The 144,179-nt window shown below is 45.2% G+C and overlaps 3 protein-coding genes across 3 annotated transcripts in view; 2 read left to right on the top strand and 1 right to left on the bottom strand.

Annotated features, from left to right (window-relative positions):
* LOC309558528 (uncharacterized protein) overlaps positions 1-29,108 on the bottom strand; it is a 99,195-nt gene extending 70,087 nt beyond the window's left edge. Inside the window, exons 1-8 of the mRNA XM_082261608.1 lie at positions 28,928-29,108; positions 23,165-23,352; positions 17,220-17,345; positions 10,168-10,265; positions 7,964-8,090; positions 5,892-5,986; positions 5,632-5,812; positions 2,589-2,692 (exon numbers count right to left, since the gene is read on the bottom strand). Coding sequence (XP_082117734.1) covers positions 2,589-2,692; positions 5,632-5,812; positions 5,892-5,986; positions 7,964-8,090; positions 10,168-10,265; positions 17,220-17,345; positions 23,165-23,336 — 903 coding nt within the window. The 5' untranslated portion in view covers positions 23,337-23,352; positions 28,928-29,108. The remainder of the gene's footprint in view (positions 1-2,588; positions 2,693-5,631; positions 5,813-5,891; positions 5,987-7,963; positions 8,091-10,167; positions 10,266-17,219; positions 17,346-23,164; positions 23,353-28,927) is intronic.
* A 25,877-nt stretch (positions 29,109-54,985) lies between these two features.
* LOC309558527 (uncharacterized protein) lies at positions 54,986-113,337 on the top strand. Its single transcript, XM_082261607.1, has 16 exons — positions 54,986-55,205; positions 62,956-63,136; positions 65,897-66,025; positions 66,105-66,202; positions 70,402-70,528; positions 75,398-75,492; positions 82,189-82,369; positions 82,776-82,874; positions 83,866-83,942; positions 92,376-92,556; positions 94,981-95,109; positions 95,189-95,286; positions 96,842-96,968; positions 100,795-100,889; positions 103,421-103,601; positions 113,199-113,337. The coding sequence occupies exons 1-16, from the start codon at positions 55,191-55,193 to the stop codon at positions 113,309-113,311; spliced, it is 1,926 nt and encodes a 641-aa protein (XP_082117733.1). The 5' UTR covers positions 54,986-55,190; the 3' UTR covers positions 113,312-113,337.
* Positions 113,338-128,704: 15,367 nt separating this feature from the next.
* LOC309558526 (uncharacterized protein) overlaps positions 128,705-144,179 on the top strand; it is a 71,979-nt gene continuing 56,504 nt past the window's right edge. The window contains exons 1-2 of the mRNA XM_082261606.1: positions 128,705-128,776; positions 142,294-142,474. Of these exons, the coding sequence (XP_082117732.1) occupies positions 128,711-128,776; positions 142,294-142,474 (247 nt within the window). The 5' untranslated portion in view covers positions 128,705-128,710. The remainder of the gene's footprint in view (positions 128,777-142,293; positions 142,475-144,179) is intronic.

The following is a 144,179-nucleotide window of genomic DNA, read 5'->3' as shown; positions in this document are numbered from 1 at the left end:
ATTAAAACTGAAAAGTCTGTTGGACTTTAAAGCAAACCTATGCTTATCAAGGTAGCCAGAAGAGAACATGCGCTAATGGAGGAAGTGCCAGACCAAAAGGATAAAAGAGCAGAAATTCATTTATTAGATTGTAATTTAAAACTTCCAGTGTATTTTGGGGTTCAGAGAAAACTTCCCTTTCATCAGGGCTACAAAAAAAAAAAAAACACAATATAATGTAAACGTATATGTGACCAGTCTAACAATCATAGAAAATAATGGATAACATGTAGGCAGGTGCAGTCTGCTTTCTCCACTGCAGGTGGAGCTGAAACACAGAAGCAGCGCACAGGGGGGAGAAATCAAGAGTAATATGGTTCCTTTTTGGTTTCCTGGGTCACGGAGGCAGTGATCCAGTTGGATGCTGGCATTCCCATGTAACTCTTGGGGCCATCTAGAGTCAGGCAGAGTCTTTTTAATACCCTGGCTCCTGGGTTTGACACAATTTTAGCAAGTGTATAAGGTAAGGTTAGGTCACCCGTCTGTAAGGGAGAGTATTAGCAGTAGGGAATGGTTCCAGATGAGGTAGGAAAGCGTAGGGATCGGCTTCTTTATCTGAGAAACCTCCCCGCTTGGGCTTGGAACGGTCAGTCTGCATTCCCTTCCTCCAGACAGATGCTGACCTACTCCGATTTGCACTGCTGTCTACTATAAGGGTTCCCAACTGGGCTTTCTTCTGCTGGGCTCGTTGTGAACGGTTTTGCCTCTACTTCAATACAAGTTCTCTCAATTGCACCTAGGCTGAGTGTGTGTTATTGCCGCTGCACCACACTTGCTTTGTCAAGGTTGGGCAAAGCAACAAGTTCACTTTAATGCCCCCCTTCACCTTCCCAGCAGAACATTCAGATTTTCCCATTGCTCTTCTACTTCTCTGTTCCTGGGAAGGTAGAAAGGTTGTCACTGCTTGCAAAGGACCAACCACTTTTTCTGTACCCAAAGTGCTGGGCCAATCACTAAGCACCACTGCTGTCACATGCAAAGAAGGTTACATGCAGGGCTTTTTTTCAGCAGGAACGCGGGGGAACGCAGCTCCGGCACCTTCAGCACTGAATGTATGTAATGTTATGTTACGGTATCAGCCAAATGATCAGACCAGTGGTGATGTGCAATTTCTACTTTACTTAACAATGTGGAATGTAGATTACACAGGAGATCATGTGAACAGGGGTTTGCAGTACAAAACAGCAATATGAGGAAGGGAGAAACATTCATAAAACATGTGAAAACAATTCTATTGCAGTTCTAGTAATGGCCACCAGATGGCAGCAGAGTGTTCTGAGTTCAGTTTACTGATAGGATAAAGAACTGAAGATTCTCACGTGTTCCAAGAGATTGATCGTTCATTCAGCAGACTGTGAGCTGAGGGGATTTCCTGCTGGCACAGACTTCACACAGGCGCTGCTGATGCTGACATTGGTCAGGAGGCTCTGGGGGCCGTAGATAGGACCAACCCACTACTTGGACAGCTTCTCCACATGGACTGTAACAGAGTCCTCTCCAGTGACTGGGGCTTGGATAGATGCTGCGTGCTCTTGTGCTCACTGCTGGTGGCCCGCACACCAGACTTGGCAGATATCGACCCAGCACCTGGGGACAGCTCACTTGCCCAGTCACTGCTGTCCCATCAGGCAGGATCTCTCTGAGCACAGGAAGCTGGGCGGAGCTGGCATTTATACTCCCTGGGCATGTCCTGGAACTCAGGGGATGCTGGGAGCCCAGAGGATTGTGGGGAATCGAGTTAAAGGGACTTGCACCTGCATCTGGATAAAGGGGCACACCACTACAGTAATAGTAAGGGGTGTGGGGTGTGTTTGTAGGGTCTCTTGATGCTGGCTGCTTGCGGATCTATTGTCACTGGTAGGGATCTGTTATTGTGTGCGGGTCTGTTGTTGCTGCTGGGGGATCAATTGTTGCTGGGGGGTCTTATGTTGTTGGTAGGGATCTCCTGTTGAGGTAGAGGTCTATTGTTGGCTGATCTATTGATACTGGTTGCTGGGAGAGCTGTTTTTGCTACTGGAGGGGGTCTAATGTTGCTGGGTGGATTTTTTGTTGCTGGGTGAGGTATTTTGCTGTGCGTGGGAGTTTGGTAGGGGTTGGAACCAAGGGACATTGCTCAGAGGTGGGTAGTGGGTGGAGACAAGGGGTCACTCAGAAGGTGGGGGGGGGGGGGGAGTTCCTGCTCCTATTCTCCAAGAAAAAAAGCCCTGGTTACATGCACCTGTATACCTGGACGTACTGGGTATTCCCTGGTTTTGGATAGCTAAATAGAGCAGAGAGGATGTAAAAGGTGTGTGTTGAGCAGATTCACAACTAATTAGTGTATACAGTAATTACATAAAGCCAAAGTTTCGAGTTCAGAATTTGCAGAGGACATCTGGATTAAAGACAGCACACTCAGTATAGGATATCATAAGGAACTGATGGCAGAACACATCCCTGGTTAAAAGGATCTTCAACTGTTTTTGCCATGTAGATGGAATCCAAATGGGATAACATATTTCTTTCAATGTTGGCCAACCATGTGTCAGCTTTGGTCTATCTCATAGTACTTCTCGAAAGGTCAGTCCACTCCCTTCCATCTTCTTCTTGTATTCTTCATCAAACAAGATGTTCTGAGACACTGAAAGGTGATTCTTCCAATCTCCGACTTTGCCTAAAACATGGACATCATTATCAGAACAGAGCTCTGACACGTAAACAAGGAACATGGAGCTCCATTCACAGAACCAGATTGCATGCGGTATGTAGGTGCCCACAGAGGCAGCTCTAGCCTTTGTGAGGCCTTAGGCAGAATTTAGACATGAGGCCCCACTCAACCCCTTTGTAGAGGTTAAGGAAGAACCCCGAGGCCGAGTATCTGATTACTGCTGCTTGTGTGGGTGGGATGTGTACCGTGGAAATCCAATGGGATGAATAGGAGAGGGATGGGACTGGGAACCATGGGATAGGGGAGAAGGAGGAGGGTAAAAAGGGGGGAGTGGGTAGATGATGAGAACTGGAATGAAACTGGGGAGAAAGAGAGAAAGAGAGAAAGAGAGAAAGAGAGAAAGAGAGAAAGAGAGAAAGAGAGAAAGAGAGAAAGAGAGAAAGAGAGAAAGAGAGAAAGAGAGAAAGAAAGAAAGAAAGAAAGAAAGAAAGAAAGAAAGAAAGAAAGAAAGAAAGAAAGAAAGAAAGAAAGAAAGAAAGAAAGAAAGAAAGAAAGAAAGAAAGAAAGAAAGAAAGAGGGGAGGGAGAAAGAAAGAAAGAAAGAAAGAAAGAAAGGAATGGAGAGCGAAATAAATAAAGGAATGGAGAGAGAAAGAAAGAAAGGAATGGAGAGAGAGAGAGAAAGGAATGGAGAGAGAAAGAAAGAGGGGAGGGAGAAAGAAAGAAAGAGGGGAGGGAGAAAGAAAGAAAAAAGAAAGAAAGAAAGAAAGAAAGAAAGAAAGAAAGAAAGAAAGAAAGAAAGAAAGAAAGAAAGAAAGAAAGAAAGAAAGAAAGAAAGAAAGAAAGAAAGAGGGGAGGGAGAAAGAAAGAAAGAAAGAAAGAGGGGAGGGAGAAAGAAAGAAAAAAAGAAAGAAAGAAAGAAAGAAAGAAAGAGGGGAGGGCGAAAGAAAGAAAGAAAGAAAGAAAGAAAGGAATGGAGAGCGAAATAAATAAAGGAATGGCGAGAGAAAGAAAGGATTGGAGAGAGAAAGAGAAAGCGAGAAAGGAATGGAGAGAGAAAGAAAGAGGGGAGGGAGAAAGAAAGAAAGAGGGGAGGGAGAAAGAAAGAAGGGGAGGGAAACAGAAAGAAATAAAGGAGGGGTGGGAGAAAGGAAGAAAGATAGAAAGAAAGAAGGGGGGGGGGGAAAGAAAGAAAGAAAGAAAGAAAGACAGAAAGAAAGTCGTGAGGCCCCTGTGAGCGTAAGGCCTTAGGCGGTTGCCTAATTTTCCTAATTAGAGAGCCGCCTCTGGGTGCCCAGACACATTTTCCCTGAACACCACATATGAGCCTGAAACTGTCAATTCACTATACAGTTCTGTGGTATTTACTGCAAAACGATGGAAACGCTCAGTAAATACCCAAAGAACAGGTATTAAACTCAATTCACAGAAGGAAAAAATAATAAAATACATGCAGTAATTAAAGTGGAGTTCCACCCTCAAAACGATCTTTGCATGATCCACCTAATTTTTGGTACCTGAAAAAAAATTGGATAATTTAAATTTGTTTTTATTTACTTACCTTGTTTTTAAAGAAAATATACTTACCTTACTTCCTCTTCCTCCCTCTGCGGACATGTCCGGCGCCGTCACTTCCTGCTTGCGTTGACTCCTGGGAGCTGAAAGTCATCGCTCCCAGGAATCAATGCGCCTGCACCAGCCCCACTCGTCAGTTCCAGTGCAGGTGCCTCATTCCCTGCTAAACAGGTTCTGGGCATGCCCAGAAGCTGTGCAGGGATGACGCGTCTGCACCGGAACTGACGTCGGGGCCGGTGCAGGGCATTCTGGGACCGAAGAGGACACGGAAGAGGACGCGCTGGCTTCAGCTGCCCACACCTGAGATGGCAGCGCTAGACAAGAAATTTTCAAGGTAAGTATTTCTTCTAAAAGGTAAGTGCAACCTGGGACAGTACAGAGGCTATCCATTGTGAAATAGCCCTGACTGTCCCGGGGGTATTTTTATCTAAATTTTTTTTTTCAGGCAGGAACTCCGCTTTAAGTAGTGGTCGAGGCATGTGGTATTTAAGGAATGTGTGCTGGTCATTGGGGAGCGGGCTGCTGCTGGCATCCTCAACAACTGGTTACTATCATGGTTGTTAAGGAGCGGGTGGGCAGTGCGCCCCTTAACAACCGATGAGTCACCAGCTGTCAGCGGGTTCAGCTAAATGTAATGAAAAGAATTACCAGCATTAAAAAATCAGGAAAAAAACGGCGTCCCCCCCCCAATCTATACCAGGCCCTTGTGCGGCCAGAGTTGTGGGTAAAGGCCCTGGGCATGGCAGAGACCCCCATGTTCAGGACATGTAGTAGTCCCCCCTTTTTCTGAACTGCAGGGCTGCATGGTCGGATAAGGGTCTGGTATAGATTTTGGGGGGACCCCACGCCATTTAAGAAAACAAAATTGGCGTGGGGGTTTCCCTCAAAATCCATCAAGGGCCTGGTATGGATTGGGGGGGGCATGCTGTTTTTTCTTAGATTTTTTTAATGCCAGTAATTCTTTTTGTTACATTCAGCTATTAGCGGGGGAACCCAGCTGACAGCTGATGACTCATCTGTTCTTAAGGATGCAGTGGCCGCCTGTTTCTTAACAACCATGACAGTCTCTGGTTGCACCACAAAGAGGAAGCCGGTGGCTACCCGCTCCTTAACAACGTGGTTTTTACTACTGTTATTAAATAAGCCGTCTCCAGGCATTAGATTGCCGCATGTTTTCCCTACTAAAATACTGCATGACTTCATAAAGTAACTCATGCGGTATTTTAGTAAAGTTTTTTAGTGAATGCCAAAAAACATTTTGAGAAACGCTATTGGGTATATTGCAGATAATTTTAAAGAAGAAATAACCGCTTTTTCAATGGAGCCCATGATTTATGTCCATAATGAGTCTACTATCTAGTCATATCATACCTTTCCTCATGAATTTGGAGACAGACTGATCCATCACCTGAGATGGTAGGACGCTATAGTTGGTCATTGGATTATCTTTCATGACTTCAAATGACGTGTGATGAACGATTTTCTCGAGGACCTCCTCGGACACATCTTTCTCCAGGAACTCGATGACCTTCTTTATCTCTCGTTTTGGGTCCTAGAAACAACCAAACAAAAAAATGTAAATACCAACACATAGATTTCCTATGCAGCGGGATTAAATAGGAGCCCCTCACCTCAACCATGTCTTCATAGAAGATGTAGAGTATTCGGTGTTTGTCTTTTGCTTCCCACCAGCCGATGACATGGTCAAACCAGCTTCCCCAAGCCACTGAAAGTACAAAAATTCATATTTCTGAAATGTCCCTCTTCTGGACCTCATAAATGTGACCTCTACATATGTGTAGCCATGAGAACCATTTTTGGAGACACTATGCTCCTTCCATGTTGTTTTATTGCAATACTGCCATTCACATGAAGCGCCCTCCTAGGTAAGTGCTTAGTGAGAGTATAGTTTCCAGCTCTGTCTGCTTACCAGAGGGATTACAGGTAAATCTATATTGTTCTCTGCCTACCAGAGAGCAGGATCTGTTAGTGAGGTCTGCTCTTTGTGCTCAGAGTGCAACTCATTCTGTCTGGAGAGTGTTTCACACTGGTCCAATAGGGAGGTATGTTGGACAGTGGTAGAAAACCTGACAAATGGGTGCTTAGGCTTTTGCTACAGTCCTGATGATTGACAAAGGCAAAGTGCCTTGATGCATGTTGGGATACTGTATAAAAGCCAGGAGCACATGTGCTTGAGGTCTTTTGTCTGGATAGTGGAGTCCCGGAGGGAGGGGGGCGGCTGCCTCCTCCTCTGTAGAGGTGCCATGCGGCCTCAGGGGGTTGTCCTGAGGGCCTGAAGAGTAGCAGTGAGGAACTGAACTTGGAGGTCCGGAGGAGCTGACTGAGAGGGGGGACATTGGAGGATCTGTCTATGCAGTACAGTTTCTCGTGTCAAGGGGCCTGACCCTAGGGGGGCCAACCCTGCTCCTAGGATGGTCAATGGACGGGTGTCGGTTGAAATGGGATGCTAGTGATAGTTTCCTGAAGGTAAGGTATCATCCACTAAGTCGTTTTGCTAGAAAGTGAAGAGCAAGAGACTTAACCCTTTCTACACTTGTGGCAGTGTGGAATAAACAGCCTAGTTGCTTCCAATCAACCTATGAGGTCTAGAGATAGATGTCCTCAGCTGATGTATAAAGTTCAAACTGGAGTATCCCACTAATATACTGTGGCTCCTAATGCGCTAACAGTCAAAAACATAAAAAGCTGCCAGCACAACAACTGACATAAAGTTGTCACAAAGATAATATAACACAAAGTGCAGGGCTAAATTATAATAGATACAATAACAACAATGTATCTAAAGGTGAAAAATTGGTAAAAATATTAAAAGTGCAATAAAGTCTTTAAATAGAAAATTATTTAATAGAGTGAAACACTCTATAGACAGTCCCAAATAGTGGAAAATGAAACATCCAAAATTATGCAGATGATGAGAGTCAAGTGAAGATCCCACACCAAAGAGAAGGGGGATATAGATCTATGCCCACCAGAAGATGTGGACCCAGGTGCCCTTATAGCATGTGGGTCTAAAACGCTTAATATTGATCCATGGCTCTCACAATGTATGATAGTCCTGGGCAGATTCAATCACAGGATAGCGGTCGATCTCTGGGAATACATGACCAAAACTTCCAGGGAGTACTCCATTATCCATATATGAAAGATGATGACACGGACATAGTGTAATACCGCTTAACAAATTGCTTTATTAAAAGGATTAAAACTACTTCCAGACGTCCATATAAAATAGCATGATCAGCAGACACCATAAGGAATTATGGCAGATGACAGACTGTGTGGGTCTGACGCGTTTCGTCTAATAAGAGTATCCCACTATTCCCTTCTCCTATCCAATTTCCAAATAAACATTAAAAAAAAAAACACCCCTAGACTGTTTATTTGTGTGATGAGCCATCAGGAGCAAGGAGGGATCAGCGAACTATATCTCAAGATAACTGTGTGCTGGTAATCAGGGGAGCCCGGCAAGTCATTATTCAGCAGGCCCTGCGGGGACAGTGCTACACACATGAAAGTGTATTATTTAATCGTGAACGTTTACTGAATGCTGATAAAAAAAGATATGGAATAATTGTTTTCTTTTGCCGTATTCTTCATACTGATTGACAGGATTAAGGGTTTTACTTAAAGGGTGCTCAATGGCAATATTTTGTTATATTGGACAGCCTCACTCTTCACTTACCGTCTCCAGCCAGAAAATTAGAGAAGTACTCATTCCAGGTCCCGGGGTCTGGTAGACCCTTGTTCATTAGATGGAAGTAGTAGTATGACACCATGCAGTCCTTGGCATTCCTGGCCACATATATGACCTGCATGGAAGAGGTAAGCGGCACTTAGAAGATGTCCATACACAATTTTTAAAGCTACAGACAGGCAATGCAAAACAGCTTCCAAAGACATACTGGGAGGTTAATGGGCTTCTCAGCATACTGGCTTATGCATATGTGACCTTAACCACTTGCTTACTGGGCACTTATACCCCCTCCCTGCCCAGGCCAATTTTCAGATTTCAGCGCTGTCACAATTTGAATGACAATTGCGCGTCATACAACACTGTACCCATATGACATTTTCACAGGGCCAGATTAATGTAGGGGCTATTGGAGCTGCAGCTCCAGGCCCCCACCTTAATATAGGCCCAGTAGGGGCAGACTGACTATTCAGCTCTTGGCCAGTAGGGGGCCACATGAGAGGCTCCCGCCACCTCCTGCAGCAGGGGAAATATGACAGTTGGGGGTTTATCAGTGCGGTGGTGGGGGTAATTACAAGCACCAATCTCCCTCTTTGACTCTCCATGAAGGAGCTGCTTCTCCTCCTCTCCCTCCCGGGGCTTTCAGCTGCTTTCTTTGTGAGCCATAGAGGGAGATCAGTGCTTATAATTGCTCCCCCCCCCACCCCGGCACCATTCACTCCAGACTGTCCACCAGATTCCCCCTGCTCTCTGGGTACTGATCCTTAATGATCACTGACTGTGTCCATTCATACCTGAACCGCCAAAATCCTCAGCACCAGGCCCATGATGTTCTTAATCCAGCCCTGCATTTTTTCATAATTCTTTTCACACAAATAGAGCTTTCTTTTGGTGGTATTTAATCACCACTGGGCTTTTTATTTTTTGCTACACAAACCAAAAAAAAACTGAAAATGTTGAAAAACAAAACATTTTTCTAGTTTGTTATTAAATTTTGCAAACAGGTCATTTTTCTCCTTCATTGATAGGGGCTGATGAGGCTGCACTGATGGGCACTGATAGGCTGCACTGATGGATACTGATGAGGTGGCACTGATAGATGGCACTTGATGGGCACTGATAGGTGGCACTGATAAGCTGCATTGATGGGCACTGAAGATATGGCACTGATGGGCACTGATAGATGGCACTAATGGGCACTTATATGTGGCACTGATGAGGCAGCACTGGTGGGAAATGATCAGGAGGCACTGATGAGGCTGCACTGATAGGTGGCACTGATGCGCACTGATAGGCAGCACTGATAGGCAGCATTGGTTAGTGACACTGAAGATGAGAGACTGATGGGCACTGACTGGCAGCACTGATGAGCATTGATAGGAGGGCACTGGTGGGGACTGATTAGCCATACTGATGGGCACTAATATATGGCACTGGTGAACACTGATTAGCAGCTTTCTTCTTTTTGCCTCACGCTGACAGCCGATAACCTGCTTCTGTTTACTTCTGTGATCAGCTGTCATTGATTGACAGCTGATCACGTGGTAAAGGGCTGCTGTGATTGGCCCTTTACCCCCACCTGTGATCAGCGGAGTCCCAAGGACTCGGCGATCACAGAGCGCACTGCCCACATGCCGCACGGGGGTGTGGGCAGTGCAAGATTGGGAGGATGTCCATGAATGCCCTCCCGGCATTTTAAGCCAGCGCTGTAGCCGTCTTTCAGCTATAGCTAAGCGCCGATTTGTTAATGAAGAAGTTAGAGAGTAAGCCTCCAGTGTAGAGAGTGATGTAACAAGTTCAGTGTTCTCTGTACAGCACTGCAGAATACAGGTTAAAAATGGATAATAATAATAGTGTGTGACTGTTAGGGGGCATTAAAGTGTAAGCTCCTCTGCTTCAGAGACTGGCTCAGTGTTTTTGTATAGCACTCCGAAATATGTCAGAGCAATATAAATGTAAATTATTATTAGTGTATGACTGGGGGGGAGGGGAGTATTAGAGTGTAAGCTCCTCTGGCACAAATACTGATGTGACTGGCTCAGTTTTCTCTGTACAGCACTGTTGTATATGTCAGAGCTAAATGTATAATACCAATAATGTCTGAATGCGGTGGGACATTCAGCTCAGTGCAGGTTTCCTTTAACATATTTTGTTATCCTAGCTTCATTCTATTTGTTTTATTTCCCCCGACTCACCTTGACGTTCTTCTCCAAAAAAGATGGTGGCAGCAGCTTTATTGGCATATGCGTTTTTAGCAGACGAGGGGATTGCATGTCAGCAGCGATTTCCAACCCTGAAACATATGACACATCGTTACCTAGTTAATTAGGCTGATTAGTCCATTTAACTCAGCCTTTGCGTCTAAATTTCCACAGCTTAAGGTGTATCTGAAACCAAGAAGAAAAAACAAAATATTGAAGCTTACTAGATGGATGTAGGGGTTGCATTAGTCCCCTGCAGTATCTCTTTTTGCCACAAGATGTCCTCAGTCTTTCAGGTTGAATGACGCCCACTGCCATCCAACCTGGAAGAATGTAAATGTAGGGGCATGACACCCCTGAGAATGACACCCTGCACTCACTGGGGGGTGATTTACTACAACTGGAGAGTGCAAAGTCTGGTGCAGCTCTGCATAGAAACCAATCAGCTTCCAGGTTTTATTGCCAAATGTATTTTACCACATTTCTTTGGTAAAAAATAGAGAGAAAACAGTGTATATTATATAGTCTGAGTGAAAGTTATAGAGTCTACAAGCTAAGGTATATATTTTTAAAAATTATGGTATAAAGACTTGAAAATTATGAAATATATATTTGAAAATGTATCAGTCCTGATGTAGTGACAAACGTCCCCCCCCCCCCCCCCCCCAAATAACCATTTTTGTAAAGTAGACAGTCCAAGGTATTTAATAAGAGGTATGGCAAATTTTTTGAAGCTGTAATTTTTTTGCCACAATCTTTTGTAAAATGAAAAAAAAATTAAATACATTTTTTTCCCCCAATTTTTATTTTTACATACTGTCACCGGTGCAGTACAGCGTCGTCATGTGGTGATCAGGGATACTGATTGGTGATAGTATGTAAAATAAACAAATAAATCATTTTTTATTACATTTTTCATTTTTCTTTCTTTTTTTTTTTTACATTTTTCTCTTTTTTTTTTTTTTTTTTTACATACTTTCATCATAGTAGTAAAATGTCCCCATAGTGATCTTTTTTATTTTTTTTTTTTTTACACTGTTATTGCTTATAACAGTGATGTTCACTGTTATTAGCATTAATTGGCTGTCATGAATGGCTTTCCATAGATGACAGGTTGCTTTCTGTTGACATGCTGTGATTGGCTACAGCTAATCACATAGTACAGGGTGTCGGGTACCTTGTGATAGTTGTGGGACAATCGCAGCTTCACAACACTAAGCAAGCAGTCATGAATGGAAACCGTTCATGACTGTTTTGTTTACATTGTAATCATGTGACTGCTTTGACCAATCATAGCAATCACATGATACCCCCCAGCAGCAGCTCACAGCAGCCTGGTACTGAGCGCCGTGATCGGCTGTGTCCACTGGGCACAGAGGTCATTGGAGTGTGCCGCTGCGTGCCCCAGGGGGTGTGCATGTGATGGGCAATGTACCAGTATGTTGCCCAGCCTGGCTGTACTGCCCAGTAGCAGCATATGTACTTTTAGCAGGCAGCAAGTGAATAATGTCTTTGTGTTCTGATTCAAATGCCAATTTATGCATTTGACATACCTCCCTATTCCCAGTCTGTTTGGATAATATGGTCACCTGCTGACTTGGCTCCATCCACAGACAGCTTAACTCTTCAATAAGAATCCAAGGCAATTTTACTTGAGATAATTGTAGTATGGAGGATGTTTTTTTCCAGTCTTTTGAACTATAAGAAGACTATGGGGGTTGATTTACTAAAGGCAAATAGACTGTGCACTTTGCAAATACAGTTGCACTCCTTTTCCCCAGAGCTAAGTGAAGGTGGTGAAGCCTCTTTTAAAAAATATCCGGGGCCAAGGAAAAAAAAAAACAGCATTTTTTTCTTGCACATAATTGGATGAAGGAAATCAGCAGAGCTTTACCACCTTCACTAAGCTCTGGGGAAATTAGTGTAACTGCACTTGAAAAGTGCACAGTCTATTCACCTTTAGTAAATCAACCCCAATGACTTCCCTGAGATTTGTCTCTGCAAAGTAATAACTAACTGACTGACTGACTGACTGAGGGAACATGGAAGAAAAGGAGAGGGTCAAGCAAGGACTAAACCATGGGTGCTCAGCCTGTGGCCCTCCAGATGTTGCGGAACTACAAATCCCATCATGTCTCTGCCCTTGAGATTCATGCTTGTAACTGTCTGCTTTGCAATGCTTCATGGGACTTGTAGTTTTGCAACAACTAGAGGACCACAGGTTGGGTGCCGATGAACTAAACCAGTGATGGCAAACCTTGGCACCCCAAATGTTTTGGAACTACATTTCCCATGATGCTCAACTACACTGGAGAGTGCATGAGCATCATGGGAAATGTAGTTCCAAAACATCTGGGGTGCCAAGGGTCGCCATCACTGGACTAAACTAACTAGTACTAAAACAGAAGGGGAGGACAGAGGAAGAAACCAAATCACAAAAGGAAACAAGTTGTAGTGACCCAAAACCTCCACTAGATGTCAGAACTATATTAAGTTGACGCAGTTCAATAAAAGCCAGAAAAAGCCAGCAAGGCTGAGCAATCCCAGCACTAGGAGAAGACTGAAGATTAAATGGACTCTGCGTTATATGACCAGCAAGAAAACATCTGACAAGGGTCAGTTTAAAAAAAAAAAAAAAAATTAAATATTTGGGACCTCAATGAAAGGGAGGCGGGGGAGAATGGGGGTTTTGGAGTTTTTATCGTGGTTTTCCTGCTGGAGGTATTTCCACTGTTTGTACCCATGACATACCATATGGGCCCCCATGTTTGCCAAATATAGGCTGGTCCTAACTCTGGTAACCATCCGCTGTGTTCATGTGAAGAAATTCAATATGCCAATTTATTAATGTGGATAACGGACATCTGTTTGGAATTACAGTATGATCTTAGTTACATAGTTACATAGTAGCTGCGTAAATTGACAGCCCTATATAAGTACCTGAAATAATAATAATAATAATAATAATAATAATAATAATAGTAGGTGAGGTTGAATAAAGACAATAGTCCATCCAGTTCAACCTGTGTAGATATGTGTGGCTGTAATCATCTCTCATACCCCTGAATGTTCTGATCCTTGAGATGTAAGTCTAAGAGTCTTTTGAAAGCCACCATACTTCCCGCAGAAACCACCTCTTGTGGTAGAGAATTCCACAATCTTGTAGCCCTAACAGTAAAGAACCCCCTACGTTGCCTGAGGTCAAAACGCTTCTCCTCTAATCGCATTGTATGCCCTCGAGTCCTCATGCAATCCTTCCGACTGAACAGCTTTTTTTCTATGCTGAGATCACCATTGAGATGTTTATAAATTGCTATCATGTCCCCCCTCAGACGTCTCTTCTCCAGGGAGAATAAATCAAGGGATTGCAGCCGCTCTTCATAGTTAAGGTCCTCCAATCCCCTAATCAGTTTAGTTGCCCTTCTCTGGACTCTCTCCAGCTCCAACACATCCCTCCTGAGGACTGGCGACCAGAATGACACACAGAATCTTGTTGTCTGTGTTCTTTTTATACAATTGTATTGTTATCATCTGTATCCCAATTAATACTGTGATTTTGTTTTATAGAGCAATGAATTTAAAACTCCAGATGAAGCAATTTTGCGAAACATGTTGAGTGCTCTAGCTCAAGAGATTTTTCTAACTACATGTACCTGTGGTGACCACATCGTCAGATCCCGTCGTAGGACAGCAATACCTACCGCTCTTCCTTGATGGTTTTCTCTCCTTATGTGGACTTCATCACAGATAACTATGCAATCATTTTCTATCTATTCCATATGCGTGCGCAGGGGGTGTGCCAGGTGTGCCTGGACACACCCTAATCACTACGTGCAGTGCTGATTCCCCCTACTGCCTGGGCTTCTCCCCTTGTTGTGCCTCCCCCCCAACCTTTAGTGCTTCTGGCTTCCCTCCTCTCCTCTCCTCTCCCCCCGGCTGCTGTGGGGGATGTTTCAGGATGGAAAGCAGGGGAAGGGGGTAGTTCATGTGTCATTGACCAGCCCCTTCCTTTTCTAAATGAACACAGTGAACACACTTACTCACTGTGTTTATTCACAACTGAAGCATAGTAAAAATGTGTTTACTATGCTTCAATTTCTGAATGAACAGGAAGCCGCTCAGCACAGAGCACTTCCCATTCATTCACTGTTCTGTGCAGCTGAGGCTGCAGAGAAAGGCGTGTGTGTTTGAGTTTTGGGGTGCACACCCTAATACAATAGGCTACGCACACCTATGATCTATTCTCTCTATGCGTCTAACTGTACTGTATTGGTATTACATTGATTGTCAATCACTGAACTGTTGGCATATTGCTGCTTTACAGGCGTTGTTCCTGTTCTTTTTAACCGCTTGCCGACCGCCAACAGTAATATTACTGCGGCAGGTCGGCTCCCTTGGGTCCAGCGACGTAGACCTACATCACTGGAATGCTAGTGCGCGCACCGCCGGAGTCAGGCCGTGGGAGGAGCGGCTCCGATTGCCGCCGCCCTACCCCAGGGAAACGGTGAGAAGCCCCGCCTGCTTTGGTTACATCTTCTCAGTGACAGACAGGAAGAGATCAGCAGATTCAGCATAGCTGAAACTGCAATCTCTGAGTCTGTCACAGAACCCCCCCGCCCGCCATCCCCCCCCCCACACGTCAGTAAGCATGAGGCATACATTCAGAGATGTATAGTAACTAAGTAGAACTACTTCACTATTGTACTTAAGTACCGAAAGGCGGTATCTGTACTTTCCTAGAGTAGAATTTTTTTCTCCTACTTCCACTTTTACTTCACTACATTTTTTCGATGATTTCAATACTTCTACTCCGATATTTTTTTTTTTTGTGCTGCATAGTTACTCGTTACTATTATAAAAATTACCACTGCCAGAACAGTAGATGGCAGGTTTCATGAAGTTCAAAACATGTGTATTATCAGCGCATACCAAAATAAAAGCTACTGTATGTATAAATAAAAGCTGCATTTGAAATAATAAAAAACAATATGATGTTCAAACTTTTGACTTCTTTCTTTAATAGCTACATAACGCAGTACTGGTACTTTTACTTTCAGTACTTGAGTAGAAATTTTTTTTTCAAAACTACTTGCAATACTAAAGTACAAAAAATGTTGAATACTTTAGTACTTCTACTCAAGTCACTTTTTGATCGAGCACTTCCACTTCTACTCAAGTATGGGTTTCGAGTACTTTATACAACTCTGCATACATTTAACCCTTTGATCACCCACAGTATTAACCCCTTCCCTGCCAGTGTCATTTATACAGTAACAGTGCATATTGTTAGCACTGATTACTGTAGTGATGTCACTGGTACCCCCAAAAGTGTCAAAATGTCAGTTAGGGGTCCAATCTGTCCACCGCAATGCCTCAGACCCGCTAAAAATCGCAGATCACCGCCATTACTAGTAAAATAAAAAAAACAATAAAAATGACATACGTAAATCGTTCCCGTAGTTAGTAAACGCGATGACTTTTGCGCAAACCAATCAAAATACGCTAATTGCGATTTTTTTTTTTACCAAAAATATGTAGCAGAAAACGAATTGGCCTAAAATGTTAAAAAGTTTTGATTTTTTGGATTTTTTTGGGGGGAATGTTATATAGCAGAATGTGAAAAGTATTTTTTTTTTTCTTAAAATTGTCGCTCTTTTTTTGTTTATAGCACAAAAATTAAACATCGCACAGGTGATCAAATACCACTAAAAGAAAGCTCTGTTTGTGGGGAAAAAAGGACGTAAATTTCATTTGGGTACAGTGTCGCAAAACCGCGCAATTGTCCATTAAATTAACACAGTGCCGAATTGCAAAATAGGGCCTGGTCAGAAAGGGGGCAAATCCTTCCGGTCTTAACCACTTAAGCCCCGGAAGATTTTACCCCCTTCCTGACCAGGGTTTTTTTTGCGATTTTTTACTGCGTGACTTTAACGGACAATTGCGCGGTTGTGCGACGCTGTACCTAAACGAATTTGACGTTCTTTTTTCCCCCACAAACAGAGCTTTCTTTTGGTGGTATTTGATCACCTGTGCGATTTTTTGATCATGCGCTATAAACAAAAAAAGAGCGTCAACTTTGCAAAAATAACAATATTTTTCACATTTTTTTATATGAAATTCCCCCTAAAAAATGTAAAAATCAAAATTTTTTAACATTTTCGGCCAATTTGTTTTATGCTACATATGTTTGGTAAAAAAAAAATCGCAAAAAGCGTATTTTGATTGGTTTGCGCAAAAGTTATCGTGTTTACTAACAAAGGGAAAGATTTTTGTCATTTTTGGTGTTTTTTTTTTTAACGAGTAATGGCGGCGATCTGCGATTTTTTTGCGGTACTGCGACATTGCGGCGGACAGATCGGACCCTTGACTGACATTTTTGACACTTTTGGGGTTACCAGTGACATTACTGCAGTAATCAGTGCTGTACATATGCACTGTTACTGTAAAAATGACACTGGCAGGGAAGGGGTTAACTGTATTGGAGAGGGAGGGGTTAAGTGTGTCCTAGGGGCGTGCTTCTAACTGTGATTGGACATGGCTACTATTGTAAAAACAAAGATCAACGGTTCTACATAGTAGAACCGTCTGATCTCCATTTTTACACAGGGGAGAATGACAGGCGGCTTGTTTACATTAGCCGCCTGCCTTTCTTCCTTCCCGCCGAATGATCGCGAGTGACCGGCGGACATCGGGTCCGCCGGTCACACGCACTGACTTGTCTGGGAACGAGCCGGGGCGGGCGCGTGCCTCAACGGGCACGCTCGCCCGCTATTGGCTCACAAGCCAGTGACAGGCTAGTGACGTACCGGTACGTCACTTTGCCTGGCCGGGGCTGACCGCCGCAGTATATGTACTTGCGGCGGTCGGCAACCGGTTAATGCACCCAGAAAACCGCATCTGGTAGTGCAACTTTTTAAACCAAAAATTTACCCATGACACAACAGTGAGAGAGGTGAACTTTTTAAAATGGGGACACCAAATTCGACATTGGATTCCACTTATGTGAACGCCCCGAATGACCATAGTTGTGTTGTACATCACATTACCTGATGGCAATGGTTTGAAGTTCAGGTCTAGGAAAGGAACTTTCATAAAGCAGGGGGCCCGCATGCTCTTCTCCACGTCGCCCTGTAGCAGGATCAGGTCTGCGATCTCCTGCGTCCACGTTGTACCTTGGGGAAAAAAATTGGTTACGCTATGTCAGCCGGCCAATAGACTTACAGGTATCTCTATAGCAGTGGTTCTCAACCAGGGTTCCATGGAACCCTAGGGTTCTTCCTGAGGTTGCTGGGGGTTCCTTGAGCAACGAGCAATTTCTGCCTCTCAGATTAGTTCCCAATGACACCATTGTTCCTTTTAGCTATCTGTAAGAAGATAATTCTTCCCAATGTCCACAAGTGTAAGGAGCATTCATCCCACTGACCATCACACTAATGTATCATGAGTTGTAGATAAAGTCATTTTTAGTAGGGGTTCCCTGAGACCTGAAAATTATTTCAAGGGTTCCTCTGTGTTGCAAAGGTTTAGAAAGGCTGTTCTGTAGGAATGACAATCAGGGAGACACCCAGTGGCGGCTGGTGCTCCATTGGTCAGACGGACCTGGTCATTGACACCCCCCCCCCCGTCACTCTAGAGTCCAGTCCACACCATATCCCCCCCCGGGCGCCAGTTCACTTACCTTGTTCCTCTGGACTAACAGGCGGCGATGGCTTCCCCCTCAGTCTCCTCCATGTCCCCTCTTGGTGGCCATCTCCTCCCTCCTCCTCCACCAATAAGATGCCCTCTTCTTTAGCCAATTGGGAAACAGGTCTCAGGACCCGCTTCCTGATTGGCCGGGAGGAGAATCAGTGCTGCAATAGCAAATATTCATTCGCTATTGTCACACAACTGGGTGGGCTCAGGGCGCGGTGCTCTGCTCCCTGAGCCCACCCTTTTTTTGAAGCCTATTAAAGCCTCTGGCTTTAGTCACGTACTTAAAGGAAAAAAAAAAAAAACCTCATTGGAATCCATGTGTCCGGCCCCCTGCATGTAGATTAGGGGGCCGGACGCATGGATGGGGGGGCGACGCCCCTGCTCCACTGGAGACACCTACCTACCTTCAAGTGTGTATTTGAACCACAAGGACTGAGCTCAATTCAAGACCTGATAATGAGGACAGTACATTATGGCACTTTTCCACTGCAAGTACCGGCTCGGCTCTACTCGGCCCTGCTTGGTTTTCCACTTCATGGTACCGCATGGTACGGTGTTGGAACGGTTCGGTACGGTTTGGTATGGTTTGCTTTTCCACTAAAGTAGTACTAAAGTAAGTGGGTGGGATAACAACGATTCTCTGACCAATCAGTGGCTATTAGTGACTGCATGCAAAGGATTGTGGGATATGGTACCGGTATGGTACCTCTTGGAACCATAATCGAGGTGGTAAGCTGTACCGTTCGGTTCCATGTAGTGGAAAAGTGCCGCCGTACCGTACCGTCCATTCAGAAAAGGAAGGAGCTGGTAAATTACATATTTACTGACCCCTTCCTGGTTCTCTATTGTGACACATCCCCTGCAGCAGCCGGCAGGAGAGTGGGGGGGGGGGGGCGCAGTGAGTGGGGGGGGGGGGGGATGGGGGGAGCACACAGGGGCCCAGAGACAGAAGAACACAAGTGAACTGGATAGGAGGAGTGGCGGGGGCAGCATACAGAGGAACCAATCTCCTCCATTTTCCTCCTGCAGCTACAGGAGGGAAAAGGAGGACAGTGATTTCTCTACATGCTACCCCCACCATCCATCCTATTCAGGTGTACAGGGGAGCCGTACAGGCCCCCTGGAGTATGGGGCCCCGTTGCAATTGCAACCCCTGCAACCCCTGTAGTTACGCCCCTGTTTACAAGGATTAAACAGCTGACATGCTAGTGAACAATAGCACTTTGTAGTCTTTGCTTTTTCATTTTTGCGCTCGTAGTTTTACTGCTAATGTCTATTATATAACAATTAATATGTGTAACTTGCCGTCAGTGGTACAATTATGAGTGCAAAAATTGATAACTGGTGACATTAGATCATCAGACGCAATGCATGCACCTTAGACCTCAGATCAGACCCAATGTATGCACATCAGGATCCAGACCATCAGCCCCAATGCATGCCATTTAGACCTCAAATCATCAGACACAATGCATGTCCTGTAGACCTCATATCAGTGCTAATGTATTCCCTTCAGATCATCGGCCCCAGTCTATGCACTGTAAGCCTTAGATCATCAGCCCCAGTGCATGCCATTCAGAGCTCAGATCAGCCCCAATACATGCCCTATTAGACCTCAGATCATCAGAGCCAATACATTCTTCAGGCCTCAGATCATCAGCCCCAGTGCATGCACTGTAGACCTTGGATGAGCTCCAATGCATGCCCTTCAGACCTCAGATCATTAGATCCAATGCATGCACTTGAGACCTCAGATCATCAGACCCAATGCATGCACTTCAGACCAACATTTGCAGAGCTATTCAACATGCGAATCTGCATGCACATTCATACTGTGCAAATGCCAGCAAAATTGAATGTTATTAGGCCATATTCTCTCAAGGTCGGATGTTTTTCATTGATAAGAATAGCGTGAATCAAGAAAATACTACATTATGGCCACTAGATGGCGATCATAGTAATTTAGTTTTTTCCTTCCTATGATCATCAGTTCCACCTAGTGGCTATAATGTGGTATAGTCCTGATTCGCACTATTCTGTATGAAGAATAGCATTCAATCTGGAGAAAGTAATAGCCTAAAAACCTTTCTTTTAATGGGCATTTGCTTAGAGTGAATGTACATGCAGTTTCACAGGACAAATAGTTTTGCAAATTTGCTATAAATACACCCCATAGGGTGTGATATGCGGTGTGGGATGGCGCCCCCTACAGACCTAATCCAGGACAGAGAACATTACATGACCGCAATTTACAATTGCGAAAAAGCGTAGGAAAATAAAAAGTTTTAAAGAAATGAAGGTCAAACCTATAATACACAACACTGTCAGTTATTTTTGCCTAAAGTAACAATTTTTTTTCCATTATCTCTTATTTTATCTAATTGCACAGCAATGCCCAATGGAAGGTTCCATGCTGAGTCACGGTGGCAGCGAGTGGAGATCGCTGGCAGCTGTGCAGTGATTTCATAATGTGGGTTGTTAGGATTTTATAAGATCATATTGCATCTCTTGTAAACACAATCCTTTTATTACAATCATAATCCTAGCATGGGAACTCAGCTGGGGTCAGCCAGTGATCAGCATTGTGAGGATATTAGTGGTCACTGAATCCCAACCGATTAAATTTCAGGGACAATTTCAAGGGACTTAAAGTTTGCTTTTATTTTGTGGTTTAAGAAGGAGGTATAGTATAAAGGAGCTTACACTCTAATGTCCCCCCACAGTCACACACTATTATTTTTATACAGTGCCTTGAAAAAGTATTCACACCCCTTGAAATTATCCACATTTTTGTCATGCTACAACCAAAAACATATTTTATTGGAATTTTATGTGATAGACCGACACAGTGGCACATAATTGTGAAGTGGAAGGAAAATGATAAATGGGTTTTACATTTTTTTTAAGCAAATAAATATCTGAAAAGTGTGGCGTGCATTTATATTCAGCCCCCTTTACTCTGATACCCCTAACTAAAATCTAGTGGAACCAATTGCCTTCAGAAGTCATCTAATTAGTAAATAGAGTCCACCTGTGTGTAATTTAATCTCAGTATAAATACAGCTGTTCTGTGAAGCCCTCAGAGGTTTGTTAGAGAACATTAGTGAACTAACAGCATCATGAAGGCCAAGGAACACACCAGACAGGTCAGGGATAAAGTTGTGGAGAAGTTTAGAGCAGGGTTAGGTTATAAAAAAATATCCCAAGCTTTGAAATTCTCATGGAGCGCTGTTCAATCCATCATCCAAAAATGGAAAGAGTATGGCACAACTACAAACCTACCCAAGACATGGCCGTCCACCTAAACTGACAGGCCAAGCAAGGAGAGCATTCATCAGAGAAGCAGCCAAGAGGTCCATGGTAACTCTGGAGGAGCTGCAGAGATCCACAGCTCAGGTGGGAGAATCTGTCCACAGGACAACTATAAGTTGTGCGCTCCACAAATCTGCCCTTTATAGAAGAGTAAGTTACTCAGTTACAGAAGCCATTTTAGTTCTGATGCAGGCAAGTGAAGATCTTCAAATTTGCCTCTAGATACACAAATGCCAGCACCGGGCAGGCCCCAGGAGACCGTGGTTCAGGAGTGCTGACCCTACTTCTATCTGGATTTGGTCGACTCTGGGGGAGTGCATTCGATGGAAGGGTTGTGTAGCCTACACATCCCAAAGTTACCAAGTTCTGGATAAGATCATTGCTTTACTAATTAGGGGTTGAGCATTAAAAATGGACTTGAACTGAAAAGCCATCTGAGCTCTCCTTGGTGCATCCATCACGAAGAGAGGACGCTGTCCGTTTGTTTACTGTGTATGGTGCCATTCATCCGGCTTGAGGGAAGGACATTCCAGGGATCATTGCTTCAATAATTAAAAGGTTGAGCATTAAAAATGGACTTGAACTGAAAAGCCATCTGAGCTCTCCTTGGTGCATCCATCATGAAGGGAGGACGCTGTCCATTTGTTTACTGTATATGGTGCCATTCATCTGGCTTGAGGGACGGACAACCAAGGGATCTGGATCTTGGCCCTATCATCTATTGTAAATAAAGTGATTGAGACTGCCCTTATTAGGGGGTCACTTTGTACTTGGTAAGCGCGGTATGAGATCATAGCCTGGTGACACCTCTGCTATATTTTTCTCATCGCTATCCACAGAATTCGGGATTTCTCATCTTTATCTTTTTAAGCACTTTAATGGGACTGTTATAATACGGACATTAATAGGTTCAACGTATCAATTATTAATTAGCGCTGCACTTTTGCTTTTTATTTTGTGTTAATCTGGTGTCAGCTGCTGTTAATTTGTTTGCGTGGATTTTTTTTTTTTTTGTTTACAAACTTTTTATTTGGGATAAATTGGTGGTACAAGAGAAAATTGTATTTTGGCATAGTTTTGTAGATCAGATTTTTTTGTCCCCTCCTCCAGGTGATTTTGTTTGCTAACTGTTTTTGTTTGAGACCCTCCAGATTCACGTAGACCAGGGGTGGGGAACCTATGGTTCGGGGGGCCGTATGCGGCCCGCAAAGTCATTTGGTCTGGCCCCCTGTGCAGCTGAGTCTGTGTCTCTCAGCTGACCTGTTAGAACGGAGCCAATGCTTCCTGTATAGTTCCTGCTCTGTTCTGACAGTCTGAGTGAGTCACAGGCGGAGTGATATTAAATGCACTCCACCTGTGACTAATACAGGAAACATCGCCTCTTCCTCCAGCATGGCGCTGCTACACTTTTCCTAGCCAGCATTTCCCTCCAGCAGCACACACAGCAGTACCAGCCAGAACCAGCAGTACCAGCCAGCAGTGCCCACAGCACAGTACATGCCAGCAGTACCAGCCTGAGCCAGCAGTACCCACCAGCAGTACCAGCCAGCTGTACCCACCAGCAGTACCCACCAGCAGTACCAGCCAGCTGTACCCACCAGCAGTACCAGCCAGCTGTACCCGCCAGCAGTTCTTTTCAAAACTTACCACCACAAAAACTGACCGACGCAAACCTTGAAAACCAGTTGCGAGTAGCAACATCATCAATACCAGCTAACCTCACACACCTCACCAAAGAGAAGCAGTTGCAACCATCACATTAGGGGTGAGTTAATTAAATGTTTGACCAAATATGACAGGCTAATTTTTAAGTTGATAATTTTGTACGGCCCCCAAATTATTTTATAAATACCCAAATGGCCCTTGGCAGAAAAAAGGTTCCCCACCCCTGACGTAGACAAACCCAACTTGATTATTTTTGGTTAAAAAGAAACTCAGATTAGGTAGGATGAATATTTTCTGCCATGCCCTTCCTTCCAGCACTTACCTGCTTTAGGAAATGTAGCAATAAGGATATCATCTTCACGTGCCTGGAAGTTCCAGAACTGGTCCCACATCTCCAACGTGGTGTCTGGGAGGAGAACCCCATCCACAAGCTGCATTTTTATTTGTATGTTCTTCATCTGTTCAGCAATCATGTCAAACATTTTGGGGTCCATCCTGGGATGTCTTGTTCTGGAAATACAAGGAAAAAGTTTATTAACACGATTATGAACCTAAAAAACGTAAACTTCCTGCAATTATAGATAACATAACTAACGGTTACAATGTACAGTTGCACAGTATTCCTTCAATGCTCCGGCAATTCAGCTGCTTTAATTACCTAAGGCTCTGTTCACATATAAGAGTTTTGGATCACGGGCAGAATCGCGGCAATTCTGAACCATTGCAAGTCGCGGGACGCCTGAGCGATTGCAATGACACCCTAAATGCGGCACGATATTGCCACGATTGTCGCCTGACGAATGGTGGCAAAATCACGCAGAATCGCAGAATGCCTGATGCCCAAAAAGAAGTTCATGTACTTCTTTTGGCATCAGGCGTCCCGCGATTCTGTATGCGCGATTTTACCGCGCTTCGTCGGGCGGCAAAATCGCGCAGCCTTTGGGGGGGCCATTGCAAGTCAAGGGAATCGCCTGGGCGTTCCACGACTTGCAATGGTTCGGAATCGCGGCAATTCTGCCCACGATCCAAAACGCCTATATGTGTATATGTGTAGATTACGCCTTAATCTATACTCCGCTAGCAGAAAGCTGAAATGAGGATTTATGTAGGATTGCTTACTCTATATAGTGATGGGCGAATTAATATGATTTGCAGTACTTCATAAACTTGAAGAAATATCTCTAAAGGTAAGAAGAACTCAGATAAAAATACATCTGTTCTTGCATAAAAATAAAAACACAAAATGTAAAATAATAATGTAAACTAAATAAAAAGTATAGTTACAGCTCATGTTTGTGGTACATTGTCATGATAAAATGTAACTTTAAGCTGGTGCATTCTTATATCTATCATTTTAATCAACTAATATTGCATATATACTAATATAGGTAAAAATGATGTAATGTTCTTTCTTATTTGAATGCCTTTTGGGGAAATATTATAGTAGAAAGAAAGCACCCATACTTAGTGATGCGCCGAACACCCCCCGTTTGGTTTGCACCAGAACATCTCGAACAGGAAAAAAGTTCTAGCGAACATGTGAACTCCATTGAAGTCTATAGGACACGAACATGAAAAATCAAAAGTCCTCATTTTAAAGGCTTATATATGCAAGTTAGTGCCATAAAAAAATGTATGGGGACCCGGGTACTGCCCTGGGGGACATGTACCAATGCAAAAAAAGAAGTTTTAAAACAATAGTTTTTACAGGAGCAGTGATTTTAATAATGTTTAAAGTGAAACAATAAAAATAAAAAATTCCTTGAAATATCGTGCCTGGGGGGTCCCCTTAACCACTTAAGCCCCGGAGGATTTGGCTGCTCAAAGACCAGAGCCTATTTTGCAATTCGGCACTGCGTGACTTTAACGGACAATTGCACGGTCGTGCGATGCTGTAACCAAATGAAATATACGTAGTTTTTTCCCCACAAACAGAGCTTTCTTTTGGTGGTATTTGATCACCTGGGCAATTTTTACTTTTTGCGATATAAACAAAAAAAAAGCGACAATTTTGAAAAAATAACAATATTTTTCAAATTTTTTTATATGAAATTCCAAAAAGCAAGAATCAAATTTTTTTTAACATTTTAGGCCAATTTGTTTTCTGCTACATACGTTTGGTAAAAGAAATCACAATAAGCGTATTTCGATTGGTTTGCGCAAAAGTTATTTTGTCTACTAACTACGGGAAATATTTATGTAATTTTTATTGTTTTTTTTTTTACTAGTAATGGCAGCGATCTGCGATTTTTTTTTTTTTTGCGGGACTGCGACATTGCGGTGGACAGATTGGACCCTTGACTGACATTTTTGACACTTTTGGGGGTACCAGTGACATTACTACAGTAATCAGTGCTATAAATATGCACTGTTACTGCAAAAATGACACTGGCAGGGAAGGGGTTAACTTTATTGGTGATCAGTGGGTTAAATGTATCCCTAGGGGCATGATTCTAACTGTGGGGGGGCGTGGCTTGTGATGTAACCACAGAGACATACGATCCTACATAGCAGGATCGTATGATCTCTGCAGTTACACCAGGGAGAATGACAGGCGGCTTTTTTTACATCAGCCGTCTGCCTTTCTCCCTCTCCACCGGGAGATCGCGAGTGACCGGCTGACATCGGAGCGTGGGAATGTTAGTGAACGAGCGGGGGCGGAAGCGCGCCTCCAGCGGTGCGCGCTCGCCCCCTAGAGGCTCGTAGGTGAGCGACGTAGCCCTACGTCGGTTTGCCTGTAGGGAGCTGACTGCCGCAGTAAATAGTCGTGCGGCGGTCTGCAAGCGGTTAATGTGCCTGTAAAGTGGCGTATCTGTACGATGTATGGAGCCTGCTGCAGCAATACTGTCATTTGTCAGAAAAAAAGTCAGTTAAACTTGTTCGCGGATGTAATGTATTGTCAGCTCCTGGCAATACAGATTAAAAAAAACATGAAAAAAACAGCGTGGGGTCCCCCCTCCAGTCCATACAAGGCCCTTTGGGTCTGGTACGGATTTTAGGGGAACTCCACGCCAAAAATCCCAAAAAAAAAAGGCATAGGGTCCCCCCCCAAAATCCATACCAGACCCTTATCCAAGAAAACAGCCTGGCAGGCAAGGATGGGGGGGGGAGACGAGTGAGCAGCCCCCACCTCCTGAACCATACCGGGCCGCTTGCCCTCAACATGGGGATGGTGCTTTGGGGTGTCCCCAAAGCACCTTATCCCCATGTTGATGGGGACAAGGGCCTCTACCCGACAACCCTGGGCTATGATTGTGGGGGTCTGCAGGGGGGGGGCTTATCGGAATCTGCACGCCCCCTTTAATAACTGCTGTTTTATAGACAAGGGGCAGGGCCAACCAGTTACATCACCCAGGGGCACCGCCCCTTCTGACGTCACATGATGTCAGAAGGCGGCGGTGCCACCGTGTGACGTAATCGGGTTGCCCCGCCCCTTCCTATAAAAGAGCTGTCAAAGCTCAAGGGTGTAATTCAGCCTCTGAAGATTAGTGTCTTTGAATTTTTCGGGTGTGGCGGGTGTCGTGATTGACGATGGATTTACTTCGAGGGACACTATGTGTTTATTTTTATTTTTGAATTAAAAACTTGTCAAAAACTGTCTAATGTGTTTATTTTTTTTTGTACACTTTTGTGGTGAATGGGTAGGGGTACGATCTACCCGATTCACTTAGGGGGGAGCTCATGGTTGTCGGGAAGAGGACCTTGTCCCCATCAACATGGGGACAAGATGCTTTGGGGGGGGGGGGGCAGAAAACACCCTCCCCATGTTGAGGGCAAAAGGCCTGGTATGGCTCAGGAGGGGGGGGGGACCCCACGCCGTTTTTATCTTTTGAAATTTTGGCCCGAAGGGCCTGATATGGACTGGGGGGGCCCTACGCCATTTTTTTCATCTGTATTGCCAGTACTGCTGCAGCAGGCTCCATACATCACACAAATGCGCCACTTTACAGGCACATTAGGGGGCCCCCCAGGCACGATCTTTAAAGGAATTTTTAATTTTTATTGTTTCACTATAAGCATTATTAAAATCACTGCTCCTGTAAAAACGATTGTTTTAAAAAATGTTTTGCATTGGTACATGTCCCCCAAGGCAGTACCCGGGCCCCCATACACTTTTTTTATTGCAATAACTTGCACATAAGCCTTTAAAATGAGGACTTTTGATTTTTCATGTTTGTGTCCCATAGACTTTAACCACTTCAGCCCCGGAAGGATTTTCCCCCTTTCTGACCAGGCCCTATTTTGCGATTCGGCACTGTGTTGATTTAACAGACAATTGTGCGGTCGTGTGACGCTGTACCCAAACAAAATTTACGTCCTTTTTTTCCCCCAAAAATAGAACTTTCTTTTGGTGGTATTTGATCACCTGTTGCGATTTTTAATTTTTGCGCTATAAACAAAAAAAGAGCGACAATTCTGAAAAAAAAAACAATATTTTTCACGTTCTGCTATATGACATTCCCCAAAAAAATTTAAAATCAAAATTTTTTTACATTTTAGGCCAATTTGTTTTCTGCTACATATTTTTGGTAAAAAAAAATTAGCAAAAATCATATTTCGTTTGGTTTGCGCAAAAGTTATCACGTTTACTAACTACGGGAAAGATTTATGCCATTTTGATTGTGTTTTTTTTTTTACTAGTAATGGCGGCGATCTGCGATTTTTTGTTTGCGGGTCTGCGACATTGCGGTGGACAGATCGGACCCCTAACTGACATTTTTGACACTTTTGGGGGTACCAGTGACATTACTACAGTAATTAGTGCTATAAATATGCACTGTTACTGTAAAAATGACACTGGCAGGGAAGGGGTTAACACTGTTGGTGATCAAGGGGTTAAATGTATGCCTCATGCTTACCGATGTATGGGGGGGGGGGGGGAGTCCTGTGACAGAGATAGAGATCACAGGTTCAGCTTTGCTTAGTCTGCAGATGCCTTCCTGTCTGTCACTGGGAAGACCCGCCTGCTTTGTTTACATAAGCAGGTGGGTCTTCTCACAGTTTCCCTGATGATCGGGGGGAGAAAGGCAATTGCCGCCTCTCCTTCCCCGGCCCAACTCCCGCTGTGTCTAAACACAGCGGGAGCGTGCCTCCGGCACCGCGCGTGCGGCGCCGGGATCACTAGGATTCCAGGGGAGCCGACCTGCCACAGTAATATTACTGCGGGCAGTCGGCCAGTGGTTAATAGAGTTTGCGTGTTCACTAGAACTTTTTGCCCGTTCAGCGAACACATGAACACCCGATCTTCGTGTCGAACATCCAGCCCATCCCTGCAGACTAACCGTGTTCCAATTTCACCCCTTATTAACCTTTAGTTAACCCTAATCAGCCCTAATTAACTCCTTCCTCCCCTTCTCCTTTTAGCTATTATTTTGCTTTTGATTTTTTTTTTTTTAACTTAATTTTTTTTTCTACCTTTAGAGTCGGTTCACACTGGGGCGACACAACTCCTTACTACTTCGGGGGCGACTTGCGCATTACTATGCACCACGACTTCGGAGTGACTTGCAGGGACTTCACATAATGGAAATCTAGGCAAGTCGCTCCGGGTCGCCCCGAAGTACTACAGGACCCTTTTTCTAAGTCGGAGCAACTTGTGTCGCTCCTATTAGAACGGGTCCTGTAGCGGTCAATGGACCGCGAGGGAGCGCGACTTGTCAGGCTAAAAAGTCGCGGCAATGTGAACCGGCTCTTAATATTTTATTATTCATTCTTATTAAGTTTGTTTATTTTATTTTTTTTTCAGTGTTACATAAAAACAAAATGTGCAAAACGCAAATAAAACAATTTTTTTTTTCATTTGCAAATAACTTTACCATACCATGTACCACAAAGGTAATTTTACTGTCATTTTAATGTGATACTACACAATACCTTTATTCTCCAAAAATAATCCATGCACATCCACTACTTATTCATGGAATTATTTCTTACTGTGTTTTTCTGCCTCCTGGTAATGTCCTCAGTGAGCTCCTGAACCTCTCCTCTCCTCCCTTCCAATTCCCTTTAAATGGCACGGTTGTTGCATGTTAGTTGCAGTCCCGTGCAGTGCTCTACGCACCATAGGGTGGAATGTTTGCTTTACCTGGATCTTGGTGTTCTTTTATCTGCTTTTTTCTGCCGGTGTTCCAACTTTCTGTCCTCTCTGGTAAATCCTCTTCTCCTTTCTTTATTCTCCTTCCTTTATACGGTTTAATCCTTGGCTTCAGTTTCCGAGTTTTCCTGCCCTCTGCCATAATCCCTCCTATTACCAGTAACCTCACCTTTCCCCGAGACCGGCCTCCCTCTCTTTTCCCATGACCGGCTCCCCCCATCCCATTCAATGAACTGGCAGACAGGTTAAAAGAGGACAGAGGTGGCTCAGCGGATTTGAGTAACCTGCAGAAGAACTACAAGTCCCAGCATGCTTGATGTTCCCTTTATAGAGGCTGACTGTAGACATGAGAATGAGATATTTTTTATTTAACCTCTTAACCAGGGCCGGAATAAGAGCATCATGGGCTTGGTGCTGAGGATTTTAAAGGGCCTTAAGGGCCGTGCCTTGGCATGCACCCAGAGGAGGAAGGGTGCAGCCATGCATGCCTAATTCAACATGGGATGCTGTCTCTGAAGCCCATAAACACATCCATGCATCGGCAACTGTCCCTCCTTGTCCGGCCTTCGCGCTGTGTGGGGAGGTTCTGAGGGTGCTGCCTGGGGAAGCGAGCATAGAAGCCAGACTTCTGTGTTTACAAGTGACAGAAGAGCGGTAACAGTGAATATGGCCAACCCAGGGCCTATATAAAGGTAGGGGCCTGGAGCTGCAGCTCCAATAGCCCCTACGTTAATCTGGCCCTGCTCTTAACGACTGGGCGAATGGACGTAGCTATACGTCGGTCGCTCACAGGTAGCTAGGGGGCGAGTGCGCGCTCCCGTCCCCGCTGAAGCTGATGCAGCGGGCAGACGGCTCCGATTGCCGCCTGACACCCGCGATCGCTCCCCGCTGAGAGAGAAGAACTGTCAGCTGTTGTAAACACAACTGACCGTTCTTCTCCCTGGAATGATCACAGAGTGCCTGTGATCCTTCTATGTAGGATCACAGGTCTCTATATGCATTTCACAACATACAGTTAGAATCACTCCCCTAGGCTCACATTTAATCCCTTGATCACCCACAGTGTTAACCCCTTCCCTGCCAGTGTCATTATTACAGTAACAGTGTATATTTTTAGCACTGATTACTGTAGTAATGTCACTGGTCCCCCCAAAAGTGTCAAAAATGTCAGTTAGGGGTCCGATCTGTCCACCGCAATGTCGCAGTCCGTTAAACATCGCAGATTGCCGCCATTACTAGTGAAAAAAAAGCAATAAAAATGACATAAATCTTTCCCGTAGTTTGTAGACGCGATAAATTTTGCGCAAACCAATCAAAATACTCTTATTGCGATTTTTTTTTTTTTTACGAAAAATATGTAGCAGAAAACAAATTGGCCTAAAATGTCTCTATTTGGGGGGGAAAAAAAGGACATCAATTTCCTTTGGGTACAGCGTCGCATGCCGCGCAATTGTCCGTTAAAGTAACGCAGTGCCGAATCGCAAAATATGGCCTGGTCAGGAAGGGGGTTAATTCTTCCGGTCTTAAAGTGGTTAAAGTGGTTGTAAACCCTCTATATACCCGGTGAAGGGACTGGCCTCAGGTGATACGCAGAGATGAAACAAATCCTCCTACATAAGTTGTACCTGTTTATCTACGGTTTTCTTTTCTCTACATGTGTGCAAAGTGCAGTCATTATAAAGTTTGTCTGAGCAGTCAGAAAAAAGGGGGTGGAGAGCTGAAGTTACACTTTGCTAGACATGTGCAGAATGAAAAACATTTGTTTTGGTTAGTTTTGAATCATTATTTACATTCGTTTAGTTAAATTCATTTAATTTCGTTTTTGGAATTTACTTTGTTTATTCGAATTCAAATCGATTTGCATTTTCTATAATCGTCCGAATGCAGAAAATTTGAATCAAATCGAATTGCATTTGAATTTGAATCACATTTCATTCGAATTGCATTCGAATTTAATTCCATTCGAAATCTAATTTATTCTATTCAAATTTCAAATTTTGGAAGATGGTTAAAAGTCTTTCTTTTCCATTATATTCTATTGTTTTTTTCTATTCTATTTTTTTCTATTCTATTCTATTATTTTATTTTCTGTTCTATTTGTAGCGGACTACCACAATATATATATATATATATATATATATATATATATATATATATATATATATATATATATATACTGTATATATGCATGTTTATCGTTATTGTTGAAACTGCTAGTGTGCCCCTTTAAGGCCGCTTTCAGAAGGGGATCGGCCTCTCACAGGAAGTGGAAGAACTGGATTGTGGGAGATATAGTTCTGTACTGGAAGGCAGACTGTTATGTGGATGGCAGGAGGGACTCCCAGGGAGCCACGGGGAGAGAGAGGATCATGGGAAAGCTGATATACCTCTCTGCGGGCCAAGCAAGTGCTCTCTTGGTTCCCGGGACTCGTGGAGGACAGATCGGTCAGGGGTGTGGGAGGACACTGTTGGTGATGGAGGCCAAAGCGTGCGGCCTAATGTATTCCTTTGTTTTCTACTCTATTGTATTCTATTCAGAATTAATCAAAACTATTCAAACTCGATTCAAAGACTATTCAAATTTGATTTGAAAATGATTTGAATTTCATCTGATATTTTGGATTAGTTTAAATTCATTACTATTGTAATTCTAAAGTTCGGATACATCTGAATTTCTGAATAATGAAAAATGTGTCCGAATTTAAATTCAGAACGAAACATAGTGCCCATGTCTACACTCTGCAGAGCTCAGTAAGGAGAGCCCTGAGAGCTGATTGGAGGGAAGGGACAACCCCCCCCCCCCCTCCACACAGCACACAGGGACAGGCCTGAGGCTGTCAACCATAGTGTGCTGGAGGCCCCTCCCCCTGTCACCTTTTTTCTCTTGGTGTCAGGAAAACTTTTCAGAAGTGACTCATGCTGATAGGAGAGGAAGGAGGCAGCAGACAGAAATTACAATCGGCCGTTCACGTGTTGGCCAACAAACATTTTAATGCCTGTTTGGCCGAAAATGCGCTGTCGCTTGTCGGAAGCTTTAAGCCTCGTACACACGTACCGATTGTCGGCCGTAAATATTCGGGCGCCGAACGATCGGCCGATTGTCGGCTTGTTAGTATGATGCTTCCGACAACCGACAGCGCATTTTCGGCCGAACAGAATCGGATGTGCAGGCATTAAAATTTTTGTTGGCCAACACCAGAACGGCTGATTGTTCGCCAGTCAGTACAGAATTCGGCTGACAGACAGCAGATTTGCAAGACTGGGCATGCTCAGAAAAGAAAAAAGACACGGAAAGTTAACCATCACATGGCATCACTTCTGCAGTCGGCTGTTGTTGGCCGACAAAATTTGTGTGCAGTCTTTTGCAGTTTTCAACAGACATGACAGCCCTGGACAAAAGACGGCCGATCGTTCGGCCGACGATCGGTACGTGTGTACGGGGCTTTAGTGCTCTGGATTGAGACGAGTGCACACTATAGAGGGATATGATTTGTTCATATTTCATGTCTTAGGTTTAATATACCAGGACTAAAGGTGACCCCTAGGGCTACCAATAACTATGCAGTACAAAGACCTTCCTGATTGATGCAAATTGAATTAATGGTTTAGGATTGTCTTCATATTACACAGTTTTGGTAAAGCTAAAAGAAATTGTTTGGGGATTTTACATTCAGATTGTATAGTGTATGGCCAGCTTTAGTGGTGTGATTATAGACAGCAACAGAACTTGAGACAAAGAAGCATGCTGATAGGAGAGGAGAGCAGAGAGACAGGGAGATGAGCTCATCAGTTTGCTGCTTCTCGGTCCAGTGATCAATCACAGATCGGAGGAGGGACAAGACCTGTACATGTTACTGAACTGCAGCAGAGAAAAATCAGGTCTCCTGCCATACTGGGATCTGCTGCGTGTTAGAGCTGTGTAAATCTGAGAGCTGGACGGACAAAAATACAAATCCTTCGACAGGCAGAACAGCTCCCATATACAGCATTTATCTCTTCTGTCTATTCAGCTGTATGTCCAGAGCTCAGCAAAGCCAACTGTTTCAAAGTCCTTTGGGAGAAAACAAAGATGGTGCAATGGTTAAGAAGGTTAAATGGTCATAAAAACCTGGAGATAATCTCAAAGTTCACAAACATGTGCAATCTCTTGTATAACATTGTTACAATATTTGCTGCACTGAGACAGCAACAGAGAGGGATAACTTCCAATAAATAACATTATCCAACCAGATATCTAGAACCAATATTTCAGGGTTTGGTGAAGGCTGGAGAGTTCAACCCCCGGACAGTCTCTTCTATCTCTCATAAACTCTACTGGTGGCATGTCTATGCTGACTTCCCAAGCCTGTACACCTTCTGTGACCATTATGAGGGGTTCCCACCATTCCTGTGCTGAGTTCCTGGGTCTGTATATCTGCTGTGCCCATTATGAGGGGTTCCCACCCTCCCTGTACTGGGTTCCTGGGTCTGTACACCTGATGTATCCATTATGAGGGGTTCCCTCCATCCCCTGTGCTGAGTTCTTGGGTCTGTATATCTGTTTTGCACATTATGAGGGGTTCCCACCATTCCTGTGCTGAGTTCCTGGGTCTGTATATCTGCTGTGCCCATTATGAGGGGTTCCCACCCTCCCTGTACTGGGTTCCTGGGTCTGTACACCTGATGTATCCATTATGAGGGGTTCCCTCCATCCCCTGTGCTGAGTTCTTGGGTCTGTATATCTGTTTTGCACATTATGAGGGGTCCCCACCATCCCTGTGCTGAGTTCCTGGCTCTGTACACCTGCTGTGCCCATTATGAGGTGTTGGACATTTTTTGTCGGCTGCAGCCGCTGATCGGTGCATTCTGAGTGTGGAAAGTCTCCGCTCTTAGAATACAATGTCCCAGCATGGGGGGAAATCAGGGGAGGACTGGGTCAGGGGGCAGGGGGGCAATTGCCCCCTGGGCTGCTCTGATGTCCTGTAAAAAGGCTGCACCGCTTCTGCCATAGACATGCCTAAAGGTTTCCTGGTGAAGAGAAGTAAAAAGTCCCCACTGCTGACCTACTGAGTGCGGGATAAAGACAAGGACAGAGCGCAGCTCCCCCCCAACCCCCAGCACGGATGGTGTAAACTGTGTCTGAGCAGAGGCCATTTCCATGCCTCACTGGAGACTCTTCTCCCCCGGCCACCCCAACCGTGCTGTCCCAGCTCCCCCCAACCGCCCCCTGCTGGCCAGGTTGGGAACCCGGATTCAGCCAGTGAGTAGAGAGTACCTGGTGCAGGGCTTCAGTTTGGAATGGGGGTCAGGAGGGGGACAGGAAGAGGGAGAACGGAAGGGGGGCCAAGTCACTGCACCATGGGCCTATGGTTTGTACTTGCCCCCTGGGCTGAAAGTTGCCAGTCTGACCCTGGGGGAAATCTTCCAACCACCACGCTTGTGCAGACTAGGTCTCAGCCAGCTTAAGTCTCAGAAGGCACAGGGGCTCAGTTTCAGGCATAGAAATGCATTGGTCCAACACCGAGCAAGGCGTCTCCGCACCTTCTAAGATAGCGTCTGTTTGCTGATTGGATATGATGTTGCTGGATCGTGAAAGGTGTGAGTGCGACATATTTTACTAACACACCACTAAAAGGAGACTTATTATCAAAAAAAGTTCAACCTATAAGACCGAGATCAAAGATACTTATTCTTTTGTTTGTAGCACCCTCCTAGGTAGGTGCTAGGTAAAAGCATCTATTGCTCTTTCTGCTTATCAGGGGAGCTGATCTATTAGGTTGCCTATTACATGTCTCCGGGTGTGATTCACTGGGTCTGAGGGAGTGTCCCCACTGTATCCAATGAGGGAGCTTGTTGGACAGTGGAGGAAACCCAGCCAGTGACACATTGGCTTTTTGTGGGAGGGCACCCTTGCAGTGCATCCTGGGATTGCCCATAAAAGCTGAAGGGACATGTGACAGGGAGTCTTTGGCAGTAAGCAGAGTCCCAGGAGGAGGTGGACGGCTATCTCTTCTCCTGCTGTATGAGGAAAGCGGTCACCGGCAGTTGGCCTAGTACACCAGGTGTGGAGCTGAGCTGCAGAGGATCTAGTAGAGCTGGCATTGTAGCTGCTGGCAGAGTCTTCTGGGAAAAACAGAGTCCGCGAGTACCAGGGGACTTGCCAAAGGGTCTGCCCAGAAAGGGGGACCACTCCAGTGAAGTCAGAGGATAAAGGTCAGCTCACATGGAGTGTTACAGTAAAGGGGGTGCCGTATAGAACCCCGAAGAATAGGGACAAAGGGGGTGCCAGGTAGGACCGTGAAGAGCGATTCACAGTTCATACAATTCTAATTCACCATCATCCAGTGTTATTCAGAAGTCCCAGCAATTGTGCATAGTTACTTAGTTGGAGTACCCCCAGAGATGTATAGTAACTAAGTAGAACTACTTCACTACTGTACTTAAGTACTGAAAGGCGGTATCTGTACTTTCCTAGAGTAGAATTTTTTTCTCCTACTTCCACTTTTACTTCACTACATTTTTTCGATGATTTCAATACTTCTACTCCAATATATTTTTTTTTGTGCTGCATAGTTACTCGTTACTATTATAAAAATTACCACTGCCAGAACAGTAGATGGCAGGTTTCATGAAGCTCAAAACATGTGTATTATCAGCGCATACGAAAATAAATGCTACTGTATGCATAAATAAAAGCTGCATTTTAAATAATAAAAAGCAATATGATGTTCAAACCTTTGACTTCTTTCTTTAATAACTACATAACACAGTACTTGTACTTTTACTTTCAGTACTTGAGTAGCAAAATTTTTTAAAAAAACTACTTGCAATACTTAAGTACAAAAAATGTTGAATACTTTAGTACTTCTACTCAAGTCACTTTTTGATCGAGCACTTGTACTTTTACTCAAGTATGGGTTTTGAGTACTTTATACAACTCTGAGTACCCCACTCATCCCTTCTCCTATCCCAGTTCTCAAATAAATCAACAAAAAACCAAAACCCCTGGACGGTTTTCTGACTGAGCCAAGCACTTAGAAGATGCTATATTGTCAAGTTGTTGCTATGGGTAACCCAGGGGAATCCGTAACCAGTAGCTCCCATGGGAGTAGTGCTACATGTTATTGCTCTGTGAATGTCCATTTCTGTATTTCACGTTCAGGATTTCTGTGCTCTGGGTTATTGTGGCTCCAATGGTTAGGCTGCCAGCTGGCACTGAGCAAGGTACAAGAGATAAGGACTGTGCCAGATCATAGTAGGGGGGAGGGGAACTTGGTCTGCAGGTTTATTTTACAATCTTTTGTGTTCTTTACAGCTCTGAGATGTTAGGTTTGCACATAGGTTCCAATTGTCCTCAATTTCCAGGGACATTCTCAGCTGATTTCCAGCTTTGATCAACAAAGGAGCAAGTGCAGTCCACATATGTAACATGAAGATAAGGCTTTCTCAGGTATAGGTGACACAATATGGCAGACCCAACTAGCTGGTTGCCCCCCTTCCGTCACTGACAGACCAGAGCTCTCCGTCTTCACTTTCTTTATCACCTTCTTCTCATGCCCAATAAAAACTAGAAAAAAGGAATTGGACTCAGATCTTTCCCCATCAAGCAAGATGTGGGGGGTGTGACTTAATAGAATGACCTCAGTCGATCTACAACAGGGTGGGGTGTCCCCCACAAAGTAGGTGCCACCAGAATTGTACCTTGTGAAATCAGAAACCAGATCGCCAAATGTTCATCCTAAGAGTCCATTATTCTGTTTTTTTTAGATAAACAGTACCAACAGGTTTTGGGGGTCAAACCTCCTTTATCAGGGCTTGATTAAAGTGGCGGAACTTTCTGTTGGACTCTTTAACACCTCCTATTGATAGTATCTGTCAGAAGAAACATGACCTGTGACATGACCTGTGACCTGACCTGTGACATGACCTGTGACCTGACCTGTGACATGACTGTAACATGACCTGTGACCTGACCTGTGACATGACTGTAACATGACCTGTGACATGACCTGTGACATGACCTGTGACCTGACCTGTGACATGACCTGTGACCTGACCTGTGACCTGACCTGTGACATGACTGTAACATGACCTGTGACCTAACCTGTGACCTTACCTGTGACGTGACCCGTGACATGACTGTAACATGACCTGTGACATGACTGTGACATGACCTGTGACCTGACCTGTGACATGACCTGTGACCTGACCTGTGACATGACTGTAACATGACCTGTGACATGACTGTAACATGACCTGTGACCTGACCTGTGACATGACCTGTGACATGACTGTGACATGACCTGTGACCTGACCTGTGACATGACCTGTGACATGCCTGTGACATGATCTGTGACATGACCTGTGACATGCCTGTGACATGACCTGTGACATGACTGTGACATGACCTGTGACCTGACCTGTGACATGACCTGTGACATGCCTGTGACCTGATCTGTGACATGACCTGTGACATGCCTGTGACATGACTGTGACCTGACCTATGACATGACCTGTGACATGACCTGTGGCATGACCTGTGCATTAATGGGCACATAGTCATTACTCCCCTTCCATCATTTACAGCCACTCATGATGTATTCAGGGGCCAAATCCTCCTTCATCAGAGTTTGAGCAAAGTAGCGAAGCTCTCCATTGGGCTCTACTTTACTCCTAAGGGATAGTATCTGTCAGGAGAAAAGAACGAGCTATCTCAAAGGATGTGTTTTGAACATACCCCCCACCTCCTCTTCCTCTTCTTTACACATGCTCATCACTCCATTTGCATCATTCAACAGCTGCACAAAATATATTCAACACATTTCAGGGGGCCAAAACCCCCTTCATCAGGGCTTGAGCAAAGTCGCATAGCTTTTTGTGAGTGAACGATCCCTATGATTATTATGCAATATTGCCCCAATCTGTATTGGACCCGAGGGACCACTGCTATCACTGTAGTAGCGGCAACCTCTACTTGCAACTTCCACAGGAAAACCTCAGGTATGAGACATGCACATATACAGTGCCTTGAAAAAGGATTCATTCACCTTGAAATTTTTCACATTTTGTCATGTTACAACCAAAAACATAAATGAGAAAAATGTAGAAAAAATGATAAATGGTTTTCAAAATTTTTTTTTACAAATAAATATGTAAAAAGTGTGGTGTGTATTTGTATTCAGCCCTTTACTCTGATACCCCTAACTAAAATCTAGTAAAACCAATTGCCTTCAGAAGTCACCTAATTCGTATACCTGTGTATAATTTAATCTCAGTATAAATAAAGCTGTTCTGTGAAGCCCTCATAGGTTAGAAAACCTTAGTAAAAAAAGACAGCATCATGAAGGCCAAAGAACACACCAGACAGGTCAGGGATAAACAGGGGCGTACCAAGGGGTTGGCCAAATTGGCGCCTGCCAAAGGGTGCAGGCAGAGGGGGGGTGCAAAAAAATTGGAAGTGTTAGCAGTGATTGTTGCGCCCTCCACACAGCCTGCGCCCCCAGGCAGCATGCGGCTCCAATCCCAGAGCCATGTGTCCACTCCAGGCGGCGTCAGTGCGGGCTCTCCGGAGCTCTGTCTCCGCCCACATATGAGGCTGGTCAGCGGTCACATGACCGCAACATCATCAATCGGCTCCAGCGGCGGCAGGCTGAGGATGGGGATTACACTGAGGCTGTCAGAGGAGCCCATACTGCCGACCAGCACTTGCAACCTCCTTTCCACTCCCAGGACAAGCTGACCAGGGGACACCTCTCTCTCTGTCACCCCCTCTCTCTCTCCCTGTCACCCCCCACTCTCATTCTCTCCCTGTCACCCCCCACTCTCATTCTTTCCCTGTCACCCCCCCCACTCTCACTCTCTCCCTGTCACCCCCCACTCTCCTCTCCCTGTCACCCCCCCACTCTAATTCTCTCCTTGTCACCCCCACTCTCTCTCTGTCACCCCCACTCTCTCCCTGTCATCCCCACTCTCTCTCCCTGTCACCCCCACTCTCACTCCCTGTCACCCCCACTCTCTCTCCCTGTCACCCCCCTCTCTCTCCCTGTCACCCCCTCTCTCTCCCTGTCACCCCCTCTCTCTCCCCCCCTCTTTCCCTGTCACCATCTCTTTCTCTCTCTCTCCCTGTCACCCCCCTCTCTCTTTCTCTCTCCCTGTCACCCCTCTCCTCTCTCTCTCCCTGTCACCCCCTCTCTCTCTCTCCCCCTGTCACCCCCCTTCTCTCTCTCTCTTATTTTTTTAAAGAAAGCCATAAGAAATCCCATTTGCAGTTTGGGAGAAGCCATGTGGGGGACACAGCAAACGTGGAAGAAGGTGCTCTGGTCAGATGAGACCAATATGTAACTTTTTGGCCTAAAAGCAAAACGCTATGTGTGGCGGAAAACTAACACTGCACATCACTCTGAACACACCGTCCCTACTGTGAAACATGGTGGTGGCAGAATCATGTTGTGGGGATGCTTTTCTTCAGCAGGGACAGGGAAGCTGGTCAGAGTTGATGGGAAGATGGATGGAGCCAAATACAGGGCAATCTTAGAAGAAAACCTGTTAGAGTCTGCAAAAGACTTGAGACTGGGGCGTAGGTTCACCTTCCAGCAGGACAGTGACCCGAAACATACAGCCAGAGATACAGCCAGAGCTACATTGGAATGGTTTACATCAAAGCATATTCATGTGTTAGAATGGCCCAGTCACAGTCCAGACCTAAATCCAAATGAGAATCTGTGGCAAGATTTGAAAGTTGCGGTTCACGGATGTTCTCCATCCAATCTGACAGAGCTTGAGATATTTGGCAAAGAAGAATGGGCAAAAATATCCCTCTCTAGATAGGCAAAGCTGGTAGAGACATCCTCAAAAAGACTTGCAGCTGTAATTGCAGTGAAAGGCGGTTCTACAAAGTATTGACTCAGGGGGGTGAATACAAATGCACACCGCACTTTTCACAGATTTATTTGTAAAAGATTTTGAAAACCATTTATCATTTTCCTTCCACTTCACAATTATGTGCCACTCTGTGTCGGTATATCACATAAAATTCCAATAAAATACATTTATGTTTTTGGTTGTAACATGACAAAATGTGGAAAATTTCAGAGGGTGTGAATACTTTTTCAAGGCACTGTATATTGGTCCATGCTGGAGCAATGGAACTATGCAAAAAAATCATACCTAAATTCCAACTTATTGTAAAGCTTTCTTTTAATTAAAATTAAAACCATGTTATACTTACAGTACATGCTCTTGGCAATGGTCTTGCAAAGAGCAGCCTGGATCCTCCCATTCTGTGGTCCCCTGCGGGCACTCCTGGCTCCTCCTGTTGGATAAGTGCTCACCACAGAAAGCCACTTTGTATGGGGGCACTCGTGTAGGCTCAATCCCAAGCCACCCTGTCTGTATCTACTGACACAAATGGGTTAGCTCAGCCCCTCCCCCCCTGCTCCTTTTTCACAGAATTTGATTGACAGCAGCAGGAGCCAATAGATCCCAATGGTATCAATCTGCCCAGTGAGGAGATAGAGAGTGGAGAGAGCTCCTAATTGTGTACAGCTCTGGATTGAGATTGTGCTCAAGTAAGTACAATTGGGGCTGAGGGGATCCTCTCACGCAGAAGGTTTTTACCTAAATGCATAGAATGCATTACGGTAAAAAAAACCTTTGGGCTTTAGAACCACTTTCAGCTTGAAAGTGAAATTAGGCTGGTGCTATGGTCACTGCCCCAGGTTTCTGTTTCAGGGTGGCTCCTTTCTTTTGCAGCATCCTATGGAATCACCCTTGCATGCGGAGACTAGAGTTGTACCTTCTCACACTGGCATCCGAGCTGAGTGAGCGCCCTCCTTGGCTGCATGGTTACTATGCAGAATTGCAGCCACTCAGCACTGAATCCAGAAAACTGCTGCTATCACTATAGTAGCTGCAACTACTACAGTGATTTTCAGCATCCACAGGGATCTGTCAGGTATAAGATATACATACTTACAGTATCTCACAAAAGTGAGTACACCCCTCACATTTTTGTAAATATTTTATTCTATCTTTTCATGTGACAACACTGAAGAAATTACACTTTGCTACAATGTAAAGTAGTGAGTGTACAGCTTGTATAACAGTGTAAATTTGCTGTCCCCTCAAAATAACTCAACACACAGCCATTAATGTCTAAGCCGCTGGCAACAAAAGTGAGTACACCCCTAAAAGAACATGTCCAAACTGGGCCCCATTAGCCATTTTCCGTCCCCGGTGTCATGTGACTGGTTAGTGTTACAAGGTCTCAGGTGTGAATGGGGAGCAGGTGTGTTAAATTTGGTGTTATCGCTCTCACTCTCTCATACTGGTCACTGGAAGTTCAACATGGCACCTCATGGCAAAGAACTCTCAGAGGATCTGAAAAAAGAATTGTTGCTCTACATAAAGATGGCCTAGACCAGTGATGGCGAACCTTGGCACTCCAGATGTTTTGGAACTACATTTCCCATGATGCTCAACAACACTGCAGAGTGCATGGGCATCATGGGAAATGTAGTTTCAAAACATCTGGGGTGCCAAGGTTCGCCATCACTGTCCTAGACTATAATAGGATTGCCAAGACCCTGAAACTGAGCTGCAGCACGGTGGCCAAGACCATGCAGCGGTTTAACAGGACAGGTTTCACTCAGAACAGGCCTCGCCATGGTCGACCAAAGGAGTTGAGGGCACGTGCTTAGCGTCATATCCAGAGGTTGTCTTCGGGAAATAGAGGTATGAGTGCTGCCAGCATTGCTGCAGAGGTTGAAGGGGTGGGGGGTCAGCCTGTCAGTGCTCAGACCATACACCGCACACTGTATCAAATTGGTCTGCATGGCTGTCATCCCAGAAGGAAGTCTCTTCTAAAGATGATGCACAAGAAAGCCCGCAAACAGTTTGCTAAAGACAAGCAGACGAAAGACATGGATTACTGAAACCATGTATTGTGGTCTGATGATACCAAGATAAATGTATTTGGTTCAGATGGTGTCAAGCCTGTGTGGCAGCAACTAGGTGAGGAGTACAAAGACAAGTGTTTCTTGCCTAGAGTCAAGCATGGTGGTAGGAGCATCATGGTCAGGGACTGCATGAGTGCTGCCGGCACCGGGGAGCTACAGTTCATTGAGGGAACCATGAATGCCAACATGTACTGTGACATACTGAAGCAGAGCATGATCCCCTCCCTTCAGAGACTGGGCCACAGGGCAGTATTCCAACATAACGACCCCAAACACATCTCCAAGATGACCACTGCCTTGCTAAAGAAGCTGAGGGTAAAGGTGATGGACTGGCCAAGCATGTCTCCAGACCTAAACCTTATTGAGCATCTGTGGGACATCCTCAAATGAAAGGTGGAGGAGCTCAAGGTCTCTAACATCCACCAGCTCTGTGATGTCATCATGGAGGAGTGGAAGAGGATTCCAGTGGCAACCTGTGAAGCTCTGGTGAACTCCATGCCCAAGAGGGTTAAGGCAGTGCTGGGAAATAATGGTGGCCACACAAAATATTGACACTTTGGGCCCAATTTGGACATTTTCACTTAGGGGTGTACTCACTTTTGTTAGATACTGTAGACTGGTCTAAGGTGGACCAATGTAGCTATGCAAAGAAATGCATACCTAAACAGTAGCTTTATGAAGAATTGGGAATTGTATTCTGTGTTAAAGGTAAATGGTTATCAGTTAATGATGTTTGCAGTAGCCATATAAAGGAAGAATTTGCACTTTCACCTCCTGTAAGGAATTCCCACCTCTTGACTTTTTCTATTACAATAAACACGGGAATAATCAGAATGACAAGACATTGAGATCTTCACATTCGCAGCGCCTGATCTAAAACTCACTTCTAATGCCTCGTACACAGGCATCGATAGTTGGCCGTGAATTTTCGGCCAACGTCCGTTCGGCCGATTTTTGGCTTGTTAGTATGATGCTTTCGACAACCGACTGCGACTTTTCGGCCGAATAAAATCTGGTGTGCAGGCTATAAAATTTTTGTTGGCCGTTAACTCAATGGCCGATTTTCCATCAGTCAGTACAGATTTCGGCAGACAAAAATCTGATGAGCAAGACTGGGCATGCTCAGAGATGAAAAAACACACGGAAAGTAAACCAGAACATGACATCACTTCACAAGTTGGTTTTTGTTGGCCGAGAAAATTCGTGTGCAGTTTAGAGCACATTTCAACCAACACAACAACACTGGACAAAAGTCGACCGATCGGTCGACCGATAATCATTGCGTGTGTACGAGGCATAAGGCTCCATTCACACCTGAGCGTATCGTTTTCAGGCATTTCTTTGGGCGTTTTTCAGCCGTTTCTTTGGGCTGTTTTTAGGCGTTTTTTTGGGGCTTTTTTCAGGCGTTTCTTTGGGCTTTTTTCAGGCGTTTTTTGCAGGTTTTTGGAGGCACGCATTGACATATAACAAAAACGCTTGTAATCTGCCAAAAAAGAAGCTCATGTACTTTTTTGAGCTTCAGGCCTTTTGCCTCGGGGGACAAAATGCTCAGATGTGAAATGAATGGAATTTTGCTTGTTGGGCGTTTTGAGACTTCAGAGATGAGCATTTTACGAGCAGAAAAACGCTCAGGTGTGAACAGGGGCCTAATAGTCAGACCATGTATACTTCCCAAGGGGGTGATAATGAGAATATCACAAATATTCCTCATAAATCAAATGGTATGCTGTACTATATATAGTCTATTAAAGCAACCCCAAGCAAAAAGTGAGGCTGCTGGATATAGAATTAATATTATAAATTATTATATAAAAAGAAAAACTTGTCAAAAGTCTAAAAACCAAAGAACAGAGTAGGGAATGGTTAAGACCGTTGCCAAGTTTTTCATGATTTGAACATATATGACTGAGATGCTGGATTCAATGCATCAACATGTTCAAGGATGAAGAAAATCAATCAAATCCATACGGGGTGCAATGGTTTCAGTGAGGACACTCTCATCACAAACAGAGAACCCTTTAGAGAGGACCCACAATTTGGAACCTTTGGGGCCTTACTATAAAATAATTATGTGGACAAATATGACAAGCAAAATCTGACTACAGTTTGCCTAATATGTTGATTTCCTATCATCATCGGCTCCATCTAGTGGCCATAATGTGTTTTTTTTTTTCCTGATTGAGGTATTTCAGGAAAAAAAACACGTTATGGACACTAGATGGAGCTGATGATTGTAGGAAATCAACATAAAAAGTAAAATATGGTCAAAATTTGTGTTGGCTGGGTGAATGCTTGTGACATTCATCTAACATTTTTTTATGTAGCACTACTCCCAAGGGAGCTGCTGAATACCGGTTCCAATGGGTTACCACTAGCAACAGTAGAACAATCTGGCATGTTTTCAAGGGTTTTACCTCAGACAAGGATCAGTCCAGGTTCTTTGGTTTTTATGTTTTATTAGGAACTTGGATAGGAGAAGGGATGAGTGGGATACTCCAACTGAATTGAACTATGCACATGGATGGAAAAATGCTGATTAACGCTGGTGAACGCTGGTTAATGATATGTTGAGCTAGTCATGGCTAGGCCGTTAATTCACTTTGCCCATGGCTGTGAAAGAGTCCTTAAAGCTTCCTGAGGTATTACTTTCCTGAGGCAGCTAATCTTTAAGGTAGACCGTATTGCTGAGACTTCAAGGACCTTCCTGGAGCCCCCTTTTACCCTCTAATCTTCAGGGCTTGACAACTTGGCACCCCCTTTACTGTAACACTGGGGGTTAGCTGGCTCCTTGATCCCCTTCACCTCTCTGGAGTGGTGGTCCCTCCTCTTAGGCAGACCCCTGGGCAGATCTTTAAGTACTCACAATACTGTTTTTCCTGAAGTCTTCTGCCCAGCAGCTTCACTAGTCCACCACTAGTCCACCACTAGTACACCACTAGTCCACCACTAGTCCACCACTAGTACACCTCTTGTCCACCACTAGTCCACCACTAGTACACCACTAGTCCACCACTAGTACACCACTAGTCCACCACTAGTACACCACTAGTCCACCACTAGTCCACCACTAGTACACCACTAGTCCACCACTAGTACACCTCTAGTCCACCACTAGTCCACCACTAGTACACCTCTTGTCCACCACTAGTCCACCACTAGTACACCACTAGTACACCACTAGTACACCACTAGTCCACCTCTTGTCCACCACTAGTCCACCACTAGTACACCACTAGTCCACCACTAGTCCACCACTAGTCCACCACTAGTACACCACTAGTCCACCACTAGTACACCACTAGTCCACCACTAGTCCACCACTAGTACACCACTAGTCCACCACTAGTCCACCACTAGTACACCACTAGTCCACCACTAGTCCACCACTAGTCCACCACTAGTACACCACTAGTCCACCACTAGTCCACCACTAGTCCACCACTAGTACACCACTAGTACACCACTAGTCCACCAGCACACTGGATCCTCTGCAGCACAGCTCAACCCCTGGTCCCTAGGCCGACTGCCAAGACCACCTTCTTCACTTCAACAGGAGGAGAGACCGCCGTCCACCTCCTCCTGGGACTTTGCTCCCACCAAAAGACACCCTGTCACATGCCCCCTCAGGATATATTTTTGGATTATTTTTCGTTTTATTTTTATTAGTAATGGTCACCTGTGCGATTTGTTTTTTTTTTTTTTTTTTTTTTTTTGCACTATAAACAAAAAAACAGCAACAATTCTGAAAAAAAAAAAAAAAAAACTATATTTTTTCACATTCTGATATATAACATTCCCAAACAAAATATTTAAAAATCAAAATGTTATCAACATCTTAGGCCAATTTGTTTTCTGTTACATATTTTTGGTAAAAAAAAAAAAAAAACGGAATAAGCGTATTTTGATTGGTTTGCGCAAAAGTTATTGCGTCTACTAACTACGTGAAAGATTTATGTCATTTTTATTGTTTTTGTTTTTTTTTTACTAGTAATGGTGGCGATCAGTGATTTTTAGCGGGACTGTGACATTGCGGCGGACAGATCGGACCCCTAACTGACCTTTTTGACATTTTTTGGGGACCAGTGACATTAATGGGGGTGATCAAATGGGTTAATGAATGCTTAATAGTGCTTACTGACTGTGTGGGGGGAAGGGCTCTGTTACAAGCACAGAGGGATCGGGGTTGTAGCTTAGCTGAAACTCCTGATCTCTCTCTGTCTGTGTGACAGAAGACTCGCCTGCTTTGTTTACATAAGCAGGCGGGTCTTCTGTTAGTTTCTCTGACGATCACGGGAGGGCAGTGGCAATCGCCGCCGCTCCTCCCGCGGCCCGCCTCCTGCTGTGTCTAAACACAGTGGGAGCGAGGCTTCGGTGGCACGCGCACGCCGCCCAGACCCCATGCACAAAATCATGTAGATCTTTGTGATTTTGCGCAGCCGTGCCGCCCTGCCGCGGTATATCTGCGTGGGGCAGTCGGGAAGCGGTTAAAATTGGTGTTTGTTTACAACAAGGCAATATATAACATGTAACACATTTCTGGGACTCAAACATCCCCCCCCTTCTTCGGGGCCCAAATATTGTATATATAGTAATCAGTGCTATATATATGCACTGTTACTGTAAAAATACACTGGTAGTGAAGGGGTTAACTTTATTTGGAAGGGAGGGGCTGTGTGTGTCCCTAGGGGCGTGGTTTCTACTGTGATTGGCTGTGGCTCTAGCTGTAAGGACACTGATCAACGGATCTACATACCAGATCCGTTTTATCAGTGTCTTTGCAGCGAGGAGAATGACAGGCAGTTTGTTTACACAAGCTGCCTGACATTCTCCCTCTCCCCCGCCGATCGCCGAGTGGCCGGCGGACATCGGGTCCGCTGGTCACACGCGCGGGGGGGTCCGTGACCACGCGGGAGCGGGAGCGCGCCTCCGGGGGCGCGCGCTCGCTCCCTAGACCCTCACAAGCAAGCAACGTAGCCCTACGTTAGTTTGCCTGTGAGGGGCTGACCGCCGACGTAGATAGTCGTGCGGCGGTCGGCAAGTGGTTAAAAGACTTTGGAATCTCAGTTCTTTTGACATTGGACTTCTGGCACCTACATTTCAATCTTTGGGTCCACTAGATATGGGGTGCCCTATTTGGGCTGAGTGCAGCTTCACAGGAGCCATTGCATCCCGTATGGCTTGACTGACCTTCTTCAACCATAAACAATTGATGAACCTAATCTGGGTTCTCAGCAACAACAACCAACATGTTTCGGGAAATTAAAGTTCTCCCCCTTCCTTCCGAAGTCTTCCAACATCGGTGTTTGTTCACAGCAAGGAAATATACAACTATACAACAACCAACATGTTTTGAGGACTTAAAGATCTCCCCCTTCCTCAGGGCTCAAATACAGGCATCCCAACCTGCAAAAACTCATTCAGGGAAGTGACACTCCATGCCGCCAATGCCTCCCGCGTGCTCTGCCGTGCCCTTCCCGCGCTGCTGCGCCCCCCCCCCTACACTAATTTAACACAACTAGAGGATGATCAAATGAAATGGAATCAGTATGCAGAGGTTTACTTCTTCTGAGAGATATTAAAGGAACACTCTAACCACCATGACCACTTCAGTGATTTAAAGTGGTCATGGTGGTTGGAATCAGAAACACTGCACATGCTGGGATACTTACAGTTATGTGCGGGGGGATAGTTGCACCCCTAGCACATATGACTTAGACAGCCAAAAAATGTCATGTCCTTATTCATACATGTATGAACAAGGACATGACATATTATGACAAAACACAACTAGTTATTAAAACACATTGCAACAATTTGCACACGCTAATGCACAATCCTTTTCTACCAATTTTGCAGACTGCTGGCGGGTACTGCTGGCGGGTACTGCTTGTAGGTAATGCTGGTGGTTACTGCTGGCGGGTAATACTGGTGGTTACTGCTGGCGGGTACTGCTGGCGGGTACTGCTGGCGGGTACTGATTGTAGGTAATGCTGGTGGTTACTGCTGGCGGTTAATACTGGTGGTTACTGCTGGTGGGTAATGCTGGCAGTTACTGCTGGCGGGTACTACTGGCAGTTACTGCTGGTGGGTAATGCTGATGGTTACTGCTGATGGTTACTGCTGGCGGTTACTGCTGGTGGGTAATTCTGACGGTTACTGCTGGCGGGTACTGCTGGCGGTTACTGCTGGTGGTTACTGCTGGTGGGTAGTGCTGGCGGGTACTGCTGGCGGTTACTGCTGGTGGTTACTGCTGGTGGGTAATGCTGGTGGTTACTGCTGGTGGGTAATGCTGACGGTTACTGCTGCCTATTACTGCTGGCGGGTAATACTGGTGGTTACTGCTGGTGGGTAATGCTGGCAGTTACTGCTGGCGGGTACTGCTGGCGAGTAATGCTGGCGGTTACTGCTGGCGGGTACTGCTGGCGGTTACTGCTGGTGGTTACTGCTGGTGGGTAGTGCTGGCGGGTACTGCTGGCGGTTACTGCTGGTGGTTACTGCTGGTGGGTAATGCTGGTGGTTACTGCTGGTGGGTAATGCTGACGGTTACTGCTGCCTATTACTGCTGGCGGGTAATACTGGTGGTTACTGCTGGTGGGTAATGCTGGCAGTTACTGCTGGCGGGTACTGCTGGCGAGTAATGCTGGCGGTTACTGCTGGCGGTTACTGCTGGTGGGTAATGCTGGTGGGTAATGCTGACGGTTACTGCTGATGGTTACTGCTTGCGGTTACTGCTGGTGGTTACTGCTGGTGGGTAATTCTGACGGTTACTGCTGGCGGTTACTGCTGGTGGTTACTGCTGGTGGGTAGTGCTGGCGGTTACTGCTGGCGGTTACTGCTGGTGGGTAATGCTGATGGTTAGTTCAGTGGTTCAGTGATTTAAAGTGGTCATGGTGGTTGGAATCAGAAACACTGCACATGCTGGGATACTTACAGTTATGTGCGGGGGGATAGTTGCACCCCTAGCACATATGACTTAGACAGCCAAAAAATGTCATGTCCTTATTCATACATGTATGAACAAGGACATGACATATTATGACAAAACACAACTAGTTATTAAAACACATTGCAACAATTTGCACACGCTAATGCACAATCCTTTTCTACCAATTTTGCAGACTGCTGGCGGGTACTGCTGGCGGGTACTGCTTGTAGGTAATGCTGGTGGTTACTGCTGGCGGGTAATACTGGTGGTTACTGCTGGCGGGTACTGCTGGCGGGTACTGCTGGCGGGTACTGATTGTAGGTAATGCTGGTGGTTACTGCTGGCGGTTAATACTGGTGGTTACTGCTGGTGGGTAATGCTGGCAGTTACTGCTGGCGGGTACTACTGGCAGTTACTGCTGGTGGGTAATGCTGATGGTTACTGCTGATGGTTACTGCTGGCGGTTACTGCTGGTGGGTAATTCTGACGGTTACTGCTGGCGGGTACTGCTGGCGGTTACTGCTGGTGGTTACTGCTGGTGGGTAGTGCTGGCGGGTACTGCTGGCGGTTACTGCTGGTGGTTACTGCTGGTGGGTAATGCTGGTGGTTACTGCTGGTGGGTAATGCTGACGGTTACTGCTGCCTATTACTGCTGGCGGGTAATACTGGTGGTTACTGCTGGTGGGTAATGCTGGCAGTTACTGCTGGCGGGTACTGCTGGCGAGTAATGCTGGCGGTTACTGCTGGCGGGTACTGCTGGCGGTTACTGCTGGTGGTTACTGCTGGTGGGTAGTGCTGGCGGGTACTGCTGGCGGTTACTGCTGGTGGTTACTGCTGGTGGGTAATGCTGGTGGTTACTGCTGGTGGGTAATGCTGACGGTTACTGCTGCCTATTACTGCTGGCGGGTAATACTGGTGGTTACTGCTGGTGGGTAATGCTGGCAGTTACTGCTGGCGGGTACTGCTGGCGAGTAATGCTGGCGGTTACTGCTGGCGGTTACTGCTGGTGGGTAATGCTGGTGGGTAATGCTGACGGTTACTGCTGATGGTTACTGCTTGCGGTTACTGCTGGTGGTTACTGCTGGTGGGTAATTCTGACGGTTACTGCTGGCGGTTACTGCTGGTGGTTACTGCTGGTGGGTAGTGCTGGCGGTTACTGCTGGCGGTTACTGCTGGTGGGTAATGCTGATGGTTACTGCTGATGGTTACTGCTGGTGGGTAATGCTGGTGGTTACTGCTGGTGGGTAATGCTGACGGTTACTGCTGGCTATTACTGCTGACGGGTAATGCTGGTGGGTAATGCTGGTGGGTACTGCTGGCGGGTAGGACCTTCACCTATTGCTTATGCTAAGAGGTACTTGTCAGGGGACATTGCACCATATCCTAGCCAATCCCCTAAAGTGCACTCTAGACTTGTTTTAGTATTATTATTCACATTGCAGTGAATGCTTATATGCACTGTTTATTGCTGATCTTGCTGATTCATGAGTTAATCCCTGTTCTAGTGGTATATAACTCTATTATAAATTACTTTGGAATAGTGATTACACTGTCTAGTGGGCTGTGTCTGATCCTACCTTCAGTTACATTGAGGTTAAATAAAGACAACAGTCCATCCAGTTCAACCTGTGCAGATGTGTGTGTGTGTGTGTCAGTGGCGTGATCATTTCCCATAACCCTGAATGTTGTGATCTGTGAAATGCACGTCCAAAAGTCTTTTAAAATTAGCCATACTCCCCGCAGCTACCACCCATTGTGGAAGAGAGTTCCACATCCTCACTGTCTTACAGTGAAGAACCTCTTACTCAGCTTAAGGTTAAACCGCCTCTCCTCTAATCTCATTGTGTGGCCATGTGTCCTCTTGCACTCCTTGAGAGTTAGCCTCGGTTTCCACTAGTGCGGCTACGAAGTCGTGCTACTTGGTAGCAAAAGTAAACCGTGGCTTCAGTTAGACTTGTCCCTCATATATAGAGGGAAGTCGCGCTCAAAAGTAGTACACGATTTACTTTTGAGGTCGCGGCAACTGAAGCCGCGGCAGTGGAAACGTGCCCCATTGAAAACAATGGGTTTTGACTTGCTGTGCGACTTGACATGTGTCAAGTCGCACTGCAAGTCGCACTAGTGGAAACCGAGCCTAAATCGTTTTTTTCCTATGCTGGGATCACCATTGAGGTATTTGTAAATCACTATCATGTCCCCTCTCAGGCGTCTCCTCTACAAGTAGAATAAATCAAGTGCTTGTAATCGCTCCTCGTAATTAAGGTATTCCAATCCCCTAATTCAGGGCTTTCCAAACTTTTTTGGGCCGAGACCCACTTCTGAATACAGTTATTTTTCGGGACCCACTGTAATTGAATATTGCAAAGCGCTACAGAATTTGCTATATAAATGCAAATATTATTAATAATAATGCAAATTTTAAAGAGAGGGGGATGTTAAATTAAAAATATCAATCAATTTATTTTTAAATACACTTAATATTTAAATAAATATAAGGCTATATGGCACTCACCCTCCTTCCTCTACCAGCGGTCCACAGTGAAGGTGAAGCCGGTTTGCCCTCTCCAGGGCCCAGCACACCTCACCCAGAGTCTCCATGATGAGGAGCTCTATGCTGGTCTTGGTGTCCTGGCTCTTCTCCTTCAGATCCTCTACTGGGGTCACAGAAGCTGCCATGAACTCCTGACACCGCCGGGCCACCTGGTCCTCCTATGGCACCAAGGCTGCTGTCTCTGTCCGCTATAGCTGAGAGAATCCCGCTGCCAGTCTAGCCACCACCGCTGCTGCCAGCAGGACTGAGGAGCTGGCTCTACACCCCATGAACATATCCTACATAACAGACCACATACAAACTCACTGATGCAAGTATCCTCTTCATGGGAAATGCAGACCAGCCTCCATAAACTGCATGGGCGGGGTCCTGAATCCATCGCGATTTAACTGCTCTGGCTCTCTGTAATTTGCGCAGGCTCACACAGCTCAATTTAAGCAGGCCCGCTCTGAGTGAATTCCAGGCTCATCCCGACCCACAGTTTGGGAACTCCTGCCCTAATTAGTTTAGTTGCCCTTCTTTGGACTCTCTCCAGCTCCAACACATCCCTTCTGAGGATTGGCGACCATTCTGTGTGTTCATTTATGCTCAAACCACCATTTACTTCAACCCGTACATACAATACAATGCAATACATTGAGTTAATTTACCACTAAACGATCTTGTGTCTATTTCTTGGTGCTAATTCATATCCAAGTTAAAGGTTTCTATACTCATATTCCTATAAGTGCTTGCAGTATCTTTCACTCAACCAGAGAGGCTGAGGTTGTCCTTGGAGTCGAGGCGCAAACAGAGAACCAAATTTACCAAGCGGCTCCTTAGGGGGTGGCGCGCTACAACTTTTTATCTTATAATTTCCTGGTCTATCCAAAATGAAGAAAAATTATTTTTTCTATAGATATGCTTTTAATGCTGAAGCCTGTACCTAGCAAACCAACAGGAAAGGAAGACACCTTTCTCAGCTCCTGAGTGCACATAACTGTATCAAAGATCAGAGCAGCTTATTCAGGAGCCTCTCTGTGCAGACATACAGTGCGTGCGACTGGACAGTTATAATAATGATGTAGCACCCTCCTAGGTAGGTGCTAGGAAAACGCATTTGGTGGCTCTTTTCTGCTTCCCAGGAGTGCCTGATCTGTTAGTTTGGCCTGTCACATGTTTCCAGGCAGGGCTTCTGTTAGAAATCACGGGGCCCCGTACAGACTACCTGGCAGGGCCCCCTCAAGAAAATATTAAAGATATATTTAGCTAAAATTACAACAAAATCACTATTATCAGACACAAATATAACATAACTCGAATAATTCCTGCTAAATCTACAAAAAAAAAAAAACGATGTTAAATAAAAAAGAAGATGAGATGAGAAAAATATACAGGCTGGGCAGTTGGAGCTCAGTGATCAGAGAGAAACAAAGTTACAATTTACAAAAACTCCTGAGCAGAGATACAGTGCCTTGCGAAAGTATTCGGCCCCCTTGAACTTTGCAACCTTTTGCCACATTTCAGGCTTCAAACATAAAGATATAAAACTGTAATTTTTTGTGAAGAATCAACAACAAGTGGGACACAATCATGAAGTGGAACGAAATTTATTGGATATTTCAAACTTTGTTAACAAATAAAAAACTGAAAAATTGGGCGTGCAAAATTATTCAGCCCCTTTACTTTCAGTGCAGCAAACTCTCTCCAGAAGTTCAGTTTCAGTTTTTTATTTGTTAAAAAAGTTTGAAATATCCAATAAATTTCGTTCCACTTCATGATTATGTCCCACTTGTTGATTCTTCCCAAAAAATTACAGTTTTATATCTTTTTTTTTTTTTCCAAAAAGCTTTATTGAACAAAGTGTACATTAGAGAAGAGATATCTTTATGTTTGAAGCCTGAAATGTGGCAAAAGGTCGCAAAGTTCAAGGGAGCCGAAATTTCGCAAGGCACTGTAAGTGCTGGGAGGGGGCCCACACAGGGGAGGGGGGTTAGTGAGGGACAACTGTCTCTTTCTCAATAGATAAAAGCTGATAGCAGGGAGAGGGACAGATCAGATTCAGGTGCTGGAGGAAGATTTCTGTATTTGTTGTCCATCACTAATCCCCCTCTCTGTGTGGGCCCCCCCTGTGTGCTCGGGCCCCCTACAAGAGGGCTGGTGGTCCCCCCCCCCCTATCAGCGGCCCTGTTTCCAGGTGTGATTTATTGGGTCTAAGGGAGTCTCCCCATTGTATCCAATAAGGGAGCTTGTTGGACAGTGGAGGAAACCTGACCAGTAGCACACCAGGGTTTATGGCTGTCCCAGTGGGCGGGCATTGCCGTAATGCATCCTGGGATGAGCAATAAATCTGGAGGGGAGCATGTGACAGGGTGTCTTTTGGTGGAAGCAAAGTTCAAGAAGGACGGCTGTCTCTCCTCCTGTAGGTGTGTGAAAGGTGGTTCAGGCGGCTGGCCTAGGAACCAGATGTGTGGAGCTGAGCTGCAGAGGATCCAGAGCGCTGACCAGAGACTGTTGGGAAAAAGAGTATCGTGAGTACCAGGTGATCTGCCTAAGGCAGTGCCATCTTAAGAGCATTAAAGGGACCCGGGCAATGCAGTGCCCCGCCTACACAATCACCCACGAGAAAAAAAATGCAAATTATGGATAAGGCGATATTTATTGGTACAGCAGTGCCAGGCTAATGACAGCTTCCAAGTTCAGCGGCTGGGTCCGGTAAACACACACACGGACGGGAGTCAGACTCGACTGTCCTGTGTATGCCTGTTCCCAAGTGGCCTGACAGCAGCGAAGGGCCGACAGGCGCTTGCAACCTGCTAAGTTCGGTGGTGGGATGCACACAGGAATTGGGACTAATGCTTGGCTGGGGCTGGTTTGCTGGGCAGATGGGGCCCCCAGGGCAAGTGGGGCCCCCGGGCAACTGCCCATTCGGTAAGATGGCCCTGGCCTAAGGGTCTGCCTAGCAGAGAGGGGACCACTCCAGAGAAGTCAGGGGATCAAGGAGCCAGCTCACACAAGGAGTGTATCAGTAAAGGGGGTGCCATGTAGTTGACCCTGAAGATTAGGAACAAAGGGGGTGCCAGGAAGGGCCCTGAAGTTATTCTGCAGCACAGTACAGATTACCTCAGGATACAGTTTACCTCAAAAAGCTCATTCAAATATACTTCACAGCTAAGGGCAAAGTGATACAGCGGCCTAGCCGTGACTAGCATTACTCAGCGTCACCCAGCATTACTCAGCACTTTCAAGTCATCCGAGCCTATTGTGCATAGTGTATAAAGTTGGAGTATCTCACTCATTCCCTTCTCCTATACAAGTTCCTAATAAAAACACAAAAACCAAAGCTACCGGACTGTTTCCTGACTAAAACACTTGGGAAATGTCAAACTGTCATGTCGTTGCTAATGGTAACCCAGGGGAACCCATAACCAGCAGCTCCCAAGGGAGTAGTGCTACAATTATAAGACTGAATGCTCAATATTCCTGCAGAAGTCCAACCATGAGCAGTCCTATGTAAGCGGATGTGCGTCTAAGATTTAGGATCCTGTCCAGCAGTTAACGCACATGTTGGTTTTTTTTTTTTTTTTTTTTTTCGTGTTGGCTGCTATGTGATAGGCAGATATGGGGAAGCGGAAAGGTTTATTATTTTTACTGCGTTCATTTCCCCCGGCAGTGGACTGTTTATTATTAATAAGAACGCGGGCACATGATTACGCTGTGTGCTCTCTGCTGAGCTCTGCCCTCTGCTTCACTCTCCCGGGGGAACCCACCCTCTGTGACGTCATACACCCTATTTATATTTTATTTGGATGCTTCTACAGTCAGCAGAGCCGGAGCTGAGGCTGGAGAGAGGAAGCACACACAATGCAGAAACCTGATGTGAGTAATACAAGAGATCAACTGGGGACTTGTGGAGGTGAGGGTGCAGGGTGAGATAAGGACGGGCAGTGCAAAGTTTCACCCAACTGCAGGCACAGTAAAGGCGTTGTTCTTAAGCAGTGTTGAGGCACGGTCCTTCAGCACCCAAGGCAATAGGATCAAAGTCCACCTCCCTCATATTGATCTGTGAACTACCCGAGCAGAATAAGTTGCAGGTCCTGCCATTATGGTGCCCCCCTTTCTGCTAAAGTGCCCAAGGCAACTGCCTCTTCTGCCTACCCCACGGCCCGACCCTGGCTGGGCATACATTCAAGAGATGCATTGTGACAGTGCTGGGAAAGCAGTTATGAGGTGCAGTGTGACAGTGCTGGGAGAGCAGTTATGAGGTGCAGTGTGACAGTGCTGGGGGTGCAGTTATGAGGTGCAGTGCGACAGTGCTGGAGGTGCAGTTGAGAGGTGCAGTGTGACAGTGCTGGGAAAGCAGTTATCAGGGGTAGTGTGACAGTGCTGGGAGTGCAGTTATGAGGTGCAGTATGACAGTGCTGGGGGTGCAGTTATGAGGTGCAGTATGACAGTGCTGGGAAAGCAGTTATCAGGGGCAGTGTGACAGTGCTGGGGTGCAGTTATGAGGTGCAGTGTGACAGTGCTGGGGGTGCAGTTATGAGGTGCAGTGTGACAGTTCTGGGAAAGCAGTTATGAGGTGCAGTGTGAGAGTGCTGGGGGTGCAGTTATGAGGTGCAGTGTGACAGTGTTGAGAAAGCAGTTATGAGGGTGCAGTGTGACAGTGCTGGGGGTGCAGTTATGAGGGTGCAGTGTGACAGTTCTGGGAAAGCAGTTAGGAGATGCAGTATGACAGTGCTGGGAAAGCAGTTATTAGGTGCAGTGTGACAGTGCTGGGAAAGCAGTTATGAGGGGCAGTGTGACAGTGCTGGGGGTGTAGTTTTGACGGTGCAGTTAGACAGTGCTGGAGGTGCAGTTGAGAGGTGCAGTGTGACAGTGCTGGGAAAGTAGTTATGAGGGGTAGTGTGACAGTGCTGGGGGTGCAGTTATGAGGTGCAGTATGACAGTGCTGGGAAAGCAGTTATGAGGTGCAGTGTGACAGTGCTGGGAAAGCAGTTATGAGGTGCAGTGTGACAGTGCTGGGGGTGCAGTTATGAGGTGCAGTGTGACAGTGCTGGGGGTGCAGTTATGAGGTGCAGTGTGACAGTGCTGGGGGTGCAGTTATGAGGTGCAGTGCGACAGTGCTGGAGGTGCAGTTGAGAGGTGCAGTGTGACAGTGCTGGGAAAGCAGTTATCAGGGGTAGTGTGACAGTGCTGGGAGTGCAGTTATGAGGTGCAGTATGACAGTGCTGGGGGTGCAGTTATGAGGTGCAGTGTGACAGTGCTGGGGGTGCAGTTATGAGGTGCAGTGCGACAGTGCTGGAGGTGCAGTTGAGAGGTGCAGTGTGACAGTGCTGGGAAAGCAGTTATCAGGGGTAGTGTGACAGTGCTGGGAGTGCAGTTATGAGGTGCAGTATGACAGTGCTGGGGGTGCAGTTATGAGGTGCAGTATGACAGTGCTGGGAAAGCAGTTATCAGGGGCAGTGTGACAGTGCTGGGGTGCAGTTATGAGGTGCAGTGTGACAGTGCTGGGGGTGCAGTTATGAGGTGCAGTGTGACAGTGCTGGGGGTGCAGTTATGAGGTGCAGTGTGACAGTGCTGGGAGTGCAGTTAGAAGGTGCAGTTCAGAAAAGCAGTTATAAGAAGAGTGTGAAAGTGCTGAGATTTCAGTGTGACAGTGCTTGGAGTGCAGTTAGAATATTTATAATGACTCTACAGTGTATTATTACAATTAAAGGATGCAGTGTGACAGTGCTAGGAGTACAGTCTTAAAATGGAGGGGCGTAGATACGGTGGAGATAAGGGGGTAAAAATCCCCCATAGTGTCTGTGGTGCTGCAGTTATCACCAAAAGCACTGCAGCTACACTTCTGTTGCCTGCTGGCCTTCAGAGACAAACAGATTCAGTTCAGAGTAAAGGAGGTTTCCCTTAGCTTCTGCTCTTCTCTGGTCACGTGACACAGCTGAGGAAGGGGTTTCCCTTCACTCTGTGTGTTACACACCCCTGACCCCTGCACTCTGTTTGTTACACACCCCTGCACTCTGTGCACTATGCACCCTTGGACCTTTCGCTCTGTGTATTACGCACTGCTGACCCCTGTGCTTTGTGTGTTACACACTCCTGACTCCTGAACTCTGTGCATTACGCACTGCTTACCCCTGTGCTTAATGTGTTACACACTCCTGACTCCTGAACTCTGTGCATTATGCACTGCTGACCCCTGTGCTTCCAGTGTTACTCATTCTTGACTCCTGTGCTCTGTGCATTATGCACTGCTGACCCCTGTGTTATGTGTGTTAATTCTGTGCTCTGTGCATTACGCACTGCTGACCCCTGTGCTTTGTGTGTTACTCACTCCTGACTCCTGAACTCTGTGCATTACTCACTGCTGGCCCCTGTGCTTCCAGTGTTACTCATTCCTGACTCTTGTTCTCTGCGCATTATGCACTGCTGGCCCCTGTGCTTTGTGTGTTACTTCTGTGCTCTGTGCATTACGCACTGCTGACCCCTGTGCTTTGTGTGTTACTCACTCCTGACTCCTGAACTCTGTGCATTACTCACTGCTGGCCCCTGTGCTTCCAGTGTTACTCATTCCTGACTCTTGTTCTCTGCGCATTATGCACTGCTGGCCCCTGTGCTTTGTGTGTTACTTCTGTGCTCTGTGCATTACGCACTGCTGACCCCTGTGCTTTGTGTGTTACTCACTCCTGTGCTCTATGGATTACGCACTGGTGACCCCTGTGCTTTGTGTGTTATACACTCCTACGCTTTGCACATTATGCACTACTGACCCCTGTACTTTGTATGTTACACACTCCTGACTCCTGCATTCTGTGCATTACTCACTGCTGGCCCCTGTGCTTTATGTATTACACACTCCTGCATTCTGTGCATTACTCACTGCTGGTCCCTGTGCATCATGTGTTACACACTCCTAACTCCTGCATTCTGTGTATTACTCCCTGCTGGCCCCTGTGCTTCATGTGTTACTCACTCCTGCAATCTGTGCATTAGGCACTGTTGGCCCCTGTGCTTCATGTGTTATGCACTTCTGCATTCTGTGCATTACTCCCTGCTGACCCCTGTGCTTCATGTGTTACACACTCCTGCGCTCTGAGCATTATGCACTGCTGATCCCTGTGCTTCATGTGTTACTCACTCCTGACTCTTGCATTCTGTGCATTACTCACTGCTGAGCCCTGTGCTTTGTGTGTTACACATTCCTTACTCCTGCGTGCTGTGCGTTACGCACTGCTGGCCCCTGTGCTTTATGTATTACACACTCCTGCATTCTGTGCATTACTCACTGCTGGTCCCTGTGCTTCATGTGTTACACACTCCTAACTCCTGCATTTTGTGTATTACTCCCTGCTGGCCCCTGTGCTTCATGTGTTACTCACTGCTGCAGTCTGTGCATTACGCACTGCTGGCCCCTGTGCTTCATGTGTTATGCAGGCCTGACTCCTGCATTCTGTGCCTTACTCCCTGCTGACCCCTGTGTTTCGTGTGTTACACACTTTTGCACTCCGAGCATTATGCACTGCTGACCGCTGTGCTTCATGTGTTACTTACTCCTGACTCCTGCATTCTGTGCATTACTCACTGCTGAGCCCTGTGCTTTGTGTGTTACACATTCCTTACTCCTGCGTGCTGCGCATTAAGCACTGCTGGCCCCTGTGCTTCATGTGTTATGCACTCCTGTATTCTGTGCATAACTCACTGCTAATCCCTGTGCTTTATGTGTTACACACTCCTGACTCCTGCGCTCTGTGCATTATGCACTGCTGACCCCTGTGCTTCATGTGTTACTTTCTCCTGGCTCCAGCACTCTGTTCATTACTCACTGCTGGCCCCTGTGCTTCATATGTTACGCCAGGGGCGTAACTACAGGGGTTGCAGGGGTTGCGATTGCTACCGGGCCCTATGCTCCAGGGGGCCCAGTAGCAAACCAGTGGGTGAACTTCCAGGATTGCAAAAGTCACACTTGCGACCGGGCCCTGGCATTGCACCACTGTGGGGAGGACCCAAGATTGCAGGAAGGGAGCCCACTGCAGAACTTGTGAAAGGATCCTGCTGCGGGACCGTAATAAAAGGCCATGCAACGAGAATAAAGAGCCCCAGGATTAGTGGAAGAGCCCTGGGCTTGAAGGGAAGGGCCCCGGCCAGGGATCTGGGGGGGCCCTTCATGGTTTCTTGCATCGGGGCCCTGAAGGCTCTAGTTACGCCTCTGTGTTACGCACTCCTGCCCTCTGTGCATTACGCACTACTGAGCCCAGTGCTTTGTGTGTTACTCACTCCTGACTCATACACTCTGTGCATTACGCACTGCTGACCCCTGTGCTTCATGTGTTACTTTCTCCTGGCTCCAGCACTCTGTTCATTACTCACTGCTGGCCCCTGTGCTTAATACGGTACTCACTCCTGCCCTCTGTGCATTATGCACTACTGAGCCCTGTGCTTTGTGTGTTACTCACTCCTGCACTCTGTGCTTTACGTACTGCTGACCCCTGTGCTTTGTGTGCTACAAACTCCTGACCTCTGTACTCTGTCACTATACACTCCTTGCGTCTTCACTTTGTGCATTACACACTCCTGACTCCTGTGCTCTGTGCATTATAAAGTCCTGACCACTGTGCTCTGTGTGTGCTGCTGGAAGGGTAGTTATAGGATGAAGTGTGACAGTACTGGGAGGGCAGTTAGAGAATACAGTGGACGGTGTGGACCCATTTCACAGACCAGCAATAATCAGACTAATATGTGTCTGGTTTAAGGCCAGGCTATGCTTTAGAAGTCATGGCTGACAAGTTCCAGTGTACACAGACACACTGCCAGCTCTCCCATTGTTCATACATTGCCTGAAGAGATTCCAGACAAGAGAAGGAACAGGAAAACAGCAGCTGGAGAACTGCACAGATTGTTTATCCAGGAGTGTGGAATCGCCTTTGGGGATCCAGAAGGAATTTTCCCTCTTAGAGATAACTGGAGCTAATTTTATTAGGGTCCTGTGCCATTCTCTGGATCACCCGCAGGTTACGGTTCTGTTGCCTGTCGGCTGATCTTGATGGACATGTTTGTTGTTTTCCAAGCAAACTATGTAACTGTTGGATCTGCCAGAGGAGAAAACAATCAGGGTATAAATGTAAAATGTTACTACACTACATCAAAATGTAACACATACGGGTGTATTTATTTAACCACTTAAGCCCCGGAAGATTTTACTCCCTTCCTGACCAGGGGGTATTTTGCGATTCTGCACTGCGTGACTTTAATGGACGATTGCGCGGTCGTGCGACGCTGTAGCTAAACTAATTTGACAGCATTTTTTTGCCACAAACAGAGCTTTCTTTTGGTGGTATTTAATCACCTATGCGATTTTTTGATTATGCGCTATAAACAAAAAAAGAGCGACAATTTTGCAAAAATAACAATATTTTTCACATTTTTTTATATGAAATTCCCCCAAAAAAATGTAAAAATCAAAATGTTTTAACATTTTCGGCCAATTTGTTTTATGCTACATATGTTTGGTAAAAAAAAAAAATCACAAAAAGCGTATTTTGATTGGTTTGCGCAAAAGTTATCGCGTTTACTAACAAAGGGAAAGATTTTTGTAATTTTTGCTGTTTTTTTTTTTAACGTGTAATGGCGGCGATCTGCGATTTTTTTTTGCGGGACTGCGACATTGGGGCGGACAGATCGGACCCTTGACTGACATTTTTGACACTTTTGGGGTTACCAGTGACATTACTGCTGTAATCAGTGCTATATATATGCACTGTTACTGCAAAATGACACTGGTAGCGAAGGGGTTAACTTTTTTTGAGAGGGAGGGGCTGTGTGTGTCCCTAGGGGCGTGATTCTAACTGTGATTGGCTGTGGCTTGAGCTGTAGAAACAGTGATCAACGGTCCTACATAGTAGAACCGTATGATTACTGTTTCTACACAGGGGAGAATGACAGGCGGCTTGTTTACATTAGCCGCCTGCCTTTCTCCCTCTCCACCGACGATCGCAGAGTGACCGGCGGACATCGGGTACGCCGGTCACACACGCGGGGGGGTCCTTGACCACCAGCGGCGCGCGCTCGCTCCCCAGAGCCTCACAGGCTAGTGACGTACCAGTAGGTCGGCAAGTGGTTAAAAAAAATTATATAAAAAAAAAAATATATGCATAGAAATTTACCCAGTAAAAGTGCATGTACATTTTCTGTGTGCAAATGGTGCAAAACAAAAATGAATGTTATGCTATTTCCTGGGCTGGTAGAAGGTTTTTCATTGATTTAAAATGAAAATACAGCATTTGACTATTAGATGGTGCTAAGTATTAGGGCAATTTTCTATGATACTTGAAGCGGTAGTATACTGCTTTTTTCCACTTTTAACTACAGGTAAGCCTATAATAAGGTAGGTACAATTAATATCTCCTAAACCGGCACGGTTTAGGAGATATTTGCACTGCATGGAGCCGCTCACGTGAGCAGCGCATGCGCTCTGAAGGTCCGGTGGACCTTCAGCTTTCCTTGCCGGGAGCTTGCCGGAAAATGACTCCCGGCCATGCTTGGGAGTGACGTCATCGCGGCTCCGGACAATCACAGCGCCGGAGCCGCCGAACCCGGAAGAGACGCCGAGGGAAGATGTCAGCTCCCACAGCGGTGTCCGGGGGTTCGTGTTGGGGCTTCGTTCTAAGGTAAGTAATTCATAATGAGCTAGTATGCGATGCATACTAGCTCATTATGCCTTTGTCTTGCAGGGTTTTTTTTTTTTTTTTAGGTTTACAACCGCTTTAATGCCCTCTTGCGGGCAAATTATGTATTTTTCATTTTTTTTTTAAAAAATAGAAACATATAGCGCTGGTTCACATTACCGCGACGCTACTTGCAGGGGCGACCTCCGAGATCGCGGTGCGAGCAGCGCGCCGCGACCTCGGAGCGGCCGCCACGGACTTCATAACATTGAAGTCTATGGCGGTCGCCTCCTGGTCGCCCCAAAGAAGCTCCGGACCCTTTTTCTAGGTCGGAGCGACTTGTGTCGCTACTATTAGAACGGGTCCGCAGCTTCCCTATGGGAGGCGACCTGCGGCGACCTGTGAGGCGACCAGGTCGCCTCACAGGTCGCCCCAGTGTGAACCGGCACTTAACCAGCTCAGGAAAAAAAAGACTAACATCTTTTTCCCTGCCCCATTCGCGAACATGCATGCACTGGGCAAATTGCTATGCAAAACTTTTATAAATACACTACAAAATGTTAAAACCTTATAGTTCATTAATACCTAAACATTTTTTCCTTATTGTAACATTTTTTATTTAATTTAATTTAATTTATATTATTCTAATCTATCATTGCAAAACTCATCAACAGTTCAGCAACAGTTCAGCAGGTGGAGATAGATAGCTGTATTTTGCTATTTGAACAGTGTTGGCTAGTCTTCGATGATATATTATACATTCTGTGTTTTTTCACATGAAAATAATGGCTTTTACGTTTTTATTGTAAAAAAAAAAAAAAAAAAAAAAACTTTTTTTTCAGAATATTTAAGACCTTTTATGCATGCTCTCTTTATTTTTTAGATGTATATATAAAAAATTTTTTTTAACAAGTAATGAAGGTTAAAATAAGTGAGAGCATCCAATTTTTTTGATGTTCCTTGTATAGTTAACTCAGGAGGATTATGCCGCCATCCTCGACAAAGTCCCAGAAGGTGTATTCTACAGGTTCCCGCTGTGCTTAGTTAATGGAGTACCGCTAATGAAACCTATTGCGGAACAATGGGAGGGCGTTGAAAAATTCCAAGCCAGACCAGATGATGTTCTCATAGCGACTTATCCCAAGGCAGGTAAGAAAGGCTTGAGTCTATGCTAATTGATTGTGTAAATTGTCTTTGTTACCCTTGTTGTCAGTTGTCACCATACTTTTTCTAAATTGGAATAGTTGCAAACAAAAAAGCCTTACGCAGGCCATACACAGAGAGAATTTCAGTCAGTTCTTGATGAACCAGCCAAAAATCGTGGGTTGTCCTGTCCCACCTGACCTCCTTCAATCAGTTTGTTCAAGAGCAGAATTTTATTATTAAAATCCTTTCCCATGGCCAAGATGAAACTCAAGCCAAGCGAAGAAAACAGGCCAAGATCAGAACAGGCAATGAAGGGTCAAGTGCAGGAAGCAGGCCAAAGTCAGGCCAGGCAATGTAAAATCAAGGCAAGAGAAGGGAGTAGGACAAGGCCAGGCAATGTAGAGTCAAGGCAAGAGAATAGAGTAGGACAAGGTCAGGACAGGTAATGTAGGCTCAAGTCAAGTGCAGGAAGTAGGCCAAGGTCAGGGCAGGCAATGTAGGGTCCAGGCAAGTGAAGGGAGTAGGACAAGGTCAAGGCAGGCAATGAAGTCTCAAGTAAAGTGAAGGATCTAGGCCTAGGTCAAGACAGGCAATGTAGAGGTCTACTGCAAGAGGAAGTTCAAGGTCAGGGACAAAGTTAAAGTTAAGTTTAGGATGCCGAACAAGTTCATGGCATCTAGTGCAGGCTTCATTCAAATACAGGAAGCAGGGCATGGGGAGGGAAGGAATTGCAGGCTCAAATCAGAGCAGATAATGTAGGCTTAGATCAACTGCAAAAAGCAGGACAAGGCCAGGACATCATGTGCAGGTTCAAGTCAAATGTGGGAGCTTAGACAAGGTTAAGTTCATGTCAAGTGCAGGAAGCAGACCAAGGTCAGGGCAGGCAATGTAGGGTCAAAGCAAAACAAAGGGATTAGAACAAGGTCAGGGCAAGCAATATTAGCTCAAGTCAAGTGAAAGAAGTAGGCCTAGGTCTAGGCAGGCAATGTAGGCTTAAGTCGAGTGCAGAAAGCAGGCCAAGGTCAGGGCAGGTAATGTGGGGTCAAGGTAAGTGAAGGGAGTAGGATAAGGTCAAGGCAAGTAATGTAGACTCAAGTCCATTCCAAGAAGCAGTCCAAGGTCAGGGAGAAGGTTAAAGGTAAGTTCAGAATGCACGACAAGGTCAGGGCATCCTGTATAGGCCTCATTCAAATACAGGACATGAGTAGGGAAGGAAACTTAGGCTTAAGTCAGAGCAGATAATGTAGATAACTGCAGAAAGCAGTGCAAGACCAGGACATAGTGTAGGTTTAAGTAAAATGTGTGAGATAAGACAGGGTAAAGTTTATGTCAAGAGCAGAAAGCAGATCAATGTCAGGACATGCAACATGCAGAAAGCTAGAAAAAATCAGGTCAATCAGATGCAGGGTAAAGCAAATATAGGATGAATACTGAGGTATTGCAGTCATTGTTGGGCTGTGTAATGTGTAGGAAATAAATTGAAGTTAGGGCAAGGAAAAGACTAGATTAGAAGCTATAATCAGGCCAGGCCTAGTTACAGATCCACAGGATGTACAGCAATCTAAGAGGAAGAATTATAATACAAACTAACATCCAAAAGGATGGGACTGAGACAGGATTTTGGGCCAATCAATGGGTAAAATATCCTTGAAACACATTTGGCAGTCAGTCATGTCATTGAAGACAGAAAGCTGTTCATTTCAACCAGACAAACAGCGCTGGTTGACGTTCATGGCAGAGCTGATGGTTCTTTATGTAATCCCAGCTCCTGGAGAACGCAGTGCTCTAGGACCAATGTCTGGCTGGTCTATGAAAGGTATCCAGACAGGTATTTTAAAGCAATATCATTCCGATATTATAATTTAATCTTGGAGAGCCACAGGTAGAGCAACTGATTTTTCAATCCTTTAACCGTTGAGATGTTAAGGTAGCATTGGATGAATACCATTTAACAAAAATGAATGGATGGAATTTCCTACCAAACCAGTTGACTTCATGTACAGATTCTGTAAAACTTACATGTTACTTCTCTGCAGCTTGTCCTTTGGTCTGATAATGTTTTTTTTTTTGTGGAAAATTTGGAAAATAACCATCAACAAAATCAAAGATGCAACCCCAATGCAGCAAAATATAGTTTTTTAGGTATACATATGGATAGTATAGCTTAATTTTTACTATCTTATCTCTTAAGTATCTTATCGGTGTGTCAAAGCAGAACTTATAAAGAAAGAGATGCCAAAAAACTGCTTTTGCTGTAATACCCACCTTTAATCTGCAGCTGTCACCAACTCTTTGAGTCTAGGCTTTGGTGGACCTGCCGACTGGGTGCTACAGTTCTGAACGGCACTCACATGTCATTACCGTACATTAGTGAAGCAGTAAGTTCCAGCACTGCCAGAAGAGAAGTCATGACATAAAAACCAAGTAGTGTACACAAGTATTTAAACCCACTGGCAATAAGAAGTCCACAGTATTTGCTGTATCATTTTAATCTTATTTTAGTAATATGGAAATGGTCATCAATATAGTAAGGAGGCCAAAATAAAGTTAGTTCTTAGGAGTCTCCTACAGTCTGTCCTGGCTAACACCTGATTCAACAATAGTGGGTAGAGTTCTCCAGAACAGGGAGAACTCAGGATCTAAACCTTCCCTGCTGTATTCAAGACAAAAGAAAAAGATTTTGGATGAAGTTGGCCTTTAAGTTTACCATTATAAATTTTTTTCTCCTTATAATTTTTTTCTTTTCCTCTGAGGTCTCTCTAGGCACTACATGGATGCAAGAGATTGTGGACTTCATAATGAACAATGGTGAATTAGAGAAAAACAAGCGTGCTCCCACCCATGTACGCTCTCCATTTCTGGAGATCTGCTCCCCACCACCCATTCCTTCCGGTGAGTGTGGTTCCCCTGTCACAGTGATTGGGTGATTATATAATGGACTTGGCACTGACGATTTCATTCTTCTCTTCAGGTGTAGAGGTCTTGAATAATACTCCGTCCCCGAGGCTGATAAAAACCCATCTGCCCTATGAGCTGGTGCCAACATCTTTTTGGGAGCATAAGTGTAAAGTAAGAATAAGAATCAGATAAATAATGTGCATGAACATACGGGACGCAAAATAAGCTAAAATTGCCAGTAGAAAAAAGCAAAAAAAACAAATAAAATGTGTTATGTGGAAAAAAGTTTCTTTGGTTCAGTATTTACCAGATATATAATATAACTGCTGCGCCTGGTAATAGATTAAAATGTCAAATTATAATAAAAAAGCAGCTAACACAATATTGTGAAAGAAACAATAAAAAACAATATAAGAACGCTTCAGCGCTAATTGAAAAATCAGCCAAAGTCCACATCCAGCGATAGAGTCCCAGTGGAAAGAAGTATAAGTATCTTCAATCTGTATGTGATGACCACCACCGGCACCCAATCACACAGCCTCTTATCAGATAATATAGACCCTCACTACAAAGGTCTATACAAGCGGTGCAATGTACGTCAGGCACAAATGGTAGAAAGATCCTCCAATAATCCACTAACGATCCTCTCCGATGATGTATGTCGTCTATACACGCTGGGATATGGTGGCCATTTTGTTGGCTTGAAACACAGGATTGACAGTTTCCTATACACTGAAGCTTCATAAGTAACCAATCTGTAAGTGGATCTTTTTATTTTATTACTGAGAGATGTTTTGTATAACATTAATAAAATTACTTATATGTTTTACAACAATTACTCAAGGATTGGTTATTGCCTTAAAAGTCCCATATCCTAGGGGATTTTTCTTCAGTTTTTATTTTATTACATCGTTAATTACTTCTACACCATGAGGAGTGTCCTATTTATCTATACATGATATGGTTTAACTGTTGAGACTATCGTTAGTGGATTATTGGAGGATCTTTCTACCATCTGTGCCTGATGTACATTGCACCGCTTGTATAGACCTTTGTAGTGAGGGCAGTGGCAGCCCGTCCATTGGGGGCGCAGGAGCGCCGCCCCCCTATCCATGCGAACGGCCCCCTAATCTACATGCAGGGCGCCGGACGCATTGATTCCAATAGGGGATTTTTCTCTTTTTTTGAAGCACGTGATTAGAGCCAGAGGCTCTAATAGGCTTCAAAAAAGGGTGGGCTCCCTGAGTCCACTCAGTTGTATGGCAACCCCAAATGAATATTCGCTATTGTCACACTGACTCTCCTCCCAGCCAATCAGGAAAAGGGTTGTGAGACCTTGTGAGACTCCGATTGGCCAAAAGGAGAAGCGATCTTACAGGCCAGTGGCCAGGAAGAGGCAAAAGACACACGGCTGGAGGAGAAGCACAGCAGCTCAGCCATCCCGCAGCTCCCAGAGGCATCCCCGGCTCAGACAGGAGGAAGGAGGAGGAAAGGAGGCAGGGGGGGGGGGGGATGTGTTGCAGACTGACCAGGGAGGTGCATTGATTTGCCGCCCCTTCCCCCCCCCCCGAATTACCGAGCACCAGCCACCACTGAGTGAGGGTCTACATTATCTGATAAGAGGCTGTGTGATTGGGTGCCGGTGTGGGGGTTGGTGGCAATCACATACAGATTGAAGATACTCACACTTCTTTCCACTGGGACTCTATCTCTAGATGTGGACTTTGGTCATTTTTATTTTAGCGCTGCACCATTCTTATACAGTACTTACCAGAACTGATTGGCTGTCTGCTATCATAAGAACCAAGCCAATCTAAGCACGAGCAGACTGAGAATGACCATCAGTTACCCATTTATACACATGGTATATCTGCCATGTGCATTAGCAGAAACATGCACTGTTCACAGCACCTGCTATTGCGATTCTGACTTTAACCTCTTGACGTCAGCGCCTCCTGGCCCTTTAAGGGGTTTAAGTTGCTGGTAGATGGGGCGGGGTTTATGATTAACTGACCGCCGTGATTGGTTGTCATGGCAGTCATATGATCGGAAAGCTCCCAATCACAAGCAGCAATTGGGAGCTTTACGTTAGCTACCGGTAATTGTGGAGGGAGCGTGCAAGGCGCGTGCTCATGGCACAGCTGTTTTTGCAATATTGCGTGCAAATATGGAGCCACCTGGGGCCAAGGCCCACCCGCCGAGAGGCCGTATGTTTTGCATGCTTTCAGCACCAATAGGTTAAACAATCTCAGTATTCCTTGCTGCCACACTCAGAGAGGAATGCAACAGGGTTTAGACTACAATAGTTTCTTCAAAGAGGCAGAGTTCTTTATTTCTAGTTAGAGCATTCAACAATTCATCTTAATGATTTTTAAATAGTTTTATTTACAAAAAAAAAAAAATTACAAAAAAGGTATTACAATGTGGACAAAATAAAATGGCTTAGAAGTGAAGCACACTTAACCACTTAAGCCCCGGAGGATTTGGCTGCTAAAGGACCAGGGGTTTTTTTGCGATTTTTTACTGCGTGACTTTAACGGACAATTGCGCGGTCGTGCGACGCTGTACCTAAACGAATTTGACGTCCTTTTTTTCCCACAAACAGAGCTTTCTTTTGGTGGTATTTGATCACCTGTGCGATTTTTTGATCACGCGCTATAAACAAAAAAAGAGCGTAAATTTTGCAAAAATAACAATATTTTTCACATTTTTTTATATGAAATTCCCCAAAAAAAGTAAAAATCAAAATTTTTTAACATTTTTCGGCCAATTTGTTTTATGCTACCTATGTTTGGTAAAAAAAATCGCAAAAAGCGTATTTTGATTGGTTTGCGCAAAAGTTATCGCGTTTACTAACAAAGAGAAAGATTTTTGTCATTTTTGGTGTTTTTTTTTTTAACGCGTAATGGCGGCGATCTGCGATTTTTTTTTCGGTACTGCGACATTGCGGCGGCCAGATCGGACCCTTGACTGACATTTTTGACACTTTTGGGGTTACCAGTGACATTACTGCAGTAATCAGTGCTATACATATGCACTGTTACTGCAAAAATGACACTGGCAGGGAAGGGGTTAACTTTATTGGACAGGGAGGGGTTAAGTGTGTCCTAGGGGCGTGCTTTCTACTGTGTAGGGACATTCCTATTGGTGTAAAAGCAAAGATCAACCGTTCTACATAGTAGAACGGTCAGATCTTTACTTTTACACAGGGAGAACTGACAGGCAGCTTGTTTACACAAGCCGCTCTGTCTTTCTCCCTTCACAGGAGCGATCGCAGTGTGACTGGCGGACATCGAGTCCGCCGGTCACACGCACTGACTTGCCTGTGAACGAGCCGCGGCGGGCGCGCGCCCGCCCGCGATAGGCTCGCAAGTCAGTGACAGGCGAGTGACGTACCGATACGTCACTCTGCCTGGCCGGGGCTGACCGCCGCAGTATATAGTCGTGCGGCGGTCGGCAACCGGTTAAAGGGGAAATTCACCTTTTCAGAAGAAATAAAAAGGTGAACTAACACTCTACAGCAGGGGTATTCAATTAAAATTCATGAAGGTTCGGTCAGTAATAGTTTCTTCAAATAGAATCAATTTAAATTTTAATAGAATAGAAAAGAATAGATTAGAATATGAAGATGGTTATATTGTTTCTATTTCATTTTATTCTATTGTTTTTTCTATACTATTTTACTTTTTCTATTCTAATCTTTTCTTTTCCATTCTATTCAAATTGATTCTAATTGAATTTTGGGAAATGGTTATATTCTTTCTATTCTATTGTTTTTTTTTTAATTCTGTTCTTTTGTATTCTATTCTTTTTTATTCAAATTTCAGAAGGTGGTTATATTCTTTCTATTTTATTCTATTCTATTATTTTTTGTTTGTTTATTCTCTATTCTATTTTGTTCTATATTACTCTATTATATTCTACTCTTTTATTTTCTGTTATATTCTTTTCTATTATATTATATTATTTTCTATACTATTCCTTTATCTTCTTTTCTATGTTATTGACTTTGGAAATTGGAAAACAAATTGAAAACTTTTTTAAAAAAACTTTTTTTTTGTAAAGTTTATAAATTCGAATTTGAAAACTATTCAAATTCTAAAACTATTTGAAATTGATTCTAAAACTATTCAAATTCAGAAAATTCAAATTGATTTGAATACGAATAAATGAAACAAATTCTGAAAACGAATTAAACGTATTAAACAAATTTTACATCAACAGCACTATCATCACAGTGGAGTTTTTGACTTACCAGCATAACTTGGTCACCTAGAACCGTACCATACATGGGGGACTCCCAGAACCCCAACACTTTAAGAATACCTTTGAGCATATGCAAATAATTGATTGTGTCTTACTGTTTGCAGACAATTTACGTTGCTCGGAATGCAAAGGACAATGCGGTGTCATATTATTTCTTCGAACTGATGAATAAAACTCAGCCTCACCCCGGGACCTGGGATCAGTACGTGGAAAAGTTTCTAACGGGTGAAAGTATGTGAAAGTTTAAAGTATATGTGAACTCAATCACCAAAAATCTCATGTAAGCTTTTAGATAATTTTACCTTTTAAGCTCTAATTTACATAACACCTGGTGATCTTGGCATGAAGGACCTTCATAAGGTGCAGTCATTTCCTGATACAGGGTGACAACGATCTGTCCCTGTACCCAGGTCCGGACTGGGACAAGAAATAAGCCCAGGCATTTTAGACTGAGCAGCCCATTTTTTTTTTTAAACCAAATTACAAGAATAATAAGAAGAATAAAGCCAGTATCTGGCTACACCCATAGTGTATCCTAAGCAGGTTGCATATCCTACACTATGTGCGTAGCCTGATACATCTTTATTCCTCCTCCTATGGGTTGTCTAGGCTACCAGCCTACTGTCCCTCCCTGAACACTGTCATACTTTACTGAGCAACAGCATCTCTACGGGAGCCGACTTCTATATTGAGCGCCAGCATCACTTCGAGCCCCAGCATCTCTATTGAGCGCCGACGTCTCTACGAGCCTCAGCATCTCTATTGAGGGCCGGCCTTTTTACAACCCCTGGCGTCTCTATTGAGAGCCGGCATCTCTACGAGCCCGGGCATCTCTATTAAAGGTTGGCATTTCTACGAGCCTTGGCATCTCTATTGAGCGGCAGCATCTCTACGAGCACCGGAATCTCCATGAGCGCCGACATCTCTATTGAGGGCAGGCATCTCTACGAGCCCCGGCATCTCTATTGAGGGCTGGCATTTACACGAGCTCCAGGCATCTCTATTGAGGGCTGGCATTTCTACGAGCCCCGGCATCTCTATCGAGGGCTGGCATTTCTACGAGCCCCAGTATCTTTATTGAGGGCCAGCATTTCTACGAGCCCCAGCATCTCCATTGGGGGCCGGCATCTCTACGAGCCCCGGCATCTCGATTGAGCGCCAGCATCTCTACAAGCCCCGGCATCTCTATTGAGCGCCAGAATCTCTACGAGCACCGGCATCTCTATTGAGCGGCGGCATCTCTATGAGTACTGAAATCTCTATGAGCCCCGGCATCTCTATTGAGGGCCGTTAATTCTACGAGCCCCGGCATTTCTATTGAGCGCCGGCATCTCTCTGAGCCCCGGCATCTCTATTGAGGGCCGGTATTTCTACGAGCCCCGGCATCTCTATTGAGCGCCGGCATCTCTACGAGGCCCGGCATCTCTATTGAGGGCCGGCATTTCTACGAGCTTCAGCATCTCTACAAACACCAGCATCTCTATTTAGTGTCACGAGAGGTGTCACACTGCAGCAGAAGGATTACTCTAGCAGAGTAAATTCCTGCCCATGTCAAAGTCCCTCCCTGGAGGCCCTCACCAGACCTGATATAAAAGTAGAAAACAGAATCTGGCTACATATATTGTGTAACAGATTCTATGGCCAGTCCGGGCCTGCCTGTACCCAATTGTTCTCATGCGCTGTCACCCTGTCACATAGGCTTGTAATAGAGATCACAACTGGTCATTTCAACATGCATTATGCAGGCACGGTCCACCGTTGTTACTACCAAAAAACCTAATTTGATTGCTTGAATTCCAATTTAAATGTAATAGAATGCTTCATTATTAGGAAAAAAGAGTAGAAGCACATGGCTTCTATTCTTATATACACTTACCGACCACTTTATTGTGTACACCTTGCTAGTACCGGGTTGGACCCCCTTTTGCCTTCAGAATTGCCTTCGTTCTTTGTGGCAAAGATTCAACAAGGTGTTGGAAACATTCTTCAGAGATTTTGGTCCATATTAACATGATAGCATCGCGCAGTTGTTGCAGATTGGTCAGCTGCACATCCATAATGTGAATCTCCAGTTCCACCACATCCCAAATGTACTCTATTGGATTGAGATCTGGTGAGTGTGGAGGCCATTGGAGGACAGTGACCTCATTGTCATGTTGAAGAAACCAATGGTGAGATGATTGGAGCTTTGTGACATGGTGCATTATCCTGCTGGAAGGGGCCATCAGAGGATGGGTACAATGCAGTCATAAAGGGATGGACATGGTCAGCAACATGGTCAGCAACAATACAGTAACAATACAATACAGTAACAATAGGTAAGCTGTGGTGTTTAAACCATTCTCAATTGGTACTAAAGGGCCCAAAGTGTGCCAAGAAAATATCCCCCACACCAGGGTTTCTCAACCAGGGTTCCATGAAACCCTAGGTTGCCTCCAGAGGTTGCTAGGGGTTCCTTGAGCAATCAACGATTTCTGCCTCTCAGATAAGTTCCTCTGACACCATTGATCTTTTTAGCTTTCTGTAAGGTGGTAATTCTTCCCAATGACCACAAGTGTAAGGAGCGTTCTTCCCTCTGAATATAACAGTGATGTATTATGTTATGTAGATATAGCAATTTCTAGCTGGGGTTCCCCTGAGCCCGTAAAGTTATTTCAAGGGTTCCTTTGTGTTGAAAATGTTGAGAAAGGCTGCCCCACACCATTACACCACCACCACCAGCCTGAACTGTTGATACAAGGCAGGATGGATCCATGTTTTCATGTTGTTTACGCCAAATTCTGACCCTACCATCTGAATGTCCCAGCTGAAATCGAGCCTCATCAGACCAGGCAACGTTTTTCCAATCTTCTATTGTCCAATTTTGGTGAGCCTGTGCGAATTGTAGCCTCAGTTTTCTGTTATTAGCTAACAGGAGTGGCACCCGGTATGGTCTTCTGCTGCTGTAGCCCTTCTGCTTCAAGGTTCAATGTGTTGTGCATTCAGAGATGGTATTCTGCATACCTTGGTTGTAACGAGTGGTTATTTGAGATCCTGTTGCCTTTCTATCATCTCAGACCAATCTGCCCATTCTTCTCTGACCTCTGACATCAACAAGGCATTTTTGTCTACAACTGCCACTTACTGGATATTTTCTCATTTTCGCACCATTCTCTGATGGTTGTGTGTGAAAATTCCAGCACATTAGAAGTTTTTGAAATACTCAGACCAGCCCGTCTGGCACCAACAACCATGCCACGTTCAAAGTCAATTAACCACTTTAGCCCCGGAGGATTTGGCTGCTCAATCACTAGGCCCAATTGTGCGATTCGGCACTGCGTAACTTTAACGGACAATTGCACGGTCATGCGGCGCTGTACCCAAATGTAATTGACATACTTTTTTTCCCACAAATAGAGCTTTCTTTTGGTGGTATTTGATCACATGTGCGATTTTTATTTTTTTGCGCTATAAACAAAAAAGAGCGACAATTTTGAAAAAAAACAATATTTTTCACATTTTTTTATATGAAATTCTCAAAAAAAAATGTAAAAATCAAAATTTTTTAACATTTTAGGCCAATTTGTTTACTGCTACATATTTTTGGTAAAAAAAATCGCAATAAGCGTATTTTTATTGGTTTGCGCAAAAGTTATTGCATTTAGTAACTACGGGAAAATTTATGTCATTTTTATTGTTTTTTTTTGCGGGACTGCGACATTGCGGCGGGCAGATCAGACCCCTGACATTTTTGACACTTTTGGGGGTACCTGTGACATTACTACAGTAATCAGTTCTATAAATATGCACTGTTACTGTAAAAATGACACTGGCAGAGAAGGGGTTAACTTTACTGGTGATCAAGGGGTTAAGTGTGGCCCTAGGGGCGTGATTCTAACTGTCAGGGGGCATGGATTGTGAGATCATCACAGAGACATGCAATCCTATATAGCAGGATCGCATAGCCTCTGTGATAACCGAAGGGAAAATGACAGACGGCTGTGTTTACATCAGCCGTCTGTCTTCCTCCCTCTGCTGCGGGAGATTGCGAGTGACCGGCGGCCATCGGATCCGCCGGTCACACGCGCTGGCTCCCCAGGGAACGAGCGGGGGTGGGAGCGCGCCGCCGGCAGGCGACTGAGCGAGCGAGCGACTTTATCCAGCAGCGGCAGTAAATGTACGGTGGGCGGGGCTGAAGTGGTTAAATCCCTTTTCTTCCCCATTCTGATGCTCGGTTCGAACTTCAGCAAATCGTCTTCCCCACATCTAAATGCCTAAATGCATTGAGTTGCTGCCATGTGATTGGCTGATTAGCAATTTGTGTTACCAAGCAATTGAACAGGTGTACCTAATAAAAGTGGCGGTGAGAGTCATGTGACCCTCAAAAAGAAAAGACCAGTCCCCCTGCACAAGGAGAGAGAGCAGCAGTGAGCGGTCTTTTTTACAGGAATTAAGCCTGGTACACACTGCGAGTGTTTTTTCCTTCAATCTAGCGGGCTGAAGGAAAGAAATTTGACCACTTAGGTCGGAGTCTCTGTACTAACAATTGATGTTAGTGCAGCAATCTCCCCTGCTGAACTATTGTGTTCTGACAGAGCAACGGCCCCCAGCAGAACACAATGGTGCCAATTGGCAGACCTTTTTAGTTGGCTTCTGTCGGACCAGCTGCCATGCAGACGGGCTGAATTTTGGCCAGTTTCTATAAAACCGGCTGATGCCGCCTGATATTCGCCCCGTGTGTACGGCCCTTTACTGCACAGGTCTGAAAGAAATACACAAAGAACACCAAGATTTTAGGAAGAAGAAGCATGGCTCTTTTATTTAGATGATATTTACAGTTCTAAAGTTCAGTTCATTCTTTATTAATTTTTGCAAAAAAAGTGAAAACTTGTCTGCCACAAAATGTATTGCAGAGAAAGTGTGTCGTTGTAAGAAAATCATATATTTATGAAGCTTAAAATATTCTCTTGACATGAATGGGGACAAAGTGTTATATCATTGAAGAACTGACTGCATGCCTGAAAGACTTTTTCAGCGAATAAAGTGCACTTAGAGGTCTCCGTACCCAGGAAATTGTGACAGACTTTCAGCTTTGATGACTCATATTCTCTTCTTTTTCAGTGGCTTGGGGAAGCTGGTTTGACCATGTGATCGGCTGGTGGAATGCCAAAGACAAGCACGAAATCCTCTATGTGTTTTATGAAGATATGAAGGAGGTGAGGGAACAAACTGGGAGCTAATGGAATTAGAGTTACATACTGTAGTTACATAGTTAGTGAGGTTGAAAAAAGACACCAGTCCATCCAGTTCATCCTATGACGAGTGTGTGTGTGTGTTTTGTTTTATATCAATAGTACATTGTATATCCCTGTATATTGTGGTCGTTAAGGTGCCATATCTAATCGTTTTTTTAGAGTTTTGCTCTGACAGTAAAGAACCCTTTACACAGTTTAGGGTTAAACCGCTTCTCCTCTAATTTTAGCAAATGGCCAAGTGTCTTTTTTAATTCCCTCCCGCTGAAAAGTTTTTTCCCTATGCTAGGGTCACCAGTACGGTATTTGTACATTGATATCATATCGCCCCTCAAGCATCTCCTCTCCAGAGAGAATACGTTCAATGCTTGTAGTCTTTCCTCATAGCTGAAGTCCTCCAGTCCCCTTACCATCTTTCTTGCCCTTCTCTGGACTCTCTCCAGTTCCAGCACATCCTTCCTGAGGACCGGTGCCCAAAACTGGACCGCATATTCCAGATGCGACTGGACCAGAGTCTTGTAGCGTGGGAGAATTATCGTTTTATCTCTGGAGTGAATCCCCTTTTTCATACATGCCAGTATTCTGTTGGCTTTGCTTGCAGCAGCTTGGCATTGCATGTCATTGCTGCGCTTGTCATCTACTAGGACCCCCAGGTCCTTTTCGATCCTAGATTCCCTAGAGGTTCACCCTCTACTGAGTAACTTGCGTTCATATTTCTGACGCCCAAGTGCATTACTTTACATTTTTTCAACATTAATCCTCATTTACCATGTAGTTTCCCCACCCCATTATTTATTATGCGTTCAGGTCTTCTTGTAAGGTTTCCACATCCTGCGTAAAAGTTTTTGTGCTGCTTAGCTTTGTATCATCAATACTGAGATTTAGCTGTTTATCCTATCCTGTAGATAGTTTATGAATAAATTAAACAGGATTGGTCCCAGGAGAGATCCTTGGGGGACCCCACTTTCCACACCAGACCATTCTGAGTACTCCCCATTTATCACCACCCTTTGGACTCACCCCTGAAGTCAGTATTCAATGTAGGTGCTCACCCTATGGTCCACACCTACGTACCTTAGTTTGTACAGTAAAAATTTGTGGGGAACTGTATCACATGCCTTTGCAAAATCCAGATACACCCCATCCACAGGCCTTCCTTTATCTAGATGGTAACTCACTTTCTCATAGAAGGGTAATAGATTGGTCTGGCAAGAATGATTTTTCATGAATCCATGCTGGTTGCTACTAATGATACTGTTTTCATTACTAAAATCTTGTATATAGTTGCTTATCATCCCCTCCAATAGCTTGCAGACTATTGATGTTAGGCTAACCGGCCTGTAGTTTCCCGGGATATGTCTCGACCCTTTTCGAAATGTTGATGCCACTTGGCTTTTCTCCAATCAGCTGGCACCATTCTCGTCTGTAGACTGTCCCTAAAAATTAGGAAAAATGGTCTGGCTATCACCTGGCTGAGTTCCTTAAGGACCCTCGGGTGTAAGCCATCTTGTCTCAGTGACTTATTTATGCTAAGTTTTTCAAGTCTATTTCTGGCCCTGTCTTCTGTTAACCATGAGGGCGCTTCCTGTGACGTGTTATTAACATTACAGTCTAGGTTACTGTATCCTGCCTTTTCCTTTGTGAAGACTGACAATAAGAATGTATTCAGAATCTTTGCCTTCTTTCTGTCCTTTGTAGTCAAATTCCCTTCATCATCCTTTATGGGGCCCATATGTTCTGGTCTCACTTTCTTACTATTTATATACCTAAAGATTTCTGTTTTTTTTATACTCTCTTCCGCAATGTGCCTTTCGTGTTCTATCTTTGCTGCCTTGATTGTGCTCTTACATTTCTTATTGCATTCTTTGTAATGTTGGAATGCTGACAATGACTCCTCAGCCTTGTAATTTTGAAGGCCTTTTCTTTAGTTTTTATACTCATTTTTACGTTGGAGTTAGCCTCCCAGGGGTTATTTTAGCTCTTTTTAACGTATTACCTGTTGGAATGCACTTGCCAATCCCTTTAATTTGTATGTTCTTAAAGCACTCCCATTTTCCTCCGTGTTCTTTTTCCTAGGATTCTATCCCATTTAATATCATCAAGCAAAGAGCGCCGTTTTGGGAAGTTGGCTCTTTTGAAATTCAGTGTCCATGAATTACCCTTGTGTTTCCCATTTCTGTGATTTATACTGAAACTAATTGACCTGTGGTCACTGTTTCCTAAGTTGCCCTGAATTTCTACATCTTCGATCAGGTCTGTATTGTTAGTAATCAGTAGGTCTAGTAACGCATTGTTTCTTTCTGGTGCGTTCACCATCTGACCCATGAAATTGTCCTGCAAAACATTTAAAAAATGGCGAGCCTTAGACGAATACCCCAATATTGCTCGCTGGACCTTGCTCTCCGCTGGCTAGCTCTACATCTGGACCCTCCCCCCGTCACCTACTTCTCTCCCAGTAGAGCTGCGCCCTCCCCATTTAGGTACAGTCTGTCCCTGCTAAGGAGCCAGTAACCAACTGAGAAGTCAGTCCAGTTCTCCAGGATCCCGAGACCCTCCTTACTACACCAGCTCCTCAGCCACTTGTTAACTTCCCTAATCTCCCGTTGCCTCTCTGGCGTGGTTCGAGGTACCGGTAGTATTTCTGAGAATACTACCTTGGAGGTCCTAATCCTTAATTTTGCTCCTAAGTCCCTGAAGTCGTTTTTTTTATACTCTCCCTCTTCCTCTAACCTTGTCATTGGTACCCACGTGTACCATGACAGCTGGGTCCTCCCCAGCCCCACCCAATAATTGTCCACCAGATCTATAATGTGCGGAACCCGAGCAGCCGGTAAACAACACACAGTTCAACGTTTATGGTCTTTGTGACAGATTGCCCTCTCTGTACTAAGAATTGAGTCCCCTACCACCAGAATCTGTCTCTTACCCTTAGCCTCGCTCCCGCCCTCACTGGAGGAGTTCTTCCCCTGGCAGCTAGAGGCATCGCTCTGCTCCAGCAATGCTGGTCCCTGACTGGAATCCAAGTCTTTTTAATTGTAAAGACCATGGGGTTGATTTACTAAAACTGGAGAGTGCAAAATCTGGTATAGCTGTGTATGGAAGCCAATCTGCTTCTAACGTCAGCTAGTTCAGTTAAGCTTTGACAAAAAAAAACCTGGAAGCTGATTGGTCTCCATGCAGAGCTGCACCAGATTTTGTACTCTTCAGGTTTTGTAAATCAACCCCACAGTGTCCCTAAACACTGGCACACCAGTCCCAGTGTCCCTGATCACCGCCACACCAGTCACAGTGTCCCTGATTGATCACTGCCACACCAGTCCCAATGTCCCTGATCATGCCACACAAGTCACAGTGGTCCTGATCACCGCCACACCAGTCACAGTGTCCCTGATCACCACCACACCAGTCCCAATGTCCCTGATCACCACCACACCAGTCCCAATGTCCCTGATCACCAGCCCACCAGTCCCAGTGTCCCTGATCACCTCCACACCAGTCACAGTGTCCCTAAACACTGCCACATCAGTCACAGTGTCCCTGATCACCACCACACCAGTCACAGTGTCCCTGATTGATCACTGCCACACCAGTCCCAATGTCCCTGATCATGCCACACAAGTCACAGTGGTCCTGATCACCGCCACACCAGTCACAGTGTCCCTGATCACCACCACACCAGTCCCAATGTCCCTGATCACCACCACACCAGTCCCAATGTCCCTGATCACCAGCCCACCAGTCCCAGTGTCCCTGATCACCTCCACACCAGTTACAGTGTCCCTAATCACTGCCACACCAGTCCCATTGTCCCTAATTACTGCCACACCAGTCCCAGTGTCCCTGATCACCGCCAAACCAGTTACCATATCCCTAATCACTGCAACACCACTCCTAGTGTCCCTGATCACCACCACACCAGTCCCAGTGTCCCTGATCACCACCACACCAGTCCCAGTGTCCCTGATCACCACCACACAAGTTACAGTGTCCCTAATCACTGCCACACCAATCCCAGTGTTTCTAATCACTGCCACTCCAGTCCCAGAGTCTCTAATCACCAACACACCAGTCTCAATGTCCCTGATCATGCCACACAAGTCACAGTGGCCCTGATCACTGCCACACCAGGCACAGTGTCCCTGATCACCACCACACCAGTCCCAATCTCCCTGATCACCGCCACACCAGTCCCAATGTCCCTAATCACTGCCACACAGTCCTATTGTCCCTAATTGCTGCCACACCAGTCCCAGTGTTCCTGATCACCGCCAAACCAGTTACCATATCCCTAATCACTGCAACACCACTCCTAGAGTCCCTGATCATTGTCACACCAGTCACAGTGTCCCTGATCACCAGCACACCAGTCCCAGTGTCCCTGATCACTACCACACAAGTTACAGTGTCCCTTATCACTGTCACACCAGTCCCAGAGTCCCTGATCCCCGCCAAACCAGTTACAGTATCTCTAATCACCGCTAAACCACTCCCAGTGTCCCTGATCACCGCCACACCAGTCCCAGTGTCCCTGATCACCTCCACACCAGTTACAGTGTCCCTAATCACTGCCACACCAGTCCCATTGTCCCTAATTACTGCCACACCAGTCCCAGTGTCCCTGATCACCGCCAAACCAGTTACCATATCCCTAATCACTGCAACACCACTCCTAGTGTCCCTGATCACCACCACACCAGTCCCAGTGTCCCTGATCACCACCACACCAGTCCCAGTGTCCCTGATCACCACCACACAAGTTACAGTGTCCCTAATCACTGCCACACCAATCCCAGTGTTTCTAATCACTGCCACTCCAGTCCCAGAGTCTCTAATCAACAACACACCAGTCTCAATGTCCCTGATCATGCCACACAAGTCACAGTGGCCCTGATCACTGCCACACCAGGCACAGTGTCCCTGATCACCACCACACCAGTCCCAATCTCCCTGATCACCGCCACACCAGTCCCAATGTCCCTAATCACTGCCACACAGTCCTATTGTCCCTAATTGCTGCCACACCAGTCCCAGTGTTCCTGATCACCGCCAAACCAGTTACCATATCCCTAATCACTGCAACACCACTCCTAGAGTCCCTGATCATTGTCACACCAGTCACAGTGTCCCTGATCACCAGCACACCAGTCCCAGTGTCCCTGATCACTACCACACAAGTTACAGTATCTCTAATCACCGCGACACCACTCCCAGTGTCCTTGATCACCGCCACACCAGTCACAGTGTCCCTGCTCATCACCACCACAGTCCCAGTGTACCTGATCACTGCCACACCTTTCAAAGTGTCCCTGATCACCGTCACACTCTTCCAAGTGTCCCTGATTAACACCACACCAGTCCCAGTTTCCCTGATCACCACCACACCAGTCCCAATGTCCCTGATCATGCCACACCAGTCACAGGGTCCCTGATCACCACCCCACCAGTCCCAGTGTCCATAATCACTGCCACACCAGTCCCATTGTCCCTGGTCAACACAACACCAGTCCTAGTGTCCCTTATCACCACTACACCAGTCCCAATGTCCCACCGCCACACCAGTCCCAGTGACCCTGATCACCACCACACCAGTCACAGTGTCCTTGATCCCCACACACCAGTGCCAATGTTCCTGATCACTACCACACTAGTCACAGTGTCTCTGATCACCACCACACCAGTCTCAATGTCCCTGATCACCGCCACATCAGTCCCAGTGTCCCTAATCACCGCCACACCAGTCCCAATGTCCCTGATCACCACCTAACCAGCCACAGTGGCCCTGATCACCGCTACACCAGTCACAGTGTCCCTTATCACCGCCACACCAGTCCCAGGGTCCATAATTACTGCCACACCAGTCCCAGTGTCCCTGGTTACGACCACATCAGTCCCAGTGTCCCTGATCACTACCACAGCAGTCACAGTGTCCCTGATCACTGCCACACCAGTCCCTGTGTCCCTGACCAACACCACATCAGTCCCAGTGTCCCCAATCACCACCACACCCGTCCCAATGTCCCTAATCAAGCAAATAGCAGTCACAGTGTCCCGGATCACCATCACACCAGTCACAGTGTCCCTGATCACCACCACATCAGTCCCAGTGCCCCTGATCACCGCCACACCAGTCACAGTGTAGCTTCCCTTCAGTCTTGTGCAGTTCTAAAGGCTCCTCTCCTGTACTGAAATTGTTTACTTTGATTTCCCTGCACACTGTGAGCTTCCTACAAAGTGCAATAGAAGCTGAAACAAATCAGACAGAGCCCACATCAGGGCTGAGGGTACTTGAGAAAAGTACTATGACTGGGTGCTGCAATGTTTTTAGGAAGCTATATACAGCATCCTGCTGTCAGGGTAAGGCAGACTCCATTGACCATTTGATCATTTGTCATTGACCAATGACCATTTGTTTTTGTTTTTTCTACCGATATCCTTCTTTTTAATTTTAAAAATGTTATCTGCATATTGATGAGGTGGGAGGAGGGAGGAACCAGGGAAGACATAATTTAAGGTGAATAAACCTCAGATTTAAATAGATCTAAATTTGGTCATTAGGAATTCATATAGGTGACTTTGTAATGAAGAGCTCCAGCCTCCCATATGTTGGTTATATTCATTCTTGTTGTCCTTAAAGCTTCTTACCAAAAATTTTATGAATAGGACCCAAAACGAGAGATTCAAAAGGTGATGAAGTTCCTAGGGAAGAACCTCTCAGAAGAAGTGTTGGATACAATTTGTCACCATACCACTTTCAAAGCCATGAAGGAAAACCCAATGGCAAATTATTCCACCGTTCCAAATATACTGCTGGACCAGACCCTCTCGCCCTTCATGAGGAAAGGTGGGGATGTTTTGAAATTGGTTTATGCTCAGTTGAATTTCACCAAAGAATTTGTTTTTTAAAAAAGGATTAGATTTAGAAGTTGATGTTTTCAAAATTAGTTCATGCTCAATGGAATGTCACTAAAGTATTTAAAAAGGACGACATTTAGAAATTGTCCATTTTATCCAAAACTCCAGTTAAGATAGGAAGACCCCATTGGTAAACATTTCTACTTCTTGGCAGTTGGCAAAGACCATTATATTTTCCTGGATGATGTTATTGTCTTTCCATTTTTAATTTAGTATAAAAGGAAATATGTATGGACCTACTAATCATTGTCCAAGCACCAAATCCCACAATTTTCAAAATGTAACTGCGTCTTGAAAATTTTCTTGTTAATCATTCCATGTCCATTTTTAAATAGGTGAAGTTGCAGACTGGATGAATTATTTCACTGAATCCCAGAATAAAATGTTTGACGTGGAATATGAGAAAAGAATGAAAGGGACAGACCTGAAGTTTCGCACCAACATCTGAAGAATTATTGGAGCCTGGAAATGATACAGAAAATTATTCTCTTGTAAATGCAATTGAACAATACGGCCTGGCCTACAGATCTGCATAGGGCCACTATCCTGTGAGGACTGATGGATTACCCAATCATTTTTTGGGTTTCGATCAAGAAATAATGAATGGCAAATCTTGGGGAATGGGTGGTGGGTACAGGGTGCTTTGGATTGGTTTGGCTCTCTGAAGAGGGCTGCTGTTTGCAAACCTAAATTGTGTTGGTAAAAGTCAGGAAAAAACATATAGACTTAGAAAGACCTTGCTATATATCTAATATAATAGACCATAAAAAAATTGTGTTTAGTACATCCTGCTGTCCCAGTATGCACACAGATAGCTGATGATCCATAGACATATTAAACTCTCCTTAATAATAATAAAAAGTTCACCTTTGCTTACAAGAAAGGCCTCCATGTTTTAAATATCCTCAACATGGTATCTCCCCCGTGCCGCAAAACTGAAGTTCTCCACTTGGAAGCCAAGCCAGCCACCAGCTCCAAAGCTGAAAAAGGTTCAGGGGCATAGTTGTGGATTTCCCCCTTCTGGTGGGTCCCTCCTCCCCATCTGGAATTTTTGATATTTGTTATGAATCCTGTTGGTGAAATATCTACATGAACAAAGTTTAAAATTGCAACAAATTGCAAATAGCTCCCATTGTGATTTTTTTTAGTACCTACACATTCTATATTGTTGCTGTAATTTAAAGAGAACGTTTTATGTATGAATGTATTTTTATACACAGAATTGGAGATTCTTCCACGAGTGGTCATCCCCAAGCCTCTTGGGAGACTCTATTGGTGAAATATCTGCATGGAGTTCCCAGGTTTGCATATGTGCTTTGCCTATTATGCTGGGTTCCCATACATACAGTATAATACCGTATTTAGGGAATGTGGAAAAACAGCACTGGACCCATAATATTATCTTATCGTTATTGCTATCTTAAGGTATTGATGTTGATATAGGTGATCTGTTTCTACATCAGCTTCTACACTCCAGGGGATCTCCAAAGTCCCCTTGGCTTGTAATGTAGTGTAACAAAAATGTACATTGAAATGCTACACCAATGCTAACAGGTCCAGACATGACTTTATTTCAGTAAGGTTCAGGAGGACAATTGAAAGAGTATCAAACATGTTTCATGAGTCTGAAAATGTCCCCATCATCAGAGCTTAAGATTGAAAACAATGTATATGGACTAGAAATGAACTGGACCCAACCAACTGCTGACAGGACCTGTACTTGTTATCACATCGGAATACCATTAAAGGTACACTTCCCTTCTAGTACATGTACATTGTTTTCCATCTGAAGCCCTGATGAAGGGGCTGTTTTTGGAACCCCAAAAGGCACTGGATACTCTTTTGCTTGCCCCCCTGACCTCTACTGGAATAAAATCATATATAGACCTATTAGAAGTGGTGTGGCATTTCAGTTTACATTTTTTACATACTTAAACTACAAGCCACAGGGACCATAGAGATCCTTTTGGGATGTAGAAGCCGGTGTAGAACCAGATTACCTATATACATGTAGTGTTACCCCAGCAGGATAGGACAGGTCCTCTGTTCTTTGCCTCAATCTCCTGAATGACTCCAGCCCCTCTGATGCACTAGGTTAAGTGAACAAAACTTGAAGGCAATACCAGGTACACAATATTGATGATGGGTCAGTAAACAGACACCAAACAAAAAAATGAAAGTAAGCTTAATACAGTATATTGTCATACACAATGATTCCTAACGATAAAGGCATAAAAGTGGACTAGAATAGTAGCAGTGCAACTCACATATACAGTATGATAAATAGTCAGCAGTAGGAATAGGAGAACACCAGATGCATTAGGATCAGCATAAGCAAGAACAAGATCACTGTGATTGCAGCAATGGACAGTAACATAGTAGATGTAATTGCATTCAGAAGACGATACTGCCAAAGTACATTAATGGTGATGACTCTAGATCTAGGCACACTGAGTACCCTTTAAATGAATAATAGATAGGGGCTAGTAGAATCGCTTTGTAGGTAACAGTAAGATATTGTGTCCTTCTGCCGGCTATAGTTGGGGCTCATAAGCGGCATTGGTACACATCAACAGTTATGACGAATTAGCATGCAGTGTAGGTGCTATGTAATAAGTATCCTGCTTCCAGTAACTCAGTCCCTGCTATCAGTGTGTAAATGGTGAGTAGTGAGCCCTCTCAACAGTTCGGTGTGGCTGTAGACTTCTGATGTAGGAAAGGGACCCCTTGCCTCTGTGCAGATGTCTCCAGTGATTAGAAGTGAAGGAGGGGAAAGTGGGAAGGTGGGAATATGTTCCAGTCTCCCTGCAGCAAGGGCAAAATAGATGGGATTGCCACAGTCCATGCGGCACTGCCCCTGTGTCACTGTTCTCAGACCACAAGTCCCTGTTGGTCTGGTCTCCCACAGAGATGTGATCACACAAGCTGATATGCTCACATGGATTCCTATGCTGCCAAAAATAAGTATTTTAGAGCAGTCCAGTAAAAGCTATTCCACCACTCCCTCTCAGCCTCAGTGTCCTCTGGGAACTGTGAGGTCAGGGTCCATGAGTCCCACTCTATGGTTGATGTTCTGGACTTCAGTTCCCATGACTCCTCAGTATTCTTCAAAGAAGTCTATCAACTTTCCTAGCTATAGCTCTCCCCCTGTGGACTGGAGGGGTTAGTGCAACACTACATCCAGTATAGCAGTATAAAGTGAAAATTAAACTGACTATAAATAGGAAAATGTTTCCTGCACCATGTTTCTGTAGTCCAGCACCTGGCTACATACAATATTGTCAGGTTAAACTCAGTGATCAGCCTTTTCAACCTATGCAGGCTGTGAGACCAAACCTTGAGTGTTGCTGGCTCTGAAATGTTTGGATTCCTGGAAATCCGCAAACCATTCACAATGCTAGATCTCACAGGGTCCAACTTAGTACGGACGCCTTGCTGGACCGTGAGACTGTTGCTTTGATCTGAATAGCCATTGCTACACATGACAAGTCAGGATGGAGTTCTACAGAAACTGGAAAAACACCATTTGTGGATTTTCTGCAAATTTGTACCCTTCCTCAGTGAGATGATGATAAGAATAATGGGTCTAGAATGGGGTTCAGCAACCAGTAGATTGAGATCAACCAGTAGATGGCAGCCAGGTGACTGGTAGATCGCGGTCTTGGCTTGCTGACCCTCCATCCCAGAGCATTAAACAGAGGAACTACTTGTAAAGCTGGGGCTGTAGTAGGGAGCAAGAGCAGCATAAGCCGATGTCTCTGTAGTGCCGGCTCCTGTCCCATGCTGAGTGATACCAACTGCACTCCACCTCTTATCCCAGCTGGTGTTCTCCAGAGTGGTGCCAGCAGCAGCAAAGAAGGGATCTTCAGGTCAGTGTGAAGCAAGACACTGAGCATATAGTATAGGGCTGCTTTCACACTGTGCTGCGGTTTACCCCCACCATGGGTGCAGTGCAGTGTACCTGCGGCTTTCCTGTCATGACCAGTGTCATTTCACATATACCGTTGCATGTTTGAGCAATATATCATTTGAGTGACAACTTTTTGTAAACAAAAAAAAATTTGGCATTTTCCCGATACTTTTGGCAAAATATAAAATAATCCATGGACTCAACATGCCTCTCAACAAATATCTTGGAGTGTCTACTTTCTAAAATGGGGTTATTTGGGGGTTGGGGGGGGGGGAGGTTGTGCTATCTTGACATTTCAGGGCCTCCGAAACTGTAATAGGTAGTGAGGAAGTAAAATAAGCAATTTATGCCCTTTGAAAACCTGAAGGCAGTGATTGGTTTTCGGGGTCCCATACATACAGTGGGTATGGAAAGTATTCAGACCCCCTTAAATTTTTCACTCTTTGTTATATTGCAGCCATTTGCTAAAATCATTTAAGTTCATTCTTCTTCCTCATGAATGTACACATAGCACCCCATACTGACAGAAAAACACAGAATTGTTGACATTGTTGCAGATTTATTAAAAAAGAAAAACTGAAATATCACATGGTCCTAAGTATTCAGACCCTTTGCTGTGACACTCATATATTTAACTCAGGTGCTTTCCATTTCTTCTGATCATCCTTGAGATGGTTCTACACCTTCATTTGAGTCCAGCTGTGTTTGATTATACTGATTGGACTTGATTAGGAAAGCCACACACCTGTCTGAATTTTACTTTGTTTAAATTCAATTAAAATAAATTGCACGAATACACTATATATTGCCTAATTGTTTGGTAAAATATAAATAATGATCTTATGCCGAGTACATAGATACCAAACATGGCATGCTGTATAATTGCGCACGCTCGTGCAACGGCAACAAACTACGTACATTTTTAAAAGCCTACATTTTAAAAGTTGAGAGGTGAAGCCACCTAAATGTGTGGGAAGGTACAAAAGTCGGCTGGATGCTTCAGCTTAATGCAACAACAAAAGTAAGGTGGAAGATGGTGGAGCTTTTTAGGAGGGGGGGCAGGGGCGTAACTACAGGGGTTGCAGGGGTTGCAATTGCAACCGGGCCCCATGCTCCAGGGGGCCTGTGCACCTCTCCTATACACCTGGATAGGAGGGGCGGTGGGGGCAGCATGTAGAGAAATCACTGTCCTCCTTTTTCCTCCTGTAGCTGCAGGGGTAAATGGAAAGAGATTGGTTCCTCTGCTTGCTGCCCCCGCCGCTCCTCCTATCCAGTTCACTTGTGTTCTGCTGTCTCTGGGCCCCTGTGTGCTCCCCTGGTCCCCCCTCCACCTACTGTGCTGCCCCCCCCCCCCCCACCACACTGTGCTCCCTTCTCTCTCCTGCTGGATGCTGCAGGGGATGTGTCACAATAGGGAACCAGGAAGGGGTCGGTAAATATGTAATTTACCAGCTCCTTCCTTTTCTGAATGCACAGAGTCATAGTCATTGTAAAAAAATTAAATAAAAATGATAAAAAAATAACACAATTAAAATAACAAAAAATAAAAAATACTGACACCAGTGGGTGAACTTCTAGGATCGCAAAGGTCACACATGCGACCGGGCCCTGGCATTCCACCACTGTGGGGAGTCCCCAAAATGGCAGGAAGGGGGTGCACTGCAGAACTTGTGAAAGGCTTCTTCTGCAGGACCGTAATAAAGGGCCCGGCAACGAGAGTAAAGGGGCCCCGGATCAGTGGGAAGAGCCCCAGGCTTGAAGGGAAGGGCCCTGACCAGGGGTCTGGGGGGGGGGGGGCCTTCATGGTTTCTTGCACTGGGGCCCTGAAGGTTCTAGTTACGCCTCTGAGGGGGGGAGAATACTGGGGGAGTGGAGAGGGGGTTGCATGCAGAGGTCAGAGCTGAAGAGGGGTGAAAGAGAGATGTGGTTAGGGAATGCAGAGGTAAGCAGCTATGAAAGAAACCTGAACTCTGTACTCTGTGTGTAGCGCACCCCTGAACTCTGCACTCTGTGTGTAGCGCACTCCTGAACTCTGCACTCTGTGTGTAGTGCACCCCTGAACTCTGCACTCTGTGTGTAGCGCACCCCTGAACTCTGCACTCTGTGTGTAGCGCACCCCTAAACTCTGCACTCTGTGTGTAGCGCACCCCTGAACTCTGCACTCTGTGTGTAGCGCACCCCTGAACTCTGCACTCTGTGTGTAGCGCACCCCTAAACTCTGCACTCTGTGTGTAGTGCACCCCTAAACTCTGCACTCTGTGTGTAGCGCACCCCTGAACTCTGCACTCTGTGTGTAGCGCACCCCTAAACTCTGCACTCTGTGTGTAGCGCACCCCTGAACTCTGCACTCTGTGTGTAATGCACTTCCATAGCTCCCAACTGCCTGATTTTGAGGGACTGTCCCTGATTTATAACCTCTGTCCCTCTTTCCTCCTCATTTGTCCCTCATTTTGGTCTGATCTATATAGTTGTATAAAAAATGCACTATTTATTTTTCAAAAAAGTGTTTCCCAGTGCTAAACCTTTCATCCAATTTCTAAATTGCTGCATTTGTAAATACCAAAAGCCAATATAAAGGGATAGTAGTGGTAAAAAAAAAAAAGCACTTGTGGGATTAAAAAAATCATTTTTTTGTTTATTTCTCCTTTAGGGGGGCATGGTGGTGGTGGTGGGGGGGGGGGGGGATGGTGTGTCCTACACCTACATACTTTTGCTAATAGGTGTCCCATGGTATGGGCACTCCTGGTATTTAATGCCCTTTTAGGACCCTCCCACTGTTAGTAAAGTTTGACCACACCCACTATTTGATGTGGTTTGGAGGGTGTGTGTTGGGGGGGGGTTTTGGGGGGTCATGATTGAGTTTTGTTATGGGAATAAAAGCCCTGCTTGAAAGATATCACTCTGTGTGTAAGGCATCTATATAAAATATAGGAGTTTCACTTTTTAATTAAATTACTGAAATTAACTTTTTGATGATATTCTAATTTTATGGGATACACCTGTATAAAATGCGTATTGCAAGCAACATTTCTGTACACAAGCACCCCTAACTTATTTTTATTTGTATACATGGAGGGGGGGGGGGTTGGGCTGAATTTTTTTTTAGATTTTAAGAGCTTGGGTGTTGCTCCTAGGTTCTTACTAGGAAGGGGGAAATCAGAGAAGGGATGTTTGCTGGTCTATGTTCAATCTACCCGGCAGCACCTGCTTTTGGGGTTCCAGGCCCACAGGGATATTGAAGTCACCTGTTTCCCATCCATCCATTAGCATTCATGTACTCCCATGTTTGGAGACACTCAGTAGACAGTTTGAGTAGTGTTAGGAAGTGTTAGGACTGCAGAATACACAGGGTGCCTTTGGAATGGCCTGCAGCTTAGACATGCGTTTGCAAATGTGTGTTAACTAAACCCCTGTTTTTAACCTATTATGTTAGACAGGTTTATTTGGTTTGTCAGCAGACTGGTGGGTAAGTATAGCAAACTAAGGGCTGGCTGGTTTCCACACACACACACCTTCTTTAATCCCCTTTTTCTCTTCGGTTCTGTTATATACAGGGATGGAGACGCTGTGCAGTGCTCACCGGTGTCTCATGTAAAGTCCCAAAACTGCCCAAAATTTTCCATTGAAGTCCCTGGAAACATGGCAGAGGGAAGGAGATAGAATGTACTGGGGGTGTGTGAAAGTAATTGGGTGGCCGAGTGCTTCCACTTGACAGCCTTACACGCAGGTAAAACCCCCTGCAGTTGCTGACGCATGACCTATGTTGGTAGCAATAAAAGGGTTGAGGCACTTACACTGGAATCTGGACACTGAGGAGTTAAGGCAGAGTCTGATCAATAAGGATGAAAAGCACATACAATGTAGTGTGGCCTTCAAGGGCATAGTGCACACATTTTGAACGTTGAGTAGTTAATGCACATACATTCCATCGGTGGACTATGGTTTGGGGCGTTGCATTGAGGTATGGAATAAAGAACACATAGGAAGGTGAGCACATAAGGAGGACAGGCTGAAGCATGGAACAGCAGGTGAGTGCAGGAAGAGGACCACCCAAGATAGGGAACACATGGTTTGGGAGATCGGAGATTGGTGTTGGAGAAAAAAAGAAATGTGAGCTCATGGACTGGGAGCCGGAACCCCCGGGGCTCGTTAAGATGTGCCGCAAAGACTGCCTCTCCTTTGAAAAGTGGTCCATAGTAAGATCGCTTTTCAGAGGCATTTTGACATGCAGTGTGGTGGCAATATGTCACTTCCACTGTGCCTGATTTTCCTCTTTAAATGCTGCACTACCATAGCGCCATTGTGTATATTGCACGCGGTTGCAGGGACGGCTGAAGCATAGTCCATACACCTGCATAAGTCACATTCATTGTCGGTTACACGCGCAGAAAGCAACATGCTAATTTTTGCCGCGGCCGCTGCACACTTGCTGGCATGAGCGGCTGCATGTTTCCATTAGGTGGGCAATAAAACTGTGGTCTAGCCATCTGTTTCTACCATCCCCCACCACAAGTGTGAAAGAGCCCTCAGGGCTCATTCACACTAGCAGTTGGGGGGGGGGGGAGTAAACCACATGGCTGAGCACGAGCTTTTCATTTGGCTGGGGTGTACACGTGCCACAGAATTATACCCCTGTCACTTTCAAGTGAATGGGGCCAGTCTGCAAGGACCCCACAACCACGCTCAGTGCAATGTGGGATTTAAGGGGTAAAGAAGACTGAGGAGGCGATACGCTTGCAGTGTCCTCTGAACAGCGATCTGCGGTCTTATTGCTTTTCAGAGGGTATTTGACAAGTAGAGAATAGGCTTTATGTCACCTCCTCAAAGCCTGATTCATCCTTGAAATGCACCGCAATTGCAGAACTCAATGGTCGCGTTTGCCGTCAGACTCTGTACCCTATATTAAAAATACCATAGCCACAAAGCAATGCCACAGGGAGCCGGGATTGGCAGAAATAATACATGTCCCACCCCAGCGCTCCATCCTTGTGTCAGGAAATAGACTGTCTGCGTTCAGATTCCTGCACCTCCTCCTGCGTGTATGTCAATTTTTGTCATGCATGTCCGTGCCGTCGCTGCGTCTGCATCCACCTGTATAGGTTGTCTATGCACAGCTCGGCGGATGCAGGCACAATAGCAAATGTGGCTTGCGCACAGAACGGGTGGTGAAGTGTCAATAAACCCAAATCATAAAAAAACTATCAATAAATGGTGCATTACATGCTGTTCATATTCACTCACTAACTATAAGATTCCTTTTCTGTATTCTGGAAAAAAAATTGGTTGATCCATTTTTTTAGAGCTGTGTTGGCAGCTCTGCACATGCTCATTTTTCAGTGAGTTTCTATGCTGAACATTTCCTCTCCATCCCATCTGAGCAGCCCATCTGACTGTAGAGTCATACATGTGGGCGTATATACAATGGAAAATGACAGCCCACTCCCTCCCTCCTCCTCAATGCCCACTAACAAGCTAAACACAACGGGGGCGGGATATTACCTGTAGATTGATGGAGGCTTCACCTCCCTCTTATTCTAAGACACAGGCTGGAGGGGCCTGTGACTGGCAGAAATCCACCCCCATGTTATTACCAAAAAATAATAAAGATTTGATTTTAAATGTTTTTTCCATGACAATTTAAAACAGTTTATTTATGTTAATTATTTATTTTGACTCTGTAACCCAAAGGCTATTTTTTCTTTATGTTGAACATGTGACCAGCAGCAGAGGACTAGAAGCTCCTCCTGCTTATGTTTGCCTGCAGACAGGCTGGGAAAGAGCTGCGTCACGTGACAGCTGTATATCTATTAGGAAAAAAAGGTACTTAGATTTTTTTTTTTTTTAATTAAAATAATTACAATGCCGTCATCCACATACAGAAAGAGAAAGGATAATGTAAATTAAACAGTGTGTGTTTCATATCACTTTAACAACCATCTGAATAAAGCCTTTAAGACCAAAATTTACCAAACAATGAATGCTAAAATAAGTGTCAAATCTAATTTTTCTGATGTTTCTTGGATAGCCAGCTAATGAGGATTTTGCCACCATCATCAACAAACTCCCAGATGGTACATTCCACAGGTTTCCGCTGTGCTCAGTTCATGGAGTACCACTAATGAAACCTATTGCAGACCGATGGGAAGATGTGGAGAAGTTTCAAGCCCAACCAGACGATATAATCATAGCGTCTTATCCCAAGGCAGGTAAGAGAGGCCTAGATCTAAAAAATTATCCTTTTATCCATTTTTTTTTCCAGCACCGTTTTCAAACTTAAATTTATAATAAACCAAAAATCAGAGGCATAGTTTTTTGCCTGAAATTACAAGTTTATTTAAGAGAGCAGAATTTTATGATGAAGGATCTTTCGCATGGCTAGCTCACACTAGCGAAGATACTTAGACTAGTGCAGCTCAAATCAAAAGCCTGGTCAAGATCGGGACATGCGATGTTTGGTCAAGTCACAAGCAGGAATTAGGTTGCCATCAAGGCATTGTGACAGGAAGTCAGGTAAATTTGTGGGTGTTGTCACAGACGGGAAATACATTTCTGCCTTGTTTAGACAATTCACCAATTACTATCAGGTGTCGGCTGCGGAGGTAGCCAGAAAGGTTTAGGATGTTGGAAAGCTTCAGCTATGCAGAATGAGGCAATTAAGGCCTCTATAAGTTATCCAGAGGATGACTAGTGATTGCTGCATCCTGAGGCTTTTTGCGTTAAGGAGAGCAGTCAGCTGAGAAAGACTGCTGAGTGCCGGTTCACACTAATGCGATGTGGGAAGGCTGCGAATTCGCAGCCTGTTCCCGCATCGCAAACGCACCCCTGGCAGTTCCCACTGCCATATGCGATACGCTGGGGGTGTCAATGTAATCTTAACGACACCCCCAGTTTGATCGCATATCGCAGTGCGATCTTGCAGTTCGCACAGGATCGGATCGCACAAGTGTGAACCGCTGTGCGATCCGATCCTGATGCGGCTGCAAAAAAGGGTCCTGTGCGTCTTTGCTGCGGGTGCGGTGCGAATTTAGCCATCGCATGTAATGAAGGAGCAGTGCGCTCCGATATTACATGCGATTGCCGCAGCCGCATCAGTGTGAACCGGCACTCAAGGTGAGATGGTGTTGACTTTTTCTGTGTGAAAAGAAAAACAAATAGACTATTGGTTTTCTGCTGTATTACCAGCAGTGTCTGCCCAGCAGTAGGTTGTGACAGACTCCATAGGTAGGTTCCTGTTTTGTGAAGGTAGACGCCCCAAGTGGCCAGGGTTTATTTTATGTTTTGTTTGATTTATGCTGTTTGGATGCTTGCACTTGTTTCCAGCAAATTGGAAGAATAAACCATAGACCGTTGTTTTCAACCACTCCTCGCCTGTCTCTCTGTGTAGCGAACCACCCCCAGGGGGTCACCCACACCCGCTACCGAGCCAACCCCTTACAGCATGTAATGTAGGCTCAAATGCAGGAAGCAGGCCAAAGTCAGGACTCAGGTGAAGAGCAAAAATCAGGAGAGGCAAAGTAGGCTCTGGTCGAGAGCAAGAAGCAGGCCACAGTCAAGATAGGCAATGTAGGTTTAGGTCAAGAGCAAGAAGCAGGCCAAAGTCAAGACAGGCATTGTAGGCGCAGGTCAAGAGTAGGAATCAGGACAGGAAATGAAGGCTCAGGTCAAGAGCCAGAAGCAGGCCAAGGTCAAGACAGGTATTGTAGATTCAGGTCAAGAGAAAAAATAGGGACAGGCAATTTAGGCTTAAGTCAAGAGCAAGGATCAGGACAGGCAATGCAGTCTCAGGTCAAGAGCAAGAAGCAGGGCAAAGTCAAGACAGGCATTGTAAGGTCAGATCAAGAGCAAGAATCAGGACAGTAAATGAAGGCTCATGTCAAGAATAAGAATCAGGACAAGCAATGTAGGGTCAAGTCAAGTGAAAGAAGCAGGCCAAAGCCAAGACTTGCAATGTAGGCTCAAGTCAAATGGAGGAAGTAGGGCAAGCTCAGGGTAGGAAAAAGTAGGTTCAAAGTAAGCACAAGAGGCCAGTCAAGGCAAGGAAGGTTCCAGGCAAGGCTATGTCTATGGGTCAGGTCTGACCTTTAATGAAAAGCACTGGACTCTGACAGACTAATTTGGGGTATCTTAGCAAATCTTGAGCAGGGATGCTAATCATATTTACTTACAGAGAGGGAGGAAGATGTGCTTGCTGAATGCATTTGTACTGAAGCTTGGCTATTGCTGGAAGTAAGCCCTTTCCTTTAAAGAAGCCAGGTCACCAGACCATTCATTTCATCAAAAATCTTTTTAAAAATCTTCAAAAATGTGTACCCACTGAAATCCAAATGTAATCTCCCTCTAGTAAAATGTGACCACTTTGACCATTCTTATGAAGCATGAAGAAGGAGATTGACTCCTTCTTCACGCTTCACCAATTGTGCCTAGTTTCTAGATTTATTTTGAGAAATACACATACTGTAAATATAGTAAAAGATTTCACTAAGTTGGTGGGCTTCCCTATGCTTTTGTGAGAAGATCCACAAAATGAGCACTGTTGACAAGGCCTAGGGCTAGGACTGAGAACCTCTTCAAATCTGCTTGTTCTTTTTTTCCCCCTTTTAAATTGCCATTTTCTTCTGAGATGTCTCTAGGCACTACATGGATGCAAGAAATTGTGGACTCTATAATGAATGATGGTGAGGTAGAGAAGACCAAGCGTGCTCCCACCCATATACGTTCTCCATTTCTAGAGATGTTCTCCCCACCTCCCTTGCCTTCTGGTAAGCTTGGGTTAGGTTTCATAAGGCTTGGTTCATGAAATTCTGAACTTGGTATTGACAACTTCACTTGCTTCTTCAGGTGTAGATGTTTTGAACATTACTCCATCTCCCCGACAAATAAAAACTCATCTTCCGTTTGAGCTGGTGCCGAAATCCTTTCGGGAGCAAAAGTGTAAGGTAGGAGTGAGGATGGGATGAATGGGAGAACCACATTGAAAAATGTGATTTATAACCACACTACCATCTTTGGGGTTAAGGGGAGAAAGTTTCCGAATGTTTAGGGCATTCGGCGTGGAAGAATGTGACTTTAGGATGTCAATGGTTGCTATGGAAGCAACAGGTGCTGGCATCCATCTATTTCCTTAGCAACCACTGACATCGGCCCTTTCACTTACCTCGTCAGGAATCCCTGGGCATTAAGCAAATGGGTCTAGGAATGGAGCATGTTACATCATTGTCTACATAAGGTCATGGCCATATTTTGACAAGGAAAAAGAAGGGGGGTTATGGTCTGGCATCATCAGTAAAACACCTCCACCCCATTATATACATAGAAAAAGGGGAAATGGCCCAGGGGACTTTACATGAGGTGAGTACATGTGGCTGGGAATAAAAAACAAAATAAGATTGAATAAAAAAGTAACTTTTATTACAATGAATAGACATCATGCGCTAAGACACATGAAATGTCAAACTGGTAATTGCTGTAAACAATGCATAACAAATGATAAAAAGTCACATAATATATACATCATAGTGGTACAGTACATCTCGGTCTCCAACATAGCCATAAATACATAATATCATAATGAATGAGGATAATGCATCTTGAACTGACTCGTTTCGCGAGCTGTGCGCTCGCTTCTTCAGAGTAAATGCATATAAATATGTTGGAGTAACAACAAAAATAATTGAATAAAGTAAAAATGAAAATATTCTGTAAATATGAGGGACTAGTGGAGTGCCAAATACTCACAGGCCAGTATGGCTGGAGTCAGGATGGGCCATTGTGAGGCGGCGATGGGGGATGTCTGACCCGGGAGCTGAAGGGTCCAACTAGACCATGCCGACATACGGGCCCATGGTGGCTAGCTGGTGGGTGTGTGCAGTGAGAGAGTGAACCTTCCAAATCTATCATCAAAATATAGGTAAAGTAGTATAAATATATAAATATGGAGAAGGTTATCACATATATAAAAGTAAATAGGTATTATGTAAGATATAGGAAGGGCTAGTGAGATGGTCAGGTGGAAAGTAAAAAGAAGAGTGGGAATGGGAAGAGTAATAGAAAGAAAGGGTGAATATGAGGAGTAAATAAGAGCTGTCACCGGATATGTGCTAACCATGCAAATGGTGAAGATAAAAACGTGAATAGGAGTGAGAGAGTTGCCAAACACCACTGGAGGGTGAAAAAAGGAACAGGGAGTTGAAGGGGTGCTTACCATGTAGTAAAGGACTGGTGACTGGGATGAATATACCGAAGTAGGAAAGGAGGAAAGAAGTATCCCAAATAGCGGTCTATCCATGGGCGTCCCAAGTAAGCAGCGTCCATGGGACCCTAGCGCCATGCTGCGGGCGGTAAATGAGGTCAAACAGAGACCGTCGGTATCCGTGACCCCGTGGGGGAAAGGACGCGGACCGTGACCTACCCCCAGCCGTCCGTAGATGTAGTGGAACGCAACACCATTTTGAGCAAATATAAAATGATTGTGTATTCTTCTTCCATTTGCAGACAGTTTACGTTGCTCGAAATGGAAAGGACACCGCGGTGTCATATTATTTCTTTGATCAGATGAATAAGACTCAGCCTGATCCAGGGACCTGGGATCAGTATGTGGAAAAGTTCCTAAAGGGTGAAGGTATGTGTAGACTTTAAGTTCATCTAAAGCCTCTTATTTTTTGTTCCTCCAAGAGTCATTAACAAGTATTTTCAAGGCAAATGGGCGTGCCCCCTGTCAAATTAACCACTTGCCGACCGCCCACAGTATATTTACTGCGGCAGTCAGCCCCTCCTGGGCAAAGTGACGTAGTACTACGTCGCTAGCCCTGGAGCCTGTAGGGGGGCGAGCGCGTGCCGACGGAGGTGCGCTCCCGCCCCCGCTCGTTCCCCTGCATCCCGTGCGTGTGACCGGCGGCTCCGATGTCCGCCGGTCACTCGCGATCTCCCGGTGGAGAGGGAGAAAGGCAGGTGGCTGATGTAAACAAAGCCTTCTATCATTCTCCCTGGCCTAACTGCAGAGATCATACGATCCTGCTATGTAGGATCGTATGTCTCTGGGGTTACATGAAAAGCCACACCCCTTTACAGTTAGAAGCACGCCCCTAGGGACACATTTAACCCCTGCATCTCTAATAAAGTTAAGCCCTTCCCTGCCAGTGTCATTTTTACAGTAACAGTGCATATGTATAGCACTGATTACTGTAGTAATGTCACTGGCACCCCCAAAAGTGTCAAAAATGTCAGTCAAGGGTCAGATCTGTCTGCCGCAATGTCGCAGTCCCGTAAAAAAAATAAAAAAAAAAAATCGCAGATCGCTGTCATTACTTGTTAAAAAAAAAACAAACAATAAAAATGATATAAATCTTTACCTTAGTTAGTAAACGCAATAACTTTTGCGCAAATCAATCAAAATACGCTTATTGCGATTTTTTTTACCAGAATCATGTAGCAGAAAACAAATTGGCCTAAAATGTTAAAAAATTTAGATTTTTACATTTTTTGGGGGGAATTTCATATAAAAAAAAAAATGTGAAAAATATTGTTATTTTTTCAAAATTTTCGCAGTTTTTTGCTTATAGCGCAAAAAGTAAAAATCGCACAGGTGATCAAACACCACCAAAAGAAAGCTCTGTTTGTGGGAAAAAAAGGACGTCAATTTTATTTGGGTACAGTGTCGCACGACCGCGCAATTGTCCGTTAAAGTCACACAGTGCCGAATCGCAAAATAGGCTCTGGTCTTTGAGCAGCCAAATCCTCTGGGGCTTAAATGGTTAAATGCCACTGACCTATTTTTAAATGGCAAATGCCAACAGGAAGATAGCTTTCTCCTCTATACTGCTAGACAGTGCTGGAAGAGGTAGAAGGGACTAAGCAGGACTTCTACATCATTTCTCAAATTCCTGTGCTGTCAATCCAAAGGTCTGGTAATGAAGTCGGGTGTGGCTTTTCCCTAACAGCGCTATCAACAATGACAGAAGCTACAGAAGCAGTAAGAAGGGCAATCCTGCAGTCAAAATCCAAGCAGCTACAGTAGCAACAGTGGCAACACTACAAGTCAGCATAGAGCCGATTCACATAGGGGTGACCCGACTTGCCGGGGCGACCTGTGAAGTTGCGGTGCACAGCGCGCACCGCGACCTCGGAGCGACATGCACGGACTTCATATCATTGAAGTCAATGCAGGTCGCTCCAGGTCGCCCCAAAGTAGTACAGGACCCTTTTTCTAAGTCGGAGCGACTTGTGTCGCTCCTATTAGAACGGGTCCTGTGCTAATCTATGGCAGGCGACCCACCGTGACTTGTCAGGCGACCAGGTCGCCTGACAAGTCGCCCCAGTAAGCAGCTAAAGCAAGAGTTTTAATGCTATAGTCAGCATCCAAGCAGCTATAGCAGCAGCAAGCGTGACAACACTATGGTCAGCATCTAAGCAGCTACAGCAGCAGCAAGAGGGCCAACACTACAAGTCAGTATCTAAGCAGCTACAGCAGCAGCAAGAGTTTACCGCTACAGTCAGCATTTAAGCAGCTATAGCAGCAGCAAGTGACAACACTACAGTCAGCATCTAAGCAGCTATAGCAGCAGCAAGTGACAACACTACAGTAAGCATCTAAGCAGCTAGTGTAGCAGCAAGAGTGACAACACTACAAGTCAGCATCTAGGTAGCTACAGCAGCAGCAAGTGTGACTACGCTGCACTGATATCCCTGGAAAAGGAAGAATATTTTAACCTTAATAAAGGAAGTGCCTATCCAGTGGTTCTACTGGCAGGATCAGTAGTTACTTACAATATTTTCCAGGGTCCATGTTTACTGGTACATACAGTATCTTGAATCACAACTTTCTTTTTTTTTAATTAAAAGTAAGGAGGGGTATATAACATCTGTATCCAATTCCAAAGATTTCCCTTCACTTCCTGTCCTATAGACACTTCAGGAAGTGAGATGAAATCTCCTTTTTGACACTGGACTGTGATCGGCAGTACAGGAACGGCCTATTCAAACCTATGGAGCAATAAAGCGCATATGCAGGTAGTCCAGCACTGGATTTTTACCAGCCGGGCTGCACACAGCATGGGAGGCTGCAGCCATTGGATGAAATAAGAACAGACTTGCAATAAGCAGCACAGCTGATTGTATTGAGGGCATTGGTGTGCGCAGTCTATTGCATTAGGGTGTGCACCCCAGAGCACACACACACACACATGCGTGTATATGAGCAGAGCAGTGGACGGTGTCAGTAGGGCAGAGGGCAGTGTCAGAAGGGCAGAGGACGGTGTCAGTAGGGCAGAGGACGGTGTAAGTAGGGCAGAGGACGGTGTCAGGAGGGCAGAGGACGGTGTCAGTAGGGCAGTGGACGGTGTCAGTAGGGCAGTGGACGGTGTCAGGAGGGCAGAGGACGGTGTCAGCAGGGCAGTGGACGGTGTCAGCAGGGAAGTGGACGGTGTCAGCAGGGCAGTGGACGGTGTCAGCAGGGCAGTGGACGGTGTCAGTAGGGCAGTGGACAGTGTCAGCAGAGCAGTGGACAGTGTCAGCAGAACAGTGGATGGTGTCAGCAGAGCAGTGGATGGTGTCAGCAGAGCAGTGGACGGTGTCAGCAGAGCAGTGGACGGTGTCAATAGAGCAGTGAATGGTGTCAGCAGAGCAGTGGACAATGTCAGCAGAACAGCGGACGGTGTCAGTAGAGCTAAGATTGGTGTCAGTAGGGCAGTGGACGGTGTCAGTAGGGCAGTGGAAGGTGTCAGTAGGGCAGTGGACGGTGTCAGTAGGCAGTGGAAGGTGTCAGTAGAGCAGTGGACGGTGTCAGTAGGGCAGTGGAAGGTGTCAGTAGGGCAGTGGACGGTGTCAGTAGGGCAGTGGACGGTGTCAGTAGGGCAGTGGAAGGTGTCAGTAGGGCAGTGGACGGTGTCAGTAGGGCAGTGGAAGGTGTCAGTAGAACAGTGGACAGTGTCAGTAGAGCAGTGGATGGTGTCAGTAGGGCAGTGGATGGTGTCAGTAGGGCAGTGGACGGTATCAGTAGAGCAGTGGACGGTGTCAGTAGAGCCAAGATTGGCTTCAGTAGGGCAGTGGATGATGTCAGTAGTTTTTTATTTTTATTATTTTAAATTATTTTTTAGCAATATTATTTTTACTTTTTTACAATTTTTTAGGAGCCCCGTTATGGGGTCTTGGTGAAATATTAAGGGTCTAAACTGACCCCCAATGTCTCACCCTGTGCGCATGCCTATGACTGAGAGGAATAGGGACAGGAGAAGCGGGATCTTTTTTTTTTTTTGAAAGACTGGAAAATGTCCTATTTATTTGTAAAGCCTTAAAATATTCACTTTGCATGACTGGGAACATAGCGTTATACCCCTGAAGAACTATCTGCATGCCTGAAAGACCTTTCAAGCAGATAAAATGCTCTTGGAGGTCTCACTATGAAAAAGTGACAGCGTTTTTACTATGACTCACATTCCCTTCTTTCATAGTTCCCTGGGGAAGCTGGTTCAATCATGTGATCGGATGGTGGAATGCCAAGGAGAAGCACAAAATCCTCTATGTGTTCTATGAGGATATAAAGGAGGTGAGGTGGGGAATGAAGGAGTAATGGGATAAAGCTAAAGGTGTGCTGCTGCAGTATGAGAAGTATGCTGATAGGAGGAGAGTGCAGAGTGACAGAGAGGTGAGCTCATGCGTGTGTGGCGTCTCCTCATTGCCCATTCGCAGGGTAGAGAGAAGGCCTAGGAGCAAAAATGAAACTGCAGCAAAAAAAGGTCCAGTCCCCTCCACTGCTAGACAGGGCTGTGATGTGGGGCATAGTGTGTACATTTCCAGACTGGATGGACAGAATAAACAAATATAACCTAGGCAGGGTTTTTTTTCTCAGAAAATAGGTGCAGGAACTCCCCCCCAACGAGTGTCATAGGGTGTGTGTGGACAAATTGTACCAGTGGGAGGGTCTTAAAGGAGCATTATTAAATAAAGCCAGGAGTGCATAACACACAAGTGCAGGATTCAAGAGTGTGCAACACAGCGAGTGGAGGGTTCAGTGCATTATTCCTCAGAATGCAGGGTCCAGGAGTGGGATACGCCCAGAATGCAGGGTTGAGGAGTAGGTTACACCCAGAATGCAGGGTTGAGGAGTAGGTTACGCCCAGAATGCAGGGTTGAGGAGTGGGTTACGCCCAGAATGCAGGGTTGAAGAGTTTGTTACACTTAGAATGCAGGGTCCAGGAGTGCGTTACACTCAGAGTGCAGGGTTCAGGAGTGGGTTACGTTCAGAATTCAGGGTTCAGGAGTGGGATACGCTCAGAATGCAGGGTTCAGGAGTGGGATACGCTCAGAATGCAGGGTTCAGGAGTGGGATACGCTCAGAATGTAGCGTTCAGGAGTGGGTTACGCTCAGAATGTAGCGTTCAGGAGTGGGCTATGCTCAGAATGTAGGGTTCAGGAGTGGGTTACGCTCAGAATTCAGGAGTGGGATACGCTCAGCATGCAGGGTTCAGGAGTGGGTTACGCTCAGAATGTAGGGTTCAGGAGTGGGCTATGCTCAGAATGTAGGGTTCAGGAGTGGGTTACGCTCAGAATTCAGGAGTGGGATACGCTCAGCATGCAGGGTTCAGGAGTGGGTTACGCTCAGAATGCAGCGTTCAGGAGTGCGTTACGCTCAGAATGCAGCGTTCAGGAGTGGGTTACGCTCAGAATGCAGGGTTTAGGAGTGGGTTACGCTCAGAATGCAGGGTTCAGGAGTGGGTTACGTTCAGAATGCAGGGTTCAGGAGTGGGTTACGCTCAGAATGCAGGGTTCAGGATTGGGTTACGCTCAGAATGCAGGGTTCAGGAGTGGTTACGTTCAGAATGCAGGGTTCAGGAGTGGGTTACGCTCAGAATGCAGGGTTCAGGAGTGGGTTACGCTCAGAATGCAGGGTTCAGGAGTGGGTTACGTTCAGAATGCAGGGTTCAGGAGTGGGTTACGCTCAGAATGCAGGGTTCAGGAGTGGGTTACGCTCAGAATGTAGGATTCAGGAGTAGGTTACACTCAGAATGCAGGGTTCAGGAGTGGGTTACACTCAGAATGCAGGGTGCAGGAGTGGGTTACGCTCAGAATGCAGGGTTCAGGAGTGGGTTACGCTCAGAATGCAGGGTTCGAAAGTGCGCTATGCAGACAATGCATCTCTTAACCCCCATCAAAGCTTTCCTCTACAACCCCACCCCTTCTCAACAGTTAAACTCTGTGGCAATCTTCCTTAGCTCTGATCTCTGCACCAGCACAACCCTCACCTTTGCACACACGATCCTCCCCACCCCTCCACTGTCCTCATCAGCTCACCTTTCAGCCTCTGGCCTTTGCCATTTTACAGCTTTGCCTCTTCCCCAGTGGCCAGCACCTGTTGAGCGGCAGCTAAATCAACCAGCAGGGGGCGTTTGTATCAAAATGCTGCAGCTCAGCATGGGATATCCTCCCCTGCACCCCCTATCACACTGTAAGCCAGCAGCTGTGCCTCCCATGTCCCAGCGTTCTGTTTAAAGCTGCCCGGAGGTGATCGCTGTCACTTGTAACAAAGAAGCAGGCCTTCTGTGTCACAAGTGAGAGTAATTAGTGGTGCACACAGGGCTACTGCCAGAGGTGGCAGAACTCTGTTCTGCCACGTTCCTGCTGAAATAAAGCCCTGCATTTAGGCAAAATGTTTAACTTATATGTATTTCATCTACATGTTTATCTGTTTGCCTGGAGTTCAGCTCTAAACACATTATGGTCATAACCTCATATCAATTAAAATATTCCTTTGCTAATGACACAGCTACTGGGAGTAATACTTGCACTGTGTCTAATATGTGTATTTCTTATGATCATCAGCTCCATCTACTGGCCATAATGTGGAATGAAATACCACAATCAGACAATAACCACATTATGGCCACTAGATGGAGCTGAGAATCATGGGAAATAAACATGCTAGATTCCACATTACGAGGATGCCACATTACGAGGATTTTGTGTTATGGCTATGCGAATGCTTAAAATTAAATATGGGGAGGTTTAGCCTCTTTATCAGTTGGTTATGTTCAGGTTAGTTGCCCTCAAAGCTTATTACATAAATGTTTTTTTTAACAGGATCCAAAGCGAGAGATAAGAAAAGTGATGGAGTTTCTAGGGAAGAACTTCTCAGAAGAAGTGTTGGATAAGATCTGCCACCACATAACATTCAAAGCCATGAAGGACAACCCAATGGCAAATTATTCCACAGTTCCTGACATAATCCTGGACCAGGCCCATTCACCCTTCATGAGGAAAGGTAAGGTTTTTATAAATGGTTCTTGCCCACTAAAAATAATACTGATTTAAAGGTTTATCCATGTTACTTTTTTAGGACAAATCACATTTAGAGAGTAAATTTTGAGGAGCTCTATTTCTACTATAATAGCTGAAACTTGATATTTAGATTTCCCCACAACGATGACAGTGTCAACGGCAATATATTAGGCTACTACAAGGGCTACTGTCAGCAACACTAGGGGTCTCCAAGTCATCGTTTTAAACTTTTGTAACTCCTGGAGCAATAGATCAGGGGTAAATCCAGAGATAGAAACAGTTTCAGGAGCCAAAAGCGGAGGATTTTAGCAGATCGGGCATTTTGTGTGTTCTCCATTCCACAGTTCATCACGGACTGTGGAAAATTTTGCAATCTATTTGCAAATCAAGGTCCCAGAGACTGGAGGAGGAGTGGAGAGGCACAGAATCCAAGCTGCATGAGGTCCAGTGTGAAGTTTCCACAGTCAGTGATGGTTTGGGGAGCCATGTCATCTGCTGGTGTTGGTCAACTGTGTTTTATCAAGTCCAAAGTCAGTGCAGCCCTCTACCAGGAAATTCTAGAGCACTTCATGCTTCCCTCTGCTGACCAGCTTTATGGAGATGTGGATTTCATTTTCAAGCAGGACTTGGCACCGCCCACACTGCCAAAACTACCAATACCTGGTCACATGATCATGGTATCACTGTGCTTGATTGGCCAGAAAACTCTCCTGACCTAAACCCCATTGAGAATCTGTGGTGTATTGTCAAGAGAAAGATGAGAGATACCAGACCCAACAATGTAGATGAGCTGAAGGCCGCTATCAAACAAACTGGGGTTTCCATAACACCTCAGCAGCGCCACAGGCTGATCGCCTCCATGCCACGCCGCATTGATGCAGTAATTCATGCAAAAGGAGCCCCGACCAAGTATTGAGTGCATACTATACTGTACATGGACAGACTTTTCAGTAAGCCAACATTTCTGTATTAAAATTAGTGATCGACCGATATCAGTTTTTCGAGGCCAAAATATCAGTATCAGTATCAGCTGATATTTTTGTACTTTAAAAAAAAAAAAAAAAATTTTTTATTTTTATTTTTTTTCTTGACAGGTACTCTTGTGGAGGGATCTGGGGGTCTAAAAGACCCCAAACCCCTTCTCTGCACTTAAAAGCATTCAAAATGCCTCTAGCTGCAGACATCACTCCGGTACAAGCACTTTCCCGAAATATCAGCAATATCAGTAACCTCCGGGGCCGATTCCGATATTTTGGGGAAAGTGCATATCAGCCCTCGATATATCGGCTTTGCCAATAATCGGTCGATCCCTAATTAAAATCCATTTTTTATTGGTCTTATGTAATATTCTACTTTTCTGAGATACAGAATTTTGGTTTTTCACTGGCTGTAAGCCATAATCAAACCTAAAAGAAAGAAGTGCTTGAAATATATCTCTCTGTGTTTAGCATATCTATATAAAATATATGAGTTTCACTTTTTGAATGGAATTACTGAAATAAATGACCTTTTTGATGATATTCTAATTTTATAAGATGCACCTGTATATACATATATGCTAAAATCTCAGAATATTACAAAACGAATTGGACATCTAATGCACCCAGATATGATAGCTGTAACAAACTGTTGCTACAATATGGTGCCATAATGGTAGGTTAATAATGCATTTATAGTGAGAGAACAACAGAAAAGGGGTAGTGGTGAGTAGTGGACTCAATCTAATGGAAACATTAAGAATATGAGAATATTATAGTATTTGGTTTAAAGGTGTATCCCAGTGTGGCCAATTTTTCTTGAAAATGTGCATAGTGTCGTAAAGTGTGTGGTAGATACGCTCAGGTAATTTTGATCATTTTCATTCTTGCTACCACCTGTTTCACCTTGCTATCATCCAGTGGATGGAACTAAAAATGGTGTGTAGTAATCTACTACATGGGGTGGGTTTTGTTTTTTTTGTTTTTTTTCACTAAGGCTCCGTTCACATGTAGGCATTTTGGGGCATTTTTGGGGAGTTTTTCTGCTCTAGGATCAGCTCTCAAAACGCCCAACAAGACAAATCCTATTCATTTCAATGGCCCCTGTTCACATCTGAGCGTTTTGACGCTGTGAGCAAAATGCCCAACGCTCAAAAAAGTACATGAGCTTCTTTTTGGGCAGATTACAGGCGTTTTCCATTGGTCTCTATTCAATCTAAAAACGCCTGCACAAAAATCGCGGTAAAAATCGCGGTAAAAATCACGCGAAAACGCTACGCTCAGGTGTGAATGTAGCCTTATACATTTTTTATTATGGGTTTGAGATAAGTCTGTACAACAAAAGTATACATTATAATCATGTTTTTTTTGTAGATATGGAGAAAAACATAAGGCATATTTGTGGCGTGAGAGTTATTGTTTTGCCTGCTAATTGTGCTGCCCTTGTAGCAGTTTTTTGCCACAGAGGTTGGAAAAATTTGAGGTCCAAAAAATATGCATAAAGGTTTCTTGATTGCGGCATCCCCCTAAAACAACAAGGGGAGGCTGTAGGATAGAAGGAGTGTATCTTGGCAGGGGTCATATGCCATCTAGTGAGTAATTTTAATGGCGTTTCCCTAATGGATGTTGAACAAGTACATTTACCTAAGTGGTCTATCATAATGCCTCATTCTTCATTAGTAAAGGAGCAGTCCAAATCTGTCTCCCATTGGAGCATAGGTTTGGATTTTTTGGGGAAAAGAAAATTAATTTAGGTAGCCGTACATACGAGAGATCAGACCCCTAACTCTTGTGGATTATGTGCACATTTGTTTGAATTAAGAATATTGGGACTGGAGAGTTAAGAAGAATTGTTCTGAAAATACATTTTTGAGTTGCATATATTGTGTGAGTTCCGTAGGTGGTAAATTATATTTTGATTGCAAAAACTCAAATGAGCAGAATTGATTGTTTTTTGTAAGGGATCTCAGGTTTGTAAGGTTATGACTTTGCCATAGTGCAAAAGGACTCATAGCTCCAAAGGCTGGGGTGAAATGAGGGTCCCCAGAAATGAGGCCAATGGAGGAATGGTAGAAGCCATATTAAAGATATCCTTATAGCGAAAACATAATTGAAATGAGTGAGCAACAACTGTGTTAAGAGTGTGAATCTCTTGCGGGGAGACAGATCTGGACCACAGAAGGCCTTGTAGGTGAAATGGAAGAACTAAATACAATTCAAAAGATAGCCAGGGGGTGGTATTGTCTGAGGCGAACCATTGCGCAAGTTGTGTGAATATTGCAGCTAGAAAATAAAAGGCATAAATTGGGAAGGCCCTGACGGCTCAAAGAAATTGGAACTGTGATTTACTATATTCCAAGATCATGGTCCTAGGGCCTTTCCAACTGGCACCAACAGACAGGTAGGCTGAAGCAAGATACAGAAAATCAAGCAGAAGAGTTATCTGAAGACAAGCAAGTCATAGCAGGCAGAGTGCAACAAGAGACAATATACAAGCATAACTACAGAAACTACAGTACATGACCACAGCTACTAGGGAGCAAGTCAAGCTAGAAGACAGAATACACTCAGAAGTTGATACTTATACACAGGGCCGGTGCTTCCACTAGGCAAACTAGGCAGCCGCCTAGGGCGCATTGCCACCTAGGGGCGCAGCCAGGAGTTGGCACTCTCTTTCCATCATGAATGATTATTGTGAGCTGAGGGGAGAGGTGGTGGTAGAGGAGGAAGAAGGGACAGAGAAAGATGCCAGGTGTCTTGGGCAGTGGCGGAACTATCAGGCCCTGGCTTTCCACCACTGTTGGAGGAGCCCCAAGAGGCAGGAATGGAGCCCACCAGAGTGCTGCCTGCATGATGATCCTCTTCAGCTGGAGCTGAAGGGCCTTAACCCCGGGCAGGAAGTGACTCTCTGCACTGAGCTGGTAGGCAGCCGTTCATTTCCCTGGGTTGGTATTAAGCAGGGAGCGGAGGAGAGCTGAACCTGAGCTGGAGCTCGGCACTGGAGGGCGAAACCTTTACTGGGGCAGAAGCGATGAGGCACTGGAATGGTCTGAGGAGGTTGGTGATGAAGGACATGCAGAACTCTCTGACTGCTGCTTTGTTGGAGCTGTGGTGAGCACTGTGGTCCAGGAGAGGAGCGTCCTGGGAGAAGGAATCAGCAGGATCACTGTGAAGGAGGGCAGAGTGGGGGCCCCTCTCTTCATGCCGCCCAGTTAATGTCCCCAGAACAGGGGATCGGGGTTCCTGGGTGTTACATGGAGCATCCCTGGTATGAAAGGGAATCGGGGTCACCAGGTGTGCCATGGGGAATCAGAGTCACCAGGTGTGCTATGGGGAATCAGAGTCACCAGGTGTGACATGGAGGATAGGGGTCACCGGGTGTAACAGGAGTTCGGGGTCACCAGGTGTGCCATGAGGAATTGGGTTCCCTGGGTGTGCCATGGGGGGTTGGGGTCCCCAAGTGTGACACAGAGGAACATCAGGGTCCCTAGGTGTGACATGGAGGAACATCAGGGTCCCCAACTGTGACATGGAAAAACATCAGGGTCTGACATAGAGGAACATTGGGGTCACTGAGTATGACAGCATGACATGGAGGAACACAGGGGTCCCTGGGTGTGACACGGAGGAACATCAGGGTCAGTGGGTATGACAGCATGACATGGAGGAATATTGGGGTCTGAAGGTGTGACATAGAAAAACATCAAAGTCCCTGGGTGTGACACGGAGGGATATTAGGGTCCCCGAGTGTGACATGGAGGAATATGGGGGGTCACTGGGTATGAAAGAACAACATGGAGGAACCATCAGATCAGGGTCACTGGGTATGACATAGAGGAGTTTTTAACCCCTTCCCTTTTTTTTGGGGGGGGGGGGGAGGCGCAAGTAGCTGGTCTTGCCTAGGGCGTAAAATAGTCTAGCACCGGCCCTGCTTATACAGCACAGGTAAGGACATGTAAAGATACACAGGTCTGATACTCTAGTTTGGGTAACATGAAAAAAGTTCAGATCAGCGAGGGCCAAACCAAAAGGTCAGGTTTGTACTTACACTGGGTATGGGTAGCAGACTAGTCAGACAATAGACATGCAATGCATCAGCAGCAATGAAAGAAAGGTCGTTAAATGGTTAATTGATAGCCCAGACAAGAGTTGGTAGAGAATTGAGTTCTAGACTAGAGCCAAGAAGAAGTGAGGACTAACACAGAAATAGCAATAAGGTAAAGAATAGGGATGATCGAACGGTTCGGGTCGACCATCGGTTCGACCCGAACATTGACTGTTCGAGGTTCGGCCGAATTTAGAACTTTTTGCTGAAAAAGTTCGGAATTCGGCAACCAGAACCGACCAAAATGCAATGGGACAGGAAATGGGCTTTAAAAGCCTGTGATTGGACCAGAACCATTAGCAAAAGCCAATTGAGGGGGCAGGAGAATGCTAGGAATGTGATTGGAGTGACTAGGGGGTCCCTAGGCCAATCATTAGTGAATACGCCCCCCAGTATATAAGCTAGCCCCCGCCAAATTCCTAGCATTGTAATACAGGGACATGGAAGAGAGTGGAAGCAGTTTTGTTAATTTTACTTTAAAAGTGTCATTTAGCATTTATTAGTGTGAGGAAAGGGATATCTAGTGTAGTTAGGGTGCTCTTTTACACTTTAGTTAGATGCAAAAATTTAGTTTCTGTAGGGAAAGTGTTAAGTGCCAGGCTGACCGTAATGTAGTGTAGGGTGAACTGACACTGACTGCTATGGCAGGGTGACCAAACCCTTCCATATCAGGGTGACCGCTATAGAGAAAAGATAGTTTCTCTTAAGTCACATTCGGAGCAGTAATATGGCTTCTCGCCGGTCAGCCTACTTTTTGGCTGCAGGCGTCTATATTGATTTTTTGAGCACATGTTTGGAGTCAGGCATGACATCTGAACATGTGTATAGGGGGTATATATACACACCCATGTATGTATATATACACCTGCACATATATAGGTGTGAAAGGAGCAGAAAACACTACTTGCGCTAATGAAATAATTAACACCAATATAGTTACGCTCCTATCACGCCTATATATGTGTATGTGTAAAATACATATAAGTGTGTGTGTATATATATACCCCTATACAGAAGTTCAGATGTTTTGCCTGCCTCCAAAGAACCCAAAAAAATGCCCAAAAAAAAAAGGTGTGAAAATAGCAAAGCCATATCCCTGTTCTATAAGTGACATAATACAAACAATCTTTTTTTTTTATAGTTCTGGACATGCTACAGAGCTGAAACTTCACAGGTACACTTTTTAGACCCCCTAGATACTAAATCCAAAGATTACATTTTTTCAATAATTGGCTCTCTATCAAAAATGACAATTTTTAAGAACTTTTTTTGTGTGATTAATAGTCCCTGGGGTATGACCCAGAACCCTAGGCACTTTTTAGGGGCATTTATTGGGTTTTAGGGCTTCAAAATGGTGTTTTTTGATTACCGAAGTTCGGGTCCCATTGATTTCAATGGGGTTATGAAATCCGGGCTGAACTTTCGGGAAGTTCGGATGTTCTGGCCGAACCGAACTTTTGAAAAGTTCGATCATCCCTATTGGAGACTAGAGCCAGGAAGGAGGGTAAGGAGTCTAAGGCTGGATTCACAACAATGCTTTTTTTCATGCTTTTTGCAGAAATGCATTTCATTTTTTTAACATGGGTTCCAATAGAACACGTTCACATCAATGCATTTTTGTGCCTCTGCATTTTTGGAAAGGGTTGGGGACTTTTTTCCCTGCAAAATGCAGCGTTTTGCACGTAATAGACTTCAATAGACCTGCATCCAAGATGCAAATTTAGCGGTTTTGCCACGATTTGCATTTTTAAATCTGCCCAACAAATTTTCCAAAAAAATAAATAAAAAAACACAAAAACGCAAATCGTGGCAAAAATCGCTTTGAAATACGTGGAAAGCACACAGCAAAAAGCACTCACTACAGAAATGATCAAAAGCAACATGCATAGGTGTGAATGGAGCCTTTCACATAAGGCCCCATTCAAACCAGAGCTGATCGTTTTATGCTTTTTTGGGCATTTTCAGGCATTTTTTGCAGGTGTTTGGAGGCAAGCATTGACCTAACAAAAACACCCGTAATCTGACAAAAAAGAAGCTCATGTACTTTTTTTGGAGCCTCAGGCGTTTTGCTTCAGGCGACAAAATGCTTAGACGTAAACAGGGGCCATTGAAATGAATGGGATTTTGCTTGTTGGGCGCTTTGAGACTTCAGAGATGAGCGTTTTACGAGCTGAAAAATGCTCAGGTGTGAACAAGGCCTAAGGAACAACAATGGACACAGAGAAAAACCAGAAGACATAGACAAAGAGGTAGAAGAATCAAATCCAAGTATGTGAAACCATCACATTGGGTTAATCACGAGGACTAAGACAGAACACAAATCAATCAGCACAGAGAAGGACCAGAAGCAGAATCCCAGATACCAGAGGTCAAGGCAAGGGCCAAACAAAAAGGTCAGGTTTGTACAGAAATATGGGCTGGATCAGTGCTTTTTTTCTCAGAACATAGGTGCAGGAACTCACCAATGACCACACTGTTGTAGGTGGCTCCGACTCTCTCACTTGCAGGGAGATTATCCAGTGAGGGTGTCGGCATCCACACGGCACCTGCACCCCCCTTGTCCCCATCCTGCACTCTGTGGGAGCCATTGGGAGACAAGCTGTCACTTGTAAACCCAGAAGCTGGACGTCCGGGTTTGCAAGCAATAGTGGTGAGCAGGGAGCAGAAGGCCTGAGCCAGAGGTGGTGGAACTGAGTTCCACCAAGTTCCAGCAGAAAAAAAGCCCTGGGCTGGATAGCAGGCTAGTCAGATCATAGACATGTAATGTAGCAACAGTGACAAAAGGAAGAAAAGCTGTTAAATGCCCAATGGATAACCAAGACCAGGCTTGCAAGATTATGATTTTAAGACTAGAGTCAGGAGCATTGATAACTAACACAGAACTAGCAGTAATAAAAAGGAAGAATGACCATTAAATACCTAATGAATAGCCAAGACCAGGTTTGTGAGTACATTATATATAGTTCGAGATTGGAGCCAAGAAGGAGTGAGGTCTAACGCAGAACACACAACAATGGACAGAAAGAAGAACCAGAAGACATAGTCAAGAGGTAAAAGGATCAAATCCATGTGTAGCACTGCTCCCGTAGGGACTACTGAATATCCACTCTGCAGGTCCCCCTGGTTACCAACACACAGGCTATAAGCAAATGCAATTCTTAGTCTCCATTCACACTGGTACGACTTGTCAGGCGACTTGGTCAGCCTGACAAGTCGTGCAGCGTCGCGTCCCATAGTGTAGTACAGGACCGGTTCTAATAGGAGCGACACAAGTCGCTCCGACTTAGAAAAAGGGTCCTGTACTACTTTGGGGCGACCTGGAGCGACTTGCATAGACATTCATTTTATGAAGTCCGTGCAAGTCGTGCCAAAGTCGGATCCAACCTAGTGTGAACGGAGACTTACACTCCTGTTGGCTCTTCACTTCAATAAACAGTCCAGGGCAGGGCATTTGGTTTTTTTTGTTGTTGTTTATTGTTGTAATGGGGATAGGAGAAGGGAATAGTGGGATACTCCAATTTAACTTTTCACAGTATTTGAGGACTTCTATCTTCGCTGCTACACTTGTAGGTATGGAACAGTCAGGCTGTTAATTCATCCTGCCACTTTAGATGAATAGGGATTAAGTCTCTTGCATTCTCTCAAGACGACTTGGTGAACCGTATCTTATCTTATCTGCAGGATGCTCTCCCTAGCATCCTCTTTTTGCTGACACCCATCCAATGACTATCCTATGAGCAGGGGTGGCCCCCTCAGGTCAGGCCCCTTGACACGAGTTCCTGTACTTACAATACTGCAGCCATAGGGTTTGCAGTGTCTCCCCTCTCAGTCTGCTTCTCTGGACCTCTGGGTTCAGCGCCTCTCAACAGCTCCCCTGGCCTTAAGGACGAACTCCTGCGACCGCATGGCACCTCTACAGAGGAGGAGGCAGCTGCCCCCTCCCTCCGGGACTCCGCTATCCAACTAAAGACCACGAGCAAATGTGCTCCTGGCTTTTATACAGTATCCCAGCATGCACCGAGGCGACCTGCCCTCTGCCAATCATCAAGACTGTATCAAAGGCCTATGCACCCATTTGTCAGGTTTCCTCCCACTGTCCAACATGCCTCCCTATTGGACCAGCGTGAAACACTCTCCAGACTGAATGAATCGCACGCTGAGCACAGTGAGCAGAACAGACTAACAGATCCCGCTCCCTGATATTCAGAGAACAATATAGATTTACCTGCAGCCCCTCTGGTAAGCAGATAGAGCTCAAAACTATTCTCTGTCACTAGCACCTACCTAGGAGGGGCTACACATGTATGTAAATCCATCACATCAGCCTAATCCATGATCAGATCACCTTCCCCATGTAAGAGTAGGACTGGAGATCCGATGCCTACATAGAAGATCCCTGTTGATTTTGATTAGAGTCACCATAGTTCTATTTCTCTGCAAGCATTGCCATATATTGTATTTCGCTAGCTCACATTTTATCTCTCCATTTTTCATTTAGGTGAAGTTGGAGACTGGAAGAATCATTTTACAGAATTGCAGAGTAAAATGTATGACGAGGAATATGAAAAAAGAATGAAAGGAACAGACCTGAAATTCCGTACAGACATCTGAATATGAAATATCGGAGCCCGAAAATGATACAGGAAATTTAACAAGATCTGTGCTTTAGTCTTGCAATGGTCAGCCTGCAAACAGTATCCAATCAAATCTCTATTAAAAACCAGCGCTTCAAGCGTAACTCCACTTTTGTTGAGAAAAAAACATTCCCCTCTTTGTGATCTCTGTACATTACAAGGATTTTAACAAACTTTGTTGCAGATTCCTACATGTTGTTATTCTGAAGAAATCCTTGTTTGTTCCTCTGTGCTGAGTGGGTATAATAGGAGGGTTTTCATAGTTATCCATCAGCTGTGCAGCTGCAGAGCACTAATGAGAAAATCTGCTGGGCCTGCATCCCTTTAGACGTGTTCCTATTGGGAGTATCTCCCCAAAAATGACATTTTTGTTGCAGGGGATGCCAGAAATCTGATTTGTATCCTAGTGCAGACTTCTGGGAAAATTGGTGAGCAGAAAATGATGTTTCTGGGGGTGTGGTCAGTATACATTCTGTGTACAGAACACCTCCAGGCGGCCATATTGCATTTTTAGAAAATTACAGCAGCTGCAGATTGAAAAGGAAAGGTCATTTTTAACCACCTCCCGCCCGCGCTATAGCCGATAGACGGCTACAGCGCGGGCTCTAATTTCCGGACAGCCTCCCAGTAACAGGCTCCCCGCGCGCTCCCGCAAGCGCGCATCGGGGAAAATCTGTCGGCCGTGTCCCTTGGACACAGCCAATCACAGATCGTGGTGAATGGCCAATCACAGCGGCCATTTACCACGTGATCGGAACGTCCAATGAGAGATGATCTCAAATGTAAACATATGAGATCATCTCTCATCGCCAGCGCTCCTTCCTCACACAGAGACTGCAGTGTGAGGAAGAGCAGAGCCGATCAGCGGTTAGAGGACACAGAGAAATGTAATCAGGGCACTGATCACCAGTGCCCTGATTACACAAGAGGAAATAAAATACCATAACTGCCCACCATCAGTGCCCACAGTGCCCGCCATCAGTGCCCCCCATCAGTGCCCACAGTCAGTGATCATAGTGCTGCCAGTCAGTGCCTGCTCATCTAGGCACTGATGGGCACTGACTAGCAGCACTATGGGCACTGAGTGTGGGCACTGATGGTGCTGCCCATCAGTGCTCATCAGTGCCACCCATCAGTGTCCATCATTGCCATCCATCAGTGTCCATCAGTGCCGCCTCTCAGTGCAGCCCGTCAGTGCCGCCTCTCAGTGCCCAGCAGTGCCGCCTCTCAGTGCCCAGCAGTGCCACCTATCAGTGCTCATCAGTGCAGCATATTAGTACCTCCTCATCAGTGCCACCTCAGTGCCCATAAGTGCCACCTCATCTGTGCCCATCAGTGCAGCCTATCAGTGCCCATCAGTGCCGCCTCATCAGCGCACATCAGTGAAGGAGAAAAATTTATTTATTTTCAAAATTTACTCACAGAAAATAATAAAACCTTTTTTTTTTTTTTTCAAAATTTTCTGTCTTTTTTTTTTTAAAGAAATAAAAAAACCTAGAGGTTATTAAATACCACCAAAAGAAAGCTCAATTTATGTGGAAAAAAAATGATAAAAATGTCATATGGGTACAGTGTAGTATGACCGCGCAATTGTCATTCAAAGCGTGAGAGCGCTGAATGCTGAAAACTGGCCTGGGCAGGAAGGGGGTGAAAGTGCCCTGTAGGCAAGTGGTTAAGAACATTCAAATACAATATGATTTGTGTCACAATTGTATATGCTATAATATATGCGCCCTCAAAAATCGCTCACAAGGACCGCCATATGAAGGAAGGAGCCATTCTTTAAATGGAATGCCAGTGACTCAAATCAAAGTAGTTTCTCCTCTGCCTGGTAACCGTCAGCACAGTGTGGTTATGACTTACCGGATCTCGGAGGTTTATATTACCACCTACACATAGAAAACGGCTTTCTCCTGTCCTAGAGACATTTTGGAGATTCTCCTCATAAAGTCCTATTTTTTGAACCACAGCAACTTTCATTTTCCAATGATACATCCCAATTGCTAAAAAAAAAAAAAAAAAAAAACTTTTCTGTTCTGCAATCTTCCCCTGAAGAAGGAACTACCCGAAATTCGGAAACATGTTGGGATGCCCAGGGCTTTTTTTTCCTCAGAGAATAGGTGCAGGAACTCCCCCTTCTAAGTTACTTTGTGTCTCCGTTCCCTACCCACCTCCAAGCACAAACCCTTGGTTCCACCCCTATCCACCCCCGAGCACCGACCCTTGGTTCCACCCCTATCCACCTCCGAGCACTGACCCTTGGTTCCACCCCTATTCACCTCCGAGCACTGACCCTTGGTTCCACCCCTATCCACCTCCAAGCACTAACCCTTGGTTCCACCCCTGTCCACCTCCAAGCACTAATCCTTGGTTCCACCCCTGTCCACCTCCAAGCACTAATCCTTGGTTCCACCCCTATCCACCTCCGAGCACTGACCCTTGGTTCCACCCCTATCCACCTCCGAGCACTAACCCTTGGTTCCACCGCTATCCACCTCTGAGCACAAACCCTTGGTTCCACCTCTATCCACCTCCGAGCACTAACCCTTGGTTCCACCCCTATCCACCTCCGAGCACTGACCCTTGGTTCCACCCCTATCTCACCTTCAAGCACTAACCCTTGGTTCCACCCCTATCCACCTTCAAGCACTGACCCTTGGTTCCACCTCCGAGCACCGACCCTTGGTTCCACCCCTATCCACCTCCAAGCACTAACCCTTGGTTCCACCCCTTTCCACCTCCGAGCACTGACCCTTGGTTCCACCCCTATCCACCTCCGAGCACTGACCCTTGGTTCCACCCCTATCCACCTCCAAGCACTAACCCTTGGTTCCACCCCTATCCACCTTCAAGCACTGACCCTTGGTTCCACCTCCGAGCACCGACCCTTGGTTCCACCCCTATCCACCTCTGAGCACTAACCCTTGGTTCCACCCCTATCCACCTCCAAGCACTAACCCTTGGTTCCACCCCTACTCACCTCCGAGCACTGACCCTTGGTTCCATCCCCGAGCACCAACCCTTGGTTCCACCCCTACATACCTCCGAGCACTAACCCTTGGTTCCACCCCTATTCACCTCCGAGCACTGACTCTTGGTTCCACCCCTATCCACCTCCGAGCACTAACCCTTGGTTCCACCCCTATCCACCTCCGAGCACTGACTCTTGGTTCCACCCCTACCCACCTCCGAGCACTAACCCTTGGTTCCACCCCTATCCACCTCCAAGCACTAACCCTTGGTTCCACCCCTATCCACCTCCGAGCACTGACCCTTGGTTCCACCCCTATCCACCTCCAAGCACTAACCCTTGGTTCCACCCCCTATCCACCTCCAAGCACTAACCCTTGGTTCCACCCCCTATCCACCTCCAAGCACTAACCCTTGGTTCCACCCCTATCCACCTTCAAGCACTGACCCTTGGTTCCACCCCCAATCCACCTCCGAGCACTAACCCTTGGTTCCACCCCTATCCATCTTCAAGCACTGACCCTTGGTTCCACCCCCAATCCACCTCCGAGCACTGACCCTTGGTTCCACCCCTATCCACCTTCAAGCACTGACCCTTGGTTCCATCCCCAATCCACCTCCGAGCACTAACCCTTGGTTCCACCCCTATCCATCTTCAAGCACTGACCCTTGGTTCCACCCCCAATCCACCTCCGAGCACTGACCCTTGGTTCCACCCCCTACCCAGCTTCTAGTACAGCCCCTTTTAGAGAATATAGAGCCAAGTATAATTTTGTATTGGAATGTATGAAAGTTGGTTATGATAAACAAGAAAAGCAATAAAATAGATCCCCCACAGCCAGCAGCAATAGACCCCTCCTCCCCAGCAGCAGCAAAATATCTCCTAGCAGCCAGCATCAATAGACTCTCTAGCAGCTAGCAACAGTAGACTCTTCCCAACAACAATTAACCCCCAGTATCAAAAGATCCTCCACCAGCAACAATAGATTGCCATGCAAAAATAGATCCCCTCCAGCAACAATAGATCTCCCAGCATCTGTAGACCCTCCAGCACCCCTTGGAGGTGCCGGAACTGCGTTCCCACTGAAAAAAAGCCCTGGGGATGCCTATGTGAACAGGGGATGCTTATGTGTACAGTATTCAATATGCTCTCCTATTCTTGAGAATTGCATATACCTTGTTCCAGATTGATAGCACTGCAGTTTTTTGTATGTTGTGTTTACGTTTTAGGATACTTGGGGGTGTTCTGCACTAGACACTTCCTTCTAATTTTAATATCTATTTTTTTTTAAATAAAATATATTTAGCTTTTATCTTTGTATCTCTGCTACTTTCTTACTTTTTCATCAGTGTATGCCTCATGTAAAATCCAGTTGGGGATTTTTTGGTGCTCGTTTGATTTTTTTTATAAACAATTTTTTGGGGAGATAGCATAACACCTTTCAGCCTACTTATCCATCTATACAATCTCTATACGTTTTTTAAAATATGAGCATTGTAAAAGATTTGAGGCACTGGGATGCATTAACACTATCTAGAGAAGAATACAAACTTGCGCTGATACATTTCTTTCCTATTTTTGATGTGGGATCACCTGTAGCCTATTGGCAGCAGTTTGTTTTGATTCCCTCATTTGTGTTCTATGACCATTGATTACCTGGGTGCCTGATCCCTTTTTTTGCCCAGCTTTATTAATAAAATACTGCTTTCCATATTTTTTTTTTTCCATTTCAGCTCTGCTGATCTCCTCCTACCAAACTCAGCCACTTTCTGTCTGCTTGGACTTGCTTCAGCGTCTTCTGCAGATCATTGCTCAGTCAGGACAAGCTTCCTGTTAGTAGCAACAGTGGACCATGTGTTGTCAATGTATGTCTGCACAGGGCACCTGTGATCAGAGGCGTACCTAGGGTCTCCAGCGCCCTTGGCGAGGAGCTGTATCGGCGCCCCCCCTCCCCCCCATGAAAAAGTAAAAAATGTAACTAAAAAAAATGTATAAAAGGGAATTGAAAGTTTCTGAGGTGTCCCTTGTTGGCCCAGTGTAGAGCTCTCTAGGGGGCAAACATTGTGTCAGGTGTGAACAACAAGAAAGAGAGGGGTGAGAGAGATAGAGAGGGGGGGTTTGACAGAGAGAGAGAGAGAGGGGGTGACAGAGAGAGAGAGAGGGGGGTTGCAGAGAGAGAGGGGGTGACACAGAGAGGTGGGGGTGACAGAGAGAGATGGGGGTGACAGAGAGAGATGGGGGGTGACAGAGAGAGAGGGGGGTGGCAGAGAGAGAGGGGGGGGGTGACAGAGAAAGAGGGGGGTGGCAGAGAAAGAGGGGAGGTGACAGAGAGAGAGGGGAGGTGACAGAGAGAGAGGGGGTGACACAGAGAGAGAGGGGAGGTGACAGAGAGAGATGGGAGGTGACAGAGAGAGAGAGGGGGGAGACAGAGAGAGAGGGGGTGACAGAGAAAGAGGGGGTGACTGAGAAAGGGGGTGACAGAGAAAGGAGGGTGACAGAGAAAGGAGGGTGACAGAGAAAGGGGGGGTGACAGAGAAAGAGGGAGTGACAGAGAAAGAGGGGTGACAGAGAAAGAGGGGGTAAAAGAGAAAGGGGGGACAGAGAAAGAGGGGGGTGACAGAGAGAGGGTGGGTGACAGAGAAAGGGGGGTGACAGAGAGAAAAGGAGGGTGACAGAGAAAGGGGGGGTGACAGAGAAAGGGGGGGGGTGACAGAGAAAGAGGGGGTGACAGAGAGAGGGGCCTGAACTCCCAGAGGGCTTGATGTAGGGCACTGAGGGGGAATCGGTGCAGTGGTGCAGGGAAAGAGGAATGAGGGAGCCATCTGCCTTGCTGACCCGAAGTGAGGATGGATGTGCAGGAGGAGCTGCTCGTTTATTGAGAGGAAAAAAATCAGTAGAGCTGGAGGAATGCTGAGGCTGCAGCAGTGTGTGTAAGAGCCGAGGTGTGCTGGGGATGCTGTGAGAGGCAGTCTCAGTCTCCTGGTCTGCCCACTCAGCCTCTCAGCCGCTCGCAATGTTTCAGACCTGGATGAAGCCGCATGCTGCCTGGGGGCGCCAGGGAGCGCAGGCTGAGTAAAGGGCGCAGAAATCACTAACACTGCCAAATGATTTGTGCGCCCCCCCTCGGCCTGCGCCCCTGGCGGGCGCCGGTTTCGCCAAATCCTTGGTACGCCCCTGCCTGTGATAGGGTGACAACGCAGGAGCACAATTGGCAGACAGTTGTCACCCTACAACAGGAAGTGCCTGAACATGGATCTTTATGGAGGGATCACCGGATGTTGATTTTAGAGCTGCAGATTTAAAAAGACTGAAAACAACTTTTGAAATTATATTAGCATGTTAAAGCTGATATAACTTCCTCAGTTACATGAGAAAATCCATCATTTCTTCTTTTTTAGAGATAGGCTACAAGAGCTGGCAGTGTAAAGTACGAGTCAGGAGAAAGGCTGGGGGTCACTCCCCAAAGGCCAATACACACGATACGAAAATCGGAAGTAAAATTTTGTCTGACGAACGATCTGCTGATTTTCAGATCGTTAGTATAGTGCTTTCGACTTCCGATTTTTCGGACGACAAAAACTGGATTTATACATTTTTATTGTACGTGAACACATCGTCCAATTTTCATTTTAATTAGTACAGTTTTCGTCCAAAACGAATTCATAAGAACAAGACTACGCATGCTCAGAAACGAAAGAACACATACAAAACAATTCAACACATGACATCACTTCTGGAGTTGAATTCTGTAGTACGAAAATTTTCGGATTAAAAGTAACCTCTTCACTTTCCATATGAGACCAGCATGCAACAAAAAATGGACAAAAGATCGTCCGATAATCTGATTGTGTGTACGAGGCTTAACCACTTGACGACTGCCCACCGCAGATTTACTGCGGCAGGCAGCCGCTCCTGGGCAAAGCGACGTAGCTCTACGTCGCTCGCTCTCAGGAGGCGAGCGTGCGCTGCTAGCAGCACGCTCCCGCCCCTGATTGTTAGTGGGGAAGCCAGTGCGGGTGTCAGGCAGCTCCGACACCCGCGATCTCTCCCCGCTGACAGACGTAAACACAGCCGTCCGTCCTTCTCCCTGAGATGATCATAGAGACTATGTGATCCTTCTATATAGGATCGCAGGTCTCTATTGGCACTTTTCCACTGCAAGTAACGGCTCGTACCGGCTCAGCTCTACTCGGCCCTGCTTGGCCTGGTTTGCTTTTCCACTGCTGGTACCGCATGGTATAGTATCGGAACGGTTCGGTACGGTACGGTATAGGTTTGCTTTTCCACTAAAGTAGTACTAAAGTTAAGTGGGTGGGATAACAACGGGGTGGGTGGGATTCTCTGACCAATCAGTGGCTAGTAGTGACTGCATGCAAAGGATTGTGGGATATGGTACCAGTTTGGTACCTGTTGGAACCACAATCGAGTAGGTACTGTTTTTTCAGAGCCGTTCGGTTCCATGCAGTGGAAAAGCAAACCTATACCGTACCGTACCGAACCGTTCCGACCCTATACCATGCGGTACCAGCAGTGGAAAAGCACAAAAGCCTGCCGAACCGGTACGGTTCCATGCAGTGGAAAAGCGCCATATGGTCATCTCACAAGCCCTACCCCCCACAGTTAGAATCACTCCCCTAGGGTCACATTAAACCCCTTGATCACCAACACTGTTAACCCCTTTCCTGCCAATGGCATTATTACAGTAATCAGTGCTAAAAATATGCACTGATTACTGTAGTAATGTCACTGGTACCCCCAAAAAAGTGTCAAAAATGTCAGTTAGGGGTCCGATCTGTCCGGCGCAATGTCGCAGTCCCGCAAAAAAAAAAAAAAAATTATGACATAAATCTTTACCGTAGTTAGTAGACGCGATAACTTTTGCGCAAAGCAATCAAATACGCTAATTGTGTTTTTTTTTTTTTTTTACCAAAAATATGTAGCAGAAAACAAATTGGCCTAAAATGTTAAAAAAAAATTGATTTTTACATAGCAGAATGTGAAAAATTTCAAGATGGTCGCTCTTTTGGTTTATAGCGCAAAAAAAAGGAAAAAAAACACACACAGGGGATCAAATACCACTAAAAGAAAGTTGAATTTGTGGGAAAGAAAGGACGTCAATTTTATTTAGGTACAGCGTCGCACGACCGCGCAATTGTCTGTTAAAATAACGCAGTGCCGAAATTGCAAAATAGGGCCTGGTCATAAAGCAGGAAAATCTTCCGGTCTTGAAGTGGTTAAGTCTAAATAAATACACCACATTTCCATCAACACTTACCTTACTTACCTTTTCCTTACTAACACATACCTTACTAACACTTACACTTACCTTACACTTACCTTACTAACCTTTTCTTCTGCTGACCCGGAGACATCCAGCCAAACTAGATTTTCACATCCACCAGGGAAGAGCACAATAAGCCTTTCACTAGCAGAGTCGGTTTCGCTATTTTTTTTTTTTTTAAAAAAATAATTTTAGGACTGAAGATTAGTTAACCACCTCTCCCTACAGAGGATATATTTTCTGAAAGTAGAGACCCTGGAAAATAAAATAGCAGTGGTTCCAATGTCTTATGCCACACAATATTTGCGATATGGTTTATAAAGTGCAAATTCTTAGGAAATAAATAAAAAAACACACTAAAATGAATTTTAGGGCACACAAACACAATGTATTACTCAATTTTGGCTGTAATGTATACACCCAGGAGACTGGAAAGAACTGCGCCAGCTGCGCGGCGAGAAGTATTCACAGCAGTAAAGGGAAGGATGCCCAAGAAGCTGGTGGGGCCCTCCCCGGTGGTCTCGTTGCAAGTGGAAGGAATTTATACTAAGGCCCTGTTAGTCACAGGGGCTCAAGTGACGCTGTTGTACAGAGACTTCTACGACAAGTACCTGAAACATATTCCACTATGCAAGTTAGAGGAGCTTGAGATTTGGGGGGCTTGGACCCCAGAAGTTTCCCCAGGATGGGTATATACCTATAAAAATTGCTTTCAACCCATCAGCAGAGAAGATGGAGATTTGTGATGATCTGGTGGTAGTGTGCCCTCGACCCCCCTGGAGCAAAACAGAACTCTTTGATTATTGGAACCAATACAAACCTGGTGAGGAGAATGCTTACCCCCTTGGCCTTAAGAGGCTCTCCTGTTGAAGAAGTACACCCTCAATTAAGGAAGGCTTTTCAGCTGGTGATACAAGAGCAGAAGGCACCAGCTGAAGGGGTGGGGAAGTTGTGGCGACTGGACACTCGTGAGTCGTGAGTGAGTGTTGCAGCCAGCTAAAGGACACAGTCAAACTGTCTTGGGACCAGCCAGGTCCCTTTGTGATGCTGGAGGGCAATCCACTGGGAGAAGACACTGGTCCCAGAGATAGTACCCATAGACTTTGTGGAGAACTGGAGGGATGATTCCTGTCAGCATCCGGAACATCACTGGACAGCAGGTCAGTTTGAAGCCTCGCATGGTGTTGGGGCGGGTGAGTGTTGCCACTCCAGTGACCCTGAAGAATCTTGTCCAGAAGAGGGGAGTGGACTGAAAGAAGACCCCAAGATTCGACGCCCTGCTGTACCATTCAAGTGGGGGGAGCAGGTGAAGGCCCAGTTGACCAGATGGGAGAGACTTTTCTGGAAGAATGATTTCGATGTGGGGTGTGCAAAGAGTGCTCAGCATCGAATTCGGCTGAGTGAGGATAAACCCTTTCATGAGAGAGCTTGGCGAATCTCCTTAAGTGATTTGGAGGATCTTCAAGAACAGCTGGCTGAACTGAAGAAGTCTGGAGTCATTAGAGAGCCCCGCAGTCCATGTGCTTCTCCCATTGTAGTGGTTCGGAAAAAGAATGGGACTATCAGGATGTGCATGGACTATCGAACCTTGAATCGACATCCCTGACCAATACACAAGTCCTAGAATTGAAGATGCCATGCAATGTTTGTCAGGAGCCAAGTGGTTCAGTGTACTGGATCTGAAGAGTGGATACTATCAGATTCTTATGCACCCTGAAGATGGAGAGAAGACTGCTTTCATCAGCCAACTGGGGTTTTTTGAATTTGACCGTATGTCACATGGATTGGCAGGTGCCCCCACTACCTTTCAAAAGATTAATGGAAGATACTGTGGGTGGCATGAATTTGGTTGAATTCCTTGTATACCTGAACAATATCATTGTGTTTGGCAAGACATTGGAGGAACACGAAGCTTGTTTTGATTTTGGTTTTTCAGAGGCTCTATGAAGAGGGACTAAAGTTGTATTTAGGAAAAGTGCCAGTTCTACCAGACGTCTGTCACCTATCTGGGGCATGTGGTCTCAGCAGACGGGGTGGCTACTGACCCCAAGAAGTTGGAGGCTGTTACTACTTGGACCCGACCAAGGACGGCAACTGAACTACGTTCTTTGGGGTTCTGCTCCTACTACCGAAGATTCGTGAAGATTTTCGCAAAGCCTTTAAATGAAAGGTTACATAAAGAAAGTGACAAAGAAGGTCTGCAACCGAATGTCAAGGAACAACGTTCGAAAGGAAGAGGGTCGAGAGAGTCTATTCAAGATCAATGGAACACCGGATGTGAGCATGCCTTTTGGAAATCGAAAGAGCCTTACCAGGGCCCCTGTGTTGGCCTACGCTGATCCGGCAAAACCCTATGAGTTGCATGTTGATGCCAGTCGGGATGGACTGGGTGGAGTGCTGTACCAAGAAAGTGAAGGGAGGCTTCGTCATGTAAGTCGCAGTCTGTCGCCTTCAGAGAAGAATTACCCAATACACAAGCTGGAGTTTCTGGCCCTCAAGTGGGCAGTGGGATAATTTGTATGGGGCCTTTTTCATGGTGAAGACTGATAACAACCCGTTGACTTACTTGCTGACCACAGCCAAATTAGATGCCACTGGGCATCATTGGCTGGCTGCTCTGAGTTCCAGTTCAGTATGAAGTACCGGCCGGGAAAGGGCAATCTGGATGCAGATGAGTTATCCAGACAACCTCATTCCTCAAATGGAGAAGAAAGTGACTGGGTGACCCCAGAGGGAGTTAAAGCTGTATGTTAAGGAATGGAATATCAACATAAGGGAGCTACTGGAGCTGAGGCTGTGGGAGTCTCTCCGGCGGGAGTGCCACGTTGTAACTGCGATTTAACAGAAGTGCGAAGTCTGGAACTTCCTCAACTAACAAAAGAAGATGAGGAAGGATCAGAAGGAAGACCCTCTGTGTGCGTTGGTGAAAGCAACGTTAATTTCAGGAAATCCTAAATCTCTACTGAACAGTTCAATTGGAGGGGCTAGAGTAATCTATAAGGACTTGGATGAAGTTGGAGGATGGAATTGTCTATCGAACGTGTCCTGCAGATAGAGTTCAACAATTGTTCTTGCCAGAGAAGCATCGATTGACTGTACTGACAGCCCTCCATGATGTTCATGGACATTTGGGGCCAGACCGAACTCTCAAGTTGATCAGGGATCGGTTATATTGGCCTTTTATGAGAAAGGAGGTGGAAGGCTATTGCCACTCTTGTATCCAGAGGAAGACCTTACCCCATAGAGCTGCCCCAATGAGCCATCTCCAAAATTAGGCACCAATGGAGTTAATGTGCATTGACCTCCTGTGTCTTGAACCTGATCTGGGTGGGCATAGTAAAGTCCTATTTGTGACAGATCATTTTACTAGATATGCTCAGACTTTTCCAACTTGAGACCAGTGGGCTAGCACAGTTGCCAAGACGCTTGTGGAAAAGTTAGTCGTCCATTATGGCCTACCACAACGCATCCACTCTGATCAAGGCCTTTGAGAGTAAGCTGATCCGACGACTATGTGAATTCTTAAATATACAGAAGTCCAGGACAACCCCATATCATCCACAGGGAGAGCCTCAACCTGAGAGGTTTAATCATACGCTGTTGAACAGGTTGGGAACTTTGCCGATGGAAAAAAAACAAAACTGGGGTGATCACATTGCCACGGTGCATGCTTATAACAGTACTATGAATGACTCCACTGGATATTCTCCTTATAGATTGATGTTTGGGAGAGAAGCTCGGTTACCAGTAGACTTAGCTTTCGGAACATCACCTGACCATACTTCTTAGAGTTCTTATAAAAGTTTCAACTTTGGAGGAACTTGAAAACAGCCTATGAAAAGGCTCTTGAAGCATCTGCCTTAAGAGAATAGCGGAATAAGAAGAATTTTGACTTAAAAGTGAGGATCCAGGCTCTACAACCAGTGATCGAGACTTGAGTTTTTTGGGAGTGCCAGGAAAACACAAACTAGCTGATTGGTGGCGTTCTCAACCCTTTATCATCTGCAAGAAATTATCTGGCCTACCTGTGTATCAGATCTGTCCACAGGGGAAGATTGGTCCTGTGAGGGCATGGCATAGAAATCATTTGTTGCCTATTTCAGATGCCATTAGGGTACCAGCAGTTCCTTGTGCTGATATCCCTAAAACCCCCACTTTACGATTTGGAACACAGCGGGTGTCAAGATATTCAATCCAACAGGAAGAGGAGGAAGATCGTGATGATGAAAGGAGTGATATTTGATTGGTGGTGGCCCTCTTCAATGGAAGATACTTCTGGAAGTGATGGGTCCTCTGTGGGAGACTGGCCAATGTTACCTTTACCTACAAGGGAGAGGCCTCAGTCTAAGGATTTATAAAACCCTGTCTTGGCTGTGGATAGAGACATTCAAGAAGTTGAGACAGAGCTAGTTGAACAGCCAGAAGTACCATGTCTTGAAGAGGTTCCAGTTATTCTTTCACCATCCAGCCCCGAATTATTCAATGTTGAAAACCCTGATTCTCTCCCTGAAGAAAATGTAGAGACATCTTATGGATGAAGGCTTGGTGTTACCTCCAGTGAATGATCAGAAAGATGTGCGATAGGTTGGAAGAGCCACAGCCAGGATGTAGTTCGTGGGGACTGAAGCCAGAGCTTCACCCGCTGACACTATTAGGTGGGCCACTAATTTATTACTGGCCTGTTGTGAGAGTGACTCCGTTTTTTCTAATGCTTTACATAGTCAGTTAGTTGAAAGTTCTTTTATTGATCAGTTGTCAACTACTTTAAGTTCTATTCAGGGTTGTTATTGACTTATTTCTTCTTACAGACTAGTGTATATTTGATTCTCATAAGGAGAATTCCTCCAACTTTGGGGACCAAATAATTTAAAGTGGGGGGAGGATGTAGCCAAGCTGGGACTACTATATACATATACATGTCACAAATGTATATTTATTCAAGTTACCATTATATAATTCAGCCGGAGTGCCCCTTTAAGGCTTTTACCAGTGTGGGTCGGCTTTCTCAGGAAATGGATGAACTGGATTGTGGGAGATATAGTCTAGATCTGAAGGCAGACTGTTGTGTGGATTGCAGGAGGGGCTATACTCCCAGGGAGCCACGGGAGAGCTGATATACATCCCTGCTGGGCCGAGCGCAAGCTCTCTTGCTTCCCGGGACTCATGGAGGACAGATCGGTCAGAGAGGTGTGGGAGGACACTGTTGGCGACGAAGGCTGGAGAGTGCAGCCTAAGGAGAGCGGACCCCATCCTCAGCAGTGCGGATGCTGGTAATCACATGGCGGTGATAGATCCAGTGGAGCCAAGTGGAAAACGGGTGAAGCTGAACTGACTGACCGGGACAGCCGAGTGCCGAACATCCCCAGTGACAGGAGCATGGGTAAAAACATCACCTGGGTGGCAGGATAATTACAAGTGGACACTGTGTGTGAGAGAGAGTGCCTGGTGAAATCCTAAATCACAAGTATAAATCTACATCCATTATACACTGGCTGCAGATAGGATCACATATACACCATTACAAATATCACGCTTTAGAGTGATAAGAGCTCCAACTGCCATCGAAGATTTAGCAAGGCCTTGCTAGGACAGGAACTTCAGCATATGCTGTCTTAAAGGGGACCTGTTAGAATACTGTTGAATCAATAAGTGGGAATTAGATATTGCTACCTCTGATTCTAGAGGGATTCAGCCAGAGTCAAAAGTTAATACATGCTGCAATAACTGACAGTTAGAGCTGATATATAAATAATGTAACAGACTATATTAACACCCTGTCTGCTGAAGTTTAAGTGATTGATACAGCCACACTTTGTTATTACCGAATATTATTATTATCAATAAGTTCTATTGATTTACCTTTCCTCCAGTAAACAATAAGATCCGTATTTATATCGTGTCAAGTGTTTCTTTAGAGATTACAATTGAAATGTCGGAACCTAAAGTGGTTCAGGTGAGTGCAGAGGATCATTCGCTAACCAGCAGCCCTCAAGGGGGCAGTGCTACAAATAAAAAATGACATAAATCTTTCTCTTAGTTTGTAGACAAGATAAAGTTTTTGCGCAAACCAGTCAATTTATTGGGAATGTTATGTAGCAGAAAGTAAAAAAAGTAAAAAAAAAAAAAAAACATTGCAGAGGTGATCAAATATCACCAAAAGAAAGCGCTATTTGTGGGGGAAAAAGAAGGGACATCAATTGTATTTGTGTACAGCATCGCACGACCGCGCAATTGTCAGGTAAAATAACGCAGTGCCGAATTGCAAGTGATCATTAAGGAGGACAACCTACTGGTCCAGAAGTGGTTAAACTTAGGCACCCTCAATGGGTGCCTTCATGTTCATTTGTGTGTGTACATGGGGGGCAGGGCAGGCTCAAAATCTTTTTGGGAAGGTGTTTTAAGTGCTCATGTGTAACTTTCTTTATTTTTTCACATTAAAACTTTATTTTTTATGTGCCAGAATCTCTTTTCTGAGACATCAGGGGTTCTATTAGACCCCTGATGTCCCCTAAATCAGTGGTCCTCAACTCCGGTCCTCAGGGCCCACTAACAGGCCAGATTTTAAGTATTACCTTGGGGAGATGCAGACTAGAGTACTGCAATCACTGAGCAGCAAATTATATCACCTGGGATGTATTTAAGTTATCTTGAAAACCTGGCCTGTTAGTGGGCCCTGAGGACCAGGGTTGAGGACCGCTGCCCTAAATCCTCCATTGATTGCACTCTGTTAGCACCATTAGCCTCTTCCCCGGGCAGGGAAAGCGTCAGCCGGACCTGGAAGGGATGCAATGCATGTCGCTTCCGGGTCCTTACTAGATGGGGGATGTTTGCTGGTCTATGTCCATTCTGCCGGCAACACCCACCATGGGGTTCTGGGCCCACAGGTGGGATAGTAGAGCCCCTAGAAACATGGCGGGAGGGGGGGGGGGGAGAACAACAAACGTACTGGGGGTGTTTTCACCTGAAATGGCTTACCAGACTTACACTTAAAGAAAACCTCCTGCTGCTGCAGATGCGTGGCAGTGAAAGGGTTAAGGCACTCTGGAGTCTGGTCATTGAGAAGTTAAAACACTATCATTAGCGAGGGGTGGGTTACATTGTAGGGCGGTGCAGTGGGATATGGAATGAGGAACACACATGAAGAAGAGTGCATGAGGAGGACAGGCTGCAACATGGAGCTCGAGCAACTGGTGAGTGCAGTAAGAGGGGGCAGGAAACACAGGGGACACCTAGCCCAGGAGATCAGAGATTGGGGCTTGTGGAAAGTGAGACCATGGACTGGGAACCTGAGGGCTCATTCAGACATGCTGCAAGGACTGCCACTCCTCTGAAAAGTGATCCACGTTCAGATCGCTTTTTAGGAGGTGTTTGACAGGATGTAAGGAGGTGATATGGCTCATGCACACTAGCAGTTGGGGGGGGGGGGGTGCCATTAAAACCCTATGGTTGTCCAACTGCTACCCCCTTTAGCGGCAGAAGCAGCAGCGCTGATGCTTTGCTTAGAAATTATATTCCCCTGTCGCTTTCAAGCAACTACTCTGCAAACACCCTGCAACCGCGTGTAATGCATGGGTTTGTGGCAAGCTAGCACAGGGTTCAAGCAGGCAGCGAAGAGGCGATACGGGTTTTTTCATGCTTGCGGTGCCCTCTGAGGTGCGATCCGCATTCAGACCGATTTTTGAAGGCATTTGACAGGTAGCAAGTAGGGGTTATATCGCCTCTTCAATGCTTGATTGAACCCATTAATGCTGCACCACCATAGCATAAAGAAAGTCCATAATGTATACAGTTTCCAATGCATGGGGTTCTTCTCCAGTTTTTAGGATGAACAGAAAATGCCAGCCCACCTGGCACTTAAAGCGGTTGTATACTCAAAAAAAAAAAAAAACCCTGCAAGACAAAGGTATAATGAGCTAGTATGCATTGCATACTAGCTCATTATGAAATACTTACCTTAAAACGAAGCCCCGACACGGACCCCCGGACACCGCTGTGGGAGCAGACATTTTGCCTCGGCGTCTCTTCCAGGTTCGGCGGCTCCGGCGCTGTGAGTGGCCAGAGCCGCGATGACGTCACTCCTGCGCGAGGGGGATTAACTTTCCGGCAACTTCCCAGCAAGGAACTCTGAAGGTCCGCCGGACCTTCAGAGCGCATGCGCCGCTAGCATCAGCGGCTGCATGCAGTGCAAATATCTCCTAAACCGTGCAGGTTTAGGAGATATTAATTGTACCTACAGGTAAGCCTTATTATAGGCCGCATTATAGGCTTACCTGTAGGTAAAAGTCAACAAAATGACTATACTACTTTAAGCGCTCACTCAGCTTGTCATTAGCAGTACCTCTGCTCTTTATGCTGGTCCCCAGACCATGAATTCTCTGAAGCTGGCAGCTTCACTCTGGCCTAATGCCCCGTACACACGTACCGATCGTCGCCCGAAAATATTCGGCCGACGACCGATCGGCCGATTGTATGCTTGTTAGTATGATGCTTCCGACAGCCGACAGCGTATTTTCGGCCGAAAAAGAATCTGTCGTGTAGGCATTAAAATTTTTGTTGGCCAACACCAGAACGGCCGATTGTTCGCCAGTCAGTACAGAATTCGGCCGACAATCAGCAGATTTGCAAGACTGGGCATGCTCAGAGAAGATAAAACACACGGAAAGTAAACCATCACATGACATCACTTCTGCAGTCAGCTGTTGTTTGCCGACAAAATTCGTGTGCAGTCTTTTGCAGTTTTCAACAGACACGACAGCCCTGGACAAAAGACGGCCGATCGTTCGGCCGACGATCGGTATGTGTGTACGGGGCATTAGTCCTCTGGCCGTCACCTCTCTTGCAGATACACACGTGCTCTGGCTGCCACCTACAGCCTCCAACTCCTACAGCCCTCCTCTGTCTCTCTCAGGTGGAGCCGTCTCGAACTGGGAGCTCTGAGGTCTTCCTTTACCTTCATTATAAGGGCTGTGTGCACCCCCTGCTGGTCATCCACAAAGCATGGACACAGGGCTGGAGACTCCTTCTCACCCAAGACACTATGGAATCTCCGAACTACAGAACTCCATACAGGTATACCAAAACCTGGAGAAAGCTGCAAAAGCAGTTTTCTCCACTGCACATCTACACTCTGTGGTCCTGCACTGAGCCATTGTGCGCACCCTGTGTCCTTTAACCACTTTACCACCGGAGGATTTTCCTGCTTTATGTCCAGGCCACTTTTTGCAACTTGGCACTGCGCAACTTTAACTGACAATTGCGGGGTCATGCAACCCTGTACCCAAACGAAATTTACGTCTTTTTTTCCCCCACAAACAGAGCTTTCTTTTGGTGGTATTTGACCACCTCTGCGCTTTTCATTTTTTGCGATATTAATAAAAGAAGAGCAAAATTTTGCGAAAAAATTTACATTTTCTACTTTGACAGTTAAAAAATATCCAATATATTCAATTTTTTTCATATATTTAGGCCAAAATGTATTAAGCTACATGTCTTTGACAAAAAAATTCTCAATGAGCGTATTTTTAACCGCTTTATGACCGGAAGGTTTTACCCCATTCCTGACCAGGCCATATTTTGTGATTCGGCACTGCGTTATTTTAACGGACAATTGCGCGGTCGTGCGACGCTGTAACCAAATTAAATTTATGTCCTTTTTTTCCTCACAAATAAAGCTTTCTTTTGGTGGTATTTGCTTACCTGTGCGATTTTTATTTTTTGAAAAAAAGAGCGATAGTTTTGAAAAAAAATATATATTTTTTTTACATTCTGATATATAATATTCCCAAAAATATTTAAAAATCAAAATTTTTTAACATTTTAGGCCAATTTGTTTTCTGCTACATATCTCTGGTAAAAAAAAATCACAATAAGCGTATTTTTATTGGTTTGGCAAAAGTTATCGCGTTTACTAACTACAGGAAAGATTTATGTCATTTTTATTGTTTATTTTTTTACTAGTAATGGCGGCGATCTGCGATTTATTATTTTTTGCGGGACTGCGACATTGCGGCGGACAGATCGGACCCCTAACTGACATTTTTGACACTTTTGGGGGTTACAGTGACATTACTACAGTAATCAGTGCTAAAAATATGCATTGCTACTGTAATAATGACACTGGCAGGGAAGGGGCTAACTTTATTGGTGATCAAAGGGTTAAATGTATGCCTGGTGCTTACTTAAATGTGTGGGGGGAGGGGATTGTGTGACACAGACACAGATCGCAGGTTCAGCTATGCTGAATCCTGTAATCTGTGACTGTCTGTCACATAGGAGATCCGCCCACTTTGTTTACACAAGCGGGCGGATTTCCACACTCGATCCCAGACGATCGGGGAAGAGCAGCGGTGATCACTGCCTCTCTTCCCCTGGCCCGACTCCTGCTGTGTCTGAATACAGCGGGAGCGAGCCTCCGGCGGCACACGTCTAGGTCTACGTCGCTGGACGATAACGAGCCACTTTGCCGCAGTACCCTCAACGTGACCGGTCGGCAAGTGGTTAAATGACCATTTTCACCATGACAGAGTCTCGACCTGTCACTATATATATATATATATATTAGTGATCGACTGATATAGTTTTTTTAATGCCGATTCCGATATTTTGGTCATCGGATATCGGTATCGGCCGATATTTTCGGACACGTAAAAAAATGTTTTTTTCTAAAGATACTCCTTGTGGATCCATCTATACCAGGTCTTCCTTCCAAGTTTACGGCACCGGCTCTGTGACTGGCCGAAACCGCGATGATGTCACTCCCGCGCATGAAGCCGCACGGTCACGGCACATTGCTCTGAAGAAACGGCACAACAGGCGGCCGTTCCTTCGGTTCGCATGCCCCAGTGACGTAACTGGCTGCTAGGTCAGTAAATGCCTCCTAAACGGTGCAGGTTTAGGAGATATTTACTATAAGTAAAATCTAAAGATGGAAGTTTACTTTCTTTTTTAAATTAAGATTGATCACATCGGACCATTGAACAATTGTTGGCGGGGAGTTTTATATTAATTTCTGCAATATGAGTTTACGGGCTATATTCATAGATCACAACCACATCTCGTGCATTTCAGGTGAAAGAATATCCTCTGATACAATCCCTAGCAAAGCTATTTTTGGATCAAAATGTATCAATGTATTTAATGTATCAAATATATACACCCAATATTGATTTTATTTAGGGCATCGCTACAACATATGTATAAGCGCCGGTTCACATACACGCGACGCTACTTCCCGGTGTTCCGTGAGAATTACCTACCCCGTGAGAAAAACCTACCCTGGCAGTGCGCATGCTCACAGCCCCTAGTGCGCATGCGCACTAGTCTGAAATGATGACTCTTCCGTGGAAAAAACCTACCACCGCGGCGGGTACATTAAAACAGCTGTATTGCAATATGAGTAAGCTCCGCTCCTTGCCCTGTCACTTCCCTGATCTTGTCTACTAAATATAAAAGCGGCTGGCGGCTCCGTGATTTATGTTGTCATACAGCCGCCGCCGGTTTTATATTTAGTAGACAAGACCAGGGAAGTGTCAGGGATAGCAGTGGAGATCACATGATATTTCTGGCGAGCTGTTTTAATGTAATTCCGCGGCGTTACAGACACTTTCGTACACCGGAAGTGACGAGGGTAGGTTTTTCTCACGGGTAGGTAATTCTCACGGAACACCGGAGCGACCTCCGAGATCGCGGTGCGAGCAGCGCGCCGCGACCTCGGAGCGGCCGCCACGGACCTCATAACATTGAAGTCTATGGCGGTCGCCTTCTGGTCGCCCCAAAGAAGCTCCGGACCCTTTTTCTAGGTCGGAGCGACTTGTGTCGCTCCTATTAGAACGGGTCCGCAGCTTCCCTATGGGAGGCGACCTGCGGCGACCTGTGAGGTGACCAGGTCGCCCTAGTGTGAACCGGGACTAAGTGTACCGGTATTAATAGTATACAGTAAAACCTTGGATTGCGAGCATAATTCGTTCCGGAAACATGCTTGTAATCCAAAGCACTCTTATATCAAAGAGAATTTCCCTAGAAGAAATAATGGAAACTCACATGATTTGTTCCACAACCATTTATTTATAAGTCCTTCAGTTTATAGTCCATATAAAAAGATTATAGCAATGTAATGGGTTGTGTAACTATAAAATGCCCATCCACAAATGGCGCCTCCACAAGGGGATTAGAAGCAAAATCCAGCAGGAGCTACAGAGTATAAAAGAGAAGAGAGGCGCCTCTAAGTGTAGCAATATGATCACATTTAATGAAGGTTTAACATTTAGCAACTCACATGGTTGATGATTAAAAGAGGCACATCTAAGTATGCAGGCATCCGGGGTAAAGTTGTCCACATAAGCTGTCCTCTTCCCCGCCGGATCTCACCGCCGTCAGTCTGCTGCCGTGACCGGGAAGACTATCCTGCAGTAGAGCGATCTGAAAGTGAGGCTTAAAGCGCTTGTAGAGCTCAGCGTGGAAGGGATGACGTTGATGGCGTTGCGGAGGACGGTCTATGTGGACAGCTTTACCCCCGGATGCCTGCAAACTTAGATGTGCTGTTTTAATCAACCATGTGAGTTGCTAAATGTTGTACCTTCATTAAATGTAGCCATATTGCTACACTTAGAGGCGCCTCTCTTTTCTTTTATATTCAGTTGTTACGCTACTTGTATATCAAGACATCGCTTGTTTATCAAGTCAAAATTTCTAAAAAAAATATTTGCTTGTCTTGCAAAACTGTCTCAAACCAAGTTACTCTCAATCCAAGGTTTTACTGTATCTTGGACAATTTGAGGTAGTTGCTTTACCCCAGGTATGTAGCTTTAGGGGAGTGTAGTAAAAGACCTGGGAATAATCAATAACTGAGTCAAACACTATGAAGAGGATTAAGCTCCGTACACACGTACAGATTGTCGGCCGTAAATATTCGGCCGACGACCGATCGGCCGATTGTAGGCTTGTTAGTATGATGCTTCCGACAGCTGACAGCGCATTTTCGGCCGAACAGAATCTGTCGTGCAGACTTTAAAATTTTTGTTGGCCGTCACCAGAACGGCCGATTGTTCGCCAGTCAGTACAGATTTCGGCCGACAGACAGCAGATTAGCAAGACTGGGCATGCTCAGAAAAGAAAAAAGACAAGTAAAGTTAACCATCACATGACATCACTTCTGCAGTCGGCTGTTGTTGGCCGACAAAATTCGTGTGCAGTCTTTTGCACTTTTCAACAGACACGACAGCCCTGGACAAAAGACGGCCGATCGTTTGGCCGACGATCGCTACGTGTGTACGGGGCTTTAGAAGACTTCATATTCTTTAAAGCTTGCTCCCATTCCTCCTCACTAAGAGTTTCCAGGTCCCTACGCCACCGCCCCAGACTACCATCCTGCGTTCTAGCGCTAACTTTTGTTTGCAAGGAAGAATATATGTCACCAATCAATCCCTGTTTGGAGCATCTTGTAGATACTGCCATAGTTAAACTTGGAGAAGGATTATATTTTAACGGAAAAGTCACTGCTTTATTATGCAGAGCATGTTGCAACAGCAAGGACTGAAAAAATACACCGCCTGACCAAAAATAAAAAGTCGCCACCAAAAAAAAAAAAAGGTCACACACTCTAATATTTTGTTGGCTTTGATTACGGCACGTGGCATTGTTTCGATAAGCTTCTGCAATGTCACAAGGTTTATTTCCGGCCAGTGTTGCATTAATTTTTCACCAAGATCTTGTATTGATGATGGGAGAGTCGGATCACTGCGCAAAGTCTTCTCCAGCACATCCCAAAGATTCTCAATAGGGATAAGTTCTGGACACTGTGGTGGCCAATCCATGTGTGACAATGATGTGTCATGATCCCTGAACCACTCTTTCACAATTTGAGCCCAATGAATCCTGGCATTGTCATCTTGGAATATTCCCGTGCCATCAGGGAAGAAATAATCCATTGATGGAATAACCTGGTCATTCACTATATTCAACTAGTCAGCTGATCTCATTCTTAGGGCACATCCAGTAACCATCCAATAGCAGTTACTGCATGCTTAGTTTAGTTGGTTGCTTAGTTAATTCCAGGTGGTGACTTTTTTTTTTGGCCAGGCAGTGTAGTTTGTTAACAACAAACAAACACAGGGGCGCACAGGCCTAGTGCATTATCCTTTGGTTGGTTTATTAAAAATAAGAAGATTAAAAATACTCACAAACGAGTTTCTTGGTTAAAAGCATATCATGTAAGGAACGCAGTCCTCAGTAGTATGATCCGAGGGTAAGTTATCCCTTGAGTTAGTAGTGGCTAACGCGTTTCGAGGGTTAGCCTCTTCCTCAGAGCCTTAGCCGTTAGCCACTACTAACTCAAGGGATAACTTACCCTCGGATCATACTACTGAGGACTGCGTTCCTTACATGATATGCTTTTAACCAAGAAACTCGTTTGTGAGTATTTTTAATCTTCTTATTTTTAATAAACCAACCAAAGGATAATGCACTAGGCCTGTGCGCCCCTGTGTTTGTTTGTTGTTTACAGTATTTCCAGACTTCCCTGGTCGTGTAAAGGGCAGCAAGGCCGCAGCATTTTTTCCTGGGTTGTCGCATCCACAGCTCCAGAAACAGTGGAAAGACCTTAATGAGGTGGACTAGAAGCTACACCTCTCTGAGCGCAGGGAACTGGTGCTTTGCACCTTAAAACTTGTTTTGCAAGTGTAGTTTGTTAGACAGATGGTATTTCTCTACCAGTTTATTAACCACTTAAGCCCCGGAAGATTTTACCCCCTTCCTGACCAGGGGGTTTTTTGCGATTTTTTTACTGGGTGACTTTAACGGACAATAGCGCGGTCGTGCGGCGCTGTACCTAAACCAATTTCACGTCCTTTTTTTCCCACAAACAGAGCTTTCTTTTGGTGGTATTTGATCACCTGTGCGATTTTTTGATCACGCGCTATAAACAAAAAAATAGCATAAATTGTGCAAAAATAACAATATTTTTCACATTTTTTTATATGAAATTCCCCAAAAAAAATGTAAAAATCAAAATGTTTTAACATTTTCAGCCAATTTGCTTTATGCTACATATGTTTGGTAAAAAAAAAATCGCAAAAAGCGTATTTTGATTGGTTTGCGCAAAAGTTATCGCGTTTACTAACAAAGGGAAAGATTTTTGTCATTTTTGGTGTTTTTTTTTTTTTTAACGAGCAATGGCGGCGATCTGCGATTTTTTTTTGCGGTACTGCGACATTGCGGCGGACAGATCGGACCCTTGACTGACATTTTTGACACTTTTGGGGGTACCAGTGACATTACTGCAGTAATCAGTGCTATACATATATGCACTGTTACTGCAAAAATGACACTGGCAGGGAAGGGGTTAACTGTATTGGACAGGGAGGGGTTAAGTGTGTCCTAGGGGCGTGATTGTAACTGTGATTGGACATGGCTACTAGTGTAAAAACAGAGATCAACGGTTCTACATAGTAGAACCGTCTGATCTCCATTTTTACACAGGGGAGAATGACAGGCGACTTGTTTACATAAGCCGCCCGCCTTTCTCCCGCTCTACCGACGATCGTAGTGTGACCGGCGGACATCAGGTCCGCCGGTCACACGCCCGCACTCCTCCGTGAACGAGCCTCAGCGGGCGCGCGCTCATCCGCTATTGGCTCAAAACCCGATGACAGGCTAGCGACGTAGATCTACGTCACTCTGCCTGGCCGGGGCTGACTGCCGCAGTAAATATACTGTGCCCAGTCGGCAAGTGGTTAAATGGTTGCAATTCCTCGTTATCAAAAAGTTGATGAAGCTCAAGAAGCGCAATACCAGCCCTCTTTTTTTTTCAAGCTTCGCTACCCCAGGTAGTCTTAAATTATTCCATATGGGCATATATTGGGTGTATCCCTCATGGGAAGTAAGTTTTTGGACAGTAGTCCAAACTTAATAAACTAAATAAAATGTGGAAAGTAGCGTTTACTATAAAAAGGATGATCTAATATTAACTGCACTAATGGCTCCACCGGAAGTTGAGAAAATATCATTTGCTGTATAGGATCCTTAGGATCTATGACATTCCAGCCATGTAAATGCTGAAGTTGTGATGCCGATTAGCAGCATTTAAAGCGGTAGTATACCGCTTTTTTTCACTTTTAACTACAGGTAAGCCTATAATAAGGTAGGTACAATTAATATCTCCTAAACCGGCACGGTTTCGGAGATATTTGCAGTGCATGCAGCCGCTCACACGAGCGGTGCATGCGCTCTGAAGGTCCGGTGGACCTTCAGTTTCCCTTGCCGGGAGCTTGCCGGAAAATGACTCCCACGCGCATGCATGGGAGTGACGTCATTGCGGCTCCGGCCAATCACAGCGCCGGAGCCGCCGAACGCGGAAGAGACGCAGCGGGATCATGTCAGCGCCCACAGCGGTGTCCGGGGGTCCGTGCCGGGGCTTCGTTCTAAGGTAATTCATAATGAGCTAGTATGCAATGCACACTAGCTCATTATGCCTTTGTCTTGCAGTTTTTTTTTTAAATTTTAGGTTTACAACCGCTTTAACCACTTAAGCCCCGGAAGATTTTACCCCCATTCCGACCAGGGGTTTTTTTGCGATTTTTTTACTGCGTGACTTTAACGGACAATTGTGCGGTCGTGCGACGCTGTACCTAAACTAATTTCACGTCCTTTTTTGTCCCACAAACAGAGCTTTCTTTTGGTGGTATTTGATCACCTGTGCGATTTTTTGATCATGCGCTATTAACAAAAAAAGAGCGTAAATTGTGCAAAAATAACAATATTTTTCACATTTTTTTATATGAAATTCCCCCAAAAAAATGTAAAAATCACATTTTTTAACATTTTCGGCCAATTTGTTTTATGCTACATATGTTTGGTAAAAAAAAAAATCGCAAAAAGCGTATTTTGATTGGTTTGCCCAAAAGTTATCGCGTTTACTAACAAAGGGAAAGATTTTTGTCATTTTTGGTGTTTTTTTTTTAACGAGTAATGGCTGCGATCTGCGTTTTTTTTTTTTTGCGGGATTGCGACCTTGCGGCAGACAGATCGGACCCTTGACTGACATTTTTGACACTTTTGGGGTTACCATTGACATTACTGCAGTAATCAGTGCTAAACATTTGCACTGTTACTGTAAAAATGACACTGGCAGGGAAGGGGTTAACTGTATTGGAGAGGGAGGGGTTAAGTGTGTCCTAGGGGCGTGTTTATAACTGTAGTAGGACATGTCTCCTATTGTAAAAACAGAGATCAACGGTTCTACATAGTAGAACCGTCTGATCTCCATTTTTACACAGGGGAGAATGACAGGCGGCTTGTTTACATAAGCCGCCCGCCTTTCTCCCGCTCTGCCGACGATCGTAGTGTGACCGGCGGACATCGGGTCCACCGATCACACGCGCAGACTCATCCGTGAACGAGCGGCGGCGGGCGTGCGCTCGCCCGCTATTGGCTCACAAACCGGTCACAGGCTAGTGACGTCTCGGGTCCCGGATCCTCACAGACAGGATGTCGAGTGAGGGCAAGCTTGCACTCACTCGACTCTATTGTCTTGGAGGACCGGAGCGACGGCAAACGTCGTTGCCGAGCAACCGGCTTAAAGGTCCCTTTTTTTTTTTTGTCATTTTTTTTTTTTCTTTCCTTTCTATCTTTATTAGTGTACTTGTGAGATCTGAGGACTTTTTGACCCCAGATCTCACAAAAAAAGAGGTCCTGTCGTGCCTATTTCTATTACAAGGAATGTTTACATTCCTTGTATTAGAAATAAAAATGATCAATTTTTTTTTTTAAAACGGTGTAAAAATAAAAAATAATAATTAAAATAAATAGTAAAAAAAAAAAAAAATTAAAGCACCCTGTCCCCGTTAGCTCTCGCGCAGAAGCGAACGCACACGGAAACCCCGCCCACATATGTAAACGGTGTTCAAACCACACGCAAGGTATCGCCGCGATCGTTCGAGCGAGAGCAATAATTTGAGCCCTAGACCTCCTCTGTAACTCTAAGATGGCAACCTGTAGAAATTTTTAAAGTGTCGTCTATGGGGATTTTTAAGTACCAAAGTTCGTCACCATTCCGTGAGCGTGCGCAATTTTGAAGCATGACATGTTGGGTATCTATTTACTCGGCGTAACATTATCTTTCATATTATGGAAAAAAATTGGGCTAACTTTACTGGATTCTTATTTTTTAATTAAAAAAAGTAAATTTTTTCCAAAACAATTGCGTTTGGAAGACCGCTGCCCAAATACGGTGTGATAAAAAATATTACAATAATCTCCATTTTATTCTCTAGGGTCTCTGCTAAAAAAAAATATATAATGTTTGGGGGTTCTAAGTAGTTTTCTAGCAAAAACAACTGATTTTAGCTTATAAACACCAAATGTCAAAAATAGGCCTAGTAGGCAAGTGGTTAAAGTGTAAGTCCACCCTAAAACTAAAATCCCTGCATCTATAGATCTCCACAATCTAAAGCCCCGTACACACGCAATGATTATCGGCCGACCGGTCGTCCGTCTTTTGTCCAGAGTTGTGTTTTGTTGGTTGGAATGTGCCTAGACTGCACACGAATTTTCTCGCCCAACAAAATTCTACTTCAGAAGTGATGTCATTTGTTGGGTTGCTTTCTTTGTGTTCTTTCTTCTCTGAGCATCAGTCTTGCTCATCAGATTTTTCCCTGTCGAAATCTGTACTGACTGCACAAAAATCGGCCGTTATGTTGACGGCCAACAAAAATTTTATAGTCTGCACACCAGATTTTTTTTGGCCGAAAAGTCGGAGTTGGTTGTAGGAAGCATCATACTAACAAGCCGAAAATCTGCAGATCGGACGTCGGACGAAATTTCCCTGCCGATTTTCGACACGTGTGTACGGGGCTTAACACTAACCTATCTAGCCCTGTGAGGATGAAATCAGTATACATACTTTTTTTTAAAGCTGATCCGATCCGGTCTCCAGTGGAGCTCTGCAGAAGACAAAGCCAACAATGGCTGTGAAATGATTGGGAAGTGACGTCACTCATAGACTTACTATGGGGCTTCCGTTGTTGAATGTGTCCTCTGGACCGCCTCCACAGCGAAGCTGCGGCTGACAGCTCAGCGTGGGATTGTGTTGGATCAGCTTCAAAAAAAGTATTGTAGCACCCTCCTAGGTAGGTGCTAGACAGTGAGTACATAATAACAACAGGAAAGTGTCAATATATAATCCAGATTCCCAAAAGTGCTTGGAATGGAGTGCTTGGAAATCCAGATACCAATAGTCACCAGCGTGACAATCCCACCACCACGGATATTGCACTTACAAAAAACTGCAGAACACAGTGCTCATGGTATGGAATGACCTTGGCAGGAGCTAAAACTGACGTGTTTCGTCAAACATGACGTCCTCGTAGGTTTTTATTGCTGTCTGTATCCCCGTTAACCACTTGCCGACCGCCGCACGACTATTTACGGCGGCGGTCAGCCCCTCCTAGGCAAAGTGACGTATATATACGTCACTGGCCTGCGAGCCAATAGGGGGCGAGCACGCACCGCCAGAGGCGCGCTCCCACCCCCCATCGTTCACAGGGATCCCCGCGCGAGTGACCGGCGGCTCTGATGTCCGCCGGCCACCCGCGATCGTCCGCTGCAGAGGGAGAAAGGCAGGCGGCTGATGTAAACAAAGCCGCCTGTCATTCTCCCTGGTGTAACTGCAGAGATCATACGATCCTGCTATTTAGGATCGTATGTCTCTGTGGTTACATGAAAAGCCACGCCCCTTTACAGTAAGAAGCACGCCCCTAGGGACACATTTAACCCCTGCCTCTCCAATAAAGTTAACCCCTCCCCTGCCAGTGTCATTTTTACAGTAACAGTGCATATGTATAGCACTGATTACTGCAGTAATGTCACTGGTACCCCCAAAAGTGTCAAAAATGTCAGTTAGGGGTCCGATCTGTCCGCCGCAATGTCGCAGTCCCGCAAAAAAAAAGCAGATCGCCGCCATTACTCGTTTAAAAAAAAAACACCAAAAATGACAGAAATCTTTCCCTTAGTTAATAAACGCAAACCAATCAAAATACGCTTATTGCGATTTTTTTTTTTTACCAAACATATGTAGCAGAAAACAAATTGGCCTAAAATGTTAAAAAATTTTGATTTTTACATTTTTTTGGGGGGAATTTCATATAAAAAAAATGTGAAAATATTGTTATTTTTTCAAATTTGACGCTCTTTTTTTGTTTATAGCGCAAAAAGTAAAAATCGCACAGGTGATCAAATACCACCAAAAGAAAGCTCTGTTTGTGGGAAAAAAAGGACGTCAATTTAATTTGGGCGCAGCGTCGCACGACCGTGCAATTGTCCGTTAAAGTCACGCAGTGCCGAATCGCAAAATAGGCCCTGGTCAGGAAGGGGGTAAAATCTTCCGGGGCTTAAGTGGTTAAGGAGATTAACCCCCTGAGTGATAGTAAAGGAAAATCCCAAATTTTGGGTCGTAACCAAAACAGGAATAGAGGGGGGAAAACTTCAGATGCGGACACTTTGGAGGGATTTCCTCTCACTTTCTGTTTGGCTATGGGACAGGAAGTGAAGGGAAATCTCCACAATGGGACACAATGGTGACAAAAAGGAACTGAGAGGGCTTATAACCCTCTTTGCTCTATCCAAAATTAAAAAATGTTTTGCCTTGAGTTCTACTTTAACAAACAATGAATGCTAAAAGAAATGTCATCTCATTTTTCTGATGTTTCTTGAATAGCTAGCTAAACAGGATTTTGCCACCATCATCAACAACCTCCCTGAAGGTACATTCCACAGATTCCCGATGTGCTCAGTCCATGGAGTACCACTAAGGAAACCTATTGCAGACCGATGGGAGGATGTGGAAAATTTTCAAGCCAGACCAGACGATATAATCATAGCGACTTATCCCAAGGCAGGTAAGAGAGGCCAAGATCTACAAAATTATCCTTCTGACCTGTTGTGATCAAATTTTTTTTTTTTTTTTTTACAATACAGTTTTTAACCGCTTGCCGACCACCGCAAGTACATATACTGCGGCGGTCAGCCCCTCACAGGCAAAGTGACGTATCGGTACGTCACTAGCCTGTGAGGCTCTAGGGAGCAAACGCGCGCCGCCGCCAGCGCGCTCCCACGCGATCACGGACCCCCCCGCGCGTGTGACCGGCGGACCGATGTCCGCCGCTCACTCTGCGATCGTCTGGAGAGAGGGAGAAAGGCAGGCGGCTAGTGTAAACAAGCTGCCTGTCATTCTCCCCTGTGTAGAAACACTGATCATACGGTTCTACTATGTAGGACCGTTGGTCACTGTTCCTACAGCTCAAGCCACAGCCAATCACAGTTAGAATCACGCCCCTAGGGACACACACAGCCCCTCCCTCTCAAATAAAGTTAACCCCTTCACTGCCGGTGTCATTTTACAGTAACAGTGCATATATATAGCACTGATTACTGTAGAAATGTCACTGGTAACCCCAAAAGTGTCAAAAATGTCAGTCAAGGGTCCGATCTGTCGGCCGCAATGTCGCAGTAACGCAAAAAAAATCGCAGATCGCCGCCATTACGCGTTAAAAAAAAAACAACAAAAATGACAAAAATCTTTCCCTTTGTTAGTAAACGCGATAACTTTTGCGCAAACCAATCAAAATACGCTTTTTGCGATTTTTATTTTACCAAACATAGGTAGCATAAAACAAATTGGCCGAAAATGTTAAAACATTTTGATTTTTGCTTTTTTTTGGGGGGGGAATTTCATAAAAAAAATGTGAAAAATATTGTTATTTTTGCAAAATTGACGCTCTTTTTTTGTTTATAGCGCGTGATCAAAAAATCGCACAGGTGATCAAATACCACCAAAAGAAAGCTCTGTTTGTGGGAAAAAAAGGACGCCAAATTAATTTAGGTACAGCGTCGCACGACTAAAGTATTCAACATTTTTTGTACTTAAGTATTGCAAGTAGTTTTTAAAAAAATTTTTGCTACTCAAGTACTGAAAGTAAAAGTACAAGTACTGTGTTATGTAGTTATTAAAGAAAGAAGTCAAAAGTTTGAACATCATATTGTTTTTTATTATTTCAAATGCAGCTTTTATTTATACATACAGTAGCATTTATTTTGGTATGCGCTGATAATACACATGTTTTGAGCATCATGAAACCTGCCATCTACTGTTCTGGCAGTGGTAATTTTTATAATAGTAACGAGTAACTATGCAGCACAAAAAAAAAATATCGGAGTAGAAGTATTGAAATCATTGAAAAAATGTAGTGAAGTAAAAGTGGAAGTAGGAGAAAAAAATTCTACTCTAGGAAAGAACAGATACCGCCTTTCGGTACTTAAGTACAGTAGTGAAGTAGTTCTACTCAGTTACTATACATCTCTGGGAACAGGAAGCAGGCTAAAGTCAGAACAGGCATTGTAGTCTCAAATCAGGAAAAGGAAGTAGGCTAAAGGACAGGCAATGTAGGGTTATGTGAAGTAAAAATTGTCTCTTTGCTGAATATAAGGGTATGTCTCTTTTTTGGACTGGCCTGTCTCTTTCCTGGATGGGGATGTCTCTTTGCTGGACTGGGCTGTCTTTTTTGGATTGGATTGGACTATCTCTTTGCTGGATTGAGCCATCTT

Source organism: Pelophylax lessonae, assembly GCF_965119305.1.
Source record: "Pelophylax lessonae genome assembly, chromosome: 6".
NCBI classification, from domain to species: Eukaryota; Metazoa; Chordata; class Amphibia; order Anura; family Ranidae; genus Pelophylax; species Pelophylax lessonae.
This window is presented reverse-complemented; position numbering and strand designations above follow the sequence as displayed.

Bases quoted from the DNA above. Each gene is read 5' to 3' on its own strand.
- LOC309558527 (XM_082261607.1), top strand. The intron at 95,110-95,188 runs GTAAGCTTGGGT...TTGCTTCTTCAG, and splicing joins CCCACCTCCCTTGCCTTCTG to GTGTAGATGTTTTGAACATT. The intron at 95,287-96,841 runs GTAGGAGTGAGG...TTCCATTTGCAG, and splicing joins TTCGGGAGCAAAAGTGTAAG to ACAGTTTACGTTGCTCGAAA.